This window comes from Cervus canadensis, chromosome 5, assembly GCF_019320065.1.
Source record: "Cervus canadensis isolate Bull #8, Minnesota chromosome 5, ASM1932006v1, whole genome shotgun sequence".
NCBI classification, from domain to species: Eukaryota; Metazoa; Chordata; class Mammalia; order Artiodactyla; family Cervidae; genus Cervus; species Cervus canadensis.
In genome coordinates, this window is record NC_057390.1 from 6688924 (window position 1) to 6833102 (window position 144179).

The following is a 144179-nucleotide window of genomic DNA, read 5'->3' on the forward strand; positions in this document are numbered from 1 at the left end:
GATGCAATCTCAAAAACAACAGAATGATCTCTGTTTGTTTCCAAGGCAAACCATTCAATATCATGGTAATCCAAGTCTATGCCCTGACCAGTAACACTGAAGAAGCTGAAGTTGAACAGTTCTATGAAGACACACAAGACCTTCTAGAACTAACACCCAAAAAAGACGTCCTTTTTTATTATAGGGGACTGGCGTGCAAAAGCAGGAAGTCAAGAAACACCTGGAGTAACAGGCAAATTTGGCCTTGGAGTATGGAATGAAGCAGGGCAAAGGCTAATAGAGTTCTGCGAAGAGAATGCACCGGTCATAGCAAACACCCTCTTCCAACAACACAAGAAAATACTCTACACATGGACATCATCACATGGTCAACACTGAAATCAGATCGATTATATTTTTGCAGCCAAAGATGGAGAAGGTCTATACAGTCAGCAAAAACAAGACCAGGAGCTGACTGTGGCTCAGATCATGAACTCCTTATTGCCAAATTCAGACTTAAATTGAAGACCGTGGAGAAAACCACTACATCATTCATGTATGACCTAAATCAAATCCCTTATGACTATACAGTGGAAGTGAAAAATAGATTTAAGGGACTACATCTGACAGACAGAGTGCTTGATGAACTATGGACAGAGGTTTGTGACATTGTACAGGAGATAGGAATCATGACCATCCCCAAGAAAAAGAAATGCAAAAAGGCAAAATGGCTGTCTGAGGAGGCCTTACGAATAGCTGAGGAAAGAAGAGAAGGTAAAGGCAAAGGAGAAAAGGAAAGATATTCCCATCTGAATGCAGAGTTCCAAAGAATAGCAAGGAGAGATAAGAAAGCCTTCCTCAGTGATCAATGCAAAGAAATAGAGGAATAGAGGAAAACAATAGGATGGGAGAGACTAGAGATCTCAAGAAAATTAGAGATACCAGGGAACATTTAATGCAAAGATGGGCACAATAAATGATAGAAATGGTATGGACCTAACAGAAGCAGAAGATATTAAGAAGAGGTGGCAAGAATACACAGAACTATATAAAAAAGATCTTCATGACCCAGATAATCATGATGGTGTGATCACTCACCTAGAGCCAGATCCTGGAGTGTGAAGTCGAGTGGGCCTTAGGAAGCATCACTACGAACAAAGCTAGTGGAGGTGATGGAATTCCAGTTGAGCTATTTCAAATCCTGTGAAAGTGCTGCACTCAATATGCCAGCAAATTTGGAAGACTCAGCAGTGGCCAAAGGACTGGAAAAAGTCAGTTTTCCTTCCAATCCCAAAGAAAGGCAATGCCAAAGAATGTTCAAACTACCACACAATTGCACTCATCTCACGTGCTAGTAAAGTAAAGCTCAAAATTCTCCAAGCCAGGCTTCAATAATATGTGAACCGTGAACTTCCAGATGTTCAGGATGGATTTAGAAAAGGCAGAGGAACCAGAGATCATATTGCCAATATCCATTGGATCATCACAAAAAGCAAGAGAGTTCCAGAAAAACATCTATTTCTGCTTTATTGATTATGCCAAAGCCTTTGACTATGTGGATCACAACAAATTGTGGAAAATTCTGAAGGAGATGGGAATATCAGACCAACTGACCTGTCTCTTAAGAAACCTGTATGCAGGTCAGGAAGCAACAGTTAGAACTGGACATGAAACAACAGACTGGTTCCAAATAGATAAAGGAGTACATCAAGGCTATATATTATCACCCTGCTTATTTAACTTCTATGCAGAGTACATCATGAGAAACGCTGGGCTGGAGGAAGCACAAGCAGGAATCAAGATTGCTGGGAGAAATATCAGTAACCTCAGATATGCAGATGACACCACCCTTATGGCAGAAAGTGAAGAAGAACTAAAGAGTGTCTTGATGAAAGTGAAAGAGGAGAGTGAAAAAGTTGGCTTAAAACTCAACATTCAGAAAACTAAGATCATCACATCTGGTCCCATCACTTCATGGCAAATAGATGGGCAAACAGTGACAGACTTTAATTTTGGGGGCTCCAAAATCACTGCAGATGGTGACTGATCCATGATTCATGTCAATGTATGGCATAAGCACTACTATATTGTAAAGTAATTAGCCTCCAACTAATAAAAATAAATGAAAAAAAAAATGAATACAACTACCAAAAAAAAAAAAAAAAAGAAAAGACACTTGCTCCTTGAAAGAAAAGTTAGGACCAACCTAGACAGCATATTAAAAAGCAGAGACATTAATTTGCTGACAAAAGTCCATCTAGTCAAAGCTTTGGTTTTTCCAGTAGTCATGTATGGATGTGAGAGTTAGACCATAAAGAAAACTGAGCACTGAAGAATTGATGCTTTTGAACTGTGGTGTTGGGGAGACTCTTGAGAGTCCCTTGGACAGCAAGGAGATCCAACCAGTTCATCCTAAAGCAAGTCAGTCCTGAATATTTCATCAGAAGGACTGATGCTGAAGCTGAAACTCCAATAATTTGGCCACCTGATGTGAAGGACTGACTCATTTGAAAAGAGTCTGATGCTGGGAAAGATTGAAGGTGGGACAAGAAGGGGATGACAGAGGATGAGATGGTTGGATGGCATCACTGACTCAATGGACATGAGTTTGAGTAAACTCCAGGAGTTGGTGATGGACAGGGAGGCCTGCATGCTGCAGTCCATGGGGTTGCAAAGAGTTGGACACGACTGAGCGACTGAATTGAACTGAATTATATCTCAAAGCTTTCTTTTAAAGAAAAAATATTTTTATTGGAATATAGCTGATTTAGAATGCTGTGATAGTTTCAGGTAAACAGCAAAGTGACTCAGCCATACATACACATGTATCCATTCTTACCCAGGGCTTCCCTGGTTGGCTCAGTGGTCAAGAATCTGCCTGCCAATGCAGGAGACGTGGGTTTGATCCCTGGTTCAGGAAGATTCCTTGGAGAAGGAAATAGCCACTCATCCAAGTATACTTGCCTGGAGAGTCCTGTTGACAGAGGAGCCTAGCAAACTGCAATCCATGGAGTCACAAAAGAGCTGGACGCGACTTAGGGACTAGACAAGTTCTTCCCCAAATTCCGGTCCCATCCAAGTTGCCATGTAACCCTGAGCAGAGTTCTATGCGCTATACAGTAGGTCCTTGTTGGTTACCCATTTTAAATATAGCAATGCATACAGGCAACTATAATTTCCTTCTCTAAATCCATGAGTCTCTTTCTGTTTTGTAAGTTCATTTGTATCATTTCTTTTTAGATTCTACATCGCAGGGATGTCATACCATATTTCCCCTTCTCTGACTTACTTCACCCAGTATGACAATCTGTAGGTCCATCCATTTGACTTTCTTAAGAATACATGAGAGTACCTATTTCTAAAAGCAGAGGTTTGAAACAGTCACATAGAAAGATGCTGAATTAGTCGAAACTGGCTGAGGCTGGGAAAATTGGAACCACACCCAGTGGGCTATCTGGCACTCTGTCAAGAACTGAAGATAACACCTTTGAACCTGCAACACACCAGAGCATTTATCCGTCTCATTCCACAATGGCTTCAGCCATTTCCCTGCAGATGATCAAGAGATAATAGAATAAAGATGAGGACTGAGTTAGACTAATTGTACCCAGAGACAGGAAATAACAGCTCCTGCCCATTCTTGGGTCAGGGGTTTGGGAAGCACCTCAGCTGCCAGTGAGTAACCCAGTTTCCTGCCCAGGAAGAAAGCCAGAGATCCTGTTGCTGCTGGTTAGAAGCCAGGGGATAACTAGATGTATGTGGTAACCCCGACGTTGCAGTGGCCTCAAGTGCTCATGGAACTGGGCTCACTGGTCAGGGTGGCCCAGAGGCTCCTTCCTCTCTTGGTGATCTCAGTGGCAGTAATATGTCTGCCCATTATTAACTATTTATTATTGACTATTCATTATAAAGCAGAGACATCACTTTGCTGACAAAGGTCCATACAGTTAAAGCTATGGTTTTTCCAGTAGACATGTACAGTGTGAGAATTGGACCATAAAGAAGATTGAGCACTGAAGAATTGATGCTTTTGAATTGTGGTGCTGGAGAAGACTCTTGAGAGTCCCTTGGACTGCAAGGAGATCAAACCACTCAATTCAAAAGGAAATCAACCCTGAATATTCACTGGAAGGACCGAAGCTGAAGCTCTAATAGTTTGGCCACCTGATGGGAGTCATTGGTAAAGACCCTAATGTTGGGAAAGATTGAGGGCAGGAGGAGAAGGGGGTGGCAGAGGATGAGATGGTTAGATGGCATTGCTGACTCAGTGAACATGAATTTGAGCAACTTCTGGGAGATGGTGAAGGGCAAAGGAGCCTGGTGTGCTGCAGTTCATGGGGTCGCAAAGAGTTGGACACAACTTAGCACCTGAACAACAACAAAGTTGACTATTCATTATTAATGGCCCATTTTCCTGTGACACTGGGGTGTCTTCCAAACAGAGAAAATGCAGTACCATCTTTCCAGAAGCTGAGATCAGGGTCACAGGGTGCTCCAATTCCGTGTTTCTCAGACTCAGCTTCAGAGTGACTGATGGGCAGATCGCTAGGGTCCCACCTCCGGAGTCTGTGAATCAGTAGATTTGGGCCAGACACCCCACTGCCTTGCCAGCCACTCACACACTTTCTTCTTTCCCTTCTCCTTCCTTTTCTTCTTTAAATTTTCTTCCATTTTTCTTTGGCTTTATGATGGCCTATGTGTCTCTTTCCCCATCCTGTACATTGCCTTCACGACATTTTAAATCTAACCCTTCTATTTAAATGTGTAAATTGAATCCTTTCATTTGAATGTCTTCATGACATTTTAAATCTAATCTTCTCATTTAAACATTCTGGAAAATGTTCTTTTATGTGGTACACTTTGCCCACAAAAGAGGAAGATATTAATCGTGTCTTCTCAAAAATGGTCTTGTTTGTCCCGAAGCTAAGGATGCGTCATGCAGCTCACACGTTTTGGATCAAAGAATGTTCTTTCTCCAGATATCATTTATTTACTTGATATAAAAACTTTGGAACCAGAGTAAAGTCAAAGCCATTTCTTGGAAATGACGCCCTGAGTATTCTGCTTACTCAGCTAAAGTTAGGTGATAACAGAGGTGTTGGTTTCCTGCTTTTTCCTGTTGGAACTGCTCTGACAAAAACAGGCTCCGGGGACTGAGTCCTAGCTTTCCTTGTAAAGTTGTACAGTTCTTTTCCTTTTTAAAATTTTTTATTTATCGATTTAAAAAATTGGACTGTAATTGCTTTACGGTGTTGTATTCAGTTCCGCTGTGCTACAACATGAATCAGCTGTAGGTATACACGCATCCCTCCCACCCCTCTAGGTCGGCCCAGAGCACTGAGCTGAGCTCCCATGCCATAGCACAGCTCCCCACTAGCTAGTGTATGCACGTGAGTGTGCGTGTCAGTGTTACTCTTCCAGTTCAGCCCACCCTATTTGCAACAGCAGCATCATGGAAGCAACATAAACGTCCAGCAACAGATGAATGAATAGAGATGTGGGAGGTATATTTGTTTCGTTGCTGCTGTTGTTCAGTTTCTCGTTCATGTCTGACTCTCGGCGACCCCATGGACTGCAGCCGGCCAGGCTCCTCTGTCCTCCACTGCCTCCCAGAGTTTGCTCAAATTCATGTTCAGGTACGCATATGCATATATAATGGAACGTTATTCAGCCATAGTAAGAAACAAAATCGAGTCATTTGTAGTGGTGTGGGTGAACCTAGAATTTATAATACAGAGTGTAGTAAGTTAGAAAGTAAAAACAAATATGGTATGTTAACGCGTATGTATGGAATCTAGTTAATGGTACTGATGAGCCTGTGTGCAGGGCAGGAATAAAGATGCAGACGCAGAGAATGAACCTGCGCAATGCCTTCTCTCTTTCTCTCTCTTTAATTCCTTCAAGGAGTGTGCCATCCACGGGGCTGTCTTTGCAGTGACGCTTAGTGCTGGGGGATGTGGGGAATAGCTGCCTGGTCAGTGCAAGTGAGAGCTAAGAGTCCAGGCTGTCAGGTCGTCCGGGTACCTCAGAGATGGTGAGAGCTTGTCAGTGTTTTCTGAAAACTCGCCGCGTGCTGAAAGTGGGGCTTTGCCTGTGAAGACTGACTTCCTCCCAGGAACTGAGGTTGAGGTTGGGGTTTGGACCTGGGCCAGTTTTGTGACGGCACAGGTGTGCTGGCAGAGCAGCAGGAGGCTGGTGGGGGCCCGCTCCCGGGACTGTGGGCTTCTGCAGGCCTGGCATGTGACAGCCTGGATGACAATCGCCAGCTGGCTTCTGGGGACAGCTCACCCTGCTCTAGACTCCACGAAGTTTGGCTGACACATCAGGAGAGTGAGGTTCACAGGCTGAGTTGTTTCCACACTCTCGAAAACACTTTCTTTGAGTGGGTGTTCGGAAAGAAAATGCACATAGATGTAAGCTCGCTACCCATCAGGTGCTGTTGACTTGTACTGACTATACCTAGCAGAGAATCTTTATTTTAATGTTTTGGGGAGCCACCTTCCCCTCAGAGGGACGCTGTGTTCCCCAAAGTGCTGGGGAGCACCTGGACAGGGTGACATCATCCCCTTATGTGTCATCCTACTAGTTCCTTTTTTTTCTTTATAAAATAGCTGGAAGGTCTGAGTGGTCAAGAGTAAGCCCTGACAGAATCTTGACATCTGTAGACATTGGCTTACCCATCCCAGCCTGCGCTGGTCTAGTGTTTGAGGTAAGTATGAGAACAGCTTAGTAGATCTCAGCACTGCTGAAGATTCCTGTAAGGCTTTCCTCAAGCACCAAAAACTATGCATGTTAGTCGCTCAGTCATATCCGACTCTGTGACCCCATGGGCTGTAACTTGCCTAGGCTCCTCTGTCCATGGGATTTCCCAGCCAAGAATAGGGGAGTGGGTAGTCATTCCCTTCTCCAGGGGATCTTCCTAACCCTAACTATAGGTACCAGTTATCTAAAGACAGCTACAATGTAGGCTGATGATTTGTAAAAATGAGACTATGAACCTATATTTTAGCTAAATATTAGTATATTAAATTAATGTAATTAATCTTAATTACATACAATTTTATATATATGGTGGTGGTGATGGTTTAGTCACTATGTCGTGTCCAACTCTTGCGACCCCATGGACTGTAGCCTGCCAGGCTCCTCTGTCCATGGGATTCTCCAGGCAAGAATACTGGAGTGGGTTGCCACTTCCTTCTGATATGTGTATGTATATTATCTTCCCTTGTAGCTCAGTCGGTAAAGAGTCTGCCTGCAATGCAGGAGACCCAGGTTCAATCCCTGGATCAGGAAGATCCCTTGGAGAAGGAAATGGCAACCCACTCCAGTATTCTTGCCTGGAGAATCCCATGGACAGAGGAGCCTAGCAGGCTACAGTCCATGGGGTCACAAAGAGTTGGACATGACTGAATTTCTGTGGCCTTGCTCAAAGTCTCCTTGAGACTCTAAATCTGTTTCCTTGTTGGCAAAACTAAGATTTAGCTGTTGTAACATGAGGCTCAAATGAGAAAGGCCATGTAAAAATTTGAGCTGAAAAGGCCATTTAAGTGAAGCCCAATTGAATTAAATACAGCCCTTTGATGTTACAGAAAAATGAACTTACCACTGACAACTCAATGAGTCTTAACAAAATCAAGTTTTGGAAATATGCTATAATTTATTTATCCTGTATACTGCAGGTGGACACAGGTAGTTTCTAGTTTTTGGCTGTTACATATAGAACTGCTATGAATATTTTGTCTTTTGATGGACTTTGCTGTTGGTTGTAAGCCCGGGAACGAAATTCCTGGGTTGGAGGATATGTACATGTTTCTGGGTGGTTTTTGCTGTTGTTCATTTGCTAAGTTGTGTCCACCTCTTTGTGACCCCAAGGACTGCAGCAAGCCAGGCCTCCCTGTCCTTCACTATCTCCTGGTGTTTGCCCAGGTTCATGTCCATTGAATCAGTGATGCTAGATAATAATAAATATTGCCCCACAGCTTCTTAAATCTGTTTAACTCATATGTACTCCCTGCAGGAATGTTGGAGAACCCCATTTATTGAGATTTTTACAGTAATTTTCTCTGTTTTCCTCCATTCTGGTACTTTCTTTCTTTTTCATCATTTCGGTAGGTGTGTCCTGGTATCTCATTTTGACTTAAACTGAGTTTCCCTGATGGCTAATAAAGTTGAGCATTAAAAAAAAAATCTATTTGAATATTCTCTTTTGGTAAATATCTCTTCAGGCTTTTGTTCATGTTTCTATTTTTAAAAAATTATTTATTTTTGTCTGTGCCCATATTTGGTGCTGTGTGGGCTTTTCTCTAGTTGCGTCAAGCCGGGGTCCCACTCTCTGGTTGCTGCATGCGGGCGTCTCATTGCGGTGGTGTCTCTTGTCGCGGAGCACGGACTCTAGGGCGTGTGGGCGCGTCTCTTGTCGCAGAGCACGGACTCTAGGGCGTGTGGGCTTCAGCGGTTGTGGTGCAGAGGCTTCTCAGCACCTGGGATCTTCCCAGACCAGGGGTGGAACCTGTGTCTACTGAATTGACAAGTGGATTCTTTACCACTGAGCCACCAAGGAAGCCCTCATATTTCTATTGAGTCATTTGTATTTTTCTTATTGACCGGCAGGTGTTTTTAAATATGTTTTAGATAAGAATACTTTGTCAGATATGTCAACTGCAAATTTCTTCTTCAACTCTGTGGATTGAATTTTTACTCTCCTGATGGTGTTTTTGGATGAACAGTCTTGATTTATCAATATTGCTTCACTTTTGGTTGGAATTATTTTCTGCTTTGTCTACTCCCAAGCCATGAGGACTTCCTTCTATGTTTTCTTTCAAATCCTTTGTTGTTTTATCGTTCACACTTAGATCAGCAGTTCACCTACTATTGATATTTGCATAGGATGTCTGGTGGTGGTTCGAGGTCTGATTTTAATTTTTCCATTTGATTGTTGAAGTGATTCTTTTGTAGAAAAGAACACTGCTTTTCCCCCCTTGACTATTGTTCCTCTTGCCTCCTCAGTAAGTTTTTACTTTTTTTGGCTGCACTGGGTCTTCACTTCAGTGTGTAGGCTTTCTCTGGGTATGGTGCTCAGGGAGGTTCCTCTAGTTGCAGTGCAAGGATTTCTCTAATTGTGGCACATGCATTTAGCTGCCCCTTGGCACATGAGAGCTTCCTGGACCATGGATGGAACCCATGTCCCCTGAATTGACAGGCAGATTCTTAACCACTGGATAACCAGGGAAATCCCAGTAAGTTTTTACTTTGCCAGATAAAGTACAGAAGAGGCTCAGATGATGTTATTATGTGTCAAGCATGTCCCGTTATTCTTTAGGCACATGAGATATTTAAACTCAATCCCATCAGATTGGCAGTTTTGAAGGCTAGCTGGACCCTAGGTGTGCCCCTGTGTCATCACTGAGGCTTTTCTTGGCTTTTTGTAGACATCCTTGTTAATCTCTTGTTTCTCTTGTTCTGAAAAATTGTGAGAGATCCAGGCATGCCCCCCAGAGACTCACAACCCTGCTCTCCAGTGTCCAATCCCCAGCGATGAAAAATCTGATCTTGAGGGGAAGAAAAGTTTATGGGCATGAGACAGGCCCCGTCTGCCGGGGATGTTTTGACTTGTGATTGCTTCAAGACTTCAGGAGATCTCTTTCTGCATTTGAAAATCTTTTCAGCCTTCTTCACCAGCTACCCACCCTACCCAGGCCTCAGCAAATGTCTTATTTTGCAACCTGTCATATGTATGGGCTTCCCTGGTGGCTCAGCTGGTAAAGAATCCGCCTGCAATGTGGGAGACCTGGGTTCGATCCCTGAGTTGGGAAGATCCCTTGGAGAAGGGAATGGTTACCCACTCCAGTATTCTGGCCTGGAGAATTCCATGGTCTGTATGTACAGTTATGGGGTCGCAAAGAGTTGGACACGACTGAGGGGACTTTCACTTTCACGCATTTGAGAGCCCTTGAGTTCCTAAGCTGTCAGAGTTGTCTCACGTGACTATGAAAAACTTTGCTGGTTTCTTTCTTTTCAGCCACATCCTACATTTGAGCCAAGCTCTGTTCTCTGTTCTCGGCTTCTTAGGATTGTTAAAGATCAGAGAAAAAAATAGCTGATGATTATAAGTTCGTGATGTAATTGTTCTCTCTTCTCTAAAAAATGTCTTCCTGCTCCTTATTGGTTTCACAGGTCTCTGATGTTTTTTAAAAGTAAGCTTTTATTTATTCCTATTTATCCAGCAGTCACGGCGAGACCTAGCTTGTGTTTTGTCTTGTACATCTTCCCCAGAAGAAGCAGTTCTTGCTAGTCTTAACTTGATCTCCATTTCCCAGCTGGTTATATAAACCCATGTTTCTCAGGGTTCCTCAAACCAGTTTTTTGTTTTTTTTGTTTTTGGTCTTCCTTATTCATTTCCTCATTCATGAGATAAATAACACTGTGGCCCATGCCAAAAATAACACTGGAAATTCTACTTTGGACACAACATATGAACTCAGAGAACAGAGTGCAGGGAAGCATGTTTGTAATGCTAGTTCCTCTAGAAGCAGAGCTCTTGTTCATCAGATGTGGGGCTTATCTGTGTATCAGGGTGGATGAGAGGGGAGAAGACCAAACTGAAGTCCAAGTAAAGGATGGAAGGGTCGGGTGCTGAGAGTGGAGGGTCCAAGGCAAGATGGTTTTCACCTCCCCAGTTCCAAGACTATGATTTTTTGCAGGCAAACAGTATCTTGTCAAAAGGGTAAACTTTTGCTAAGACATGCTTAGAAAAGGAAACCGAGTTCAGAAAAGAAGAAAACTAGATCCTTAAACCAAAGCTCCAAATAGATGTTGCCTAGAAGGACAGCATTTTAGATGGAGAGAGGTTTTGAAATAAGAGACTGGGTATTAATTGGTTTCCACCTATTTTTACTAAGTGGTTGATGAGAAAGTAATATTTGGTGTGATGGACTTCTTTGTAATTATAATTCGAGGTAGAAACTTTGTCTGGATTTAGGGTCCTGTGATTCAAACTGCCCAGCATGGGCGGTGGTTAAAGGTGGCATAGGAGCCTAGCTCAGTGCTCTGCGGTGACTTAGATGGTTGGATGAAGGGTAGGGGTGGAGGGAAGTCCAAGAGGGAGGGGATATATGTATAAATACAGCTGATTTACTTCGTTGTACAGCAGAAACTAACATAGCATTGTAAAGCAACTATATCCCATTATAAAAAAAGGTGCTGAGGGAGGGGAAGCGGTGCGAGGACCAAGTGAAAATGAAAAAGAGCCATCATTTCAAGACAGAAAAGAAAATACCACCAATCTAACTTCCTTTGTTGAGGAAGCACAAAACTCTGTAAAGGTCTTGTGCAACAAAATGAAAACTGAACAAAATTAACGAACCAGACACCTAATACATGGTCTTGTACGAGATTCATGTGTGTTCTGTGTAAAGCAATTGATATACTCCAAGTTTGCCACTCAGTTACTTCGAAAAAGCTATTAACTGATTGCTACCAAAATTTTAGAAAATTCTGATGACCAACAAGGACCTAGTGCATAGCACAGAAAACTACTTGTATTTTGTGATGACCTATACTGGAAAAGAATCTGAAAAAGAATACGTTAGGGAGCGACAGAGGATGAGAAGCTTCCCTGGTGGCTCAGATGGTAAAGAATCTGCCTGCAATGCGGAAGACGTGAGTTCGATCCCTGGGTTGGGAAGATCCCCTGGAGAAGCGAATGGCTACCCACTCCAGTATTCTTGCCTGGAGAATCCCATGGACAGAGGAGCCTGGCGGGCGACAGTCCATGGGGTCGCAAAGAGTCAAACACAGTTGAGTACCTGAGAACAGCACATAGGTAGGTTAGGTTAGGATGGTTAGGTAGCATCACCGACTCAATGGACATGAATCTGAACAAACCCCAGGACATAATGAAAAGACAGGGGAGCCTGATGGGCTGCGGTCCAAGGGGTCACAAAGAGTCAGACACAACTTAGTGGCTGAACAACAACAAAACTATATATGTATATATTACTAATTGAACGCTTTGCTGTATACCTGAAACCAATACAACACTGTACATCAACCTTCCTTTAATGCAAAAAATAGGACAATTTTTCAAAAAGTGAAAAAGAGAAAGTTCTGTGTTGCCAGATATTGAATTCAGGAAATGACAGTGTGCATTACTATTTCAGTATGTGTGATCAGACACTCTCAATCATGTCTGATTCTTTTCAACCCCTGGACTGTAGCCCACCAAGTTCCTCTGTCCATGGGATTTTCCAGACCAGAATACTGGAGTGAGTTGCTACTTCCATGTCAGAGCTGAGAATATATGACTTGGCCCATGAATATGGGTTGTTGTGTCTGTGTGTGAGGGGATGCTACATTTATGCTTAGAATGATAAAGATGACACTTTTGTACTTGATTGATTTCCTAAAAAATTAATCTACAAGCCCAGCAGTGGAGCTATGTAGAAGTCTATTTCCTAGGATAAATATTTTATCTTGTGAAGTGACAACAGACAGTTCTCTGATTCACACACAGTAGCATACACACTGACACATATACTTTCATCAAGAGGCTCTTTAGTTCTTCTTCGGTTTCTGCCATGAGATGGTGTCATCTGCATATCTGAGGTTATTGATATTTCTCCCGGCAATCTTGATTCCAGCTTGTGCTTCATCCAGTCCAGCATTTCTCATGATGTACTCTGCATATAAGTTAAATAAGCAGGGTGACAATATACAGCCTTAGTTCAGAAAACTAAGATCATGGCATCTGGTCCCATCACTTCATGGAAAATAGATGGGGAAACAATGGAAACAGTGAGAGACTTTATTTTGGGGGGCTCCAAAATCACTGCAGATGGTGACTGCAGCCATGAAATTGAAAGATTCTTGTTCCTTGGAAGAAAAGTTATGACCAACCTAGACAGCATATTAAAAAGCAGAGACATTACTTTGCCAACAAAAGTCCTTCTAGTCAAAGCTGTGGTTTTTCCAGGAGTCATGTATGAATGTGAGAGTTGGACCATAAAGAAAGCTGAGCGCCGAAAAATTGATGCTTTTGAACTGTGGTGTTGAAAAAGACTCTTGAGAGTCCCTTGGACAGCAAGGAGATCCAACCGGTCCATCCTAAAGGAAATCAGTCCTGAATATTCATTGGAAGGACTGATGCTGAAGCTGAAACTCCAATACTTTGGCCACCTGATGTGAAGAACCGACTCATTTGAAAAGACCCTGATGCTGGGAAAGACTGAGGGCAGGAGGAGAAGGGGACGACAGAGGATGAGATGGCTGGATGGCATCAATGGACATGAGTTTGAGTAAACTCCAGGAGTTGGTGATGGACAGGGAGGCCTGGTGTGCTGCAGTCCATGGGGTCACAGAGAGTCAGACACGACTGAGCAACTGAACTGAACACATACACAAATAGGTTAGTGGAATAGAATAGAATGTTAAAAATAAAGGTCCATATGCATGAACAATGGGGGGATGAATTACAAAAGGGTGTGGAAAAATCTTAGAGGTGATGTATATATTCATTTTCTTGATTGTGGTGATGGTCTTACAGGCTTATATATATATATGTCAAAACTTAAAGAATTTTCCACTTCGAATTTTCTCAAGAATTTAATCTTTGAACTTTACACTCTCCCTCCACTGCAGTACCCCTTCGTATTGCTGCCTCATGAACCAAGTACTTTTTCTGATAGTCACCTATGTATGATTCTTGCACAGTGGTAGTGATGATGTCATTTTTTATAGTGATCATGGGGGAAAAACACCCAACCTGACTTCTGTTATATAAAGAGGTTACAGTGATGATAATGGAAGAGGAAATTTCCTTGTGGTCCAATGGTTAAGAATCCACCTTGCAATGGTTGGGATGGGGTTTGAGCCCTGGTCAGGAAAATAAGATCCTTCATGCCTTGGAGCAACTGAACCCAGGAGCCACAGCTGGAGAGTCCTTGGGCCAAAACAAAGATCCTACATGACATAACTAAGCCCCGACACAGCCAAATAAATAAATATAAAAAAAAAAGATTAAAGGAAAGGAAGCCAACTTCTCCATTAGGGAGAAAAATTCCACTTTTTTATAAATTCTGTTTTATCTGATGATGTTTCACTACAACATAGTTTTCTTTTTCTTTGAAAGCAAGAAAATCCTATGGACAGAGGAGCCTGGAAGGCTACTGTCCATGGGGCTGCCCAGAGTCAGACATGACTTAGCAACTGAGCACAAGAGCAAGAAGACAAGAGAGGGACACTGATTAGTTTTCATTTTTAAATTACAAACTACTTGAAGTTTATAACGGAATAATGATAATCGTATAAAGGACTTAAGCTAAAAAACCTGCACTCTTCAACAGGTCAGTTGTGCTCACAGCTACTTGTCCAGAGCTAGTTAGTTGGCCCCGCCATACCACAAGGGAGGTCGTAAAACTGGGGAGCGTGTACGTATTTAATGAGCATGAATTGTCTCTGCCTTGTCATCCCAGTGTAGGCCTCCTTTTGGGCCCTTTATTCTGTTCCTGGTTTGTGTACCCTCATACCAATTCTTTAATTACAGGGGCTTTAGAATAAGTTTAGGTGTCTGCTTTATTCAAGTGCCCTGATCTGACTTTCTTTTTCAATATTCTTTAAAAGTTATTTTGGGGCTTCCCTGGTGGCTCAGATGGGAAAGAATCTCCCTGCAATGCAGGAGACCCAGGTTCGATCTCTGGGTCAAGAAGATCCCCTGAAGAAGGGGATGGCTACACATTCTAGTATTTTTGCCTGGAGAATTCCATGGACAAAGAAGCCTGGCAGCTCTTGTTTACTAATTTTAACCTTTTTTCAAATATATAATCTTAAAGTTAAAAATTGATGCTTTATACTGTTAGTTTTGATATGTAGTTTTTTAAAAGTGTGATTTAATTTTAAGTATATTATAATTTCTGCTATTACTGTAAGTTAGTTAGAAGTGTGTGTTTACATTTCCAACTATGTGTGTCTTTGTTATTCTAACTTAATTGCATTGTAGTAAGAAAATAGGGTCTGTGTCTGGTACCAATAATTTGAAATTTGTTCAAAACTTACAGCATCATTTCAGAGTCAATTCTATTAAATAGTACATGTGTCTTCTTTTAGTCTGCCTACTTTTTATATTCTTTTGCCCCTTACTATGTTTTGATTCTCTTTCAATTTTTAAACACACACACATATACACACATACATATATATGAAAGTGAAAGTGTTAGTTGCTTAGTCATGTCTGACTCTTTGTGACCCCATGGACTGTAGCCCACCAGGCTCCTCTGTTCATGGGATTCTCCAGGCAAGAATACTGGAATGGGTTGCCATTTCCTCCTCCAGAGGATCTTTTCAACCCAGGAGTTGAACCTGCATCTCCTGCATTACAGGCAGATTCCTTACCATCTGAACCACCAGGGAAGGCCACATATAAATATATTTGTTTTCTATTCCATGTCTGATCATTCAATAGTTGAAGGTTTTTTTTTTTTTTTTCTTTTGTCCATCTGGTTCTTCTTTTTCTTCTTTTTTTTCTGTCAGTGCTTAATAGCTTATGCACTTGTATGTTTAGATTTTTGGTTGAAGTCATGTTTGTTTGACATCTATCAGTGAAAGTTTTTTGAGGCTTGTTTCTAGCCTTCCTCCAGGGGTTATTTCATTTCCTCAGCCAAGAGACTTAGGACTACTAAAATTGCCTTGTGCCTTTTCAGAGCATATAAAAGTGTGTAAAATCAGGCTCTAACCCACTACAAAGTTGTGTCAGAGGGCATGTATTTTCATGGGAGATGCCAATTCTTTCTTTGTCAGCCATCCCCTAGAGGCAAGACTGAGACAACCAGTTTTCTCTGCTCTTTGCCTCTAGGGTTATCTTTCATGAGTCCATACTTTTAGAAAGTTTTAATCCTTTGTGAGTTCTACCTTTTTGTGTGAGATGCTATGCTTTTCATCTTACTCTTCGTCCCGTGTGGTTGAAATCTTTGTCCTCAGTCTTTTGGCAGAAAGGGTCCTAAGTCAATTTGGTGGGAATCTCTGGTCATTGGCTTTTCATATAAGCCATTCAACACATCAACATTTGGATGTGTGCTAAGTCACTTCAGTTGTGTTTGACTTTATATGTGTGTATAATTTATATATGATTATATATAGATATATATGTCAACCTTCTGTCATATAAAATGTTAATGATGACTGAACAGACAGTCTCTTTTCTCCCCACCTCTCTAGAAGAAAGACTTTTAAGGTAAAATCAAGCCAATATTTGGGCTTCCCAGGTGGCACTAGTGGTAAAGAACCCACTTGTCAATGCAGGAGACATAATGAGGCGCAGGTTCGATCCCTGGGTTGGGAAGATCCCCTGGAGAAAGAAATGGCAACCCACTCCAGTGTTCTTGCCTGGAGAATCCCATGGACAGAGGAGCCTGGTGGGCCACAGAAGAGGTCATGGGGTCACTAAAGAGCCGGATGTGACTGAAGAAACTTAGCAGCAAGTCAATATTCACTGGTCATTTAAAGAATAAAATCTGAAGAAACAATGACAGTAAAAGAATTATGATGCCTGTATGGATGGGCTGAGGGAGTGTTTATAATTGTGCCTCGTGGTGAGAGTTAGGGGGACATGTGGGTGTGGAGTGAGCCTGTGGGGTCCCAGAAGCCTGTGGGGTTGGGGAGCCAAGCTGACTTTGTGCTGATTGCCCCCCACCCCACTCACATTGGACTTACCCCTCCCACATCCTCAGGACAGCCCTCTGGCCCACATCCTACTGTCTTTGACTGTAGGGTTCCTGAAAGTGCAGTTTTCAGATCTGTATTCTCAGGCCAGTTCAGTACATGACACACGTTTGCGATAGGGAAGTGTTGAACAACCACAGGGGAAGTGCCCGGTGGGTGGGTGAACTCGTCCGAGCTAGGACAGAGCTCAGCTGGTCATATAGTCACACTGATCCTCCCAGAGGGAGAGGCAAAGAGGAGGATGAAGAGCCTGACTTGGCTTGGCACCTGTGATTCCTGGGAGTCTTGATAGCTAGAAGCTAGGAAGAGAATGAGGATTCAGAATCCAGAAGGGCTCAGAGAGACAGAAGGAAAACCAGAGTAGAAGGAGGTGGTTCACTGAGTCAGATGCTCCCAAAGGAAAATTTTGCTTTCATTTTATTTCTGTGGCATATTGTTTTGTAAAATAAAAGAACAAACAAAATTACAGCTAACTAAATAATTGCATATACCAGGTACTATTCTACGTGCTTTACATGTATTATCTCACATTTTTGGGATATTTTATTTTTAACACCAAAAACACTTTGTGTTGGGGTATAGCCGATTAACAATGTTGTGGTAGTTTCAGGTGAATAGCAAAGGGACTCAGCCATACATATACGTTCATGAAATTAAAAGATGCTTGCTCCTTGGAAGAAAAGCTATGACCAACCTAGACAGGGTATTAAAAAGCAGAGACATCACTTTGCCAACAAAAGTCCATCTACTCAAGGCTATGGTTTTTCCAGTAGTCGTGTATGGATATGAGAGTTGGACCATAAGGAAGGCTGATAATAAGGAAAGATTGATCCTTTTGAACTGTGGTGTTGGAGAAGACTCTTGAGATTTCCTTGGACAGCAAGGAGATCAAACCAGTCCATCCTAAAGGAGATCAGTCCTGAGTATTCATTGGAAGGACTGATGCTGAAACTGAAACTAAAATACTATGGCAACCTGATGTGAAGAACTGACTCATTGGGAAAGACCGTGATGCTGGGAAAGATTGAAAGCAGAAGGAGAAGGGGACGACAGAGGATGAGATGGTTGGATGGCATCACCGACTTGATGGACGTGAGTTTGAGCAGGCTCTGGGGATTGGTGACGGACAGGGAAGCCTGGTGTGCTGCAGTCCATGGGGTTGCAAAGAGTCGAACATGACTGAGCACTGAACTGAACTGATCCTCCCCTAAACCCCCCTCCCATCCAGACAGGTGCATAATACTGAGCAGAGTTCCATGTCCATGTTACATAGTAGGTCCTTGTTGGCTACCCATCCTAAATAGAGCAGTGTGTACATGACTTCGCTTTAAATGCTCTATAGTCCAATGAAGAACATACAAATACTGTTGCTGTTTTATAGATAAGACAAGGAACAGAGAGGTTAGAAAACTTGCTCAGGGCCACACAGCTGGTCAAAGGTAGGGCTGAGCCTCAGCAGTGAGCTCACATCCTAAGCGTAGAATGAGAAGAAAATGAATCATAGTCTCTGAATTTCACAGAACCTCTTATGGGTCGTTTCACCCCGTACTTGCCTTAAAACAGGGCAGTAGTTGTGGGGAGAGGAGGCCTGGGGGCAGCACATGGCCATTGGGGTCAGACTCAGATCCTAGATTCTTCTCTCCAGGTAACAGCCTTTCCTTTCCTCTCTTGGTGACAGAAAGGGGAGAATATAGTGAGGATGGCTGTGCAGAACCATCCCTTAGACAACAAGTGCTCAGACTTCCTAGAGAAGCTGATGCAAGGGAGTCCGAAAGAAAAACTGGAAAGGAAGCATCGCTTTCGGGAACATGATTATTAATAGTAAGGATTCCTTAACAGTGAGGGGGATAGTTAGGAGATTGAACTGACTTTGTTTTTCCCAAAAACCAAATTTGAATTTGCTGCATACTGGAAACTATTTACATAGCATTTATATTGTTTACAGCTGTTCTCATGTCATTTACATTGTTTAAGGTTTTTTTTTTTTAGTTGTCTTTTTTTAAATTGGAGGATAATTGCTTTACAATGTTGTGTTAATTCCCACTGTACAATAGCATTTATGAATTGATGTAGTGGAACAATATATAACCTTGTTCTGTATTTTCTAAGTCTCCTGTAAATGTTATCATACTTTCATAACTTAAAAAAGAAAAAAGAAAAAAAGATAATTATGAGCTGACTTCTAAGGAAAACTGCTTCTAGAAGAACAGGGTTTGGCACTGAGTTAAAAGCTGAGCAGACTCACAAGCTTTTTGTTCGCTTACAGCGATGTTTAGACCTTTTTCCTTTTATGATTTCTATAATTGAAACCATATGTGCAGTAAGCGGGAAAATTAATGTTTCCTGCTCATGAAATCTTTTCCTAGGAGGATATAGGTCTAATAAGCTTGGAAAGGGCTTCCCTAGTGGCTCAGCGGTAAAGGATCTGCCCTCAGTGCAGGAGGCCTGGGTTCCAGCCCTGAGTTGGGAAGATACCTTGGGGTAAGAAATAGCAGCCCACTCCAGGACTCTTGCCTGGTAAATTCCATGGACAGAGGAGCCTGGCAGGCTATAGTCCATGGGTTGCCAAGAATCAGACACGACTGAACAGGCACAGGCAAGCAAGCTTGGAAAATGATGCTTTCTGGCCTCACACACGCATGCACACCTCCTCATGCATTTGATGATGATGGCTGTTAATGTTTCAAGCAGTCAACATGTTCTGTTGATTTCCGTGCATTGTATGCAGTGGTGCTTGTGGACATTTTGAGTGGCAGCTACAGAAGGGTTAGGAATGCGTAAGTGTTCCATTTGCAGTCACTGGGTCTGTAACGTCATAGTCCATAGATTTTTAAAGTTTCTACAAGGAAATATTCAGACTTCTAGTAAAATATCTATAGCACACAGGAAAAACAAATATGAAATCAACCCTGTGTTTCCTTTCCAAATAACCACTGTGAGTGCCATGGAGATGCTACCTGGACTTTTATTTTTTAATTTTCTCTCTTTTTATTGAAGTATAGTTAATTTACAATGTTATGTTTGTTTCAAATGTATAGCAAAGTGATTCAATTAATACGTGTATGTGTGTGTGTATACATATATACATGTGTGTATATATATTCTTTTTCAGATTCTTTTCCCTTAGAGATTATTACAAGATGTCAAGTTCCATGTGCTTATACAGTAGGTCCTTTTTTAATCTATTTTTCAAATGATTTTTTTTTTACTAAATTATAATTGATTTACAATGTTGTGTTAATTTCAAGTGTACAGCAAAATGATGCATATATACATATATATTCCTTTTCAGAGCCTTTTTCTCTTACAGGTTATCACAAAATATTGAGTAGAACTCCCTTTGCTATATAGTAGGTCCTTCTGATGACCTATTTTATATATGAGTGTGTGTATGTTAATCCCAAATTCCTAATTTATCCCTCCCCCCTTACCCCCTCATCCAGACTTTTAAAACACAACGTGTGGATAAAATCTTCTTTCTTCTTAAATGTAAAGTGAAAACCATAGAGACCATCAAGATTGTGGAAAAGGGGTAAAGTATTGAATAAGAGGTGACATGTAGTTGTGGCACTAAAAATGATAGTTATTAAAGTCAGCTAATAACAAAAAAACCCACTTGTGATATAATATTAAAAGAGATGACAAAGATATATGCGCCTAGGAAAAAAAAAGGAGTAGATGGAAATATTCCGAAATGCTAACTAACAGTGATGAGAGTTTGGTAGCAAGATCAGGAAGAATGTTCAAGTCTTCTCTTTTTTCCTTCCTATCTTCTGTATCATGGTTATATTTTTTTGTAACAAAGTGTTTTAAAAATCTGTACTAATTGAAATGACTGAACCTTCCTACAAACTTATGACACTAGTTAACTTGTGTCAAAGAACAACCGAAGCCAGTGTTTTCTCGTAAAATTTAATGGTACTATTAGTTGGGCACATTTGCTAGGCTGTGACTCATATTTAGAACTTGACACATGGTAAATATTTCATCTTACCTTATTAAAAGCAGCGACTTCCTCATTCTGGAAGAACTGAAAACTGCGCCCCAAAAAGCACAGAAATTACATCGAGGCACTGGGAGAGAGAAACCAGGCAAGGTTTTAAGATCTCCAGATCTGAATTCTAGTTTGAGATTTGTCTCTACTGGCCTTGGTTTCCTATTTCAACATGTGAATGATAAGAAAATACCCGGCTCAGCACATCGATTTGCCACGAGAGCAAAACAAAACCACAGAGAACAACACACAAGCTGAATGTAAAATCAGACGGCCAAGTAGAGGTGGCAGAGTGGCTCCTGTGAGATGCTCCTGACCACGCAGCTGGCCTCTGCTTGAGCACTTCTGGGATGGGGCAGCACACCCTCTGTGGATTGACTCATTTCATTGCGGAGAGTTCTATTATTACAAAGTAGATGGTCCGTTGCATCGGGTCTTAGATGGGCCTCCAGAAAGTTCTGTTCTGTTGTCTTAGTTCCATCTCTGGGTTAGGGTCTGGGGTACAAAGAGTGACCACCCTCCCTTGTATTAGAAGTTAAGCTTTCACCAAGGCAGCTGAGCTTGTTTCTCCCATCACACGAAGGGTTCAAAGAGGTTCGGAGGGTTCAGTCAACCAAGGGTTAACTGAACTTAAAAAAAATAAGGTCCACTGAACTAAGGGTTCAGTCAACCAAGACCCCGACATTTGTCTGGTTTTGTCTGCCACCCTTGCTTTTGCTTTTTGTGTGTCTTGTACTTACAAAATTAGGTTTGGGAAGTAAGAACAGGACATTAGATTTGTCTCTATTACATTTTATATTGTTAGATTTGGACTCTGGTTCCATCTTCATGGGGTCTTTGGGGTCTTGATTCACTCACTGCATGAATTCAGATTTTAAGTCTGCATCTCCCATCACGTGGTGAGAGTGCGTTTATGTTGTGAGAAGTTGCTCTGCAACTCCCAGTTCCCTTCCCAACCTCTGGCTCGGGTCTGTGGCTCCCTCTCTCTCTAATTTTGCTTTAATATCTATTTATTTGGCTGCATTGGGTCTTAGTTGTGGCATGTGAGATCTTCGTTGTAGAGCACAGACTCTCTGGTTGTGGTACATGGGCTCAGCAGTTGTGGCACGTGGGCTCTAAAGCTCATGGGCTTCCGTAGTTACAACTTGCGGGTTTAGTTGCTGGCAGTCTGTGGGTTCCTAGTTCCCTGACCAGGAATCAAACCCATGTCCCCTGCATTGCAACCACTGAACCACCGGGGAGGTCCCTGTAGCCCTCTCTTGTCTGCATTAATGACCCCCAGGAACGTTTTCAGCATCTACTTCCACACTCTCTGATTCTTTTGGCCAATGCTCACTTGGTAAATTTTTTTTTTTCTGTTTCAATTTCAGATTTCAGCTTTGCTTTTTAATCTTGAATTTGCTTTTTCTGTGTGTGTGTGGAGGAAATGTATTCCTTCCAACCACCCCTGCCTCCTCTATTCTTGACTTATTGCAGCTGGAGAGTGACCACACCCAGCCTGGCAGCCGCTTTCATGGGAAGAACCAAATGCAGTGCCCAAGGTTTTCCATTGGTGACCCCTCTTCAAATTAACCCATGTGTCATGGAGTGTGGGTGTTGAGGAAAGAATTCAACTCTGCTAACTGCATTCCTCATCTTGCTCAAAAGAAAAAGGTTTGAAGTATTTTCATGAAGTTCTGCTACATTAAATTTGCAGTATTCTGCCTAATGGAACTTCCCTGGTAGCTCAGACATAAAGAATCTGTTTGCAATGCAGGAGACCCAGGTTGGATCCCTGGTTGGGGAAGATCCCCTGGACCAGGAAATGGCTACCCACTCCAGTATCCTTGCCTGGAGAAACGCATGGACAGAGGGGCCTGGCGGACTGCAGTTCATGGGATCTCAAAGAGGTGGACAAGATTGAGCAACTAACACACACATTCACACTTTGCCTAATCGCCTCATCATAGCCCCAACAAACATCAAACAGGAGGTGAGCTTCTTCAGACTTGGCTCATTTTTCATCTTAGTGATCATGGCTCCATTAAGTGCTGAAGACTATTGCTGTAATAATCCATCTGGCATTTTTCCTGTTCACTAATCTTTGCTTGCACAACCCCTGAGACCCAGTGATGGCTGTTGGAGCTGTCTTGAGGTAGGAAGTATTAAGGGGTGGCCTTTTCCTAAGAGGCTTGGTAGGAAGCTGGAAGACAGAGTGTGACTTAGCGGTCTGGGACAGTCATGGAGACAATCTGACTTTTTGTGTGTCATTGCCTGGAATGGGAGTGAAGTCAGCCTGCAGGGTTCTGACCAGATCCTCCCAGGGCCTGACCACAAAGGTCATGGGCAGCCTTTGGCCATGGCATGTCAATGCTCTAGATGAAAGGGACAAAAGTTTAAACTAACAAAATGTGGCCCTGGAAGGCACTTCAGAGAACGTTTGGACCAGTGCTGCTCCAACTTTACCATGCACCCAAGTCACGTGGGAATCTTATTAAAATGCTAATTCTGAGTCAGTTGTTCTGGGGCAAATGCGAATCTGCATTTCTAGCATATTTCCTGATGATGCCCCTGCTGGCGGGTGGCCACACTTTGTGTAGCATGGATTTAGATTACGCTGTATTTTTTTCCAGAGGTAGAAACTGAAGTCCAAGGAAGTGAAATTGACTCCTCAAAGGCACCTTCATGAAATTAAAAGTGTCACTCACTCAGTTGTGTCTGACTCTTTATGACCCCATGGACTGTAGCCCGCCAGACTCCTCTGTCTGTGGAATTCGCAAGAATCCTGGAGTAGGTTGCCATCTTCTTCTCCAGGGGATCTTCCCTATCCAGGGACTGAACCTAGGTCTCCTGCACTGTGGGGAGATTCTTTACTATCTGAGCCATCTTAAGCCCCCCATGAAGTTAAAGCAGGCCCTTTTACCTGGGTCTGCTGGGGCCCAGGGAGGTGTCTGTTTAATTACCAAATTAACTACAAAATTGCTGAACCTAGTAAAACAGGGTTCCCACCCTTTCTTAAGGACCTGTAGTACGTGGCAGGAGAGATGAGGTCAGATTCCAGGTATGGACATGCTTGCACAGGCACACACACGTGTGCATGCATGCACACGCACATTCCCATGCTTTTTTGCATTCTCCATTCTCATCAGTTTTGATGTGTAGGGAACATGTGGATGACACATGGATTAAGGAAACACGTGAAGCACATGGATTATAGCCACACTCAAGGTATTCTTAAATGCAGATTCATTCTGAATGTGTCAGCTTTTCCATAAAACTATTATGGGGAAAGATATGAGTTATTTCTGACCTATTAAGTATAAATATGGATGTTCCAGAGTTCTGCAAAGGCCATGTTGCTGATATAATTGTGTCCTGGTGACGGCTTCTGAGAGTTTTCATGGTAAAAGCTCCAGGTTTTGCTCAGTGAGTTCTGAGCTCCAGCGTTTATAAAGGACCCTGGAGTCTGGGGATTTTCCATAAACTTCTGGTATTGGATTGCTATTGCCTGGTATGACTATTTTTTCCTCCTGAACTCTGTCGGGGGGCGGGGGACTAGGCAACTTACCAAACCCAGTCGGGAGTGTGTATGTGTATGTGTGTACGTGTGTGTGTGTCTCCTTGCTGAGAAGTGGGCCGGAGGAAGGGAGATGTTGTCTGGTTGGAAAAGAGGATCAGAAACATCCTGGAAACAAAAATCTTTCCTCTCCACTAAGTGCTGAATAAAGAAAAACTGATTAGGGAAAAACTGGGAAAACAAACTCCTATTTTGGGAGGCAGATATCAATACCTACAGTGGGTTAAGCCTATTAGTGTCTCGTCCATGGCCTCCCCATCAGCTGGGTAGTAAGTTTCTTGGGGACAAGAGCTGGGTCTTCCTGATTTTGTTGTTGTTGTTCTACCAAAGAGCATAGGGAGGGTCTTGCCCCTAGTGGGAGCCAGAAACATCTCTTCAGTGAAATGTCATTCACCTCCAGCGTTTATAGGACCTGGCCAGCAACCTAGAAGGTACTAGAGTATTTCTGAAGATCTAATGGCTCACATCAGTGGGGCTACCTCTGGAGCTGGGGGTGGATTAGGTCCCCGAAACCTCAGCTACTCCACATTGGAGGAAGGGTGGGGACTTCTCCCTGCCCCTCATCACCCTAGACCTTTGAGTGTTATTGCTGTTCAGTCGTTCAGTTGTGTCCGACTCTTTGCCACCCCATAGACTGCAGCACGCCAGGCTTGCCTTTCCTCCACTGTCTCTCAGAATTTGCTCAGATTCATGTCCATTGAGTCAAAGATGCCATCCAACCATCTCATCCTCTGTTGTCCCCCTTCCCCTCCTGCCCTCAATCTTTCCCAGCATCAGGGTCTTTTCCAATGAGTCAGCTCTTCTCATCAGGGCATCTTAGCTCTTTCAGTGAGGTTATGTCTTTAGCAGTCTGTTGATACACCAGATGTCCAGGGCCTGGACACACCCATTAAGATAGGTTAAAAATGTCAGTGAAACTTCTACAGGAGTGGTCCCCAACCTTTTGGGCATCAGGGTAGGGACTGGTTTTGCGGAAGACAATTTTTCCACCAACTGTGGGCTGTAGGGGATGGTTTCAGGATGATTCAAGCGTATTACATTTCTTGTGCATTCTATATCTATTATTCTTACATCAGCTCCGCCTCAGATCATCAGGCATTAGATTCCAGAGGTTAGGGACCCCTGGACTATAAGAATGTTGCCTTAACCTCAAGACTATTCTGTTTATTTCCTAATGTTGAAAGCCCAGTCCACTGCAGTTCAGGTGGACCATTTGGTCTCTCAATTAAAGCTCATTAGACTACCAATTAATCACAGCTACTTGTAATTACCTAGCCTGGGAAAGCATTCTGGGAAGCCCTTCTGGAACAGCTACCGAGAAGGGTGAGGAAATTGCACCCTCCCTGAGTACATACTCCCTGTTCCCAAATAAACAGCACAGGTGCCTGGAAAGAAAGAGCGAGGTCAGATTGGACTCCACCCAGGTTCCACCCTACCTGGCTGAGGGATCTCAGGGAAGGCATTTGCCTTTTCTGTGCCTCAGTTGCCTGATCTGTAAAATGGGCTGAAAGAATTGACAGTTCCTAGAAATGAGCCTGATGCATAGTAAGTGCCCACTCTTGCTGTCTCTGTTCTTTTTAGGGAGTGAAAACATGGATTCAGAGCATGGGGCATCACCCCAAGATGTGGAAGGGGGTACTGCTGCATGAACCTTGGTGAAGACTGGAAATGTGGGGAGAGGGGGTCAAGGAGGAGGGGAGTGTTGTGTCGGTCAGGGCATCACGTTCAAGAGGAGAAGGGGAGTCGGGTCAGGAGGGTGGCTGCACAACCCGGGCTGTTTGAATGTTGCCTTTTTTTAAGAGTTTTGTTTATAATGTGGACCATTTTTACAGTCTTTATTGAATTTGTTACAATATTGCTTCTGTTGTTTACTTGTTGGTTTTTTGGCCTCAAGGCATGTAGGGTCTTATTTCCCTGACCAGGGATCAAACCCACACTCCTGCTTTGGGAGGCAAAGTCTTTAACCCCTGGACCACCAGGGAGGTCCCTGAACATTGTCTTCTGGAGTCAGTGGTGGCCCATTCAAGTGGGCACAGAGAATTCTTTTGAAGAGCAGTGGGGGCAAGGTGGAGAGGTGTGTAGAGCCTGCTGGGGGTGGGCCTTGGGTACCAGGATATAAGCTCTGGCCAGTTTGGTCCTTGTGTTTCAGACTCTGAGTAGGGCTCTGATAGGTGGGACCTGGATTGTGTTGAGAACATGAAACTGGGTGTGGGGTGCAGGGGGGGCCCCTGAGAGACAGTTAGAGGAGGGGTTCGGCAGCCCCCTCTCTCATGCATGGGATCAGGCTGCTGCGAGTGGGAGCCAGAGGCTCGGGTTGGGACCCCATCTCCCCGAATCCCCCTGAGGCCAGGGATGACCAGTGGGTCTCCTCACCTCCTGGATGCTGCAAGAGATCCCTGCAGGGTCCCCAGCGCACATGGCAGGGGCGGTGGGTGCATTAGGAGGAGACACTGCATCTGAAACATACAAACACTTGAAGGAAGGGTCCTTCGGTATCGCTGGGAGCTCACATCTGTGGATGTCATTAGAAGGGTCTGGAGGTGGGAGAAGAGGGAGGAGGTGGGAGACTCCAGGCCAGGCTTTGACTGGTCCAGACTCTGATGACGGGAACTGTGACAGACTGGATGTCGGCGGGCCAGCCCGGCCCGGGTCTATGGCTCCGTCATTAGAAGAGAGACACAGCCTGTGAACTGTTGCAGTGAGTGTGCAGTGGAGAGTGTGGTATTTCGAAAGGGCTTGGCACGTTTTCTGAGTGTTTCTGGCTGCCTGCCCAGCTCCGAGTCTCCTGCTCACAGCTCCCTACATGTGTCACAGCTGAGGATTAAAGCCCTAACAGGCGTCACTGGAGCCCACTTTCTCCTTTCGCCCGGCCTCTGCACAGCTGGGGCTGTGGGGCCTTGCCCTCCTGTGGGCTGAGCAGCCCTGGAGCTCTTGAGAAAAAGAAAACCACCATCAGCAACGCCATTCAGGGCTGATTTTCAAGATGCACTTTTGTTTTTAATAACCACCGTCAGTTCAGCGGGCTTCACACGTGGGAAAAGAAACGCCGCGGGCTGAACCTGAGTTACCGCCTCTGGTGGGGCCAGCCATTCCCGCAGCCTCCAGTAACGAGGAAAGGAGTGGGTAAGATGATGGATTTGCACCTTAGCTTTTGTTTCTGCATTTCCCCCCCCTCCTTTTTCCTTTGTTTACTTATGCGCTGAAGTATTTAGGAAGGAGGAATGCAGTCTGATAAAACTGACAATGTTGTGCTGTTTTTTAAAACAAGATTTGAAGGATTTCTTAGTGTTGTGAGGCTCTGTACGCACATTTAAAACCCTGCGTGTGCCTGTGAGCCCTACTAACTGTTATAGTCGCTCAGATGTGTTTAACTCTTTGCAACCCCGCAGGTTGTAGCCCGCCAGGCTCCTCTGTCCATGGGATTTCCCAGGCAAGAATACTGGAGTGGGTTCCTATTTCCTTCTCCAGGGGATCTTCCTGACCTGGGGATCAAGCTTGCATCTCCTGCATTAGCAGGCGGGTTCTTTACCCCTAAGCCACCTGGGAGGCCCCATCTATGATTACATATGTTTTACTCTATGAAGATTAACTAAGAAATATGTGGGAGATATATGGCTATATACTTCCTCTTAGCCGTCAAAGGCTTCTCTGGTGGCTCAGAGGGTAAAGAGGCTGCTGGTAATGCAGCAGACCTGGGTTTGATCCCTGGGTCGGGAAGATCTCCTGGAGAAGGAAACGGCAACCCACTCCAGTTTTTTGCCCGGGGAATTCCATGGACAGAGGAGCCTGGCGGGCTACAGCCCGTGGGGTTGCAAAGAGTTGGACATAACTAAGCAACTAACACACACAGCCATATACATCATGAGGTTTAAGTGAAGGATATTGTAATGTTCTTTTTTTTAAAAAGTCTTTTTAAAATTTGTTACAATATTGTTTCTGTTTAATACTTTGGTTTTTCACTTGGAAAGCATGCAGGATCCTAGCTCCCTGACCAGGGATCAAACACACACCTCCTGTATGGGAAGGTGAAATCTTAACCACTCAACCACAAGAGAAGTTCCTGTAAAGTCCTTTTAAAAATGCTGTAGCTGATGGCAGAATTAAGACTTACTTTATGACTTTCCTTTATGCTTCTACGGTTCTAGAGTGGCATCATCTCAGCCTGTGTTTGGCTGAAGGCATTGCATTATTATAAACTGACATCACTGATTGCATTTAAGATTATAATATATTGTTTTATCAAGACTTGTGCATGCTTCCTTCCATAAAGACTTACAGTGGAATCTTGAAAACTTGAGCGTGGTTTTTTGTTGTTGTTGCTGTTTATTGGTTTTTATTTTTATTGGGCTCTGGAAACTGGGCCCAGGGAATCACTCAGAGACCAGGACTGGCTATCCCCCCCTGATCAGAGGCCTGTGTAGGTCAGTGAGTCCTAGGGCATCACTGTATTGGCATGCTTTTTCAGAGGCATTGCAAATATTGCACTTGAAGTTGTAAGCAGACTGTAGGCTCTCAGGGGATGGTCCGTATTGTCTTGTTGAGTCAGTGAGTGGAAGTCGCTCAGTCACGTCCGACTGTTTGCGACCCCATGGACTATGGATCCATGGAATTCTCTAGGCCAGAATACTGGAGTGGGTAACCTTTCCCTTCTCCAGATCTTCCCAACCCAGGGATTGAACCCAGATCTCATGCATTACAGGTGGGTTCTTTACCAGACGAGCCACAAGGGAAGCCCGAGAATACTGGAGTGGGTAGCCTATCCCTTCTCCAGGGAATCTTCCCAACTCAGGAGTTGAACTGGGGTCTTTTGCATTGCAGGCAAATTCTTTACCAACTGAGCGATCAGGGAAGCCTTACTAGACACCCTTGATCTCCATATACCCTATAATAGTGTTGTTGTGTGAAAGAATAAGGAAATGGGTCAGTCAGAATTCGAGATGTTTAAGGAAAGAAGAAAACAAAATGAGGTCAACTATTCAATTCAATTTAAATCTCCCTCTTGCTCTCACCAAATGTGACTTTGCATGTGACTGTGAGCAGATGAAGGGCTAGATGGTGGAAAGGACACTTTACGAGGTTCAGTGAGTGACTGGACGGCCTGGTGAATCATTGTGTCCACCTCCAGGAGCCTGGGGGCCACCGTGTGTGTGCTGGGGGCGGGGGAAGTCTGTGTTCCACTGGAGGTGGGCGGATTGCTGGGGAAAGTGGAATGTGCTGTCTGGAAGGACTGGGGACATTTCTCGACATTTCTGAATTTGATCTTCCTGATCGCAGTGATGAATTTTCTTTATCTGAAAATGTATTTATTTTAGAGTTTCTTCAATATTTGTTCCAATTTACTTTATATTATTATACTTTTAATACTTTCCACGCTTTTAAAACTGAAAAGTTAACTTAGATATTAGTACATTTTATTTTTATTTAAAACTTTTTTTTTAGTGTATAGCTGATTGACAATGTTGTGTTAATTTCAGCTGTACAGTAAAGTGAATCAATTATATATAGAGCCACTCTTTTTCAGATTTTTTTCCCCTGTATAGGTCATTACAGAGTATTGAGTAGAGTTCTCTGCGCTATACAGCTGGCCCTTGGTGGTTATTTTTTATATAGTAGTATGTATATGTTAATCCCAGATTCCCAATTCATCCTTTGCCTCTTCTTCCTTTGGTAACCATGTTTGTTTTCTGTGTAAGTGACTCTGTTTTGTTCCATAAATAAGTTCACTAGTATAATTTTTATATTCCATATCAGTAATATCAAACGGTATTTGTCTTTCTCTGACTTCACTTAGTATGATCTCTAGATCCATCCACATTGCTACAAATGGCATTATTTCATTCTTTTCATGGCTAAGTAGAATTCTATTCTGTGTGTGTGTGTACCCATATATATGCCACATCTTCTTTATCTGTTCATCTGTTGACAAGCTGTGAGGAATTTTAAAAGAAGCCTATGGACTGTCTCTACTCAACAGTTTTTATTTTTTATTATTCTTTATTATTCAGCTTTTACTCTTTAACACACAAACTTTGGGGGCACTGTTAAGTTGCTGAGGAATGAAACTCTCAGGCAAGGTCACGGAGTGGCTAAGATCCACTGCTTAAGTATTGTCTTTAAAAACGTATACAGGCTACAGACACTCATGATCAAAAGTACAATTGAAAAAGAATATGTAGAGATAAATTAAAAAGGGAAAACATAAAAACCTAACATTGTGAGATGAATACTATCAGTGTTTGGCTGGGTGTGGTTTTCTCAAAACACACTTACATTTTGGAAAAAGTATGCTTGGATGTACATGCTGTTTTATCACCCGCTTTTGCCTTTCAGGGGAGAAGGCAATGGCACCCCACTCCAGTACTCTTGCCTGGAAAATCCCATGGACGGAGGAGCCTGGTAGGCTGCAGTCCATGGGGTCGTGAAAAGTCAGACATGACTGAGCGACTTCACATTCACTTTTCACTTTTATGCATTGGAAAAGGAAATGGCAACCCACTCCAGTGTTCTTGCCTGGAGAATCCCTGGATGGGGTCGCACAGAGTCGGACACGACTGAAGTGACTTAGCAGTTTGCCTTTCAGGAGTATGTTGTGAGGGTCTTGTCCTGCTAATGAACTTCTTCCTACAAAAGCTTTTTAGTCACATGACACAGATGACTTATTAAATCATGTCGGTATATTTGATTTTTTTCTTTTCTGTTATTAACATCCCCCCAAACTAACATGCTTGTAGGGGATCCTATGCATCTCTTCCTTATTCTTTCCTTGGAATAATTCCTGGAGGTCAAAGGGCATCAGCATATTTGAAGTTTTTGATTCTGTTACTCAATTAATCTAGGAAAGTGCTAGTCGTGTACACTCTCTCCAGCACTGTATGAACACCTGTTTCTCACACTTTCACCAGCACTGGGTTTTTTACTTTTTTTTTTTTAAGTATTCTAATCTGATAACTGGAAAGGAGTCTTCTCTTGTCTTAATTGCTTTAAGGACACTTCTTGTGAAACCTCTGGCTTCCTATTCTGCCCCTTTGGGTTCAGCTTCTTGTCTTTTTTCGGTTAGTCATCATCAAACCAATCCTTCCTCACAGTAACTTTTGCCAACCTAATTTCTGTGGTCTTTGACCTCATTTGATGTCTCTCAGCAAGCCTGCTGAGTGTGTGGGGGAGTTGAATGCTTTTGCCGACTTTTTACCATGTCAACAACCCAGAGCAAAGTCAATCTTCAGATTTTATCTCTTTTTTATCTATTAAATTTAGAGATAAGGACTGGCTGTCCACCCCACCACATGATTGAACTGGGGACATAAAGGGAAGGGCTAGAGGAATGTTCTTTAAATAGAAAAAAAGTAAAAATACTGAATGGTACTATTACTGTTGTTATTAATATGAAGTTTATATATAGCCTCACCTTATAAAGCGTCTAGTTTTCAGAGAGCTGCCTGTTGAAATTTTGACGATGTCGTCGAAATAATTCTAAACTTGAAAATATGTATGTATTTCAACATATTTCTTTGTTCTTAGATTCAGTAGCACAGGGACATGGTTTAAAGATGGATTTATTTTATTGCTTGCTTATCTGTGTGCGGAGTCACATGCCAGTCTTCTCACATCGCATGGTTGCATCCACTTGCTGCTCTGATCCCCAGTCAGAACTTCTCAAAGGCAGAGGCTGGTTTCACGTGTTCCTCTCTTTCCAGGACCTGGTTTGGGGTCTGACTCCCTTGGGGTGGGGGGCATAAACGTTTCTTGAATGAGTCAGCGGAAGTGAGCTAGAACATTTTAACCCAACTCCCCAGGGAAATCAATATTCACCCCCCACCCCCGAAGAGGAATGATGGAAGATTCAAAAATGGAGCTTTTTCCTGGGGCACATTGACTGTTTTCTTTGTTTAGTTTAGTGTGGGTTGGTTTCCATTTCTACTGAGGACAACTTTAAAGCTCCGAATGGGTATGAAGCAGATGAATACCCACGAGGGGTAGAACCAGGAAAAGGGAGCTGGCACCTGTAGTGAGTGCAAGTCCCCTGGACTTGCCACAAGTGTGCAAGGCTTTGCAGGGGGTACCAGGTTTCACTCTGACCTCAGTGGTCGGCTGTTAAAATCAGGGTCAAGTACACGTCCAGCAATGGTTTGACACTCATAGTGGATAAGTAATAATGACGCCAAATAACCAGTAGAGCACTTCCTTGATGTGGGACCCCCAGTTCTGAGTGCCCTGTGTATGAGGGAGTCATTATTAGCATCTTACTTTGCAGATTCCGAAATGGAAGCACAGAGATGTGATTTGCCTGAAGTCACATCAGCAGTTAATGCACATCTGGGGTTCATGACACAGCCTCGCTCTAGAGTTCACAGGCTGCTGGACTTGAGGGATGATGAATAAAAACACCCAGTTCATGTGCTTTTGAACAAATAGCACACAATTCAAAAGGCTTTAAAAAGGTTATTCAACCAAGTCTTTCCCTCTTTCTCATCAATAGGTGACTGTTACTAGTGTCTTCCACCTCTTTCTCACTGTATCTGACAGAGTTCTCTCTTTGGAGAACCAATGGGGGATTGACATGTATGTAGACGTATTGATATATAGGTATTGATATAGCTGTTTCAGTCTCCTGTTGGTTATATATGTGTCTGTCTATATCTGTCTATCTAGGAAGAGTCTTATTTTTTTAACTTTTTATTTTATATTAGAATATAGGTGATTCATGGGCTTCCCCGGTGGTTCAGTGGTAAGGAATCCTCCTGCCAGTGCAGGAGATGTGGGTTCCTTCTCTGGTTTGGGAAGATCCCCTGGAGAAGGAAATGGCAACCCACTCCAATATCTTTGCCTAGGAAAACCTATGGAGCTTGGTGGGGTACAGTCCATGGAGTTGCAAAAGAGTTGGACACAACGAAACAACGAATATCCAGCTAACTATTTTGTGATAGTTTCAAGTGAACAGCCAAGAGACTCAGCCATACATATATATGTATCCATTCTCCCCCAAACTTTCCTCCCATCCAGGCTGCCATGTAACACTAAGCAAAGTTCCCTGTGCTATACAGTAGGTCCTTGTTGGTTATCCATTTTAAATACAGCAGTGTGTACACATCCATCTCAAGCTCCCTAACTATCCCTTTCCCCCAGCCAGGAAGAGTCTTATAATAAGGTATGGATTGGCTCATGCCATTATGGAGGCTTGAGGAGTCCCAGGAGCTACCATCTATGAGCTGTAGACCCAGGAGGGCAGATGGTATAGCTAGAAGGCCAGAGAGCAATGGTGTATACTCCTGTCCAGTCTGAAGGCTTAAGAATCAGAATTGCCAAGTGCAGGAGAAGATGGACATCCTTGATCAAGTTTCCAGGCAGAGTTAATTCAATTAATTAAATTCCCCTGCCTCTTTGCTCTATTTAGGTCCCCAAGGGATTGGAGGAAGCCCACCCACACTGGAAAGGGGGCTGTTTGCTTTACTCAGGTCACCAATTCAGGTGCTAATCTCTTTCAGAAACACTCTCACAGATATACCAGCTATCTGGGCATCCCATGGCCCGTTTCAGTTGACACAGAAAACTAACCATCACACACTAAGGACATACACTCTGTACGGGGGTGCATGCTAAGTTGCTTCAGTCATGTCTGACTCTTTTCGATCCTATGAGCCCACCAGGCTCATTTGTCTATGAGATTCTCCAGTAAAGAATACCGGAGTGGGTTGCCATGCCCTCCTCCAGGGGATCATCCTGACCCAGGTCTCCATCATTGGCAGGCGGATTCTTTACCACTGAGCCATCAGGAAAACCCACGCTCTTCTGTACTTGGTTCTAAATTTGCATCAAAAAAAGCTTCCTTTTAATCTTTTGCTGACTCAAGTTGTTTGCAGTCTTTTGCTATTACAACCAATGTTGCAATGAGCAACAAAATAGCTGTGCCTGGGTCCTTTTGCAGAAGTGCTAGCAAGGGTATTTGTTGGCTGAATTCCTAGAAGTGACAGTGACGGGTCAAAGGCTGTGTACCTTTGTGATTTGATGTATATTTCAAGATTTCCCACCTGTTACAACAGGTTGTAACAATTAACACCCCTGCCAGGAATGTTTGAGAGAGTATTTCCCCATGTGCCTACCAAAATAGGTATACTAGCAAACTGGTGGGTGTTTTTGTTGTTCTTTGTTTTTTTTTAGCTTTGGTGATCTTAGGGGGGAAGCAGTTAACTCAGTGTTTTTAAATTTTTCATATCTTATATAACTGAGGGTTTTTAGACTTTATTTTTTTTTAAGATTTTTTTTTTTTTTTTGATGTGGACCATTTTTTAAGTCTTTATTGAATTTGTTACACTGTTGCTTCTGTTTTACCTTTTGAGTTTTTGGCCACAAGGCTTATGGGATCTTAATTCCCTGGCCAGGGATCAAACCCATACACCCTGCATTGGAAGGTGAAGTCTTAACCGCTAGACTGCCAGGGAAGTCCCTAAACTTTACTTTTTGAGAGCACTTTTAAATTCACAGAAAAATTGAGGGGAAGGTAAAGAGATTTCCCATATAAACCCTCCCCAACATGTGTATAACCATCTCCATTGTCCATATGCCCCCTTCCCAGAGTGGTGCATTCCTTATAACTGGTGAACCTACCCTAACACATCATTATCATCCAAAGGCCATAATCTGCCTTAAGATTCACTCTTGGTGTTGTATATTCTATGTGTTTAGACAAATATAGAATGACATGTACCCATCATTATAGCATCACACAGGGCATTTCACTGTGCTTTACCTGTTCATCTCTCCTTCCAACCCCTGGCAGCCACTTAAGTTTTTACTGCCTCCATAGTTTTGGGCTTCCATGGTGGCTCAGAAGGTTAAGAACCTGCCTGCAATGCAGGAGACCCGGGTTTGATTCCTGGGTCGGAAAGATCTCCTGGAGAAGGCCATGGCAACCCACTCCAGTTTTCTTGTCTGGTGAATTTCATGGAGAGAGGAGACTGTTGAGTCAAAGCCCATGGGGTCGCAAAGAGTCAGACACAACTGAGTGACCCACACTGCTTCTATACTTTTGCCTCTCCAGAAGGGAAAGGTTATGCAGCCTTTTCAGACTGACTTCTTTCACTTAGGATTTTGCATTGAAGATTTCTTCATGTCTCTTCATAGCTTGAGAGCTCATTTCTCTTCAGCACTGGATAACATTCCATCGTCTAAATGGGCCACACGTAGTTTATCCACTCACCCCCTGAAGGGTATCTTGGCTGCTAGCCAGTTTTGGCAGTTATTAATAAAGCATTGAACACCCACCTGCAGGTGTTTGTGTGGTTGTGAGTTTTCAGCTCCTTTGGGTAAACATCAAGGAGAGAGACTGTAGGATCCTGCAGTAAGAGTTTGTTTAGTTTTTAAGAAACTGTCAGACTGTCTTTCGAAGTGGTGGCACCTTTTGGCTTCTCCCCAGCTGTGATTGAGAATTTCTGCTGCTTCACATCCCTGACGGGACCTGCTGCCAGTGTTGTGGATGTTGGTGGCTCTGTTGTTTAGCTGATAGGTCACGTCTGACCCTTTTGTGACCCCATGGACTGTAGCCCACCAGGCTCCTCTGTCCATGGGATTTCCCAGGCAAGAATGCTGGAGCAGGTTGCCACTGGTCATTCTAGTGTGTGTGTAGTGGCATTGAGATTGCTTTAAAACCAGCTGTGATCACAGCAGTTGTTTTTTATGCCTTGGAGGTGTCCAGCCATGGGACACTGCAGCAGGGCAGAGCAATCTGGTTGCAGCCCTCGAGGATCACACCGAGGGGCCGGGCAGTAGCCTGAGTCTAGGGTGTGATAAACATCGTGAAGGACACAGACGGCTGCTGAGACGGTGGTGAAGGGCCGGGTGTGGGTCACCTGCTGATGGGGAGTCCTTGTGAGCAGGGGTGAGGTCTGAGGCAGAGGGGCAGTGGGATTTGAGCCTCTTGGAGGGGAGAAGAAGCTCAGTCTGTGGGGGCTGAGTGGGTGGGAGGGAGCTTAGAGACAGAGGCAGGGGCCAGATCACGGTGGTGCAGCCAGTGCTGGGGCCATGGTGAGGAGTCTGGATTTTATTCTAAACTTGCCAGTCACAGGCTGGGGAGATGGTGCCCGTGTGTGCCCAGCCTTACCTCCCAGACCACAGGTGGCCACGTGTGTGACATTAGGGAGGCCCAGTCCCCCTGTGCAAGCTCTGGGGGACGTTGTTGTATTTACGAGAGAGTGGCAGGCTGGCACCCAGGACACGGCACTCTCTCACCCAGCCCTGAATTCCTGGGTGTGTGACAAGCACAGGTGCTCTGCCTGAACCTGGTGGCACAGACATTCCACAGAAGCACCCTCTACCCTCCCAGGAACAAAACTCGTGCACCAAGGGACTTGCGTGACATCTCAGCTTTTACTAAATTAACCAAGGGTTTTAAGAAAGGGTTCTTGAGTGTTCAGTCCAGGCTGAGCCTTGTGCTCAGTGCTTTTAGGGATGAGAGGAAGAGGAAGGGAAAACCCAGAGAGGAAGATGGTGAGCAGTGGCTTCCAGTGCAGTTTCAAGACAGAATCGAGTGTCAACGTCAGGAGGAAGGCAGGAGGGGGAGGTGAAGAGGCCCAGCCGCTTCTGGCTCCAGATGAGATCGGAGGCCTTGCAGAGCATGTGGGAGCTGCTTGAGGGGCTCGGCTTCTCCTCCGTCCTGCTGTGGAGGAGCAGGTAAAGTGTTCCTTCTGTCTTTACAGGTGAAGAAAGGCCTCTTTCCTTAAGGCCACGGGGTAGGCCAAGGATGGAGCTTGGACTGGCCCCTAACTCTGAGCTCCCTGGGTGCCCAAACAGATCAAAATCCCTCAGCCTCATCACTGGAGGAGGGCTCTCTCTCTGTAGCTCGCATCGTCTTTCAGTTTCTGGCCTCTTTGGTTCCATTGTTATGGGGCTGCTCCATTTCTGAACCTGGAGTGTTGGCAGGACCCTGCAGAAGGGCTGGACCACACCCTCAAATGCCTGATGGTAGGGCTCGAAGCTCAGAGATGCTTCCATCTTGTGAAGAAACACAAGGAACTGAGGCCAGGTGTTTTTGGGTGGGCTCTCGGGGTCCTCCCTAGGGCACACTGGTCCTTTGTGGCCAGGGCAGAGTGGGAATTAGTGTATGTACATGATGTGTCTGGAATGAAGGCTTTAGGAACTGCTGATCAAGAAGATGTGTTCAGGGATGCAGGTTTCCATGGAGATAGGACTACCTGGGCAGGGAATCAGACAGCTGGGAGATCAGTTAACATCTCAGAGAGCTTTGCCTCCTGGTCCAGAGAGGGGAGGACAGGGTTTATTCCTGAGGAGAAGGGACTTTGCAGGTGAATTCCAGGTGCTCGACCCAGACAGAGTGGCCCAAATGAACACAACACGGGGCAGAGGTTGGGATTGTCTAGTAATAAGGTGTTAAATAGTCATTCAATAGAATCTGACTCTTTACAACCCATGGACTGTAGCCTGTCAGGCTCCTCTGTCCATAGAATTCTTCAGGCAAGAATACTGGAGTGGGCTGCCATTTCCTTCTCCAGGAGATCTTTCTGATCCAGGGATAGAACTCAAGTCTCCCACATTGCAGGCAGATTCTTTACCATCTGAGCCACCAGGTAAAAGATGGTGGCAGTCAAAGCAATGTGTACAAAGGACAAGTCCAGAAACATTTATAAAGCTGGAACTGCATCTGTACTAATTGTAATTGAAATCACTATTTTAGGATTCATAGACTTTTAGGCTTTTTCTGATATCTGTGTTCAATCTGTCTATGACAATGATATGACCAGCTTTAAAGACTAAAATTTCAGTGAGAATATTAGCAAGTTTGATGTCTGAAGGCTTCAGACATTTTCCAGAATCAAAGAACAAATGAATGGTGATACTGCTGTAGAACTAGGTGATGATGTGATTATGTCTTTTGTGGAAGTTTGCCTTTTTTGTTATCATTTGAGGGAAAATGATTGGAAATGGACAGACACACTTGTACATTATCCTCTTTTTTTTTTTTAAAGATGCTGAGTCTCCTGACAATGGTTGAGGTTGGCAGCGTTGCTTTTCTGACTGTATCCACTCTGTTAGTTATGCCAACAACATATTCCAGTGTGGTCACAGAGCCAACACATTCCACAGCCATGAATCTGACCCCAGAGGTTGTTGTGGTTTCCCTCGTTTCATTCCTGGATTTAGTGAGAGGGCAGACTTGACCGGAAATCTGGGACAACTTTTCTCAGGCCTTTTATTACCTGGCTTTCACTCGCTGGCCCTTTGATCTCTTTGCTGATTTTTCATCATCCTGTCCTGGAGGGGCCAACAGAGCCTCCAGCTCCTGAATGAACCAGGATCAGCCATCATCCTGCTCCTCCTGGCAACATCTGTTGTGTTACAGACATCTCCTGTGCTCTGTACACATGCTTTACTATTTTCAATGTGTCCAAAGGGAGATGGGGCTCCGAGCTGGCAGGGACAGGCAGCTGCCACCTCCCAACGATGGTGGATGAAAGGCAGAGTCATCACTTGGGCTCCCAGGTGAGCCTCATGCTTCACTGTGCTGACGTGATAATGAGACTCCAAGAGGCAAAATGCTAGTCAGCAAATGGCTCTTTTTGCGAAGTATTTGAACTCCTATTTGTAGAAGTGCTGAAGCTTTCAGAATTTGTTCACATGAGAAATATAATTAAGGCTCCTGTCTACCATTTCTGGTGAGAATTTATCATCTATGTTGGCACATGTTATCTGTAAACTAGTTTTTTAAAAAGGCATTATGTGCAGGGTTATTTTCTAGCCTCTGAAATGACCTGTTGATAATTTTTAAGCTGAAATCAATACAACACATGCAATAAAGTAAAAATTCAACTATAGTAGGAACTCAATAGATATTTCTCTGGAAGGTTTAAACATCCCCTGCCTGAAATAGGTGAGAGAAACCTGGTTTCACAGATTGTACCCTCTCTCTGTTAATGAATAATCTGTACACCAGTAAGATAATAGAGGACAAATGTTAATGAGTATGTGGAGAAAAGGGAACATCGGAACACTGTTGGTTGGAAGGTAAATGGGTGCAGCCACTTTGGAAAACAGTATGGAGGTTCCTCCAAAAGTTAAAAAGTTAAAAGTTAAAAATGGAATATGATCCAGCAATTCCACTTCTGGGTACATATCCAAAGGAATTGAAATTGGTGTCTCAAAGAGATACCTATATTTCCATGTTCATTGCCGCATTATTCATAATAGCCACGATATGGAAACTAAGTGTTGTCAGTAGATGAATGGATAAAGAAGGTGTGATATATACTGGACATACAATATTATTCAGCCGTGAGAAAGGAAATCCTGTCTTTTGTAAGAACATAGCTTGAGGACATTAAGCTAAATGAGATAAGCCAGACAGAAAGACAAATACTGTGTGGTATCACTTACATGTGGAATCCAAAAACGCTGAACTCAGAGAAACTCTGGGGCTGGGCAGTAAGGGAGTTGTGGAGGTGTTGGTCAAAAGGTACAGACGTCCAGTTATAGGATGAGTAAGTCTGGGGAATGTCCCTGGTGGCCCAGTGGTGAAGATTTTGCCTTCCAATGCAGGAGCTGTGGGTTTGACTCCAGTTGGGAAGCTAAGATCCCACATGACTTGGGGCCAAAATACCAAAACATGAAACAGAAGTAACATTGTAACAAATTCAGTAAAGACTCTTAAAAAGTGCTCTCCATCAAAAAAAAAAAAATCTTTAAAAAAGAAACACATTTGGGGATCCTATATGCAGCATTGGAAAAGACCCTGATGCTGGGAAAGATGGCAGGCAGGAGGAGGAGATGAGCAAACTCTGGAAAACAGTGAAGGACATGGAAACATGGCATGCTGCAGTCCGTGGGGTCCCAGAGAGTTAGAAATGACTTGGCCCCTGACCAACAGCAAATGGACAGCACGGTGATTGTAGCTAATGTATTGTATACTTAAAAATTGCCAAGAGAGGAAACTCTGAAGGTTCCCACTGCAAAAAAAGAAGTGGTAATTATGTGATGAGGTGGAGGTATTAGCTGACAGTATGGTGGTCATATATGTCAGTATTAAAATGTATCAACACATTGTACAGTCTTAAACTTATACAATGTTATATGTAAATTGTATTTTGATTAAGCTGGAAAACAAGCAACATAATAAACTGTAAAATTATGTACAAAAAATTACAGCATTTCTTTCCTGGAGAGAAAATATATGATTCTTGTCAGAGGTGATGGAATGGGTATCTATTTGACTTGTTGATTTAAAAAAATTATGTGATACTTGCCATGACAACCTCTTTTGAAAACATTTCCCTCAAGGTTTAAGCACTTCTCTAGATGAACACAGTGGGTTACTGAGCTGACTCATAGGGAGGAGAGGTTACATTTTTGCTATTGTAATTATGTGGGAAATCGCACCCCACACCACTCACCAGGCTTACATATTTCTCATCAACCTCAAATTCTGAGATTTACTTAACTGCGAGATCAGAGTTCTAAGATTTTTTCCCCCCAGTTATACTACTGAAGAAATTTAGGTAATGGGGACATGGTGGATAGAAACCAGGTTCATAGGAAAGTGAAAAATGCTGGGGTGGGGTGGAGGAGGGGTGATGGAGACAGACACTTCCTTTAGTCTGGAACTGATGTCTGGATCATAAACTGTTGTTCTAGGGAAGTTTCTGGGTGTGAATAAGCCCCCGGAGCGGGACTCTCTTCCTCTGCGTGGCCCCTGTCTGCCCAGTCAGTGTAGAAAATGGTGTGACTGCATTAGGGGACCCACTCAGCTACATATAGACAGAACAAACATCACCCTCTATGATATAGGTCAGTGTTTGTCCCTCGTGATTGCCTTTTGGAATCTCCTGGGAGGCTTAAGAACTATCGGTGCCTAAGCCCCACTCCAAGAGGTTCTGATGGAATAACACTGAGACACAGCCTGGGAAGAGTGATTTAAAAAAAATCAAAAAAACTCTCTGGGGGTAGCTGTTCTAATGCAGGCTGAGAACCACTGACCCGGGAAATAGACAGCTGTAATTTCTGTAAATTGCCCGAGTCAACAAGAAGCTGGCTAGCACAAGAGTTGTCCTGAGTGATTGCTAAATCTCTCTGCTGGGGGAATTTAGTTCCATTTCCCAGAAAGCTTATCCCTGGGCATGATCACGGGCTCTCTGTCCTGTCCATGTGGTTTGAATTTTCTAAGGGACTGTAGGTATCAGCAGTGTGAATGGATTGCTTTCATTCATCAGTCAAAATGTAAACGTCTGCTCTGCTCCAGCGATGGCCAGGCAGGGGACGCGCTTACCTTTAAGCATGATGGGCAGCAGGGAGAGAAGAGCTCAGCCACACAGAATCTGGAGAGCTGGTGCTCCACGGGAGGCCGAGGTGAAGCCAAGGGCTCAGAGGAGGTGGAGATGGTCACCCTGGCTTCCCCTGGTTGGAGGGGTGGGAACTACCCTAGAATGCCCTCTGAAAGGGGCATACCGTATAGGTGATGGGCCTGGGAGGAGGAGGAAGGGGAGGAGAAAAAGGAGGAGGAGGAGGAGGGAGTCTTGAGCTGGAGGAGGAAGAAGGATGACATTCTGGGTAGAAGAAATGAGGGAGAAATGGGAAAACTGGCAAGGAGACTGGTATGCGATTTGACCTCAGCCTGGAAGCGTCCAGTCAACAGGGGACTTTGTCAGAAAGACGGAGTCGAGGGAGGCATGGCAGGTCTGGAACAAGAGCAAGGGTTCTGGGCTTTATCCAGAGGAGTGGGGTGCCCTGCGGGGGTGGGGTTTGACTGCCAAGACCGAAGCAACAGGCAAGTCGGGGCTTGCCTAGCATTATTTATCCAGCTAATCTGGATGTTCTAGAAGAGAAGTCTGTCTCGGTATAAACATCTCATTTGACAAAGTGAGGACAAAGCCTGTTTAGGTCCCGCACGTCTGTTCTGCAGCCACAAGTGGGTGGGTTTTGCATCAGGGTGGGTCAGACTTCTTGTGACTACCTTGTCCATCTCTCCTTCTCTCTCCTTTTTTCTTCCCCCATCCTCCTCCTGAGGGAGAAATTGAAGAGCTTCCCACACATGCAATCTTGTCTCAAAGAGTAACAGTGAAACTCTGAAAATAAAAAGATTCTCTGGTCATTAAGAGGTTTGATGGTTTGCACAGTATTTATTTCATTTTTGGTCATGTTGACTCTTACGTAAATATGGTAACTGCTTGTTTAAAATTTCTTTTCATAACACAATAATCACATTGAAAGGTCAGTCAGGTTTTCACACAAATGGTCAACATGCTTCTGCCAGTGATGGTTCTGGATTAAATTTATTGCCTCTAAAAGTTCATCAATGTATTTTGAGAAGTTTTTTCATAAGAAAGTGTTGCTAGTGATTCTGTCTAAAAGGGGAGGAAAGAGAGGGAGTGATTTCCCTATAAGTTAGATAACTTTGCCTAAGTCTGATTTTAAATTATCTCATAGGTAGAACAGATTGATCGTTACCAGAGGCAGGGGGTGGGGAGGAGAAAAATGGGTGAAGGGGTCAAAAAGTACAGAGTTCCAGTTATAAAATAAACAAGTTCTGAGATGTCACATACAGCATAATGACCATAGTTAAGAATATTGCATATTTGAAAATTGCTAAGAGATTAGATCTTATCACAGGAAAAGAAATTTGTAGCTGTGGGTAGCAATGGTTATTCACTAGACTTGTGATCATTTTGTAATATATACAAATATTCAGTCATTTTGTTGTAGACCTGAAACTAACATAGGATGTCAATCATATTTCAATTTAAGAATATTTATTTGCATTATATTCGAGACATTGGAGAATTCCTCCCTCCCCCCCCCCAACCCCCACACACAATCATCCTGAAAACTCTTGGGTCCACTTTTTCTCTTAGCAGAAGAAAGGGGTAAAATCACATTAGCCGACTTTCTATGCTTGTTCCTACTGTTTTCTCTATTACAAGGCTGACATTTTTCTAGATAAATTTGCATATCTATAGTTGATCAGTTTTGCTTCTTACTGTTCTCATGTATAATCCGTATATATATATGTATATAGTATAATTCATAATCCCATGGCAATAGGTGTTTGACCTAGTTTGAAAGAATCTGATCACAAAGGAGGGAGGAAAAAAATTACTTTTTAAAGGTAAGGCTTATTTGCATATGAATCATAGCTATGTAACAAAGTCAGGAGGTAAAATATTGAAAGGTCTTAGTTTTAAATATTTGGGCAATGTTTTCCATATCTCCCTGTTTTCTCATCAAACCACATGTCCAGTTGGGGACTGGAAAGGCATCTTTACTCTATGCTTGAAATCATAACACCTGTCCCACTTGTCTTTTGGGACCAAAAATAACTGCACAAAGCACCTACTGTGTGCCAGCCACAGCAGTAAGCACTTTACTTCATGTCCACCATCCTGGCCAGATGGGCGCTGTTATCCCCCCGTGACTGATGGGAAACAGGCTGACGTAGCCCTGCTGGAGAGAGGAGAGCCGGAGGCACCTTGAGCCTCCCCTGTGTATGACTTCACACTGCTCATGGCATCCCCACCACGCACATTTGTGGCTTCGTTCTCCTGTTGACATGGCAACAGGATGCTTGCACATGTTGCTGTTGGTTACCTCCGACATCTCAGATCTTTAAACAGTTGTCCCTGTCTTACTTCAGTCACTTCCGCACTTACAGAGCCGTCTTCCAGTCTCCATCCTGATATTCTTCTCATGTATTCCCTGCTTCTTTATTTCTCTAGGTGAATCTTGCTGTGTTCCACAAAGGACTTGAAGCAGCTTGTTGCTTGTTGAAATGTTTGTCCAAGTCTGTATGGCCCCTTGGGGATGTGTGATGTGGGTTTCTCAGAAACACCGCTGTGTGCTGGGGCAGGTGGGCACAGCTGAGCAGAAAACACCCTGAGCACTTGAGTTTCCAGAGTTACTCTCATTTATTAAGACCTTGAAAAGGCACTAAAACTGCTACCTCCTGGGAGTTTTTCATCACAGTCATGGTAAAGGATGTGTTTGGGAAGTATTAATATCATGAAAAGAAATACAGACACAATTCTTTCAAAATTGCTCCCAGGAAGTATACAGCTCAGTACCAAGGAAATGTTTATAAGAAGGTAATGGTAAAAGCTGTAATTTGGTGCTGCAGTTAGATTAGAACGTTCTTTCGGTAATTCAAGCATACCTCGCTAAAACATAAGCTCTTTATGACACTTCAAAGATATGCCTTTAACCACAGAGGCCTCTCAATGACTTCATGTTGTCATGCCAAGCTGGGATATTCACTATGGAAACCAAGTTGCACTTTCTTTTTTTGTGTGGTACTTCTTTTTTTTTTTTAAATGGGGTATAATTGCTTTACAATGTTGTGTTGGTTTTTGCCGCACAACGAAGTGAATCAGTTATATACGTGTGTGCCTTCCCTCTTGGACCTCCCTCCCAGTCCTCTAGGTCATCACAGAGCACCAAGCTAAGCTCCCTGTGCAATATAGCTGCTTCCTACTGGCTATCTATTTTATACATGGTAGTGTGCACATGTCAAGGCTCCTCTCCCAGTTCATCCCCCAGCTGTGTCCATGTGTCTGTTCTCTACATCTCCATTTCTATTTCCATCCTGCAGATGGGTTCATCTGTATCGTTTCTCTAGATTCCATGTATATGCATTGATATATGTCATCAAGGTTTCTTCCCAGAAGCTAGTCTGATGTAGAGAAATTTAAAACAATAACCTCGCAATAGCAAAAAAAAATATTTTCTAATTTTCAACAGATTAAAGAATAGGCAACATAAGAGAAAAACAAATATTGCACTTCCTCTGATCTGCTGAATATTGGAAAATAAATTTTGTGTAGTCGGCAGATTAATGTTCTACATCACTGCATCAGACTAACTTCTGGAAAGGAGACCCAATGACACAGTTGCACGATGTGATTGTGACTTTACCGAAGTGCCAGGTGTTGAGAGACATGGGCGCACCTTGTACCAGGTGGCCCTCTCGGCCTTGGCATGGACAGAATCTGGAACATCTTAGCAGAAATTACATAACGAGAGCAGACGCAGAAACTTGGCTGTAAACCACTCTCATGGTCGTGAACCATTCATAAGCCCCCTGTGGGGGCTCCTGTGGGAACTCGGGACCCGAAGCGCAGTCCTGAGGTGGCTCCATTGGGACGCCCCTGCCCCAGATCTCCGGGGTTTCGTTTCATTCACCTTCTCCTGCTTGGTTGGCCTCGTCCGCCTGCATCTCTGTCCGCAGGATTTAACGTGAAGACATTTTAGCATGGAGACTTGGACCTGTGTGTTGTGTGAGTGTGGATGTTGTGTGTGTGTGTGGGGAGGGGTTGTGTTTGCTGTATGTTTTGTGTGTGTTGTATGAGTGTGTGACTGTTGTGTGTGTATTGTATGTTGTGACTATTTTGTATATGTTGTGTGTGTGTTTTATGCATATGTGGTATGTTGCGTGGCTGTTTTCTGTGTGTTCTGTCTGAGGGTGTATTGTTCGTGTGTTGTGTTGTATATTTTGTGTGTGTTGTCATTGTGGATATTGTGAGTATGTAGGTATTTGTTGCATGATGTTTGGTGTGTGTGTGTGTGTGTTGTGTATATTGTGTGAGTATGTATTTGTTGCATGGTGTTTGGTGTATGTTATGAGTGTGTGTGTGTGTATTCTGTGTGTAATTGCATGTTGTGTGACTGTGTGCCGTGTGACTGCTCTGTATGTTGTGCACGTGTGTATATTTTCTGTGGCTCGTGGGGCCTTTGCGAGTGTTTTCCATGTTGTGCGTGTGAGCGTGCTGTGTGCACGCCCTGAGCCCGGCGCCCCTTCCCTGAGCGCTAGGCACACAGCTGAGAGGTGGGGAAAAGCCCAGCTCCCACCCTGCGAGGCCGGGGGCCCAGCTCCCCGCCGAGCCATCAGCCGCTGAGGACGTGACCTGCGCTGTGCTGCCCTTTCTGTCCTCGGCGCTCTTCCCAGGGAGGCGGCGCTGCGGTGAGCCCGTGCAGGGGCGCAGGGGGGTGAGCGCTGCGGAGCTGGACACGGCTTCGCTCTCAGGCCCAGACTCCTCGAGGCAGACCCTCGTTCCAGCTTCACACCTCCGTCTGTGTGAGCCCCTTCCTTGGCACGCTGACAGTTTACCGTCTGTCCACACCCTGCAGGATGTGGGCTCCACGGTGGGGGTTTTCTGATTTGTTCTCGGATCCACCCTAGATCCCTAGCACACTGCCCGGCAGGTGGCAGGAGCCCCAGGAACATTTACTGAATGAGTACGGGTCAGGATCGATAAGTTCCAGCATGTGAGTCCAGGTCAAGGTTTTCAGTCCGGTGCGGGAGGCGTTGCCATGGCTGCCACCGAGCCTATTTGTATTCTCAGTAACTCCTGGGAAATGGCCTTTCGGAGCACCCCCTACAGGCTCCCTCTGGTCCTCTCAGGCGGGTGCACATCTGCAGGGGTTGTGAAGGGGGACCCCGGCTCACACACCCTGCAGGGATGTCCCATTCTTCTGGGTTCGGTGGCAGCCTGTCCTGGGGTCCTTGTGGTCTCCGGTGCCTGGGTGTCTGCCGTGGTGTGACAGGTCTCATCAGGTGTGGGGCAAGAAGCCGCTTGGTGCCAACAGCGGTGGGCCTTCCTGTTGCCCCCCAGAGGTGAGGCCCCTGGGCCCCAGCCTCCTGGTCCTAGAAATGCTTGGTGGCTTCTTCCACTCTGCTGGTGGGGGCTCCCTGGCTCTGTGACTGCCCCCCCCCCACCCAAGTGCCCAGCTGGAAGCCAGGTCTCACTCTGAGCCCACCTCTCTGGGGGAACATCCATCTCCCAGACCGCCAGCCCAGTGACCACAGGTTTGCAGCCCCACTTCCAAACTTAACCGTCAGAGCTGGGCTCTCGCTTCCTCCTCTTCCTCTTTCTGCAGGATCTTCCCACAACCACTGGCTGTGTCCTCCCCACCCTCGTCCAGCCCTGCTCACTCTCTGGTGTGTGGGTCCCACTCTTCTTCCCTGATTCTTGAGAAGTAAAGACCAGTTTGAAGAGTTGCAAATAATTCCTTTTTGCCTCTTGACAAAGTCTGGAGTCTTTCCCACCACATTTGAAGATACATCTTGCAATAGATGATGTCATAGTTACTTGTCAGCATTTTTTTTTTCCCCTTTCCTATTGCACATATCACAATTAGGGACATTTTAGCCTAGGCTATAGCCTGGCCATGGCCTTAAACTCTACTGCGGAGTTCAAAGACAAGCAATACCTTCTTTGTTCCAGCCTTTGTCTTCCTTTCCTTAAGGTAATGGGTGCCTCTCATTCAAAGGTAGGAAGCTGCCAGGCCACCAGAAACAATGAAAGAGTGACCTAGAAAGAATATAGTTGTTTAATACAACCCTACCTCAGGTATAGCCCCACTTTTGAGGCAGGGGAAGGTTAGCTGAGGATGCAGAGGAACACGGCAGAGTGGCCATCCTCATAGCTTTGGAGGATGATGACTGGGAGCATCCCCTGGAGGCTCTTTCTTAGCTACTCCCCAACTATCTCGAAGGATCAATGCATGTTTTTTTAGCAGGTGCTGTCTTCTGTCTGCCAAACAACTTGGTAGGAAAACCATACTAGAGCATTTTCTCTTACAACTTCCTGTATCATATCTTCATAAAGGATAATTTTTTTTTAATGTGGACCATTTTTAAAATCTTTTAAAAATTATTTTTATCTTTTTTTAAACACTAAGAGCATTTTATATTAGGATATAGCCGATTAACAATGCTCTGATAGTTCCAGGTGAGCGGTGAAGGGACTCAGCCATACATATACATGTATCCGTTCTCCCCCAAACTCTCCTCCCATCCAGGCTGGAGCATAACATTGAGCAAAGTTCCATGCGCTATACAATAGGTTTTTGTTGGTTATCCATTTTAAATATAGCAGTGTGTACATGACCTTCCCAAAGTCCTTAACTATCCCTTCTCCCTGGCAACCATGAGTTCATTTTCTATCGGTGAGTCTCTTTATTTTGTAAGTAAGTTCATTTATATCATTTCTTTTGAGATTCCACATATAAGGGATGTCATATATTTCTCCTTCTCTGGCTTACTTCACTCAGTATGACTCTCTCTAGCTCCATCCATGTGGCTGCAAATGGCCTTACTTCATTGCTTTAAATGGCTGAGTAATATTCCATTGTATACATGTACCATGATGTGGACCATTTTTAAAAAGTGCCTCTGTTTTATGTTTTGGCTTTTTGGCCTCGGGGCATGTGGGATCTTAGCGTCCCAACCAGGGATCTTTGCCTGCATTGGAAGGCAAAGTCTCAACGCTTCGACCACCAGGGAGGTCCCTACTGAAGAGTAATTCTTAGGTGGGGTTTTGTCTGGCACAGTGTCTCCATCCTCCTTGGTCACAGGGCTTGGTAACCTTATTTTTGTTTCTTGGAGCGAGGACTTCCCCAGGAAGTATAGGGAAGGATTTCTGATGTGTGTTGAGAGCAGTCACCAAGATGGGCTCAGAATTAAGTCACATTTCGCAGCCAGAGTGTACACTGGTATACCGGTGAGGGGCGGGAGTCAGGAAGATGTTTACAAAGGAGAACTAAATATGAAGTGCTTCCAGCCCCACTGTGGAACTTATTGCTCAGCCAAGTCAGCCAGTGTGGTTCTGTCAAGCCCTTCTTGTGGTCTTGACTGTAAAATATCAAGGCAGAGTTCACACGCATAAAAACAAGTTCTAAAAAGAATGCTCACTTTCTCTGTGCTTTAAAAGGAAAGCTGAGCAAAGTTGAGAGGGTCTCCTGGGGGCCCGGCCATGAAAGAAAAAAAGAAAAAAACCTGTGATGCTTGAGATGCTCTAAGACTTGGCATTTGAAGTAGTTCTGCTGGAAGATTTATTACTGGATAAGTCACAAATTTTGAATGAGAAGTGGAATCAAGTCAAGGGTTGAACAAGCAGACAAGGACAAGCCAAAGAAAACAGTGCTTTCTTCTCCAACTAGTAGGTTTGTTCTAAGGGACGAGTTAAGAGCTTTATGGCCATTTTTAAAATTGAAGTGTAGTTAATTTACCACATGTGAGTTTCTGCTGGACAGTACAGTGATTGAGTAGTACATGTTGTTGTTCAGTCGCTAAGTCCTGCCTGACTCTTTGCAACCCCATGGACTGCAGCACACCAGGCTTCCCTGGCCCTCAGCATCTCCAGGTGTCTGCCCAAGTTCATGTCCGCTGAATAGGTGATGCCACGTTAGAAGAAAAAGGAAAAATATCCTGCAGGATGCAATGAAGTTCCGCTGCGCTGCGACGAAGACCCAACACGGCCACATAAACAACAACAAAAACAACCCCCCGCAAAAGCCCTTATAAAAAAGCATCCAGATTCCCAGGCAGTCCCTGTAGAGTCTGCTCAGGAGACAGGACTATGGGAGGTCCAGGAGACTCTGGCGCACAGCCAGGCAGGGGGCCCTCTGGGTCTACGCTGGGTTTGAAGGCGCTGCCTTCAGTAAATAGCGTCAACAGTGTCAGTTCTCTTCTCAGCCCACTTGTGAGCCCAGGAGGCAAAGCCAGGGTTGGGAGAGCTGGTCTGAGCTCCTGCACACACCCTTCCTCTGGGCCTTTGCCTGCAGCAGCCCTGGCAATGGCTGACTGCTGATTCAAACATCAAGTTTCTGTCCTCTTCTCACTTCCCCACTGGGTCAAGGCTGAGAAACACTGTGCTCCATCCTGTGAGTCCATTGGCCGAGTCAGGTCTCCATCTGCCTTCAGAAGGATCGAGTGTAGGAAAGTGTTAGTCGCTTAGTCATGTCTGACTCTTTGCAACCCCGTGGCCTGTAGTGTCCATGGAATCCTCTAGGCAATAATACTGAAGTGCCATTTCCTTCCCTAGGGGGTCTTCCCAACCCAGGGATGGAACCCAGTTCTCTCACATTGCAGGCAGATCCTTTACCCTCTGAGACACCAGGGAAGCCCTCCCAGTATAGGAAAGTTGTTCTCAAACTCAAGGCCTGCGTGTTCATGAGCAGTGCATGGTGAGATGAAACCAAGACAGCTGACGATTCCTCTCAAGGGCTGTGACAGAGAGTTGGGTAAGAAGTAAAAGTGTTATCCAACAAGGACCCACTGCACAGCACAGGAACCTGCTGAGTGTCATGTGGCAGCCTGGCTGGGAGGGGAGTTTGGGGGAGAACGGATGCACGTGTATGTGTGGCTGAGTCCCTTTGCTGTCCACCTGAAACCATCACAACATTGTTAATCGCCTATACTCAATACGAAATAAAAAGTTACATAAAAAGATGTTAGTCGCTCAGTCATGACTTCATGACTCCATGGACTGTAGCCAGCCAGGCTCCTCTGTCCATGGGATTCTCCAGGCAAGAATACTGGAGCGGGCTGCCATTCCCTTCTCCAGGGGATCTTCCCGACCCCAGATCAAACCCGAGTCTCCCGCATGGCAGGCATATTCTTTGACATCTGAGCCACCAGGAAAGCCCCTGAAAGAAGATAAAGTATTATTCAATGGAAAGGGGGAAACAAACAAACCCTGAAATCAAGTAAAAGAACTTTCAGTGTACAGAATTCAGTGATATTCATTTTTCATGATGTACATCTACCACATATCAGACTTTCTTCTAGATAATGATAATGTGATGGTGAATAAGACAAACCACATTCTTATCCTCCTGGGGCACACATGCTAGTAGAAACAGATGGTGAATAGACAAGATCGTGAAGGACTATGTGTGGTAAGTGAGGTGCTGACACACGCTCTGGAGCGCCAGGAGAGACTTCAGTAGAGTGGGAACGTGTGTGCGTGTGCACCTGACGTCTCATAGCTTAAGATGCTTATCTGGCAATGAGGAGGGAATTTCTTTGGCAGAAGCAATTGGGAGTTTAGTTGTGTAGGAAGGACGGGAAAGAGAGATTGCAGTTGTTCAGACAGGAAATGATTCAAATTTGGCTAAAGCTTTTTAACAATGAAAAATGAAGAGAAACAGAACCACTTCAGCGTGGCAGTACTTGTATTTCAGAGTTTGCGTAAGGAAGGTTGAGAAACTTCTGATTGCCAACCACCCTTTTGTTTCCTTGAAGCCCTTCACGGTCTTGAGTACTGTTTAGATTTTGGTTCCTGAGAGGCCTTTGTAGTGTTGACTATATTTAGTATCCTATCACCTGAGACCAAGCGATTTGTGCCTTTCATCCCTGATTACTTTAGACTGGAGTATCTGTGCAGATAATCCCTGCTTTTTTAGCTGTGGTTTTGGTTGGTGTTTTGGAACGAGAAGCTTATTGGCTGTTGTATGCACTAGTGTAGCTACCCTTTTAGTCAGAAATACTGATCCACTCATTGCCAGAAATATCCCTATTTCAAAATGAGATCACATTAGGAGTTTATGGCTCATAGAGCTTCAGTAATATTTGCTTCTCTGTGTAGTATTATTCGGAGAAGGCAATGGCAAGCCACTCCAGTTCTATTCAGTTAAAAATATTCTCAGGTACATCCATTATCTGTAAGTTTCTCAGTTACCCTGTGAAGTTTCTCTGTTAACAGGGCAGGAATGTTATACCCTTCCATAGATTAACAGAGCCTGAGTGGGTTGTTGTTTCATCACTAAGACATGTCTGACTCTTTCTGACCCCATGTAGTCCTCCAGGCTCCTCTGTCCATGGGATTCTCCAGGCAAGAATACTGGAATAAGTAGTCATTCCCTTCCCAGGGGATCTTCCCAATGCAGGGATTGAATTCGGGTCTCTGGCATTGCAGGCAGATTCTTTACCAGCTGAGCCACCAAGGAAGCATCTTTATTCCTGCCCCACAAATAGGCTCGTCTGTACCATTTTTCTAGATTCTCCATACACGTGTTAATCTGCGATGTTTGTTTTTCTCTTTCTGACTGCCTTCCTTCCCTCTGTATGACAGACTCTGAAGGGATGTTCTGTGAAAGCATCTAACTCATTTTCAGACACGTGTATGTCCGGATGTTTGTGTGTCCTTCCTGTATCGTCAGTTACTAGGTTTGGGTTAGATGAACAGTTAGGGACCCAGTGGGGAGGTAAGCTGTAAATGACACTCACGGTCTTTCACGTCCTTTGAGAAACTCAGGCTGGGACTTGTGTGACCGAGAGAGCAGTTAAGATCCCACCGGTGAGCTAGGCCATGGTTTCTTATGAGGGAGGCTCGGAGGGGCTGCTGTTTAGTGTAGTTCCGTCGCAAAGTCTGGGTAACAGGTGAAGCAGCCGTTGTTGGGGTGGTGCTCACTTCTCACCCCTTGATCTTCCCTTGATCCTTGCTTCTGGGAAGATGCTTCCTTGAACTTCATGGTGGTCTCCGTAGAGCTGCCCAAGATTTTTTAAAATTAATTTCTGGCTGTGCTGGGTCTTCACGGCTGCACAGGCTCTTCTGTAGCTGCGGTGTGCAGGCTTCCCATTGTGGTGGCTTCTGTGTCGAGGCTCCTGGGTTCTAGAACACAAGCTTAGGAGTTGTGGCACATGGGCTTAGTTGCTGCACAGTATGTGGGATCTTCCCGGACTAGGGATCAAACCCATGTCTTCTGCATTGGCAGGTGGGTTCTTTACCACTGAGCCACCAGAGAAGCCCTGCCCTTCTGTTTTTGCAGAACAGAAGTTCTCAAACTTGTGATTTAAAGACCTCCTTTCACTCTTAAAAATTATTGCAAACTTTAAACAGATCTGTTTACATGGATTAACTATTGATATTGATCTAGAAATGAAACTAAATATTAAAATGAATTTTTATTAATCATTGAAAATAGTAACTTCATTACCTGTTACCATAAGTCACATCTCCTTTATAAAAATTATTAGATTTTTAAAACAAAGTTTAAAAATAGAATTTTTTTCTGGCAATGTTTTACGCTGTTTCCATTGCTCTGGAAATCTCACTAATATTTGGCTCAGCAGAAGACAAATTCTTGTATCTTGACCTAGTCTTTGAGATATTATAGGTCATGTAGTTTCCTGTGATATTCAACCCTGAGTATTCATTGGAAGGACTATTCTGAAGCTGAAGCTCCAATACTTTGGCCACTGCATGTGATGAGCTGACTCACTGGAAAAAAAAAAAAACCCTGATGCTGGGAAAGATTGAGGGCAGGAAGAGAAGGGGAGGGGGTGCGGCAGAGGATGAGAAGGTTAGATAGCATCACCGACTCAATGGACATGAATTTGAGCAAACTCCAGGAGACAGTGAAGCACAGGGAAGGCTATAGTACTGCAGTCCATATGGTCTTAAAGAGTTGGACACGACTGGGTGACTGAACAACAATAATAAAAGCTTCTTGTGGGAAGACATGCGTAGAAAAAGAACAGGCTATCTTTGAATTAGTATCAAAGTAGTTTTGACTTTCTAGACCTCCTGGGTGGGTCTCAGGGACCTTTGAGAATCACTGTGCTTCACTGTAGCCCACCAGGCTCATCTGTCCATGGGGATTCTGCAGGCAAAAATACTGGAGTAGGTGTGGGTTCTCATTTCCTCCTCCAGGGGATCTTCCCAACCCAGGGATCGAACCCAGGTCTCTCGGATTATTTACCATCTGAGCCACCAGGGAAGCCCCTTGAGAACCACTAATGTAGAATATCTTTTACTCTTTAACAATCTTTTGTCAACATTTGTACAATTTCCTCTAAACATCTTCCTCTTGATGTTTGTGTTCAAGCGATTGTGATGGCTAATAAGTCTTTCTTCATTATTCTTGGGCTCGGCAAGACTGGAGACAGTGGGTTCATAGGCCTCCCCCGCCCTCTCCCCCTTCACTTTCCTGCCTACCTTCACAACCTATGGAGGTTTTCTTTTGCCTTAAGACTGGTCTCTCTGTCTCTAGAACCTGGCAATCGCCAGGCAGTTTTTCACTTGACATCATTCACAGTCTACTTGTTTCCTTAAAAGTCTTGATCCTGGCTAATATTTATTATTTCTGGTTTATGTTTTATAAATATTCTCAAAGCATTTCCATCCAAAATTGAGAGAAAGTGTTCTGAGATGGGTAAGGAATTTGAGGTATGTTCATGGCTGACTGTCATATCTGTGAATGTCCAGAGACTGTAGCAGAATTCTGCTGCCAGCCAAGAATGAGTCAATGGGCCTGGATTGCAGGCAGATTCTTTACCATCTCAGCCACCAGGGAAGCCCTTCCTTAGCTGATACATTGACTAATTCTGACATCCAGGGTAGTGATATGGTTGATATGAGTGTTTTGAGACAGAGAGCAGAGAGATTCCCCATCCTCCCCCCAAAATACATGGTTCTAACCCTTGAAGGTATTATATTTACCAGAAATATAATATTTCTGGTAATAAAATATAAAAATATTTTTATTTTATAAAAATAAATATGAGAAATAAAAAGTATAGATATGAAATAGTTATGGACAAAGCATTATATTTACAAATGTAAAGTAATTATGTTGTCATTCAGTTGTTCAGTCATGTCCGACTCTTTGTGACCCCATGGACTGCAGCTTGCCAGGCTCCTCTCTCCTCCACTATCTCCCGGAGTTTGCTAAACTCATGTCAATTACTAACGTTTAAAACAGCTTCATGCTTCTAGAGGCTACATGTATTGGGTAGCACAGATCTAGGGGAATACAAGAAGGCATCTTCAGTGCCCATACAGAAGTCACACTCAGGGAATCTTCTGTGTCTCCTGCCCAATACTGGTCCCAAGTCTGGATCCTGAATCTTTTATGCAGTTATTGAGGAATTAAGATCATAGGCTTCTACTATGGTCACTCTTGGGATGACTCAGGGCCCCGTGGCATTGGCCTTATCTGAGGTCAATACAAGCTATATTCTTGACCACAGGCTGAGCTCATAAGTAGGCCTAATCACCCTAGAGTTGGGATGGCTCAGCATCGTCCATCAAAGTTCTTAATTTAGAGACTTACTAGTAAGAATGCAAGAGGCAAAGAAGGCATCTGTGGTCCTATGGCCTCATCTCCCAACCCTTGGACCCAGCTCCATCCTCCTTGGGGGCAAAGTGAATAGGGATGACTGTTGGACAGTAGTTCACCAGCTGCCAAGTTTTTGCCAAACTGTTTGTTTTGAGAAAAGACAAGAGAAAGGAATAGGTGAGTATTCATATAACCTTTGGAAATTAAGGAAATGATTAAATAACTAGGCATTCTTGAGTCTGCCCAGATTTTCCTTCTGCTTCTGTTGTCAAGTCATGGCCTCGTTTTACTGTTCTAAGTATCTTCGCTGACAGAGGCTTACTTCTCATGGGTTGTACTATTTCTTGGAAAATCATGGAATAACAACACTAGAAACTAAATCACTCTTGCAGTTAGCATTTGCTGAAAAGTACATGATTATAAGCTACTTCTCTTACTCTAAACAGTGTATTTAAAGCTAAACCTATTTGACCACCTCATACCTCTCATTTTCCCTTTATTTGCTGGTGAGATAGATATTAAGGAACTCTGTGACTAGGCAGTGTTCAGAGGTGACGGTGGAGAAAAGAGACCAGTGTCATTTTAATTCTGGGAGATGTCGCAGGCTGGACTGATTCGCCATGGTTCAGGACGGGCCATGGAGAATCATGGCACATTCCTGAGTGTGGCCATTGCTTTGCTTGTCTGTTATTGTGCCACAAACTCAGTGACTTAAAACAACAGTGTATTATCACCACTCATGCTTCTGTGGGTTGAGGGGACTCAGCTGGGAGGTTTTCCTTTGGCACCCCTCCTGGGTATGTAGTCAGATAGCAGCTGACTAGAGTTGACTGGCTTAACACCCAAGATGGCTTTCCCATGGCTGGGGTAGGTCCTGGCTGTCAGCTGGGGCTGTGGACTGGGGTACATCCATGTGGTCTTTACGGGGTTTAGGGTTTCTAATAGTGTGGCAGTCTCCGGAGAGTGGGCACCAAGAGAGTCCTCCAAGAGACTCAGGAAGAAGCTGAAAGGTTTCTAATGATTTTGCCTCAGAAGTCCCAGAAATTCCATTCTACCTCATTTTATTGGTTGGAATTGGTTGAGTAAGTCACTGATTTAAGGGGATGCCAGATTCAAGGGAAGGGAAATCAGACTTTGCCTCTAAATTAAAGGAGGAGTAGAGAATTTTCATCCACCTTTAATATATTTGTTTAGTCGCTCAGTCATGTCCGACTCTTTGGGACCCCATGGACTGTAGCACGCTAGGCTCCTCTGTCCATGGGATTCTCCAGGCAAGAATATTGGAGTAGGTTGCCATGCCCTCCTTCAGGGGATCTTCCCATGCCAAGGATCGAACACACATCTCCTCTGTTGATAGGTGGATTCTTGACCACTGAGCCCCTGGGAAATCCCTTTAATGTACTACAGTGATCATGTTGAAAGGAAGGGAACCACTTAAACAAATTAAATTGGCAGTTATATTCCAAAAGGATCAAAGGGTTGAGAGATTGAAACATCTGGATTTTGGAAGGTGCTTGGGGTGCTCAGGGAAAAGGGAAAGTGACCAATTCCAGAATCTTGTAAAAAACCAATGATGCTGGGGGCCTCCGAGTTACAAGGAAAGAATATTAGATTGAGAACCGTGTTTAAGGAAAGCCGTACTCTTGTTACATATTTTGTGTATGACTGAGCACAAAAGGTTCGCTCGACCCTTTGTGTTAATGACGTGGGGAAGTCGGTAACGGCCGCCTTTTGGATGGTGATAGATGACGTGGTCATATGTGCTTTTGTATTATGTGTTGAAGCAGTCACCAAGTCAAAGACAGCCTGGTATAAAAGAGAAGGCCCACCAGTCCAGTTCTGCTGGGTTACTAACAATTCTTGGAAGTTACTAAGGCAGTCGGCCCTGGAACTTGCTGTATGCTTTCTGTGCTACCATGGCAAAAACCAGATACTAGGAGCCTCTGTGGCCATTTACCTTCATTGAACAAGATGAAAGCTACAGTTAGAACTACAAGTGGCAGCGCTGCCTGCCACGTGTGTCTTGTCTTCTTCACAAAGGAGGTTATGTGCATGTGTGTGCCTGCTCAGTCGTGTCTGACTCTTTGCAACCCCATGGACTGTAGCCCACCAGGCTCCTCTGTCCGTGGGATTTTCCAGGCAAGAATACTGGAGTACATGTCCATTTCCTCCTCCAGGGGATCTTCCAAACCCAGGGATTGAACCTGTATCTCTTGCATCTCCTGCGTTGGCAGTGGATTCTTTTACCACTGTGCCACCTGGGAAGCACACAGAGGAGGTTAAGAAGTAGTTTATTGTCCATGGAACTTTTCTGATATTTTATACTTTCTCCCCAGCTCTCCTCTTCTAGTTCACATATAGCTGATTGGTAAAAGCCTTAAAAACCAGAGGAACTGGAGTAGAAGGATGATTACAGAAATTTCCAGGTCAGGAGGAAGTTTTCCATTCTAACAATCTTTAAGTTAAAAAAGTAAAGGAAGAAATGACCTAAAGAAATGAGTACACGTTCATTCCCTGGGCACTTGGCAGTGAGTCCAGCATGACGAATGTCCGTATGCTGGCTGTTTGTACTGTGCTCGTGGTTGACATCAGAGCCATTGGTCTCCGCTGGCTTCTCGCCCAGGTTCACGAGGGCGCTGAGATGTCCGTAGTCCACCTGAACTTGCGGAACTTGTGCTCATTGCGGAGTGACGGTGCCGAGACGCATCGTTGATATGCAGCTTCTTCCCTGAAGAGTCGGAACTGGAGGAAATGCCATCACTGCTCAGGCCCTCAGGACGCCTCAGAACAGCGGCTGGTAGCTCATCGGCGCCGTGAGGCCGCTGTGTGAGGGGGCATGCCTTCACTGCTGGGGTGGTAGTGGTTGGAAGGACGTTCCTCGTGCTTCCCCGCAGGGTCCCTGCTGATACTGTGGGCCTGAATGCTTGCTCATCCCACTGCCTTCATCAGAAGAGCTGTGTCCTTCTGAAGAAGAAACTTTTACACTTACGTGTAAACTTTACACGTAACTACTTATGGAGAGAAAGGGAGCCTCCAGCCCGTTAAAGCTACGAAGCTGCAGTGACAGGACGTAGAAAGAGACATAGATTTAAAAAGTCATTCTTTGGAGGCCAGTGGATGGAAAATGTGTGAACGGAGCAAAAAAGACTAGACCGTAGAAGGAAGTCCATCTAGGACAGTGGTTTCTAAACCTCTCTCAGGGAACTGCGGTTCTGTGAACACTTACCGGCAGTTCCATAAACAACAACAAAAAGAAAACAGGCGTAGCCAGAGTCACAGAGGCCTCTTGTGCGAATATGTAATTTTTGAAAAACTTTTCCATGACTGAAGTCAGCTTAGCGCGTGAAGCCTCATTTCCATCTGATGCCAGGAAAAAAAAAAACAACCTTGGCGATGCAGAGTTGTTTAGTCTGCGCTGGGTTACGTCTCAGTCTGTGTAACCTAAGAGAATCTGTTCAGAACTCTCCCCTCTTCAAGCAGCTCGTTTTCCTCTGGACGGTAACTGGGATTCTTCGGACGTGATGGAGGTGGAGGTAGGGAAAGCTTTCAGCTTGTCCTGGGGTCCGGATAAGGGTTCTGCCAGAAGGTCATTCTCTGGATTTACATCCCCCAGTGGAGACTGAGCTTGCCCTGATGGTCCCCACCTGTGCCAGCTCATCTCAGCCCCCCTGATGTCCCCTTGGAGGGTCTGGGACTCTGAACACTGGACCTAGCGAGGCAGCCTGGCCCAGGCCCGGCATTTCTGTTGTCCAGCTGCCCCTTGGCCATGCTGGACCCCAGACTTTGCTATGACATGGGTGGTATCCAGGGCTACACCTCGGGGAGCCCAGGGATTCTGGTCTCTTCCAGGGCCCCCTCAAGCCTCCTCTCTCGGGAGGAGGCCAGGGTCTCTCTCTTGTTTGGTGGCAGAGGAGAATGGGTGCTGGGTCACCTCTCAGCGACCATCCAGGTCAGTAAACACCAAGCATCTCCTCTGCTTTCCCTATCGCCTCCTGCTTAACTCTGCTCCTCTGGGTGGGAAAAATACCTTGCGCCCTTTACATGAATGTACATCCTTCTGAACTCGATGGTTTATGATATAATGAGAGGTTCAGAGTTCACCAACACTTTAGCTTTGGGGAGTCAAGAAAACAAGCACATAAACTCTCCCTCTTTAGAGCTGTCAAGTCTGTCCAATGTTCACAATGGACAATCCTTCAAAGTGTCATGCCTCATTGGCCATGAGCAGTGTCTTGTGTTCAGACCACGAGAGCATGCTGTACCAGTTGACAAGGTGCTGTTTCTTTCCTGCATTGTAAGACGTTCCTCCTGAAGAGGGTCACATGATCTGAGGAGCTTGATGGGTAGGAGAGAGGCTGAAAATTCTCTGGGAATACAGTCTCTCTTAGACTTTCCTGTAGCTCAAACAGTAAAGAATCTGCCTGTGATGCAGGAGACCAGGGTTTGATCCCTGGGTTAGGAAGTACCTCTGGAGAAGGGAATGGCAATCCACTCCAGTATTCTTGCCTGGAGAATTGCATCGACAGAGAAGCCTGCTGGGCTACAGCCCATGGGGTCGCAAAGAGTTGGACACGACTGAGCGACTAACACACAGTCTCTCTAAGGGAAGGTGGTCCAGGGGGTAGCAGACAGTCAAGTCTCCCAAGTGAGAGTTTCAGGGATGGGAGGGTAGTGAGGGACACACACTCCAGAAGTGTTCTGTTGTTTCTGTTTCCCACACACTTTTGTCACACTACATGTGTCATTATTTTCATGAAAGGTCTCTGACCTAAAGTATACGCTGCATCTACAGCATTTGTGTGATGCTGAGACCAGAGCGGGCAGTGACTTAGGTGACAGTCTCCACTTTCTGAAGCCTCCAACCCAGGGTGGAGCAGGGCAGGTGGACACACCTGTTACCTAGGAGACAGAGGGAGGAGGAGCCAGGGAAGGCATTCAGCACAGCTGAGTGTGGGAGATGATGAATTCAGGATCCCAACAGAACAGTGGTCACAGGTGAGAAGGGCAGGCCTTCAGGTCTCATCCCGACAATGGGGGGCTTTTTGAGGGTCCCGCATGGGTGTAGGGGCCCAGGAATCTAGCAGAATAGCTGGGGTAGAGGTTTGTGGGAGGCATCAGAACATAAAGAAAAATGAAAATGTAATTATTATTTATACATGATCGCACAAATCAGTTTTACTTTCTACTTGTAAATGACTTTAAAAACTTCCATTGCATAAACAGTAAGACAGTTCTATCGCTTCTGGGCTAGTTCTGCAGTGTTGAGCTGGTTCCCCCCATGTCAGTTTCATTAACTGACACATGCAATGAAGCAGTTTCAAGTGGAAGATGCAGAGAATCGGCAGCAGTGTAGAAGTCTGGACACACACTTGTTTGCAATCCTGCACACACGTTGCAATCGCCTGGGTCTACGGTGACACACGTTGTTGTTCAGTCTCTAGGTAGTTCTGACTCTTTGCAACCCCATGGACTGCAGCATGCCAGACTTTGAGTTTGCTCAAATTCAAGTCCATTGGGTTGGTGATGCCATCCAACCATCTCATCCTCTGTTGTCCCCGTCTCCTCCTGCCTTCAATCTTTCCCAGCATTAGGGTCTTTTCCAAGGAGTTGGCTCTTTTGCATCAGGTGGCCAAAGTGTTGGGAGCTTCAGCATCAGTCAGGAAAGCAGGGTTGATTTCCTTTAGGATTGACTGGTTTTATCTCCTTGTAATCCAAGGGACTGCAGTGGCACTAGTGGTAAAGAAATCGCCTGCCAATGCAGGAGACCTAAGAGACAAGGGTTTGATCGCTGAGTCAGGAAGATTCCTTGGAGGAGGGCATGGCAACCCACTCCAGTATTCTTGCCTGGAAAATTCCATGGACAGAGGAGCCTGGCGGGCTACAGTCCATGGGGTTGTAATGAGTCGAACATGACTGAAGTGACTTAGCACACAAGCACGGGAGCTTTCAAAACTCTGATATTTGGGTCTCAGCCGCAGAGACTCTGATGACACCGATCTGAGCATCAGCGGTCCAGATCCTCTCGGTGATTCTAACATGCAAGTTGGGTTTTGAGAACCATCATCTAAATAGGAATTCACTACGAGATGGGACAAGAGATGAGTTCTCATAATGCTTGATCACCAGCCCTAGACTGAAGCTTGTTCCTCCCAGAAAGAGGAAGCATATGAACTCTGGAACCTGATAAAAGAAAAAGAAAAAAAAAAAGAGAAAATATCATCATTTGTGGTCACAAGGCAGGCATTAGGGCAGAAGAGCTGTGGCTGCTGGATGGTTTATGCTTTCTTCCATCTCAGAATTATCTGGGGCAGCTGAGGTTACCTCAGTTCCTGCGTTTCTGATGTGAATATCAAGAGAGGGGTGAAGGACACCAGCGTCTGCCCAGGCTGGAAGGGATATAGGAAGGGGTGGTGTGTTCTGTTAGGAAGGAAACGATCATCGTTGACTCCGTGTCTCCTGGGAGGTCGGCCTGTGAAGTCCTCAAAACAAGCTGGGGGCCAGTCACTCGCTGGAGGCACAGATTGGAACGGGAACCAAGGGGCGCACGGGGACCTCAGCATCCTCCCTCCGCCCACCCTCCCCATGGAGGTGTAGGTGTGACCCGTTCATTGCATTCCGCTGAGTTCAAAAGGAACTTAAGTGAGTTTTAAGCTCAAAAGCCCACGAGGTCTGGCCAAGAAGTCTGATATCAAGATTGGACCACATGCACTGCTGTTCTCTCTCCCGGGCGCGTAACAGTGGCAATAAAAGCAGCAGGTGATTTGTGGAGCATCGGCTCTGCCCCTGGCCCCAGGTTGACAGCATTAGCGCCTTGAACCCCCGCCAACTGCTCCAAGAGGTAGGTGCTGTTACGATCCCTCTTCGCGGAAGAGGAAACGGAGCTTCAGAGAAGTTCAACAAAGCGCCTGAGGCTGGCTCAAAGTCAGGCTTGGGACTGGAGTGTGAGCGTCCCTGGGGTCGAGAATTCCGTTGGAAGTCGTGCCCAGGGGCCCCGCCGTGGGGGTGGGGGACATCCACGGGGCCGAGGTCACAGTGAGTCGTCCCCTCTCTGTCCCGAGGGGCGCGCCCGCGGCCACCGTCCAGGGTCCTGCGCGGGGATGCCAAGGGGAGGGCGGCGCCGGAAGGGGCCGGCGGTCTCCCGGCTCCCTGGTAGGGCGGAGTGGGAGCCGTCCCCGCCCCGGCGGAGCCCGAGCTGAAGCCGCGCCCGCACTTCCCCGGGCGCGAGGCGGAGCTGGCGGGGAGCGCGGGTCCGGCTCCCGACCGCGGGGATGTGATGCGCCGGCTCCCAGGGCGCCTCCGCCCGCCCGGCCTCCCCGCAAGCGACCGCCGACCGCCGGGCGCCAGGTAGGAGGGCTGGGGGCGAGGTTGGGGGTGGGAGAAGGGGCGACCGTCGCTTTGGCACCTTCGTCCCTTTTCCCTGCACAGCGCGCAGAAAGCAAGCGTCCTTTCTCTTACTCTTGGTTGTCATTTTGTCTTGTAAGGAGGTGATGGCGGTTTAATCTGTGTTTTGTTTTTGGTGGTCTTTTTGGGGGGAGGGTGGTTGTTTTTGTTCCTCTGTGAACCAGGAGTAAAAGCTGTTCAAATCTGTCTTTGGGGAACTTGGCAGTCTTTCTGGAGGTTTATTCTAGGGTGTGTCTGTAAGTTGCTTGCAGGCGTTTTAATCCGGCCAAGTTGAACTGGTTTGGGAGTGGCCCTCCTAGGGATTTGGGCTCGAAAGGGTTGTCTCCTGGACGAGATAGTTATGAATGCCCTAAACACCGTGGGGAAGGGTAACTTGTGGCTCCTGCAGATGAAGGTTGACACTGAGTGGTGTGGCTGCGGACACTAGGTTGACACTCATTCACAACAGGCATGCGCAGCACTTTACAGTTTATAAGCCCCTTTATAGTGACTGCTCTTATCCTCCCAGCAGTCTCCCGAGAGACACGCAATTATCACCCTCCTGTCACAGTGGAGGAAACAGAAGCTTAGATGGGGTGATTAACTTGGTGGAGGGCTGGCACCCAGAAGGAGACAGAGACCTCTGGACTCCACATGCTGTGTGCTAAGGCACTCAGTCGTGTCTGACTCTCCGTGAACCCATGGGCTGTAGCCGGCTGGGCTCCTCTGTCCATGGGATTCTCCAAGCAAGAATACTGGAGTGGGTTGTCATTCGCTTCTCCAGCGGATCTTCCTGACCCAGGGATCAAACCCACGTCTCCTGTGTCACCTGCATCAGCAGGTGGGTTCTTTCTCACCTGTTTTATATCCTATTCAGTACTTCCTTTAGTATTTTGTAGTCATACCCCCTGGTGCTCAGATGGTAAAGAGTCTCCCCATGATGCAGGAGACCTGGGTTCTATCTCTGGGTGGGGAAGATCCCCTGGAGAAGGGAATGACAACCCACTCCAGTATTCTGCCTAGAGAGTTCCATGGACAGGGAGCCTGGCAGGCGACAGTCCGTGGGTTCGCAAAGAGTCAGACATGACTGAATGACTAAGCAACAGTTTACTTAACAAATGTTTATCGAGTGTCTACTGTGTGCCGGGTACTCTTCTATGATAAGTACTGAGGACAGAGTAGTGAACAAGATGGATGCTAATCACTGCCCTTGATTGGACAGGAGTCTGCTTGGTGAAGTAGAGGACATTGGAGGTCTCTTTGCCTAGTGGGATTCTTGGGGATTTGTCCCTGTGGACAAGGTGTGGTTGTCCTGGGCATCACTCGATACACTCTGGCTCAGCCATGCTCCTGGACAGGGACGGATGGAGAGCCTGTTGCTGGGCTGCATCTGTGGCAGGTGTGTCCGTCTGGAAGTAGGCAGAGAGCTTGTGGAGAGCATCTCACTGATCAAAGTGCCAAAGCTGGACAATTGCAGTGAAGGTCCCATAGCACTGGGGTTAGGGAAGCACAGGGGTTATTTTTATGCTGTTAACACGTGACAAACTCAATGTGAGCACACCCCTTTGAAGAACAGGAGTTGTCACGGACTCTGCCTCTGTTGCTCCCCATCTGCTGCTGTCAGCCAGCAGTTGCCTGTGTTTTCCTGTCTTCCAGGATGTCAGGTGGGCTGACAGGATGTTCAGCGTGAGCAGCTTTGCCCCCCTTGAACCCCAGTACGTGCTGGGGCCCCAGGCAGTGCTGTTGCAGCCAGGAGGCTGTGGCACGCGGGAACTTGCAGAGTGATCTCACTGAGTGTGGGAAGGGGCCGGCTTCCCCTGGGTTGTGGGTCACTAGCATACTTTGGAGTTCAGCACCATGAATTAAAAATGGGAAGAAAGCAAAACAACAGTGGAGACAAGGACGTCCCTTGTGGTCCCATGGTTAAGACGTCACCTTCTAAGGCAGGAGGTGTGGGTTCAATCCCTGGTCTGGGGAGCTAACATCCCACATGCCATAGGGCCAAAAAACCAAAACAAAACAGAAGCAATGTTGTAATAAATTCCATAAAGATGGTACACATCAAAAAAATTTATTTTAAAGTGGAGACAAAATGAAATCTAGAAATGTATAAAAGGTAAAGCTTGATGAAACTGTGTACTTTTAAAAATTGAAGTATAGTTGATTCACAGTAATTCAGGTATACAGCAAAGTGATTCAGTTATTCAACTATTCAGTTTCCAGATTCTTTCCCATTATGTTTTTTTAAATTTATTTTTAACTGGAGGATAATTGCTTTATAGTGTTGTGTTTTATAGTGTTGTGTTGTCTTCTGCAATACAACAGCATGAATCAGCCGTAAGTATATATATATATATGTCCTGTCCTTCTTGAATCTTCCCCCCTGCCCTGCACTCATTATGGTTTATCACAGGATACTGAATAAAGTTTGCTGTGGGTATAAGTAGGTCATTGTTGTTTATTTTATAGGTACTAGTGTGTACCTTAGGGGCTTCCCTGGTAGCTCAGATGTGAAGAATGGGCCTGCAATGCAGGAGATCTGGGTTCAGGCCCTGGGTTGGGAAGATCCCCTGGGAGAAGGGAAGGGGAACCCACTCCGGTCTTCTCACCTGGGAAATCCCGTGGACAGAGGAGCCTGGTGGGCTACAGTCTGTGGGGTCACAAGGAGTTGGGCCCGACTGAGTGACTGACACTTTGACTTCTTTCAGTGCGAACCTTATTGGGTGACCCCAGTGGGGCTGCAGGAACAAAGGAAAGCCAGTGCTCCATCCTGCCGGCCTCTCCACGCCGCCCAGGGCACTCTCAGCACTGCTGGAGGGGACTGCAGAGCAAACTAACATGCACCTCGGAGTGTGCCCGGGGCACTCGTGTTCCTAGAGTCCCCAGCGTGGTTCTAATGAGTAGCTGAGGCCGACACCACCAACACGTTTTCCTGCAGGCAGTGGAAAAGAGGACACCTGGCATACCACAGCCTCCCATGTCTCCAAGATGAGAAAGAAGCACTCAGGAGATGCAAAAGCATTCCTGGTGGACAGAAGCAGGCACTCGCTCCTGACAGTTCCCATTTAAGAGGTACAAAGAGCAAGTTTCAGGCCATCTCTCAAATGACCCCCACTACAGTGCAGTTTGGTAGCTGGGTTTCACTGGGACTCAGGGTGCTGTTGATGGAGGAGCAGCTTGGCATTCCAGGCTCTGCACAGCTGGCTTCCCAAACCAGAGAACTCATGAGGTGGAAGTGTCAGTCAATGGTGTCTGGCTCTTGCAACCCCATGGACTGTAGCCCACCAGGCTCCTCTGTCCATGGGATTCTCCAGGCAAGAATACTGGTGTGCGTTCTCATGCCCTAGTCCAAGAGATCTTCCCAACCCAGAGATCGAACCCAGGTTTTGTGCACTGCAGGCAGATTCTTTACCATCTGAGCCCCTAGGGAACTCATGGACCCCTGAAAATACAGCCAATGGCTCCTGACCAAGAGTCAAATTGAGTCAGATGCTATCACTTTAGACCGGTGCTTCTCATCTCACTCAAAACCCAACATCCCCTCCTTTTTTCTTTCTTTTTTCTTTTTTAAATTATGAAAGTATGATAACACAGTGACAGGACAGGAAAATACAGAACAAAATTACATATAGTTGCACTATAAATTACAGTTATTTTTAAGTAGATAATATTTTTAGTTGGAGTTTCAATATCAAATTCTCAAAAATTAATAGAATGAATAGAAAATTAGAAGGAAAAGTAGGCTTGTAAAGCACTAGGAACCAATTTAACATAATTAAGATTTGTACAGTTTTCACACAACAGCAGCATACAAATTCTATTCAAGTTCCCATAGACTATAAATCAGGAGACACTGGAACATGTCCAGGGACATAAAACAAGGTGCGAAAATTTCATGGTCTAAACAAATACTCCCTTTTCATGAAAATATTTTAAACACCCCCCCCCTTTACAATTCTGAGTTGATATAATAAAACTTAGCTACAACGTAATTCCCAAATAATATAGTAGTATATGTAAGAAATAAGTAATTTGGGTTAGAATGATGTATTTTGGTGTGTGGATGCTTGGGTAGGGCCCAGCTGGTCTGATGAAGTCAATGGTGCTTTATGCAGACTGATGGCAGGGTTACAGGACGCCTGCCCTTGTAGCCTGGAGCAGACACAGTGTGGCAGAGATCCATGCACCCCTAGGTGAGGACTGACCCGTGATCAAGGTCTGAGTGGTGATGCAAGGCCTGTCTTCCCTCCGTTTTCACAGTGATTGCATCCCAGGAAAATTCAGTATCTATGAAATTGTGCCAGCAAAATGTATTTTATCCCAGTGGAGGATGGAGTAGGGGTGCCAGGCTCCCAAAGTGGTAAATGATGCTTCTGTCAGCATGAAGGTCTGTGGGAGCCTGGAATTTAAGCAGGATGAGGGCCAGGTCTTCACTGTTGGGTGGGAGGGTGCTATTCCAGACGTGTGGCATCCATGGTCTCTGCCACTAAATGACCACCCAGAGAGTCCCCTTCGCCAGTTTCCAGAATGCTCCCTTGAGGGGCGTGCTGGCCCCACTGAGAACCATGCTTTAGCTGCATCGGGTGGTAGCAAGTAATGCAAGCACTAAAGCAGGTGAGCGCCCTGAAAGGGCAAGGCACGGATGGCAGCGGGAGCTTCCCAGGTGACTCCGTGGTAGAGAACCTGCCTGCCAATGCAGGAGACAAGGGTTCGATCCCTGGGTCGGGGAGATCCCCTGGGGAAGGACTTGGCAACCCACTCCAGTATTCTTGCTTGGAGAATGCCATGGACAGAGGAGCCTGGCTGGCTATTCTACGTGGGGTGGCAGAAGAGTTGGACATAATCTAGTGACTAAACAGCAAGAATAGTAGGTGTGAGCTGGCCATTGGGGTGCACACGCACTGACTGTCAGGAGGTTGTAGAGGAGACGATAGAAATCAGCCTGGTGGGGCCACATGCATTACCAGGAGGTGACTGCTCAGAGGCTCACAGGAACTGCAGGGGAGATGGAATGGAAATGTCTGCATCCTGATGGGGGTGATTTTGGTGTCTGCAGTTGTCCTGGTTTATGGGATTGTGGACTTAAGATTTGTTGTGTGTTTCACTATATGCATGTTTTACTATAGTAAGAAAACAAACCCCAGGAGTGAAAACACTGAAAGATTCTTGCAGAGACTGTTTGGTCCTCTGAGACTCATCTGTGGACCCCACTCTGGGAAGCGGGACTGTTCTCACCTGAGCAGGAGCCAGTGCTCCAGGCATCTTCTCTCTCTCTGGCGACTATGCAAGTCTTGTCTTGGCCGCGATCGGTCTCAGAGCTTTTGGCAAGAGTCTGGGTTGGGGCTGTGCTGGAGGATAAGATGCTGGAAGGGGCGAGGCAGTGTGCTTAACACATTGACCAGAGACACAGCAAAACGCCTTTTGTTACCCAGATGTTATTGACTGGAGACCTTTCAATATTCACTTACATAACAATCTGCTGGCCACAGGCATTAGTTTCTGCAGAAGTCCCCAGTCAATAGATTAAAAAGGCGCCAGGGATGGAGACCAGGCTCACTTCCATCACAGTCTGGTTTCTCTCGTCCAGGAGCCTGAGGAAGCCAGAGTGGAGACCTTGCCAAACGCCAGCCTGGTGGTCAAGGGCGTTCCTGTCTGTAGCCCGCTTGTGACAGGAATCACTTCCCTCCCTGCCTCATTTCACCTCTTCCCTGCAAATCCATGTGACACCACCAATATGGTGCTGTGTAAGAGCTGAAAGCTTAGAATTCCTAGCAACTGGAAACCTCTATGGCTATTTTTACTTTATCTTCATGTCCTGTTTGCGATATCCTTACGATAAAAACCAAAAACTTTCCTTTCCCCGTTTGTTTGGGTAACTGAGTCAGTTCTGTGAGCTACATTTTTGGATCTGCCTGCTGATAGGAAGCTTTCCAGTATCTCAGGGGGTTTTGGACTTTGGGGTTTTGGGGGAGGATGTATATTCCTGCCGCCTCTGGTGGGATGGTTTTGTTTGGTCACAGTCGTGGAAGGCTCTTTCTCACGTGGTCATGTGGTCGAGGTTTAGGATGTGTCGTTCATCTCTGCAGGGCGGGAGCAGCCGTGTCACTCGGGAGCACACTGTGGTCACCCCCAGGCCGACCCGTCCAAGCTCTCCTTCCTGGTGCAGAGCCCGCCTGGGGTCCTCTCTGTCCTTGGAGTTAGTCTCCAGCCTTGTGGGGTGTCAGGGGGACTCAGTAGAGGTGACTGTGGTGCTCACCCAGGGCAGTGCCTCTCAGATCTTACCTCCAAAACCTTCCTCTTGGAACGTCAGGAGTGGATGCTCGGCTGAGCATGCCATGATGTCACCTTAAGGGACGGTTTTTTGTCTCATGTTTTATCTCTTGGAGACTTTTCTTTCTGCTTCATGACATAGTCCTGTATCCTCTAATATAAAAAATTTTGTAATTAATTTTATATTAATATAAATGTTTATATTAATATAAGATATTGATACATATTAATATGTTTTTAGTATATTTAAGTAAATATTTAAATTACATTTATTATTTTACATTAATATAAAATTTTGTATTAATGTAAATATGTATTATATAAATATACAATTTTATATTAATATAAAATAATAAATGTAATTCATTTTATATTAATATAAAAACTCCCCCCAGAAAATCCTCATGGAGAATTATTGCTGCAGGAAGATAGACTCTGAGCTCCCTGGCTGTTGGCAGTTTCTCTTTGGGGTTTTGTCTCTAGTTTAAGAAACAAAGACTTGTGTAAACATAGAATTCTAAAGTATTTTCCACCATCATGTAGTTCTCTGACTTTATAAGTTCTTTTATTGCCTTGTCTTTAAAACTGACATTTTTAGTCCAAATATTGACTGTTTAATAGCTGGCTGAATGCTTGTCAGAGGTGAAGGTCCTCATTATGGGCTTCATTTTAATACCATAATCCATCCCCCATGCATGTTTCCACTAATTTTCCATAGAGCATGTGGGGGTGACATTTCATAAGCTAAAGAATCCGCTTTATAGTCTTTGCTTTCCCTGGGGACTCATTAGTTACAGCGTCATTCTCTGAGTATTTCTCCAGTATGTCAGCCATACATGTAGGCTGTGTCTGTTAATGTTTGGGGTGAGAAGTCATATTAAATGATTCCATCTGTGTCTGTGCAGGGAGACACTCAGTGTGGAGAGTGAGTTGGCTTGAAGTGGAAACATGGGAAGTACCATCAGGATTTCCTTCTTATGGCTCAGCTGGTAAAGAATCCGTCTGCAATGCAGGAGATCTGGGTTCGATTTAGGTTGGGAAGATCCCCTGGAGAAAGGAATGACAACCCACTCCAATATTCTGGCCTGGGGAATTTCATGGACTGTATAGTCCATGGGGTCACAAAGAGTCAGACACGACTGAGCGACTTTCACTTCACTTCCCTTCTGTATTGAGAGGCGGGGCTCTGCTACTTCAGGTCCCTGGAAGAGGGAGGGGCTCCTTAGGGCCACAGTATGTCTCCTTGGGTTTCTGCAGAAACTTCCCTTAAACTCGGATAGGACAGATCCCACCCAGGCCCTATATTTTTTGTTTGTTTGATTTTGGTTGTGTGGCATGTGGGATCTTAGTTCCCCGACCAGGAATTGAAACCATGCCCCACCGCAGTGGGAGCACAGAGTCTTAACCACTGGTGAGGTGTGAGTGCTTGGGCATGTCTGACTCCTTGTGATTCCAAGGACTGTAGCCCACCAGGCTGCTCTGTCCTTGGGATTCTCCGGGCAAGAATACTGGAGTGGGTTGCCATTTCCTTCTCCAGGAGATCTTCCCATCTAGGGATTAAACCTTTATCTCCCACATTTTCTGCATTAGCTGGCGTATTCTTTACCGCTGAGCCACTTGGGAAGCCCCTTAACCACTGGACCACCAGGGAAGTCCCCCAGACCCCGTACTTTGGAGGCTTCTGCCCTGCTTATCAGCTGGCCACAGGCCTCAGCATGGCCAGGAGTCTTGGAGCTTAGAGGATGGTCCAGAACCCAGGAGCCCTGGAACTCCCTGCCCAGGTAGCCTGTCCTCGGAGTCCAGGGTGGATGCAGGCCTCTTTCCTGGTGGTCCTCTGCGTACTCCACTCCTGAGGGCCTGCCTGGTCTGCAGAGCGGCCAGGGCTGTATGCGGGGTCTGGGCGGGCGGGGATGTCTGCCTGTGGGCACGCTAAGGGCCCCCACGGTATGGGATGGGACTGGGGGCGGGCCGGGGAGTCAGGCTTGGAGCTTACTGTGGCTAGAAACCCCCTGAACCCCACGCAGCAAGGCCCCCTGTAGGCCCTGTGTGGAGCGTGCAGCCCAGACACTCGTGTGTCTTCCTGCATTTTCTGTGTGTGCCTGCCGTGTGTGTGTCCATTGTATGCCACCTCAGCCCCTGCAGGCCTGGCTTCTGTCCTGGAAGACAAGCTTCACAATGAGGGGGAATTCCTCAGAAACAAGAAGGAAATTCCTCAAGAATAAGAAGGCCTTATGGTAGTAGATTCTCTGTGGCTACAAGGTGGAAGCAAATGTCCCCTCCTCCTGCGTGGGGACTCTGGGCCTTGAGGACACCCCTCTGGTTCTTATGACAGCACCCCTACTCCCACCATGTCTCTTTTCCTTTGTCTGCACTGGGATTGCAGTTTCTCACGGTGACCGGAAGGCGCCATGGATGAAGTCCGTCCTTCCCGGAAGTGGGGCTTTCCTTGGGGCCAGGACGTTCATGGTAAACTCTGATACTTCGTCTCTGTTCTTAATTTAGCTCACGTTGAAGTTTGTCTTTCTGGATCTAGTAGGAAATTGCTCTATGCCTCAGATTTGCATTTTTACCTTATCTTTAATGAGCCTGCAGCTGTGGTCCGTGGACCACCCAGTGGTGCTGTGACGCGCTGGTTTCCGGATGTTACCCCCAAGAAGCAATGGCGGCTCTGCTTGGGGCGTTCATGATGGCTCGCTGTTTCGGGGAGCGTCGTAGAAAGCGATGCCCTGTTTTCAGTCCCACTGCACCTGTCCTGGAGTGATGGAGGGGGTGACTGGCTGAGGCTTCAGGTCACCCCACCCCTCCGTGACTGCCCTGGGTCAGGCAGTACCCTGGGCACCTCAGCGCACCGCTGCACCTCTGCACATCAGCTGGAAGCTGCTATGGAGACGATGTCAGCAAGTCTGGGAAATTTCATACATAATAAAGGCGGGGGGCGGGACGCGCGTCTTCATTTCCTGGGGGAGTTAATCATCTTATTTTATGTGGAAAATTCACCTGAGAAATAGCATGGTGGAATAAATCAGTGACTGTAGATATTTTCTAAAAGGATAATTTTTCTTTATCGATGTTTTGTTGCTTCACAATGCTTTTAGTTTCTGCGGCACAGCAAAGTGAGTCAGCTGTAGGGAGTCTTTTTCAGATTTCCTTCCCATTTAGGTCACCGCAGAGAATTGAGTCGAGTTCCCTGTCTGTACAGTAGGTGCTCATTAGTCATCTATTTTACACATAGTACCGATAGTATGTCTCTGTCAGTCCCAGTTTCCCAGTTCCTCCCACCTCATTTCCCTTGGTGTCCATACATTTGTTCTCTGTGTCTGCATCTGTATTTCTGGTTTGCAGATAAGTTCATCTGTATCATTTTTCTAGGCTCCACGTATATGTGTCAGTATATTAAAAGAAAAAAAAAAAAAGCAACAAATAACAAAAGGATATATTGAATTTTATTACAAATCGATTTCAAAATCAAAACCATCTTTGAAATCTTTGCTGTTTCCTCTGGATACAGCTGCTGACCCAGAATTCCTTGTGGCGTTGAAATGCTCCGTCTCCAGTCCAGCTCCTGCTCCCCACTCCCTCGGACCTCCTGCCCCCTCCAGCTGTGAGCCTTTGTCCCACGCCTTAAGCACTGGTCCACCTTCTCCCGGGCAAGTCTCAGCCATCTCCAGCCCCAGGGATGGCTCCCCTCTGCCTGTTTTCTGACTCATGGGCAGCGCATGCTTCCCCTGTGTCATTCCAGGTGGGTGTTGCTCCCTTTTTGGTCTAGTGCAAAGATGGTGGGTGGGTTCCTTCTTGCTCCCTCCCTCCTTCTCTTCTTCCTTCCGCCCTGACTTCTACACGTGTTATTGAGCTCTTAGCACATGAAGGATGTGTTAAGGGTGGGTCCTCCTCCCAGGAGTGCAGGAGATGCAGTGGGCCTGCCCTGTACCCTTCTTCCTTGGCCAGGCAGGGAGTTCCAGTGATGGGGGGAGCCACCCAGTGTGGCCAGAGCCCTGCGTCCCTGAGGCAGCCAGTGCAGGGTGTCAAGGAGAGCCTGTGTAACTCGGCACTCTTAACTGTGGAGGAAGGGGGTATGCAGGAGCCCGTGAGAGAGGCTGTTGATCAGAGAATCCACTCAGAGCTGATCAGAAGTCGCAGGAGAAGAAAGGATCGGACTGAATGACAGTCGTGGGAAGCACTGTAGAGGTAGCATGGAGGCAGAAGGACATAGGGCTTACAGATGAGCCAGGAGCGGAGATGGCCCGGTGCTGGTGGAGGAGAAGGGCTGGGCCTCATTCCAGGGAGATGGTCAGAGCAGGGGCAGGTGGGGGCCATGTGCTGTAGAGCTGTCCAGTAAGATGGGGACTGGCGGGGGGGGTCCCTTCATGTGGAGTGACTAAGAGCCTGTGGTGTCCTACGTGACACATTTCACAAGGTCCATGAGACTGGGGAGCAGAGGGCAGGCCATTCAGCGTGGATATGAAAATCCTTTTAAGAAGTTTCTGGGGCAAAGAGGAAGAGGGAAAGTGAAGAAAAAATAAAATATCAGACTCCAGAATACTAAAAGTAAACTGCAGACCAGGGAGTGGATGATGAAATGTCTGCAGGATGTCACAGAAGGGCAGTCCCATCTCAGCTTTCTGAAGTTTTCTCAAATTATGTACCCCTTCATAGATCACAGTCTTGTGATGAAGGGGCTTACATAACTCAATGACACTATAAGCCATGCTGTGCCGGGCCACCCAGACAGAGAGTCCCTCAGACTGTAAGGCGATCAAACTAGTCAGTCCTATAGGAAATCAACTCTGAATATTCATTGGAAGGACTGATGATGCTGAAGCTGAAGTTCCCGTACTTTTGACTACCTGTTGCAGAGAGCCAATTCGCTGGGAAAGCCTGAGGGCAGGAGGAGAAGAGGGCAACAGAGGATGAGATGGTTAGATAGTATCACTGACTCAGTGGACATGGATTTGAACAAACTCCAAGAGATAGTGGAGGACAGAAGAGCCTGGCATGCTGCAGACCATGGGGTCAAAAAGAGTTGGACACGATGGAGCAACTGAACAACACAACCTCAGTAGCAAATTATGTAATTTAGAACGCAGGTGTTAAAGAAGAGCGGAAAGGAAGAGTGACAATTCGTAGAGGAAGCCTGTTTTTAAACAGGGCCCGGAAGTTTCTCTTGGCACCTGGAGAGTTTCTCAGAGCACTATTCTCAAGGTGCCTTAAGGTATGGGCTCCTTGAGGTGGTTTGACTCATTCCTGCGCCCCAATGTACAGCAAAGTGCCAGGTGTGTGTGTTTAGTTAAAACAAACTAGGGGTTGTCAACCTCTCACTCCTCACCCCGACTTGACTTCCTGAATCTGTTTTCTCAAAGGACGTGCTCTTGAAACGTGTGACTCAGCTTTGCAAGCTTGTTTTGTTAGTTTGGACACCTTGAGACCTGTGCAGTGGTGGATGACTTAACTGTCTCCATGCAAGTTCACGGTCATGTGTGCTTTTCCTTGCCCAGGCAGCTGTGGCCACTGAAGATGCCAACTCCCTCCTAAGAAGTGGGCCCGCCTCCTACAGGAAAAGACCTTCTCCACAGTGACCAGGCTGGTTCACCCCAGGGCTTCACCTGCCTTCTCTCATCGACAGCGGAAGCTTCCCACCGTGTTTAAGGTAGTTCTGGACTATCTCCCACCAATAATACCATATTTGTATACCAATATACCAATATTTGTATACCAATATACAAAATATTTCATTTTTGTTGGTGTGTTTTTCTTTGGGACAGCTCGATGGTTTTATCTGACTTCTGAAGGGGTCTGTGACCCTAGTAAGAATCACTGCCCACCCACTTTCCCAGGGTCACCCCGCTTTAGCTCCAGCCGTGATCTTGTGATGATGTTCCCAAGGGCAGGTCTGAGCTGTCTCAACTCCAGGTTGTCCCAGATCCCTTGTGGATTCCACTTAACTTTCACCTAAGTCTCATGGTCTTAGAGTCTGTCATGTGGTTCCAGGAGACCCAGGCTGGTGGTGCAGTGAGTGACAGCCCTGTGGGCATCTCCTCGGCTGGAACCCACCCTCCTCACCCTGCCCTGCCCCTTGCTGGCACCACATGCGTGATTCAGGGCTGGTGGGTCCCAGACCCACTCAATCACCGCTTCTCTGGCTCACCTCCGAGTGAGTCTCAGATATCAGATATGCCCTCCTCTGTCCGTCTGTCTCTGCTGGCTGCTCATGCCTGCATCCCTGCTCAACCTGGAAGGCCCCTCCCTGGCTGCCTGCTCTCCCTGCCTCCTCACCCATCTCCTGCTATTATTCCATATGGGTGCCAAAATTTCCATTAAAAAAAAAAAGAAAGAAAATCTGATCATACACCACTCTGTGGCTTAAAACCTTTCAATGGTTGTTTTGCCACCTACAGATTCCAGTCCCCACTCCTCAGCAAGGATCTGCATGTTCTGGGCACTTTCTGCCTCTCTAAGCTTTGCCGCCTTGCACCTCAACTCTGACTTATGGTCAGGAACGTGATGAATCTCCCCTGTGCTCACCCCCCATGAGGCTCACCACATGCCCCGGGCAGCTGTCCGTATCATGGTGTGACTCTGTGGACATGCCCACTCTCCTTGCTGGCTGGTGAGCTCCTTAAGCCCCTGGGTCAGTATTTCTAGTCTTGTTTCCAGGACCAGGCATAGACATAGTCACACAGTTGTTGTTCGATTATGTCTGACTTTTTGCGGCCCCATGGACTGTAGCACGCCAGGCTCCCCTGTCCTCCACTGTCCTGTGGAGTTTGCACAAACTCATTGTCCATTGAGTCAGTGATGCTATCTAACCCTCTCATCTTCTGCTTCCCCCTTTTCCTCCTGCCCTCAGTCTTCCCCAGCTTCAGGATCTTTTCTAATGAATCGGCTCTTCACATCAGGTGGCCAAAGTATTGGCGCTTCAAATTTAGCATCAGTTTAGTTCAGTTCAGTTGCTCAGTCGTGTCCGATTCTTTGCGACCCCATGAATCGCAGCATGCCAGGCCTCCCTGTCCATCACCAACTCCCGGAGTCCACTCAAACCCATGTCCATTGAGTCGGTGATGCCATCCAATCATCTCATCCTCTGTTGTCCCCTTCTCCTCCTGCCCTCAATCTTTCCCAGCATCTGGGTCTTTTCAAATGAGTCAGCTCTTCGCATCAGGTGGCCAAAGTATTGGAGTTTCAGCTTCAGCGTCAGTCCTTCCAATGAACACCTAGGACTGATCTCCTTTAGGATGGACTGGTTGGATCTCCTTGCAGTCCAAGGGACTCTCAAGAGTCTTTTCCAGGACCACAGTTCAAAAGTATCAATTCTTTGTTGCTCAGACTTCTTTATGGCCCAACTCTCACATCTGTGCATGACTATTGGAAAAATCATAGTTTTGACTATACAAATGTTTGTTGGCAAGTGATATCTCTGCTTTTTAATATGCTGTCTAGATTGGTCATAGCTTTCCTTCCAAGGCATGTGGTAGATCTTCAGTATACAGTCATTGATTCAGCAGTGAATGAGTAAACAAATGAACGGATACCTCAAAATAATTTTACCAGAACTTATATCTGTCATCAGAACATGAGATGACTGATAACAGTTAACTCAGAGTGACCATTTGCGAGACAGTGTTCCAAGCCCTTCACATGTGGTAGCTCATTTAATCCCCACAATAGTCCTTTAAGGACAAATACTGTTAGCATGGTTCCAGTTTTATCCAAAGGGGGAACTGAGACACAGAGGCTGAGCTTCTATCCAGTGTGGGTATGTGGGATGTATCTTGTGATCACATGTGAAAGTGAAGGGGAAGTGTTAGTCACTTCGTCATGTCTGACTCTTTGTGACCCCATGGACTATAGCCCTCCAGGCTCCTCTGTCCATGGGACTCTGCAGGCAAGAATACTGGAATGGGCTGCCATTTCCTTCTCCAGGGGATCTTCCTGCACATGTGGCTGATGCCTAAATTGTGAACGTCTTGAAGAGCAGGTTCTCATTTTATATTTGACTTGATTTATTTTGAATTTTTAAGTTATATTTTATTTATTTCTGGCCACACTGAGAGGCATGTGGGGCCCCTGGTCCCCCGACCAAGGATTGAACCTGTGCTCCTTGTGTTGGAAGCACAGTCTTCACCACTGGACAACCAGGGAAGTCCCTATTTTGAATTTTTAAAATTATTTTGCCTCTGGCATCCCATTCTGCCTGGCATACAACAAAACACGAATGTCACTGAGGGATTTTCTGACTTGGCCAGCCTTTCACGGACTCTCAGGGTGAAAGGTAGTCTGGTTTGGCTTTGCTCTTGGAATTTTTGTGTCACTTTGGGGCATCAAGGGGATTTTGTTAATTTTGGTTGGGAGCATGTTTAGTGTGGCCTTGGATGGTGCATCTTTACCTGCTTCTTCTCCACTGTGCTTGCTTCCTGGGTTGTTTGACTCAACCCCATCCCATGGTCTGAAGCTGATCCCCTGACCCTAGGGTCCTGGGGATGGCAGGGATGCATCAGGGGACAGAAAGTCCCCTGTGGAGGGGAAGGGGGTGTCTCCACCTCCTCCTTTTTCCCAGAACAGTTCCAGGACAGGTGAAGTAAACCCTGGACCCCTGGGGCTGGTCTCCTGTGTTTTATGTATGTGTAGCTGTGCATTCTCAGTTGCTAAGTCTTGTCTGACTCTTCTGCCATCCCAGGCACTGTAGCCCTCCAGGTTCCTCTGTCTGTGGAATTTCCCAGGCAAGAATACAGGAATGAGTTGCCAGTCCCTTCTCCAGGGATCTTGTTGACCCCAGGATAGAACCCATGTCTCTTGCATCTCCTGCACTGGCAGGCAGATTCTTTACCACTGAGCCACCTGGGAAGTGTTTTATGTATCTGAAAGGATACAAAGGGCTCTGAAGTCATCATCACCTGTATAGACGAGGAAACTGAATGAGGAGGAGTTGTGTCCAAGATCACACTGGTCTTGGACTTGTTGTTATTAAACGTTGCTTGCCCACAATTCATTTGGAGATGTATCTTCAGACACACACACTGTGAATTCAGCTTGGCACCTTCCTTGTCTTCTCTGCCTACTCATCGAGCAAGCCAGAGCTTGTAACTAACAGCTGGCAGAATTCAGTTGATTTTTTGATGTCTTTATCTCATTTTTAATAAACAAATGTGGGTTATGGATTGGCCTGGAACAGGTAATTGGGAAATGTATTAACCCTTTATTTTCTTCCTCTGTATTGTAGAGATTTAAAACACACTTCCTCGGGGTGACAGAAAGAGTTAATAAGCCAGACGGCAGGACGTCAAAGCCTCCTATCTCATTTGATAATCTGAGTACTGTTTAAAGGTAAATATGATGACAATATTGTTAATCTCGATTGTTTTGGGAGAAGGCTTATTTATGTGAATAAAATGTCAGAATTACAGGATATTTAAGGAATGTGGCCTTACTGCTCTGAGGTAGGTTTCAAGGCTTGAACCAGGTAAAGAAATCATTTTCCTCATGCTGAGGGTAAGTGGAGGAGAATGGGAATGGAGGTGTTTCTCAGGCTTGGACGCGTGTGTGTGTGTGTGTGTGTGTGTCTGTGTGTGTCTGTGTGTGTCTGTGTGTATGTGTGTGTGCACAGGCTCCTCTGTCCGTGGGATTTTCCAAGGCAAGAATACTGTGTGTGTGTGTGTGTGTGTGTGTGCAGTCACTCAGTCATGTCTGACTCTTAGTGACCCCGAGCACTGTAGCCCGCCAGGCTCCTCTGTCTGTGGGATTTTCCAAGGCAAGAATACTGGAGTGCATTGCCATTTCTTACTCCAAGGGATCTTCCCAACCCAGGGATTAAACCCAAATCCTGTGTTGGCAGGCAGACTCTTCACCACTGTGCCACCTGAGACAAGGCTGGTCTCTCATGCTTAGAATGCCTTTTATTCCCTGCGTTCGCAGGCACACCTCAGAGATGCTGGGGTTGGGTTCTAGATCACCACAGTAAAGCAAGTCACACAAATTTTTTGTTTCATAGCACATGTAAAAGTTTACACTATACTGCAGTCTGTTAAATGAGCAATAAAAAGGCGATGCATGTACCTTGACTAGAAAATACTTTATTGCTCAGAAAGTGCTGACCATCATCGAGCCTTCAGTGAGTTACAGCCTTTTTGCTGGTGGAGGGTCTGATCTGCTCTCAATGTTGATGGCTACTGACTGATCACAGGAGTGGTTGCCGAAGACTGGGATGGCCGTGGCAATTTTTTAAAATAAGACAACAGTGAAGTTTGCCACATTGATTCTTCCTCTCACTTGAACACCTAGAGGCCATTGTAGGGTTATTAGTTGGCCTGATTTCAATATTGTTGTGTCTCCGGGAACAGGGAGGCCCGAGGAGAGCATTGAGGGACTGCCAGTTGATGGAGATGTCAGAACACACAGAATATTTGTCAGTTAAGTTTGCTGTCTTTTACGGACATGGTTCGTGGTAACCCCAAAACCAGTTACAGTAGTAACATCAAAGGTCACTGATGAGCATAAACATAATAGAAATAAAAAGGTTTGAAATGTTGTGAGAATCACCAAAGTGTGACACAGACATGAAAGGAGCAAATGGTGTTGGAAAAGTGGTGCCAAGAGATGGGACCAACGAGGGGTTGCCACAAACCTTGAATTTGTTTTAAAAAAATGAAACACAACATTTGTGAAGTGCAGTAAAGCGAAGTGCAATAAAATAAGGTGTGCCTGTATTTTAAAAGCACATTGTAACATTTTTATACATTTTAATACCACTTTTAAAAATTCATTTTTAATTGGAGGATAATTGCGTTTTAATGTTGTGTTGGATTCTGCCATGCATCAACATGAATCAGTCATAAGTGCACATATGTCCCCTCCCTATGGGGCCTCCTCCCACCTCTCACCCCATCCCAACCCTCTAGGTTGTCTCAGAGCCCCAGTTTGAGTTCCCTGTGTCATACACCAAATTCCCACTAGCTATCTGTTTCACAAACAGTAATGTATATGTTTCCCTGCTACTCTCAATTTGTCTCACCCTCCCTTCCCCCTTAAATAGAATATTTTTCAGCTAATATTCTAATGATTTCATGTTATTAGAATCTGGGTTTGTGATGTCTTAGTTAAAATATTTTGTGTTACTTGTGGTTTGCAAGTAACTTATGGCTACAGAAAAAATGTAGGCAAGTCTCATCTGCTGTAAAACTAAAAGGACAGATTTTTCCCCAAAGCATGAGATTATATGGTCTGCCCTGGACACTGCCCCCAAGGTTGGGTATAGAGGACAGCTATTTCTTTAGTTCATTTTCTCACTCATTCTGTGAGCACTTACCGTGGGCTTCTGAATTCCCGGCTCAGCACAGTGCTGGATGCAGCGATAGGGAAGCTGTGGTTCCTGTCCCCGTGGGGCTTCCTGTCCTGGGGTAACGGCCGTGACATGTGTTATTACATTCATGCTGGTGGCTGTGGGGGCCCAGGGGAGGAAGGAATAGCCAGGCAAGTGTTCTGGGGGCTCCCTGGGGTGGTGGGAGGAGGGTGACCCTGGCTGAGACTGGATGGATTGGGAGGCACCTTGGGAGGTGCAGGGCAGAGCCAAGGGCTCCAGGGCTGGAGCACCGGGCAAGGTGAAGGCTGACAGCAGATGGGCGGGGGGACAGGGAGGCGGAGGCTTGAGTCTGAAGGGAGCAGTCAGAGCCTCCGCACGAAGGAGCTGTGCTCGGGGCTGCGGACTGTTTGGGGCACACTGGGGAGCCGGCACAGGTGTTTTGACTTGATCATTTGGTAATGTCTGGTTCAACCAGTTTGGTAATCCCTGGAGATCGACTGGTTAGTGCTGGCGAGAGCAGCTCTGGGGTGGCAGGCGTCAGGGTCACTGAGCCGGCATCTCTCATTGGGAGGTGTGTGTGTGTGTGTGTGTGCGCGCGCGCGCACGTGTGTGCAAGCTGTGTGTGTGTGTGCGCACGCACGTGCATGCAGAGTGTGTGTGTGTGTGTGTGTGTGTGCACGCATGTGGCAGAGTTGTCCTTATCACTGAGGTGGGGAGCGCGGTTGGTGGGGAGAATAAATCTGGTCTGAGGCCTGTGGAATATGAGGAATTCATAGGTTGTTGGATAAATTTGTACATTAGGGGCCTCCTTAGTGGCTCAGTAAAGAATCTGCCTGCAATGCAGGAGACCCAGGTTCAATCCCTGGGTCAGGAAGATCCCCTGGAGAAGGATATGGCAACCCACTCCAGGATTCTTGCCTGGGAAATCCCATGGACAGAGGAGTCTGGTGAGCTATAGTCCTTGGGGGTCACGAAAAGTCAGATATGACTGAGTGAATTAATACTTTTCTCACTTTCATAAATTCATTGGAAGCATGAGATTGGAGTTTGGTGCACATAATTGCAATCCCACCCCCACCCCTGCCGCCGCCTCAGGAGTATGGAACAGGAATATTCCGAAAGGAAAGGGGCCATACTGAACATTACTTCATGTGGGCTTGAGTAGTTTAGAAAGGTAGGCAAAAGGAGCATTTTTTTTCCTTTTTCAATTCCAATTGATATTATTTTAGTGATGTTTAATGGATAAAGCCCTGGGCATGCCTTCCTCCTGGCATCAGTCAAATGCTTGACCTGATTATGCCCCCTGCCATGTATATGGATAAAATGTTATGAAATTAAAATCACAGGTTACCAGGGGCTTCCCTGGTGGCTCAGTCTGTAAAGAATCTGCCTGCAGTGCAGGAAACCTGGGTTCTGTCCCTGGGTCAGGAAGATCCCTTGGAGGAAGAAATGACAACCCACTCCAGTACTGCTGCCCGACAGATTCCATGGACAGAGGAGCCTAGTGGGCTACAGTCCACAAGGTCACAAGAGTTGCACACGACTTCGTGACTGAACCACCACCAGGACCTCGGTTTAATACATAGCCCCATGGCTGATCAATACCTGTTGTAGCTGCTGCTCTGTTGGTGTGGCTTCTAAACTATGCAGAGGGGCTGTGGAGGTTTTATTTTTTTGTGGTAAGATTAATACATGTTTATTGTAGAAATTTTAAATTGAAAGCTCTAGCAAGCCCCAGAAAAGGAGAAGACAACCAATCATAAGAACCAACCCAATTAAACGAAGCAACAGACAAAGGATTAATCTCAAAAATATACAAGCAACTCCTGCAGCTCAATTCCAGAAAAATAAATGACCCAGTAAAAAAATGGGCCAAAGAACTAAACAGACATTTCTCCAAAGAAGACATACAGATGGCTAACAAACACATGAAAAGATGCTCAACATCACTCATTATCAGAGAAATGCAAATCAAAACCACAATGAGGTACCATTACACGCCAGTCAGAATGGCTGCTATCCAAAAGTCTACAAGCAATAAATGCTGGAGAGGGTGTGGAGAAAAGGGAACCCTCTTACACTGTTGGTGGGAATGCAAACTAGTACAGCCGCTATGGAAAACAGTGTGGAGATTTCTTAAAAAACTGGAAATAGAACTGCCATATGACCCAGCAATCCCACTTCTGGGCATACACACTGAGGAGACCAGAGCTGAAAGAGACACGTGTACCCCAATGTTCATCGCAGCATTGTTTATAATAGCCAGGACATGGAAGCAACCTAAATGCCCATCAGCAGACGAATGAATGGATAAGGAAGCTGTGGTACATATACACCATGGAATATTACTCAGCCATTAAAAAGAATTCATTTGAATCAGTTCTAATGAGATGGATGAAACTGGAGCCCATTATACAGAGTGAAGTAAGCCAGAAAGATAAAGACCAATACAGTATACTAATGCATATATATGGAATTTAAAAAGATGGTAACGATAACCCTACATGCAAAACAGAAAAAGAGACACAGATGTACAGAACAGACTTTTGGACTCTGTGGGAGGTGAGGGTGGGATGTTTCGAGAGAACAGCATCGAAACAAGTATACTATCAGGGTGAAACAGATCACCAGCCCAGGTTGGATGCATGAAACAAGTGCTCAGGGCTGGTGCACTGGGAAGACCCAGAGGAATTGGGTGGAGAGGGAGGTGGGAGGGGGGATCGGGATGGGGAATACTTGTAAATTCATGGCTGATTCATGTCAATGTATGACAAAACCCACTACAATATTGTAAAGTCATTAGCCTCCAACTAATAAAAATAAATGAAAAAACAACAACAACAACAAAAGAACCAACCCGATTGTAATATATTGTTATTATTTCTTTTGGTCTTTCTGGTTCATTTCTATGCAGCTGTGCTATTTCATCCAAAGGGTTTAATGTCATACATTATAAAGGGAAGGTGTGACCTTTAGCAGGATATGGAAGTTTGGGGCTTTGCACATGGGTCCTGACAGTGGCTATGTTCTAGGTGGGGAATAGATCCATATAAGTAGAGGCAAGATGCTTTATGGTCTAGTGAGTAGTCTACTTGGGGTGTAGCATAGGTTGGATTTTGGGGAAATTTAAATGCAAATGAATGACGGCACAGATGATGGAAGTTTTGTTCATCTTAAATGGTGTGAGCTTGTCCCCAATTCTGTTAAAAGTCTTCATCCTCCTTTTGCCCATCTTGCATCACAAAGCATGATCACATAAACGATGTAGGGAGACTAGCCCATCAGTGTGACTTGGGGGTGAGGGTGAAGCCAGGTGGGGAGTCAATGTATGTAGCTTTAGAGATTTGGGGGGAATAGTTACTTTAAAATTTTTGTTTGTTTGTTTTTCCAGGAGAATATGAAAGTATTACTCAGGCTTCTTTGTGTCATCACTTTACTGATTCCTTCTCTGGAGGCCGGTGAGTAAAGCATTTCCTTGTGTTCCTGTCCGCTAAGAAAATCTGTTACGTAGAATACCTGTGGTACCTTCCTTAACAGCATCCTTTTTCTTACCTGTGTCTGTGGATTTCCAGGTCACAGAACTGTATCGCTGGATGCCCTTTCAACATCTTTACTTTTCATTCTCTCATTTGTCCATTGGGAAGCTGAAGCCCAGGGAGGTTAGGAGCCCACGGTCATGAGGCTATTTCAGAGCAAGAGCTGTAATCCATGCCACAAATGTCTAGTCCAGGTCTCTCCCCACTTTGTTGCTGCTTAAAGAGTGTAATCCGGGGGCTCCTGGTTTTCATTTGGGAGAAGTGTAAAATGCAGTCTTTGTGAACCCATAGCTGACAGTTCTTTATTGTCTCCATTTATTCGTCTTCACTCTTCCCCTCTCCCTCTCTTACTGCAAATGCATTTAGCCCTACTATGTGCCAGGCACTGCTACTGGGGCTACAACCATGAGTGATCCAGACAGAAATGTCTGTCTGCATGGGGTTTACATTCCAGTAATGGACAGAGACAATACCTTAGATAAGTAAATATATATTATGTTATATGTTGGTAAGTGTAGAGAGAAAAAAAAGCAGGAAAAGGAAGGTATAAAGTTTTGGGGTTGGGGTGGGCAGAAGGTTACATTTTTTTTTGATAGTGTGGCCAGAAAAGATCTCATCAAGAAGTTGACTTGACCCTGAAGGAGGTGGTGGAGGGAGCTATATAGACCAGGTTGGGGTGGAGAAATATTCTAGGCAGCCTGTGCCAAGGTCCTGAGGCCAGGAGTACTGGCATGCTCCAGGAACTGAAATCTGCTGTGGCTGGAACAGAGTGAAAGGTGAGGGGTCTGATTTGAGTGATGGGGGCTGGGGGAGGGTTGGCCATGTAGAGAATTTAGTGACCTTTCTAAGGATCTTGGCTTGTACTCTGAAATGGGAACACTGTGTAGGTTTCCTGTTTAAACCTAGAGAGGTGATTTTTTTTTTGGTTGCACTCTGTCGCTTGTGGGAACTTAGTTCCCCAACCAAGGATCGAACCTAGGCCCTCCACAGTGAAAGTGTGGAGCCCTAACCACTGGACTGCCAGGAAATTTCTATATTTTACAGGCTCATCCTGGTTCTTATACTGTGAACAGGCCATTGGGAGGCAAAGGAAGAAATAGGCCAGTTAGGAGGTGGTTACAGTGGTTCAGGCAAGCTATGAAGGTAAGCTATTCAAGGGTGACAAGGAGAATTGAGTTGTCAGAGTCTGGATATACTTTGAAGACAGAGCCAAGAGGATTTTCAGACAGAGTGGATGTGGGTGTGAGGGACAGAGGGTTTTAGCCTGAGCACATGCAAAGTGGAGTTGCTGTTGATGAGAGGGGGGAGGGTCACGTGGGCAGACTGGAGTTGATGAGAGGGGGGAGGGTCGCGTGGGCAGACTGGAGTTGATGAGAGGGGGGAGGGTCGCGTGGGCAGACTGGAGTTGATGAGAGGGGGGAGGGTCGCGTGGGCAGACTGGAGTTGATGAGAGGGGGGAGGGTCGCGTGGGCAGACTGGAGGTGATGAGAGGGGGGAGGGTCGCGTGGGCAGACTGGAGTTGATGGAGGGGGAGGGTCGCGTGGCAGACTGGAGTCGAGAGGGCGGTCGCGTGGGCAGACTGGAGTTGATGAGAGGGGCGAGGGTCGCGTGGGCAGACTGGAGTTGATGAGAGGGGGGAGGGTCGCGTGGGCAGACTGGAGTTGATGAGAGGGGGGAGGGTCGCGTGGGCAGACTGGAGTTGATGAGAGGGGGGAGGGTCGCGTGGGCAGACTGGAGTTGATGAGAGGGGCGAGGGTCGCGTGGGCAGACTGGAGTTGATGAGAGGGGGGAGGGTCGCGTGGGCAGACTGGAGTTGATGAGAGGGGGGAGGGTCGCGTGGGCAGACTGGAGTTGATGAGAGGGGGGAGGGTCGCGTGGGCAGACTGGACATGTTAAGGTTGTTGTTCTTGTTCAGTTGCTAAGTTGTGTCCGACTCTTTGTGACCCCATGGACTGCAGCACGCTAGGCTTCCCTGTTCCTTCATCATCTCCCAAAATTTGCTCAAACTTATGTCCATCGAGTCGGTGATGCTATCTAACCATTTCATTCTCTGCCACCCTCTTCTCCCCTTGTCCTCAATCTTTCCCAGCATCAGGGGCTTTTCCCATGAGTCGGCTCTTCACATCATGAGGCTGAAGTATTGATCTTCAGCTTCAGCATCAGTCCTTCCAATGAATATTCAGGGTGGGTTTCCTTTAGGACTGTGTTTTATCTCCTTGCTATCCAAGGGACTCTCAAGAGTCTTCTCCAGCACCACAATAGCTGTCCATTAGATGTCTATATAGTGATTTGATTAAGCAGTCTGGAGCTAGAGATTGGAGGGATAAAGTTGAAGACCTTGGCAAGCAGGTGGTATTAGAACTCTGAGACTCGATGGGGAGTGAGGGTAGTTAGAAAAGAACAGAGCGTCAAGGAGTGAACCCCACAGCTCTCCAAGAATGGGTGGTCAGGCTCCCACTTATCCAAGAGCCAGTGACGGACTGGCCCGAAGTGTAGGAGGAGAACCAAATGTAGGAGGCTTCCTGGAAGCCAAGTGAAGAACCTGTTAAGGATGAGGATAGCACGTGTCCAGTGCGATGGATGGCATCACTGACTCAATGGACATGAATCTGAGCAAACTCTGGGAGGTAGTGAAGGACAGAGAGGCCTGGCGTGCTGCGGTCCATGGGGGTGCAAAGAGTCAGACACGACTGGGTGACTGAGCAACAGCAGCAGTGCAGATGTGTTAAGTAAGTGGATATCTGAAAGCCATTGATTTAGCAGCTTAAAAGCCATAGGTGACCTTGGTCAGAACAGTTTTGGTGGAGCCGTGGGGCAAACCCCAGATAAATAGGAGAGTGTGTTGAACTGAGTTCTTCAGGATTACTCTTTTATCACTGTTAATTGTTGTTGCTACTGCTATTCCTAGGAGTGAAATACTTAGCAGTCCTGGCTCAATGCAGGTATCATGCTGAGCGCCTTAGTCACTTTTGTTTCAATACTGTTTTTAAGCAGCTTTAAAGGAGGTTATAATAGACTCACAATAAACCACACGTTTAAGGTATACAATTTGATGTGTTGGCATACATATCCACCCGTGAAACCATCACAATCCCAGATAATATTGAAATGAGTATAAATTGGTTTAGAGAGATTGGACTACTTAGCAGTATTGAGTCTTCTGATCAAAGAATGAAGTACAGACATCTTCATTGTCTTTGATCTCTTAACATTTATTTAAATAAATTTAATCTTTATAAATTTATTTTGTAATTTTCATTGGATTGGTCTGATGCATCTTTTGTCAGATTTATCCTTAATCACTCATATCTATTGAGGCTGTTATAAAAGGTATTTTCAAAAATTCAGTTTCTAATTGTTTTTGATAATATACACTCATTCCTGTTTGCATATTCATATTATATCCTACAAGTGAGGAACCCCTCTAGATCTTTTGTAGATTTCTTTGCATATTAAAGATTTCATAGTATATTCTACATAGATAATCACGTCATGTGCAAATAGACATTTTATTTTCTCCTTCAATCTTAATGCCATTTCTTTTTCTTGCCCTAATACACTAATTAGGTCTTCCAACACAATGTTGAATAAAAGTGGTTAGAGTGGACATTCTTACCTTCTTGCTCATCTTATATATGATAGCTATAAGTTTTTTATAGCTGTCCTCTATTAGGTTTAGGAAGTTCCCACCTATTTCTAGTTTTGTTGCTTTTTTCTTGGATAAGAACCCAACTTTGCATTCCTAGCATGTTATGTACCTCACAATGTACTGTCGGTTTTTAATATACTGTAGGATTTGATTTGCTAAGATGTCTAAAAAAATTTTGCATCATATTCTATGATGAAGACTAGTTTATGGTTTTCCTGTAATGTCTTTGGTTTGGGAATTAGAATAATACTTATTTCACAGAGTGAATTGGGAAGTGTTTCTGACTCTTCAATTTTCTGAAAGAGTTTGTGTAAAATTGGTGTTTTCGTTCTATGAATATACCAGTGAAACCATCTAAGCTTGAACTTTTGTTGTTCTTGTTGCTGGGTTTTTTCCTTAAAAAAAAAAATTTTTTTTTTATTGAAATATAGTTGATTTACAATAGTCTGAAAGAACTAGCTTTTGATATCTTTGATTTTTCTCGTTTGTTTTTGTTTTCTATTTCATTGATTTTTCTCTTGGAGCCATATCATTTACTGTCTTATGCTTACTTAGGCTTTAATTTTTCCTGATTTATTAAGTGGAAACTGAAGTTATTAATTTGAGATCTGTTTTCTTACAGAGGTATTTAATGCTATTGACTTCCTAGGTATTTTTTCCTTTGCATGACACAAGTGTTGATATGTTGTATTTTATCATTCAGATCAAAATATTTTCTAATTTCCTCTTATTTCTTCCTTGATGCATGGGTTATTTAGATTTTTTTTTTTAAGTTTTTAAACACATCAGTGAATTCCTAGATATTTTTCTGTTATTGAATTCTAATTTAATTCAGCTGTCACCAGAGAACATACTTTGAACCCTTTTAAGTTTGTTAACTGTTGGGTTTGAACAAGAATATGGTTTATCTTGATAAGTTGTCTTGTGTGCAATTAAAAAGAATGTGTATTTGGTTGTTGGGTAAGATTTTCTGTAAATACTAATTATGCCAAATTGGCTGATAGCATGGTTCAAATCTTCTACATCATTGCTGATCTTCTGACTAATTGTTCTACCCGTTCTGTCAGTTACTGTGAGTAGTGCTGAAATCTCTTGATTCTAATTGTAGATTTCTCTATTTCTTTTTGCAGTTCTATCAGTCTTTGCTTTATGTATTTTGAAACACTGTCAGTAGGTGAATAAATGTCTGAGATTACCATATACCTCTTGACAAATGACTCCTTTGTCATAATTAAATGACTTTTTACCCCTGGAAATATGCTTTAGTGTAAAATCTACTCTGACAATAATGTAGTAACCATTCAAATCTTCTTTTAATTAACATAATAGTTCCCCTCTCACTTTTACTTTTAAGGTGTTTTTAACACTTAAAGTGTGTATATGTGTGGGTTTGTGTGTATGTTAGCATACAGTAGAATCCGTTTTTTAAATCAAATCTATCTCTGCCTTTCAATTGGGTTACTTAGACCATGAAAAAAATGTAATATGATTATTAGTATATTTGGATTTTATTTTAGGAGTTTGTGATTTTATTTTCTCCTTGTACTATTAATTCTTTGTTATCTTTTTTCTCTTTTTTTTTTGCTGCCTTTTGATAAATTGAGAATTTTCATGATTTATTTTATCTTCTGTGTGGGCTTATAATAACTTAAAAAAAATAGCTGTCCTAGTGCTTATGGTATCCATCTTTAACATCACTATATACCTTCAAGTGATTGTACCAGTTCACAAGTAGTATAAAAACCTAGAACACATCCACTTCTCCCTTCTCGAACTTTGCCCCACTGTTTCCATGCACGTTCCTCTTTCAGATGTTATACATCTCACAATCATGGTTTTTGCTTTAAACATTTAATTATCTTTCAGTTCAGTTCAGTTGCTCAGTAGTGTCTGACTCTTTGCAACCCCATGGACTGACTGCAGCATCCCAGGCCTCCCTGTCCATCACCAGCTCCTGGAGCTTGCTCAAACTCATGTCCATCGAGTCGGTGATGCCATCCAACCATCTCACCCTCTATCATCCCCTTCTCCTCCTGCCTTCAATCTTTCCCAGCATCAGAGTCTTTTCCAATGAGTCAGTTCCTTGTATCAGGTGGCCAAAGTATTGGAGCTTCAGTTTCAGCATCAGTCCTTCCAATGAATATTCAGGACTGATTTCCTTTTGGATTGACAAGTTTGATCTTGCAGTCCCAGGGACTCTCAAGGGTCTTCTCTAACAGCATAGTTCAAAAGCATCAGTTTTTCAGTGCTCAACTTTCTTTATGGTCCATCTCTCATACCCATACGTGACTACCAGAAAAACCATAGCTTTGACTATATTGACTTTTGTTGGTATAATGTCTCTGCTTTTTAATATGCTGTCTAAGTTTGTCATAGCTTTTCTTCCAAGGAGCAAGCATCTTTTAATCTCATGGCTGCAAAAATAAAGTCAATCACTGTTTCCATTGTTTCCCCGTCTATTTGCCATGAAGTGATCTTTAGTTATCTTTAAAGAGATTTAAATAAAATGAAAAACTCTTTATGATTACCCATGTAGTAAACATTTCTGGGGCTATTTATTGCTTTATGTAGATTCATTTTTGTTTTCATCTGATACTATTTTTCTTTCTTTCTAAAGGACCTCCTTATATTTTTGGTAGTACAAGTGTGCTGGTAATAGTTTATATATATATGAAAATAAATATAAAAAAGTAATATTTTAAAAGTATGAAAAAGTACTTTGCCTCTATTTCTTTATTTTGCCTCTATTTCTGCCTCTATAATTTATTCAAGCAAGATAATCAGTGAATACAAAAATAATTGAGTGAAAACTATTTATAGACTATGCACATAATCTCAAAGTACCACCTTCCAAATTGCTTATTAAATGAAAAGAGACACTATAGTTGGAAGACCTGGAGGATAAAATGTAGCCAGATGATCCAGTTTTGCGTCACTGAAAATGGAGCATGCTGATATTATGTGTTTTCTGTGATGATGGAATAGGGATGAATATTATTAACTAGGTATTATCAATTGTCTGACTTGAGTTTTACGGTGTTGCCTCTATTTCTGAAAGGTACTTTCCCTGGATGTAGAATTCTAGGTAGATGGTTTTTTTTTTTCCCATTTAGTACTTATCTTTATTCTTCTCTCTTCTGGCTTGTATTGTTTCTGGTAAGAAGGCTGCATCATTTTTGTCTTACTTGGTGTGGTTTTCTTCATGTTTCTTTGGCTTGGGGATCATTGTGACTTTGGGGTCTGTGGGTATGTCATTTTCATAAAATCCTGAAATTTTTCAACTTGTATTTCTTCAAAGACTTTTCCTATTCCAGGAAGACAGGCCCTCTCCTGTCCTTCAGGGATTCATATGACATGAATGGAGGAATGCTCAATTCTGTAGTCCTCCAGAACTCACTCATTCTCTGGGTGCAGCTGTAATCTCTTTGGTATCCTGCCCTCTGGTCTCTTGGTTTGCCTGGATTCCCAGCTCCATCTCAAGAAAGAACACTGGGTTTTGCCTGCTCTCCTCCCTGCAGTGCCATGGTTTAGAATCTCCCTCTACACAGTAATTTGGGAAGACTCTAGGGTTCCCCTCCTTTTGTGTCCTGACTTTCTGGTATTTTGGTCCTTTGTTCCCTGACATTCAATGTCTTGAACATGGTTGTTTCATATACTTTGTCCATTTTTTTTAGCTGTTCAGGTGGGAGGGCAAATTACAGTTATTCCATCTTTTTCCTGAAACAGCTATACAGAGGGGATGAGAGAGGTTAAATAACTTGCTCAAGAACACAGGTAGTAAGTGACTAGAAATCTTTCAGACTTCCAAGATAATTCTCTTAACCATCAGGTTCTTAACACTCTCCTGTATAACACAAATTAATAAATCTAGTAGCTGGTGTTTTTATTTAGATATTCCATGAAGAAACGTTGACGAATTTCGTATAGAAATGACTTTCCCTTTCTCCTTTTTTAAGATAAATGTGAGGAACACGAAGAGAAAATTACATTAGTTTCATCCGCACATGAAATTGATGTTCGTTCGTGTCCTCTTATCACAAGTGTGCGCAGAGAGCCTATAACTTGGTATAAAAATGACAGCATGACACCTGTGTCTACAGAAAGAGCATCTAGGATTCATCAGCACGAAGACAAGCTCTGGTTTGTTCCTGCTGAAGTGGGGGATTCGGGAGCTTACTATTGCTCAGTGAGGTAAGCAAGCGATAAACACGTTACAAACGTGTGGTGTCTGTACCTGCAATACTTCAGGACAGAAAAAAATATATATTTTTAATGAACCGATTTTGATTTATTTTAGAAATTCAACTTACTGCCTCAAAATTAAAATAGTTGCAGAGTTTGTGCAGCATGAACCTAACATGTGTTACAATGAAAGAACTGTGTTTACCCAGAGACTACTGACTGCGGGAGATGGACAACTTGTATGTCCTTACTTGGACTTTTTAAAAGATGAAAACAATGAGTTACCCCAAGTACAGTGGTATAAGGTAATTTTGTATTACATATGGCCTTTTACTTCTCTAGCAAATAAAACAGTTTGCTCTCATAGACAATAGGATGAATCCGCAAAGTACTTTTTCATTTGGCTGATTATTTGCTTTTGAGTGGTGAAACTTAATAGAACATTTTTAAAGTTTTGTGATTGTATGCATTTAATTTGCAGCTTAACTAAAAATTTACTTTCTGTCATTTTTGTTTATTAGGGTACAGCTGAGAAAAGTATAGTGGGCATATAAGATGTTTAAAGGATGATTATAAATTTAGGGTTTTTTAAAGTGACTATTTGTTATAAAGTATATTATTTCATGTTTTATTATAAATATTAAGTGGTCCTTAGACAACTGTAGTGGTTTTTGTAACTGAAAAGTGATCAGCTAGCACTGCATGGAATACATCATATTCTGGTATCTTTGATCTACCTGGCTTGTTGGAGCTTACATGGATAATCATTTTTTAGAGGTTTAAAGATACAAAATATCAGTGCAGAATGAAAGTATATCATTACTAAGAAACTGTAGTTAGCATTCTGTCCTCAAACATTTTTTTCCTACAAAATAGATTGGTCTCCAGTTGTCTTCAAAGTGCAAGACTCATAGGCATAAAAATGTAATATCCTGGGAATATAATTATGACTTTGCCAAAAAAAAGGCAAAATTAAAACTTCTGTGCAAGCACCTTTCTATTTACATATACATGAATGTGTGTTCTGGTCGGTTAGTCGTGTCTAACTCTTTGTGACCCCATGGACTGTAGCCCACCAGGCTCCTCTGTCCATAGTGTTTCTCAGGCAAGGATATTGGGGTGGGTTGCCCTTACATGAATATAAATATGAATAATTGGTTCTCAATGCTTCCTTTCCCCCTGTCTAGGATTGCAAACCTCTACTTCTTGACAACGTAAACTTTGCTGGAGTAACGAATAAACTGATCATCACAAGTGTGAACACAGCACACAGTGGGCACTACACGTGTCGTGCATTGTACACACACTTGGGAAAGCAGTATCGTGTCACCCGGGCAATAAAGCTGATTACTCTGGGTGAGTCATGGCCGGAGTCCGGAGTTTAAATCCGGGAAGGTCCAGAGACCGTGAGTAACATCACCTTCACTGTCTACAGAGGGACTAAGTCCAAGGGAAGCTTGATGACTTGCTGGAGGACACCTGGCTTTAGCTTTTGTTGCAATGTGCTCTGTAAGTGTTTTCATTCCGGCTTCAGATGCAGCGCTGATTCAACAGATGGCATGAGCTGAGTTTTCCAGCTAAACTAGAAGTCTTGTTTTTGGGCGTGGCTAGAGATGGTTCTCTAGAGGCTTCAGGGACTCCTCTGGCTGGTATTGGGGAAAGGACAGTTCTGAGACCCCTCCCCTGGGGAGTCTGGGGGTCTAGCAGTTGTTGGAATGATGGACCTTGAAATAAGTTACACTTTTTCAAAAAAAAACCTTCTTATTTTGTGTTGGAGCACAGCTAATTAACAGTGTTGTGACAGTCTCAGGTACACAGCAAATGGGCTAAGCCATACATGTTCATGGACTCATCCTCCCCCAGACCCCCATCCAGGCTGCCGCATAACACTGAGCAGAGTCCCCTGTGCCCTACAGTAGGTCCTGTCAGTTATCCCCTCTAAATATAGCGGTGCGTACATGTCCCTCCCAAACCCCTTAACTATCCCTTCCCTGCACCCTTCTGCCCTGGTAACCATAAGTTGATTCTAAGTCACCACGGGGCATCTTTGATTTCCTCAATCTGCATAAGCCACTCTAAAATCAGTAAATGGCTAGTCATAGTTATAAATCAGTCAATCCACAGTATGGTGAGTACTCTGCTAGGGTCAGTAAGGGAAGACCACAGTGATGACAGCAAATATATATTTTATATATATTGTTGGTTGTCCATTTTAAATACAGCAGTGTGTGCATACTTAGGGATGGACATATCCATCCCTAACTATCCGTCCCCCGCATCCTTCCCCTTGGTGACCATAAGTTCACTTTGTAAGTCTGTGAGTCTCTTTCTGTTTTGTAAATTCCTCTGTATCATTTCTTTTAGCTTGATGGGGGGATGTCATATGATATTTCTCCTTTTCCGTCTGACTGACTTCACTCAGTATGACAATCTCTAGGTACATCCCTGTTGCTGAAAATGGCATTATTTCATTCTTTTTAATGGTGTGTAATATTCCATTGAATACATGTACCACAGCTTCTTTATCCATGGAATACGCTCCACTCTTGCCAAATCTTTGTTAATGCAGTTGCATAACTTCTCTAAGCCCGTTTCCTTCTCTGTAAGCAGATTCAAGCTTCCAAGGTTGCTGTGAACTGTGTTGTTGATCAAGCGTGCTCAACTTGTAGTCATGTGCCAGGTGCCCGGCAGCTGAGAAATGAATAGGTGCATGATAATTTTTCTTGTTAGTTATCCTGAGGCGGCTATTCACCATATTTCATATTAAAAACCATTTTAAAACAAAATAGAACAAATTCACCCTTATAAGTTACCCGGGGATGGGCAGAATGCTCAACCTTTCTCTTAATACTGGGATTTCCTAAGCTTTCAGTAATGTATGAAGAGAGTTATTCCCATGAATTTATGTTTACCACGGGGGAGAGGATGGGAAGAGGGGAGGGCTAGTTAGGAAGTTTGGGAAGGACATGTACACACTGCTATGTTTTAAATGGATAACCAGCAAGAACCTACTGCATAGCACAGGGAACGCTGCTTAATGTCACGTGGCAGCCTGGATGGGAGGGGAGTTTGGGGGAGAGTGGATCCATGTGTATGCACGGCTGCGTCCCTTTGCTGTCTGCCTGAAACCATCACAACATGGTTAATTGGCTTTACTCTAACATGAAGTAAAAAGTTAAATTTATCAAGCTGTTTACAAAAAAAAAAAGAAGAGTAAAGTTACTCTAACCAGGACTTTGAAAAGTTAAAGCAGTTTCTATTAGTAATTATTCTAGGACAACAGGCCTAAATAGGAGCTATCCCAGGTAAACCCAGATGATCCCTTTTCAGATAGCCATGTTTTCTCAATTCTACAATTCTTTATTATTTTTTCCAAAGCTTAATTGTGTTGTCGCAAAATCGATTCCTTGCCTACATCCTACAAGCATCAGTGACTCCTAAATTTCAGGGGTCCTGAGTCACAGCCATCCTTAGCAGCACTCCGCTGGGCGTTGTGTGTCTCCAGTTTGTTTTTCTTGGGGTACTGCAGCCAGACCAGCAGACTAGATTTGAGGGAAAACAGGGTGCTACAGAATTTTAAGAATTCAAATGGGTTTTAACTACTTTCTGACACCTTTTCTGATCCCTTATGTAGAAATAATATAATCAGGGGTGGGGTTGTATTTTGTTCCTCTTCTAAAGGTGGATTTATAAATATTTATTGGGCATTTCCTATCTTCCAGGCACTTTCTAGGTATACATTAGGGAACAAGAGAGACAATATCCTGCACTGATGGAGCTAACAATTTTTTTAAGTGGCAGAATGAACACTAGGCATTCAAATTTGGAGTTTCTCAGATTTGGTCCCAGATCAACTCTTGAAGCCTATTTTCTTGAAAATAAAAGACAGATTATTTTCTGGAGACTCTTAGTATTTTTCTGCCTACTTTAATAAAGTATGCCAAAATGTGTGGCATTCTTTGATAACTGTGGCTTTCACTCTTGGGTTATTGTGAAAATTACTAAATAGACTCAAATCTAGCACTAGGTGACTTTCTGGTTAGTAAAGCTCCATCCAGGGAAGCCACTTTGTTTTTCCTGATGTGCATGACGAGATGCACTTGTCCGAAGACCCAGGGCCTGGTGATATTTGTGGTCTTTTTTTTTTTTTTTTGTAGCACCAAACTCTATGGGTTCAGAAGGGCCGAGGTGTTATGGTTTTACTGTGGCCTCTGAGTCAGCCTCCTGCCTTCACAAAAATCCTGGCCTTCTGTCTCCTGCCATGTATACTCTGGCCCCTAGAGGCAGATGCTGTGTTGTATATATTAGTATTTGGTATATTTTGCCAAGTGTTGTCATCATTGGAGATTCGAATCTACAAGAGACCTTGTGGGTGTTTTTCTTTCAGAGAAATCCAGGAACACAAAACCTGAGATTGTGAGTCCAGCTAATGAGACGATGGAAGTGGTTTTGGGTAAGTGGGCTACAATTAGGATATGCTGAAATCAGTATTTTTTTGAACTAGAGAGTAAGATAAACTGTACCTTTACTGCATACAAGCCAAGCTGGTTCCTGCATGTATCTAAAGTTAGAAAGTGGCACAGGTTGTGTCTTGTTTCTTTGGATTTCTTGCCTCTTATGGCAAACATCTAGCCACGTCTCATTGACTCAGCGTTACTCTTCTATGGACAGTTACTGTTCATGAAGACATCAGCCGAAAAACAAGTTCAGGGACTTCCTGGTGGTGCAGTAATTAAGACTTCCCCTTACGACACAAGGGGTGTGGGTTCGATCCCTAGGCGGGGAGCTAAGATCTCACCTGCCTCATGGCCAAAGAACCAGAACATAATGCAGAAGCAATATTATAACAAATTCAATAAAGACTTTAAAAATGCTCTATATCAAAAGAAAAAAAAAATCTTAAAAAACAGACCAAGTTCAATAGGCATAGGAATAAGAAATGGAATATATTTGGTACAGGATGGATTTCTTTTCCTGAGAGAGTTAAGCTTTTAGGTAGAAGAGTAAGACCCAGAAAATAAATTACTCTAGAGAATTATTTTTCCAAGTTAGTAATAATGTTTTATTTCAAGAATAAAGACGTAATACTATAGGCATTCACATCTAAGCTGTGCAATACAGTAGCAACTAGGCATGTGTGGTTATGCACATAGCCACACTAAATTTAAATTAAGTAAATTTAGTTTAATTAAATATTAGTCCCTCAGTCAAGGGCTGACTGGCTTAGATGTGACTGGTGACTACATATTAGACAGCACAACTATAGAACGTTTTTGCCAACACTGAACGTTGTTGGAAACCACTGGTCCCAACATAAAAACAGACTTTTCTTTTGTATCAGAGAATCAAAATTCAGGCTGGCATATAGAATTCTCTTCTATAATGGTAACTGCATGAAGACAAAGAACAATTGTACAGAGATTAAAAGCTAAAATGTATGACCTCTGAATTCTGTACTTGGCCAAGTTGTTCTTCATGTTGGAAGGTAATATACAGATATTCGTAGATGTAAACAAAGATATGAAGACTTTAAATATTGGCCAGTAGACTTCAGAGCAGTGTTTTCAACCTTTTATTTCCCCCCTTTTTCTTCCCCTGTAGCACCTAACAGGACATTTTTTCCCAATCCTCTTTACTTTCTCAGATATTTAATGCCCAGATATGTACTCTGGCACTTTAGAGGACTGCAGACCATTGCAATAGATAAGTTTTTTGCTCTGCTCGCTAAGAAGCATATTTTTCCCTGTTGAGAAGGCATGCTCTGGGAATGTGTGTTTAAGAGCTCTCTCTAAAGCCTAGATTTGATCTACAGATCTAAAAATAATAACTACATTCAGTTCAGTCTTTCAGTCATGTCCAACTCTTTGCAACCCCATGGACTGCAGCACGCCAGACTTCCCTGATCATCACCGACTCCTGGAGTTTGCTCAAACTCATGTCCATCGAATTGGTGATGCCATCCAACCATCTCATCCTCTGTCGTCCCTTTCTCCTCCCTCCTACATTTGAAATAATTATTTTAATACATCACATTGATCAGAGGCCTGTTCACCATAGCATAAGGTTATGCTATAGTCAAGCTTTTATTTCATAAAATTTCACATTAATTACCAATAAAATGACTTAGAAAATTAGGAACTGAGGGACATTTTCTGCACTTGATGATGATGTCATTTAGTTGCTCAGTCGTGTCCAACTCCTTTGGACCCCATGTCCATGGGATTTCCCAGTCAAGAATACTTGAGTGAGTTGCCATTTCCTTCTCCAGAGGATCTTCCTGACCCAGGGATCAAACCCGTGTCTCCTACTTGGCAGGCAGCTCCTTTACCACTGAGCCACCTAGGAAGCCCTCCGCACTTGATAAAGAACATGAATTCAAACCAGTCATCACCAGCATTTTTAATTGTGAAACACTATAGTGTTAAGCCTTATACAGGTCTCAACCTCACTGAAGTCAAGAGTGAGACTAAGATGCCCATATGAACAGTTAACTGTTACTTGTAACAGTTACTATAACAGTTAACAGTTACTTAACTTGTTACAGAAGTGCCCACTAATGCAAAGATAAAAGATCCAAGGCTTGCTGACTGTAGGGGAGAAAAGAACTTTCTTGTTTTCTGCTTGTATAATTACATATCTATAAATTTCAAGAGAATTACTGGGGAAAGTTAGAATAATTATTGTATTAACTGGCCAGATATAAAATTAATATACTATAGTATTAGACTTGTTTAGCAAAAACCAGCAAGTAAACATAACAGGAAAAGAGATCCTATTGCAACAGAGCTGTCTATAAAGTATCTTAGCAAAGTCTTTAAAAAATATATTGGATTTATAAGGGAGAAAAAAGCCATCCAAACAAAAAAATCCCCCCAATCTGTGACTTATAAACCTCAAAAAATGGAGGATAATATTTCATAATATGTACAATGTTGATGAACAGGCATGTTCACTGGTATATCAATCATAATTAAAAATTAGGAAATTATGTCTTGCAATAGGAAAGGAGCTTGTCATAATGTGTCTGTATGATGGAATACTAAACCGCTATGAAATAGCCTGTTTTGGAAGGCTGATCATGTGAGCTGAAATTCTCAATAATCAGAGTAGATGATAATGCCCCATTTTAAAAGCTGCATAGTGCACAGAAAGGTAAGGAATAAGATACATGAAGTTACTAATCGTGGTCATCTCTCAGTGGTAGATGTAAGGGCAGTTTCTTTTTCCTTTCTTATACTTTAAAATTTTTATTCAACAGTCATTTGTTAATCTAGATAGACCAGACTCCATTAATGTTACGATTTAAAAATACATTGCTTTGCAGGATCCTGGCTTCAACTGATCTGCAATGTTACTGGCCGGATAAGTAACTACGTCTACTGGAAGTGGAACGGGTCAATGATTAGTACACATACTCCTGTGCTAGAGGAAGACTTTATAATGTAAGTATGCCGAGACTCAGTCATGCCCTAGACAGACTGTGGTACTAAATTCCAAGGGTAGCAAGGGTTGGCTTCTCTGGTGGCTTACTTATAAAGAATCCGCCTACAGTGCAGAAGATGCAGGTTCAATCCTTGGCTTGAGAAGATATCCTGGAGGAGGAAGTAGCAACTCACTCCAGTGTTCTTGCCTGGGAAGACGGGGGAGCCTGGGGGGCTACAGTCCATGGGATCGTAAAGAGTTGGCTAAATAACAAAGCAAGAGTTGGTACCAAGGATTAGTGGTCATTGTGCTTAGTTGTTGTGACCCTGTGGACTGCACCCCACCAGGCTCCTCTGTTCTTGGGATTTTCCAGGCAAGAATACTGGAGTGGTTTGCCATTTTCTTCTCCAAGTGGGTCTTTGATTGACCTTTGAGTTTTGCTAAGCTAAGTAGGATTCATAAGATCTTGCACAATACAGGTGGACTGCATGTTATTGTGGTACCAATTCCAGACCACTTGGAAGGCTTTCTCTTAAATTCAGTTAAAAATTGCAACATTCCAATGATGCAATCATCCTGAATTTCCCTTCATGTCATTTCAAAGTAGTTTACAAAAGACTCGTGAAATGCAACCAAGAATTAAAGCACGCCCCTGCTCAAGTCTCTGATGGCTCCCTATTACTTCTCCAGGGAGAAACTCCCAACCCTTAGCATCACCTAGGAACCTTGCTCATCTGTCTCGATCTACTCTTGTTTCATATATTCTCTGTGCCCCATGTAGCCCAGAATGCCTGCATTCCCATTTTTCTTTTTGGAAGTTGGTAATTTTAATTTGATTTCTTTCTGCTAGTAAGTGGTCCCAGAGCTATCAAATATCAGATCAATGTGCTGCTTACAGTCTTATTCTTACACCTGTGCTTTAGGCTGGTGATTCTTACTGCTGCAGTTTATGCGACAAAGAGATAAAACAGGTATATGTATTGTTTCTATAACTGATGCCATCTATACAATTTTACTTACTCTTTTGAACAGAGTGGAGAATCCTTTAAACAGAAGAAGGAGTACAGTCCTCGCACGGCTTAATATTTCGAAAGTGGAAAGCAAATTCTTCCTGCATCCATTTACCTGTTTAGCCAAGAATACAGAAGGACTAAGCACAGCATATATACAATTAATACATCCAGGTAAACAACAGAGTCGTTTATTTGAAATGCAGTTTTGTTTTCCCGTGGTGAGATATCATGACCCTCAGGTTTGCATTGCTGTTTCCTCAGCCTATAATGCTCTTAGGTTCCTTTTAACCTGGGGACTTCCATTCACTTTACTTCTCAGGTGAACTGTATCTTCTGTGAAGTTTTTCTGTCCTACTTTCCTTCTCTTAACACATCTCTCTGTCCCAAAAGATAAGGTGTTAGGGCCTCAGCTATGTATTTCCATATCTATCTTACTTAGTTTTCTTTACTTCATTGTAAGTTCTATGATAATGCAGACAATTGCTAATCATTCTATTTCCAGAGCTAGTTAGCAACTTAAGTCTGATTATCAGTTCAGTTCAGTCTCTCAGTTGTGTCCAACTCTTTTTGACCCCATGGACTGCAGCACAGCAGGCTTCCCTGTCAATCACCAGCTCCTGGAGCTTACTCAAACTCATGTCCATAGAGTCGGTGATGCCATTCAACCATCTCATCCTCTGTCATCCCCTTCTCCTCCTGCCTTCAATCTTTCCCAGCATCAGGGTCTTTTCAAATGAATCAGTTCTTGGCATCAGGTGGCCAAAGTACTGGAGTTTCAGCTTCAGCATCAGTCCTTCCAATGAATATTCAGGACTGATTTCCTTTAGGATTGACTGGTTGGATCTCCTTGCAGTCCAAGGGACTCTCAACAATCTTCTCCAACACCACAGTTCAAAAGCATCTATTCTTTGGCACTCAGCTTTCTTTATAGTCCAACTCTCACATCCATACATGACCACTGGAAAAACCATAGCTTTGACTAGATGGACCTTCATTGGCAAACATCTCTGCTTTTTAATATGCTGTCTAGGTTGGCCATAACTTTTCTTTGAAGGAGCATCTTTTAATTTCATGGCTACAGTCATCATCTGCAGTGATTTTGGAGTCCAAAAAATTAAAGTCTCTCACTGTTTCCATTTTTTCCCCATCTGTTTGCCAGGAAGTAATGGGACAGATGCCATGATCTTAGTTTTTTGAATGTTGAGTTTTAAGCCAACCTTTTCACTCTCCTGTTTCACTTTCATCAAGTGGCTCTTTAGTTCTTCACTTTCTGCCATAAGGGTAGTGTCATCTGCGTATCTGAGGTTATTGATATTTCTCCCAGCAATCTTGATTGCAGCTTGTGCTTTATCCAGCCCGGCATTTCTCATGATGTACTCTGCATAGAAGTTAAATAAGCAGGGTGACAATATACAGCCTTGACGTACTCCTTTCCTGATTTGAAACTAGTCTGTTGTTCTCTATCCTGTTCTAACTGTTGCTTCTTGACCTGTATCGTAATCATCCTAGGCACCTAATGAATATTTTTAGGTAAACAACTCCATGATGGATGCACAGGGGAAGCTGAAATATCTGCTTTCCAGAAAGGATGTCGGAAGTTACTGGTTTTCATACATTGTAAAATCAAACACAATATTGACAGTTTTTGTGTTCCATCTCATGGATTCATTTTTCTGTCTCATTTATTCTACTATTTACTCCTTCTAGTGTATTTTTCTTTGCAGTTATGATATCCTTCTGCTCTGTTGGGTTGTTCTTTGTTAAAACTTCTTGTAACTTCTCACTCTGTGCATCCACCCTTTTCCTGAGTAGAATTTTATGATCTTTATGATCAGTATACTGAACTCTTTCTCGGGTAGACTGCCTATCTCCACTTCAGTTAGTTGTTTTTCTAAGTGAAGGGTTTTATCTTGCCCCCTTGTCTGGAATGTACTCCTTTGCTGTCTCATTTTATGTAGATTTCTATTTGAATTTTTGTGTATATGGAAGGTTAGTTATGTTTCTTGACCTTGGAGAAGTGGCGTCTCTGGGGAACATTCTATTGTCCCATCAGTACACCTCCCTGTCATCACCCAGGGGCCAGGGGCCATGGTCCCAGGGTAGGTCCTGACCTGTTTGTGTACTCGGTTCCACAGGCTGTGAGATGTGTCTGCCCTCTGGTGGGTGAGGCTGGTTTAGAGGCTTGTTCAGCCTCCTAGGGGGTGGAGCTATGTCTTGGCCCTCCTACAGGAAAACGGGGGCAGAACACTCTGACATCCATCACGGCAATATTGGACTTCCTTGGTGGCTCAGTAGTAAAGAATATGCCTGCAGTGCAGGAAAAGTGAATTTGATCCCTGGGTGGGGAAGATCCCCTGGAGAAGGAAATAGCAACCCACTGCACTATTCTTGCCTGGAGAATCCCATAGATAGAGGAACCTGGCAGACTACATATAGTCCATGGGGTCACAGGAGTTGGACATGATTGAGAAATATTATTTCCACCACCACAGCAATATTATTTCTGATCCATTTTCTAGATAATACAAATAAAAACAAAAACAAATGGGACCTAATTAAACGTAAAAGCTTTTGTACAACAAATGAAACTATAAACAAAATGAAAAGACAACTTATAGAATTAGAGAAAATATTTGTAAACAGTGTGACTGAAAAGGGATTAATCTCCAGTTATACAACTCAGTAACAACAAAAACCCAGTCAAAAAATGGGCAGAAGACCTAAATAAGACATTTTTTTTTTTCAAAGAAGACATATAGATGGCCAACAGGCATATGGAAAAATGCTCAACATCAATAATTAATAGAGAAATGCAGATCAGAACTACAATAAAGTATCACTTCCCTCTGGTCAGAATGAAAGTGAAAGTCACACAGTCGTGTCCAACTCTTTGCGACCCCCTGGACTACACATTCCGTGGAATTCTCCAGGCCAGAATACTGGAGTGGGTAGCCATTCCCTTCTCCCGGGGATCTCTACTCCAGGGGATCTTCCAAACCCAGTGATCGTACCCAGGTCTCCTGCATTGTAGGCAGATTCTTTACCAGCTGATCCACAACGGAAGCCCAAGAATACTGGAGTGGGTAGCCTATCCCTTCTCCAGGGGATCTTCCTGACCCAGGAATCGAGCCAGGGTCTCCTGCATTGCAAGTGGATTCTTTACCAGCTGAGCTATCAGGAAAGCCCCTGGTCAGAATGGTCATCATCAAAACATCTACAAATAATAGATGCTAGAGGGGGTGTGGAGAGAGGAACCCTCCTATACTGTTGGTGAGAATGTAAATTGGTACAGTCTCTATAATAGAGAACAATAGAGCAGTTCCTTGAAAAACTAAAAGTAGAGTTACTATATGATCCTACAATCCTGCTCCTGGACCTATATTCAGAGAAAACTATACATGAAATGCAGAGTTCATAGAAGCATAATGGAAGCAACCTAAATGTCCATGGACAGATGAATGGATAAAGAGGATGTGGTATATATTTGTAATGAAATGTTACTCAGCCATAAAAAGAATTCCATTTGCAGCAATATGGACAGATCTAGAGATTATCATACTAAGTGAAGTAAGCCAGATAGAGAAAGGTATATATGATATCGCTTATATATGAAATCTAAAAAAAAAGATACACATGAACTTGTTTACAAAACAGAAGCAGATTTACAGATATAGAAAACCTATAGTTACCAAAGGGAAGTGAAGTGAAAGTCATTCAGTTATATTCGACTCTTTGCGACTGCGTGGACTATACAGTCCATTGACTTCTCCTGGCCAGAATACTGGAGTGGGTAGCCTTTCCCTTCTCCATTGGATCTTCCCAACCCAGGGATCGAACCAGGTCTCCCGCATTGCAGTTAGATTCTTTACCAACTGAGCTATCAGGGAAGCTCTACCAAAGGGGGGGCGGAATTAGGAGGTTAACATGTACACACTAATATATATAAAATAGATAACCAACAAGAACCTGCTGTATATAGTAAATACTATATGCTCAGTGTTTTGTAATAACCTATAAGAGAAAGAAAATCTGAAAGAAGTGTATATGTTGTTTAGTTTCTAAATTGTATCCAGCTCTTTTGTGACCTCTTGGACTGTAGCCAGCGAGGCTCCTCTGGCTGTGGGGTCTTCTGAACTCAGGGATCAAACCTGCATCTCCTACAGTGACAGGCAAATTCTTTACCTCTGAGCCACCAGGGAAGCCTGGAAAAGCGTGTACATACACACATACATATAACTTAATCACTTTGCTGTACACCCAAAACAACATTATAAACCAACTCTACTTCAATAAATAAAAATTTTAAAGTATGTGAAACATTTTAAGATGATTTATAGTTGAATTAAAATATTTATGAATGTGTACATGGAAAAAAAAATCCAAAAGAACCTATGGACAAACTATTAGAATTAGTAAATGAATTTAGCAAGATCAGTAGTGAAAGTCACTCAGTCATGTCTGACTCTTTGTGACCCCATGGACTGCAGCCAGCCAGGCTCCTCTACTACCCCTGGAATTCTCCAGGCAAGAATACTGGAGTGGGTTGCTATATATGTGTATATATAGTATTTCTATGTATATCTTTAAATACCAACAATGAAGAAATAGAACTTAAGTTTAAAAAAATAGCATTTATAATAGGATCAAAACTATACTAAGTACATCAAATAAAGCACATCAAATAAAGTACTAAGTACATCAAACTAAGTACATCAAATACTTAGGAATAAATGCAGCAACAATTGTTGCAAACTAAAAATAATTACTAAGATAAAGACCTAATAGATGGAGGGATAAATAATCATAGATTGAAAGACTCAGTATTATAAATACGCTGCTGCTGCTGCTAAGTCACTTCAGTTGTATCTGATTCTGTGCGACCCCATGGACGGCAGCCCACCAGGCTCCCCATCCCTGGGATTCTCCAGGCAAGATTCTCCCAGGTGGGATTCTCTACCCCACTGGAATGGAGTGCCATTGCCTTCTCCAGGGATAAATACGCTTAGTTCAGTTCAGTTCAGTCACTCAGTCGTGTCCGACTCTTTGCGACCCCATGAATTGCAGCACACCAGGCCTCCCTGTCCATCACCAACTCCCGGAGTTTACCCAAACTCATGCCCATCGAGTCGGTGATGCCATCCAGCCATCTCATCCTCTGTTGCCCCCTTCTCCTGCCCCCAATCCCTCCCAGCATCAGGGTCTTTTCCAATGAGTCAACTCTTCGCATGAGGTGGCCAAAGTACTGGAGTTTCAGCTTCAGCATCAGTCCTTCCAATGAACACCCAGGACTGATCTCCTTTAGGATGGACTGGTTGGATCTCCTTGTAGTCCAAGGGACTCTCAAGAGTCTTCTCCAACACCACAGTTCAAAAACATCAATTTTTTCAGCACTCAGCTTTCTTCACAGCCCAACTCTCACATCCATACATGACCACTGGAAAAACCATAGCCTTGACCAGACGGACCTTTGTTGGCAAAGTAATGTCTCTGCTTTTTAATATGCTATCTAGGTTGGTCATAACTTTCCTTCCAAGGAGTAAGTGTCTTTTAATTTCATGGCTGCAGTCACCATCTGCAGTGATTTTGGAGCCCAAAAAGATAAAGTCTGCCACTGTTTCCACTGTCTCCCCATCTATTTCCCATGAGGTGATGGGACCGGATGCCATGATCTTAGTTTTCTGAATGTTAAGCTTTAAGCCAACTTTTTCACTCTCCTCTTTCACTTTCATCAAGAGGCTTTTTAGTTCCTCTTCACTCTCTGCCATAAGGGTGGTGTCATCTGCATATCTGAGGTTATTGATATTTCTCCTGGGCAGTCTTGATTCCAGCTTGTGCTTCTTCCAGCCCAGCGTTTCTCATGATGTACTCTGCATATAAGTTAAATAAGCAGGGTGACAATATACAGCCTTGATGTACTACTCCTTTTCCTATTTGGAACCAGTCTGTTGTTCCATGTCCAGTTCTAACTGTTGTTTCCTGACCTGCATACAGGTTTCTCAAGAGGCAGGTCAGGTGGTCTGGTATTCCCATCTCTTTCAGAATAAATATGCTAGTTCCCCTCAAATTAATCTGTACATTGAAACCAGTTCCAATCAAAATCTCAGCAGTATTTGTGCAGGTGTGGGTGTGTGTTTGTGTGGGCATGTTGTTGTGGGTGTGTTTATTCTAAAAGTCATATTAGAAATGTCAGGGGCCCAGAATAGTTAAGGTGGTCTTGAATAAAAACAGTCTGGAAGATTTACACTTCAGATAAGATGATCTTGGACAAAGCTACAGCTGGGGACTTCCCTGGTGGTCCAGTGGTTAAGAATCAGCCTTGCAATGCAGGGGACATGGGTTGGATCATGGTTGGGGAACCAAGATCCCACATGCTGTGGAGTAGCCAAACCCGAGCACTGCAACTAGAGAGCCTGTGTGCTGCAACTAAGACCTGACACAGCCCGATAAATAAATAAATACTTTAAAAAGCTACAGTAATTGAGTATAAATGCGAACTATCAGTTGGGCCAATCGGACATTAGTCTACCTTGATTTCCACTTCATACCCAGTTCAACTGCAGGTGGGTCAGTGACCTAAACTGGAAAATCAAAATAACCAAGCTTTAGATTCTCTTTCCTGGTGGTCTCTTTGGCCCCTGATGTTGAGAAGGCTCTTTCTTCTTTCTCCGCCCTCCTCCCCTGTGCCTCTCCACCAGACTCCTCCATGGCCATCAGCTGACTAACTAGCCTGTGGAGCTGGGAGAATGTGGAGTGTGAAACACTGTCAGGCGGTCCTAACCTCTTCTTTCCTTTCCGCTAGTCTGCCGCTTTCTCCACCCGCCTCTTCTTCTGTAGAACGTTTGTAGGCTTCTGAGTGACTTTGATTTTACTCATATTCCTATGAAGTGCTCTAGCTTATGGTCTTTGGTGTTTTTTCTATGTTATTGAATACTACGTAAGTGGAAATTAAATACAGTGCACCTTAGTTTTATACAGTCTCTGTCCTCAATGCCTTTGTAGATTAGTATCCATTAACAGGGGCTTCGCTGGTGGCTCAGTGGTAAAGAATCCGCCTGTAAATGCAACAGGCGCAGATTCGATCCCTGGGTTGGGAAGATCCCCTGGAGAAGGAAATGGTAACCCACTCCAGTGTTCTTACCTGGGAAATCCCATGGACAGAGGAGACTGGCAGGCTATAGTCCATGGGGTTGCAAAGGAGTCAGACATGACTTAGCAACTAAGCAACAACAGTAACCCATTAATAAGATATGGTAATGAATGAGTTAATACTGTCTGGAATTTGGGCTTACAGGCCCATCCCAAATATGGTTTCCTGGGATGGTAATGGTTAATTTGCTGTGCTCAGTTTTAAGTCCTTTGGGTTCTAATGTGTTTCTCCCTCTTCTCTGCTGTAGTCCCTGATTTCCAGAAGCCCACAGTTGGTATATTCGTCATGTTAACATTGGTAATTACATGCTCTCTCTGCATCTACAAAGTCTTCAAGGTTGACATCGTGCTTTGGTACAGAGATTCCTTCTATGATTTCCTCCCCAAAAAAGGTACAATTTTGTATTCTATGCAGTATTTTCCTGAGAGAGTGGGGGTAGTTAAGAGGGTTTTTATTCAAATTTTAAAATGAAATGTGGTCCATACAAAATAATGTAATTATACATAATTATAGTTTCATGACTGAATAGACTGAATAGTATTTAATATTTTCTAAGTTACTGCTCTGGTGTTCATAATGGTGGGATAGCCTGGCATTTAGAGCATATGCTTGTAAATCCAGTTATTCAGAAGCCACGGTTGAAGACTTGCTCTGTGCTAGGTAGCACAGAGATCACCCCATTATCTGCCATAAAATGAAAGAAATGACTCAGTTGCCATGCACCAGGGAAGCATTCTCTATTTTGTTTAAACCTCAGAAAAAACTACTACTCCACTAATATATGGGCTTTGCTGGTGGCTGAGTGGTATAGAATCTGCCTGCCAATGCAGGAGAAACGGGTTTTATACCTGGGTTCGGAAGATCCCCTGGAGAAGAAAATGGCAACCCACTCCTGTGTTCTTGCCTGGAGAATCCCAAGGACAAAGGAGTCTGGTGGGCTACAGTCCATGGGGTCACAAAAAGAGTCAGACACAACTTAGTGACTAAGCAACAACACTAATACATAAAAGGAAGAGCGGATAGAATTCAGGACTGAGACATTTGAATAAGATGAGAACAAGGAAATGAAGATAGTTTCATACTAGGCAGGTAAAGAATCTTTCCTTATGGGGAACCATTGAATAATATAAGAACTTTGTAGTGAAACACAATAAAAAGAAACTTGTCAGAGATGAGCACTTTAAAAAGACATTATACTTTTTGGTATTGTTGCTGCGAACCATGTACACAAAGTTAGCAATTCACTATGAAATGCATGTTTGTGATACTGACTTTACCAAATCTCATTTTTTCTTTTGGTTCTAAATCTATTGCATTTTCCCTTTTAGTTTCAGATGGAAAGACGTATGATGCATACATACTATGTCCAAAGACCCCCGGGGAAGGGCCCACCTGTAACTCAGATATTTTTGTGTTTAAAGTCATGCCTGAGGTCTTGGAAAAGCAGTGTGGCTATAAGCTGTTCATCTGTGGCCGGGATGACTACGTTGGGGAAAGTATGTATGCAGTGGAAAGAAGTAACATCTTGTATAACTAATTGAATTACTAAAGTTGGGTTTCCTGTTTCTGGAAGACTGCAGCCTGGGTGTACATACTTGACAACTTGAAGAGCCTCTTAAGTGGGACTTCCCTGGTGGCTCAGCGGTAAAGAATCTCCTGCCAATGCAGGAGATGCGCGTTCAATCACTGGGTCAGGAAGATCCCCTGGAGGAGAAAATGGCAACCCTTTCTAGTATTCTTACCTGGGGAATCCCATGGACAGAGGAGCCTGGTGGGCTTCAGTCCAAAGGGTCAAAAAGAGTCAGACACGACCGAGAGACCAAACAAGAACACATAGTGGCACATGGTGATTTCATACTAAATGCAAAGTGTTTACTTTTCTCATACTCTATTGGGGCAAAAATTAACTAGATTTTATTTCGTTTTGCAGAACTTAACTAGTTAGGTCTAGTAGTTACTTTACAACTGATGGTAAAATAGAAGTGATATAGATCCAGTGGTTTAACAAGAAAGTTTATAACATTTATTCTTAAAGTACTCCTACACCTACAGGAAATACTCACCTTTTGTGGGTCAGTGTTTGAGCTCTTCGGTAAAATGAGAAACTCCTTCAATTTTAAGGCAAGAAGAAACAGTATTGGGAGATATAGGTGATGGGGTGGGAAGAGCCTCGAGGGGTCTTGGTTCTCAGGGGAAGGATTATAAATTGAAAGTTTACTTACTATGCTGTGTCTCATGTTTTTCAGGCATTGTTGAGGTTGTTAATGAAAATGTAAAGAAAAGCAGAAGACTGATTATCATTTTGGTCCCAGAAACGTCAGGATTCAGCTGGCTGGGAAATTCATCTGAAGAGCAAGTGGCCATGTACAATGCTCTCATTCAGGAAGGAATTAAAGTCGTCCTACTGGAGTTGGAGAAAATCCCAGACTATGAGAAAATGCCAGAATCCATTAAATTCATTAAGCAGAAACAGGGGGTCATACGCTGGTCGGGGGACTTTAGAGAGGGGTCGCAGTCCATGAACTCGAGATTCTGGAAGAAGGTCAGGTACCATATGCCAGTCCAGCGGCAGCGGCCTTTATCCAAGCACCAGCTGCTGTCCCCGGCCACTCTGCTGGACTCTAAGGAGAAACGACCCATGGAGGTCCACGTGCCTCTCGGGTAGTAGAGAAGCTTGGCCAAGAGTTCCTTGATGACTCCTGTCTTCGGACACTGCAGGCTGGGCCTCACTGACTTGCACAGTCATCCTACACACCTGTTTAGTCCCTTATCCCCGAGGTCACCTGGGACCGGATTAAGGGAGCAGGATGTGGCAACAGTTGCTCTGTGGCCAGGGCAACTCCAGGCAGAGGGCTTGGGAAGTCCTTTTAACAAGGCGCTGGATGCCCTGTCTGAATGTTTGAACTGCTGAGAAAAGGCGCTGGGCAGCAAACCAGAGGAATGAACATGCAGGTAATATTCACCATCTATAGACAGATTTAGGATGTCTCCCAGGGTCCGAGGGCAGGGCTGTGACCCACTCTGGGGACAGCAGGCCCTCCAGAAGCTCTCCTGGGCATTGCTACAGGCAGACTGAGACCTGTACTTCCCAGAGGATGTAGAAGCATTCTTGGAGAACTTTCCATCTGCCTTGCATTTCCCATACCTCTCGACAGACAGCTGACAGTCACTTTCCAAAGATGGAATTTCATTTCATGGAACCTTTAAAACTGTCATTTCAATGAGCAAAGGAGTTCCCCCGGCTCTTAAGGGTTTGAAATAACCTTAGCTTTCTGCAGGAGAGAGAGAATTTTGAGAGGAAGAATAGCAGAGAATGGATCCACCTCTTAATGCCTTCCCCCTGCAGTGACCACTTGGTTCCACCTTATTCTTCTGCCTTTTCCTGAACTCATCACTTCTCTGGAAGGTCCACTTCCAAGTCACCTCCTCCTTACACTCTGTCACACACATGACCTACAGAAGAAACATCTTTCTACGATGCCCAGATCTTAAAATGCCCTTACTAGACTGCCTCCATGGGCTCCTCCTGGGTCAGGAGCGAAAGCCCACTTCCTCCCACGAGCATCTCCCCACCACCCTACGCAGCTCGACACCTCTCAGCCCTGCTCTGCACACCCCCAGATTGTTCACCTTCACACCTGTCCCCAGCCTCCCTCCATCTCTGCCTCTCCTTCCTGTCTCCTCTGACCAGAAATCGTCTTCACATTTTCTCTAGCTGATCCAAATTTTACTAATACTCAAGATTTACTCCAAGTCCCTTGCCACAAGAAACTGCCCTCAGGCAGTTGTTCTGTTTCTGTCAGTCTGATTGTACTTAGGCTGTCTCTTTGCGGGAAGTTGCTTCTGTCTCCAGCTCCCAGCCTTGTTCTCTGCAGAAAAGGCAGGGGTGTCTCTTTGTTGGCAATGCCTTAAGAAGAAGTTTGCACACATTACGTAGACTGGCGTAGTGCTTTACTGTTTAAAAATGTCCACAGGTTATCTTATTTTTTGAAAACCTCTGTTAAATTTCCCTTTAACCTCTTCCTTTCAAGTCTTTCCCATTAATTAGATTTTACTGCATAATCTGATGGGAATTTTTGGTCAGTGTGAGTGTTTAAGAAAAGTTTGCAAGTATAGTGAAGTATTCCATCTCCAGTTGTTAAAACTGGTTTAGCGGAATTTTTATTTTCCCCCTTCTGCCTCTATTTGTAGTAAAAGAGGGTATTGAGCCATTTTTTAATGAGTTTTTTTGATAAATTATATTTGTACTGGTTAATGATTTAAAAAAAACTTGTTTGTATAATTCTGCAGCAGATACCAAATATTTTTGTATAGAAAGACACCAGATTCATGTACAGCATGTATCATTGATCAATGGACTGTACTTATTTTCCAATAAAATTGTCAAAACCTGGTATTGATTGTTCTCCTTCAAATCTGTTTCTTTGCCAGCTCTCTCCCGAGTTTACCTGCGTGCTTCCAGGTTGGGTGGAGAGTGAGGACACCTTCTTCCTGGGGAGGTCAGAGGTCATTAGCTGAGGGCTGACTCCCCTTTGTAGCCTCAGCTGCACTCTGTCTGTTTGCTTGCTCCTAAAATAGATTAAATATGAGTCTTATTAACTTATTACCAGTCCAAGAACTCATAAGGGCAACATCTGTAAAGACTTTTACATCTTTTTTTGCTTTCTACAAAAAACTATATTGGAGCATAACCAATTAACAATGTTATAGTTTCAGGTGGACAGCAAAGGGACTCAGCCGCACACACATGTATCCATCTTCCCCCAAACCCCCTCCCACCCAGGCTGCCACATGACATTGAGCAGAGTGCCCCATGTTCCGCAGTAGGTCCTTGCTGGTGACCCATCTTAAACATAGCAGTGTGTACCTGTCCATCCCAAACTCCCTAACTTCCCCCACCATATGTTTGTTCTGTAAGTCTGAGCCTGTTTCTGTTCTGTAATTAACTTCATTTATATCATTTCTTTTTAGGCTCCACATGTAACATATCTGTCTTTCTCTGTCTGACTTACTTCACATGGTATGATAATCTCCAGGTCCATCCACGTTACTACAAATGGCATTATTTCATTCTTTTTAATGGCTGAGTACTAGTCCATTGTATATATGGACCACATTTTTTTTATCCATTCCTCTTAGACTTTTACATCTCACAAAAGTTTTTATTTATTTTTCTCCTTTGACCCAGGAGCCTAACAAAACCAACAGATTGCATATCCAAATGCGAGCTCTAATGTTCGCAAACTCTCAGGATCAGGGTGCCCTTCCTAGCTGGTCAGTGCATCTTTCTTCTTACCTTGTAGCTGCTCTAACAAGCAGATGGTGCTGTGAGTACCTGAGGAGAAGGGCAGAGGTGGCCAGTCACCTTAAAGTCCATAGGGTCAAGCAGATGGCCTGTCCTCAGAGAATGGTAGCTTTGTCTCTAGTAATTCTGTGAATCAACTTGGTTTCTCCAGTCATGTTGAAATCTGCAGATAGAATGGATAGAGAATCATACAATTGGTGATTGAACCTAAGGGAGGAAGCAAAGCGACGTAAAAGTAAGGCCAGAGTAGAGAGAGTCAGGTGAAGCCATGATGTGTGCAGACCAGAAACCTGGTTCACCCCCGACCCAGGTGTTTCTGAGTGGCTCAGGGCCTATGACTGTGTCCCCAGGACCCTCTGCCAGCCCCAAAATTTATAGGATGGTTAGTGCTCTAAAGAAAGAAAGGGATTAGTTTAACACATTCCTTAGGGATTTTTCAACAAAAATTAAAAATACAAGAACTTAGGAAAATTGGGGAGTCAGCTATCCAGAAAATTTGCCTAAACAGACTATCTCAGTGGAAGGATTCAGAGAGATTTCACCATATTTTGGTGATTTTTTTTTTACCAGTTAATATATTTTTAGCAAACAGAATAAAACAATCAGTGCTAAGAGCAATTGTCTTTTTTTTTTTTTTTTGTCATGAGAATTTATATTCTTCTATTCTTCTCTTTACCAGATAAACTTTCCTCAGAATAGCCTTTTTTTTTTTTGTCTCTGGAATTATTTCTCACTAGTGGTGCTACCTAGTTGGAAAGAGACCTGAGTATAAGTTTCTGCACTGTCACAGTTTTGAAACTTGTACACAGCACAGGTTGTTTTGACCTTTCATGCCAAGACAAAAGTGACATGATGTATTTAAAGTGTACAGTGCAGTGCATGCACACTCAGTTGTGTCCAACTCTTTGTGACCCCATGGACTATAGCCCACCAGGTTCATCTGTCCATGGGATTTTCCCACCAAGACCACTGGAGTGGGTTGCCATTTCTTTCTCCAGGGCATCTTCCCAACCCAGGGATTAAGCCCTTGTCTCCTGCCTCAGCAAGCAGATTCTTTACCACTGATCTACCTGGGAAGTCCATATTTAAAGTAATAAAAGGGAAAAACCTACAACCAAGAATACTCAACCCAGTCAAGTTCTCCTGACTTAAAGGAGAAATCAAAAGCTTTACAGAGAAGCAAAAGCTAAAAGGATTCAGCACCACAACAAATGCTAAAGGAATTTCTGTAGGAGGAATAGAAAAGACACAACTAGAAATAAGACAGGAAAGGGGAAGCTCATAGGTCAAGACAAATAAACAGTAAAGGTAGAAAATCATCCACACCACATATGATCTCAAAGCTAGCAATCCTGAGAAGAAGAGATCACAAATGTAGGATAGTGGAAACGCAGACCGGCAACTTAAAAAATCTTATATATATAGATTGCTATATAAAAACCACAAGTTAACCAAAACCCCCAAATCTACATACATAAATGCATAAAAAGGAAGCCAACGTAACATCAAAGAGAGTCATCAAATTACAAGAGAACAGAGGAGGAAGGTGAATTCCACCAAATGTGTGTGTGTGTGCTCAGTTGTATCTGGCTCTTTTGCAATCCCATGCACTGTAGCCCGCCAGGTTCCTCTGTTCATGGAATTCTCCAGGTAAGAATACTGGAGTGGGTTGCCATTTCCTCCTCCAGGGGATCCTCCTGACCCAAGGATCAAACCCATGTCTCGGCTCCTGCATTAGCAGGTGGATTCTTTACCACTAGTGCCACCTGGAAAACCCCCTATCCTTCTGAAACTTTTCCAAAATATTGCAGAGGAAGAACACATTCAAACACATTCTATGAGGTCACCATCACCCTGATACCAAAACAAGACAGAGATACCAAAAGAAAAGAAAATTACAGGCCAATACTACAAAATTACAGGCCAATATCGTTAATGAATGTAGACGGAAACATTGCCAACAAAATACAAGCAAAATGAATCTAACAGTCCATTAAAAGGATCATCCACCATGATTTAGTGGCATTTATCACAGGAATGTGAGGATTTTTTAATATCTGCAAATCAACCAGTGACACACCACATTAACAAACTGCAGAATAAAAAAAATATGATTATCTCATAGATGTAGAAGTTTTTGACAAAACTTAACTTCTATTTTTGATAAAAATTCTCCAGAGAGTGGGCATAGAGGAAACCTTCCTCAACATAATAAAGGTCATATATGACAAACCAACAGCAACCGCATTCTCAATGATGAAAAGCCAAAAGCATTTCTTCCAAGATCAGGAACAAGACAAGGATGCCCATTCTCTCCACTTTCATTCAACAAACTTTTGGAAGCTTTAGCCATGGCAAGCAGAAGAAAATGAAATAAAAGGAATCCAAACTGGAAAAGAAGCAGCAAAAATCTCAGTTTTCATATGATATGATACTATATATAGAAAATCTTAACAATACTACCAGAAAACCACTAGAGCTCATTAATGTTTTTTGGTTACAGAAGGCAAAACAAAACAGAGAAAATGTGTTATATTTCTACACACTAACACTGAAAGATCAGAAACAGAAATTAAGGATAATCCCATTTAGCATCACATCAAAAAGAATAAAATACTTAGGACTAGTATACCTAACAAAGCAAAAAACATGTACTACAAAAACTAAAACATGCAAATAAAAGAAATGGAAGATGCTACAAATAGTTGTGTTTAGTTGCTGAGTCATGTCCGACTCTTTGAGACCCCGTGGACTATAGCTCACAAGGCTCCTCTGTCCATGAGGATTCTCCAGGCAAGAATACTGGAGTGGGTTGCCATGCCCTCCTCATGGAAAGGTAAATCATGTTATTGGATAGGAAGAATAAAAGCTGTCAAAATGACTACATTAGCCAAGGCAGTCAAAGGACTCAATGCAATCTTTATCAAATCACCAAGGCTTTTTTTTTTTCCTTCAGATCAAGGACAAAAAACTTTAAAATTTGTATGGAGACCTAAAAGAACTTAAATAGCTAAAGCAGTCTTGAAGAAAAAACCATGGAGCTGAAGGAATCAAGCTCTCTGATTTCAGACTATACTATAAAGTTAGTCAAAACAGTATGGTACTGGCACAAAACAGAATTAGAGATCAGCAGAGTGGAATAGAAAGTCAGGAAATTAATGAGTGAAACGATGGTTAGTAAATCTACTCAAAGGAGGCAAGAGTGAACAATGGAGAAAATGAAGTCTCTTCAGTAAGTTGTGCTGGGACAACTACATGCAAAAAAAATGAAATGAGAACATTCTTTACCCTAAAAATAAGTAAACACAAAATGGATTGAAAAACTACGTATGCTCAAGTACAATAAAAACTTCTAGAGGAAAATATAGGCAGGATATTCTCTAACATAAACTGTACTAATACCATTATTTTCTTAGTTCAGTCTCTCAGGCAATAGAAAAAAAAGCAAAAATAAACAAGACCTAAGCAAACTTATGAAATTTTGCACAGCAAAGCATTAAAAAAATGAAAAGTTAAAGACTGAGAGAAGATACTAATATTTGAAAATGATGTAACCAAAAAGCAAATAATCTACAAAATATGAAATTCTGCAGCCATGAAATTAAAAGACACTTGCTCCTTGAAAGAAAAGCTATGGCCAACCTAGACAGCACGTTAAAAAACAGAGACATTTCTTTGCTGACAAAGGTCCATCTAGTCAAAGCTGTGGTTTTTCCAGTAGTCATGTATGGATGTGAGAGTTGGACCATAAAGAAAGCTGAGCACCAAAGAACTGATGCTTTTGAACTGTGGGTTGGAGAGACTCTTGAGAGTCCCTTGGACTGCAAGGAGATCCAACCAGTCCATCCTAAAGGAGATCAGTCCTGGGTGTTCATTGGAAGGACTGATGCTGAGGCTGAAACTGCAATACTTGGGCCACCTGATGGGAAGAGCTGACTTACTGGAAAAGACCCTGATGCTGGGAAAGATTGAAGGCAGGAGGAGAAGGGGACAACAGAGGATGAGATGGTTGGATGGCATCACCAACTCGATGGACATGAGTTTGAGCAAGCTCTGGGAGTTGGTGATGGACAGGAAAGCCTGGCGTGCCGCACTCCGTGGAGTTGCAAAGAGTGAGACACGACTGAGTGACTGAACTGAACTGCAAAATATATGAACTTCTCATTCACTTCAATATCAAAAATACTAAATCAAAAAATGGGCAGAAGATCTAAACAGACATTTCTAAAAAGAAGACATAGAGATGGCCAAAGAGCACATGAAAACATGTTTAATGTAGATAATTATTAGAGAAATGGAAATCATAACTACACTGAAGTATCACCTCACACTGATGAAAATTTCTATAATTAAATTATCTACAAATAACAAAGTCTGAAGAGAAAAAAAAAAATCCCTCTAACACTGTCATAGGGAATGTAATTGGAAAATGCTAATATGGACAATACTATGGAGACTCCTTAAAAATTATGTTAAACTTTATTTTTAAAAAAAGAAACATACTCACAGACTCACAAACTAGGAAAAATTAGCTTTGCCACTTGAGAAAGGTGGCAGGATAGTTTTAAAAGTTAAGATTAATATACGTACACTATTATATACACAAAAGATAATTCATAAGCACATGCTGTATAACACTGTACTAAATACTCTTTATTATATGTAAGAAGAACATGAAAAAGAATGATATCTGAATAAGGAAATAATTTTGCTGTACAACTGAAAATAAAATAACAGCATATCAATGCTCCACCAATATACAAAAAAAATTTAAAAAGGGGAAAATATTATGCATATTTTACAAGAATACAGAAGTCTGATAGGGGAAAAATATAATAAATAAAATATTTAAAAATAAATATTATGTAGGAGAAAGTCACATCAAATAAAATATTTAAAAATAAATAAACACGTAGGTGAAAGACCTATGCTGAGATCTATAAAATAAAAATAAACTGAAGATGATTCAAAGAAATGGAAACATACCATACTCTATGATTAGAAGCATTAATATTTTTACTAAGGCCATAGTTCACAAAGCAATCTAAAGATTGAAGGGAATCCCTGTCAAATTACCCATGATATTTTTCACAGAATTAGAACCAGTAATTCTAAATTTATAGGGAACCATAAATAACCCCCAAACTGCCAAAGCAATTCTGAGGACCAGCAACAAAGCAGGAGGCATAACCCTCCCAGACTCCACACAACACTACAGAGCTACAGCATTCAAAACAAGGGGTCCTGACAGAGAAACAGACCTGTGGGGCAATGGTAAAGAATGGAAACCCTAGGCACAAACCCACAGACCTATGGTCAATCTTTGACAGAGGAAGTAAGAATATACAACAGAGAAAGACAGTCTCTACAGCAAGTGGAGGTGGGGAAGTTGAACAGGCACAAATAATCACTGAAATTAGAAACCACCCACACACCTACCTACCCCTCCCAAAAAAAGGAACTCAAAATGGCTAGAGGACTTAAACAGGAAGACACCACACCACAAACTCCTAGAGAAAAACAAAGGGAAATCACACTGTCAGAAATCATCCCATTGTTTTCTGACTTCTAGCTCCCAAGGTAATACAAAAATAAAAAATGAGACTTAGTCAAATTAATGGCTTTTGAACAATAAAAAAAAATAACAGAGAATAGGAGAAAATAGTTGCAAACAATATGATCCACAAGACACCAGTCTCAAAATATACAAAAAGCTCACTCACCTCAATATCAAAACACTAGCAACTATACAAAAAACCAGACTGAAGATCTACACAGACATCTCTCCAGAAAAGACCTTCAGATGGCCAGGAAGCATAGCAAAAAGATGCTCAACATTGCTAATTTTTAACAAAATGCAAATCAAACCAAATTGAGGCATCATAATAACATTCAAAATTTCCATGATTAAAACATCTACAAATAAATGTTTGAGTAGGTGTGAAGAAAAAAAAAAAAACCTCTCCTACACTGTTGCTGGGAAGATAAAAGCGGTACCACCATTATGGAGAAGAGTAAGGAAGTTCTTTAAAAACTAAATGAATTTACTTCAGTCAGTCATTCGGCTCAGTCACTCTGTCATGTCTGACTCTTTGCGACTCCAAAAAGTGCAGCACGCCAGGCTTCCCTGTCTATCACCAACTTCCAGAGTTTGTTCAAACTCATGTCCATCAAGTCAGTGATGCCATCCAACCATCTCATTCTCTGTCATCCCCTCTCCTCCTGTCTTCAATCTTTCCCAGCATCAGTCTTTTCCAATGAGTCAATTCTTTGTATCAGGTGACCATAGTATTGGAGCTTCAGCATCAGTCCTTCCAATGAATACTCAGGATTGATTTTCTTTAGGATTGACTGGTTTGATCTCCTTGTAGTTCAAGGGACTCTCAAGAGTCTTCTCCAACACCACAGTTCAAAAACATTAGTTCTTTGGTGCTCAGCTTTCTTTGTGGTCCAACGTTCACATCCATACCTGACTATTGGGAAAAAATAGCTTTAACTAGATGGACTTTTGTCCATAATGTCTCTGCTTTTTAATATGCTGTCTAGGTTTGGTCATAGCTTTTCTTCCAAGGAGCAAGCATCTTTTAATTTCATGGCTGCATACTACGAAGCATAAAACACTAAAAATAAAGTTGAAGATGACTCATAAAAATGGAAAGATATCCCATACTTTTGGTTTGATACCAGTACTATTTTTAAAATGCCCATATGACCCAAAACAATATACAGATTTAGTGCTATCCCTATCATATTCCTTGTGATATTTCACAGAACTAGAACCAATGATTCTAAATTTTACTTGGAACTATACATGACCCAGAATTGCCAAAACAATCCTGAAGACCAAAGACACAGCAGGAGGCGTACCCCTCCTAGTAGCCACATATAAATAATCACTGAAATTAGAACCCATGTGCACACCATTCAACAAATAGGAACTCAAAAATCTTGAGGAGTTAATAATGGACATCACCCCATAAACTCCCAGGAAAAAAAGCTAGGCAAAACGATCTCTCACAAATGCTACCATTGTATTTTGTCTCCCAAGGCAATGGAAAATGAATGAAAGATAAACAAATGGGACCTAATCAAACTTATGATCGTTAGCACAACAAAGGAAATCCATTTTAAAAATGAAAAAAAAAAAAACAACCCACCCAATGGGAAAAAATTAGTTTCAAACTTTGAGATCAAGACTGACCTCCAAAATACAGAAACAGCTCATTCAGCTCAGTAACAAAAACATTAACAAGCCAATCAAAAAACAGGCAGAAGATCTACATACACATTTCCCCAGAGAAGACATCCAGATGGCCAAAAAGCATAGGAACAGATGCTCAATGTCATTCATTATTAATGAAATGCAAATTAAAACCACAACGAGGTACCACAATGATCAGAATTTCCGTAATTAAAATGTCTACAAATAAGAAAAGTTGCACGGAATGTGGAGAACTGTCGCACTGCTGCTGTTTTGTGCTGCACTGTTGTTGAGAACAGAAAGTGGGGCTGCCACTGTGGAGAACAGTGAGGAGGTCCTTAAAAGTTAAGTGAGCTTACTTGAGCAGAGAAACAGATACACAGACTCACAGAGTGAGTAAAGAGACTCATGGATACCAAAGGCAAAAGAGATGCGTAGGTATGATTTAGGAGTTTTGGTATAACTTAGATACACCACTCTTTACAAAATAAAAAATATATCATCAACAACAACCACAGGGAACTTTACTCTCTATGTCATATTTGAAAAAATAAAAATAATATATGTATGTATAAGTAAATCAGTAGGCTCTACAAGTGAAAGCAGTACAATGTAATTCAATGCTACTTTATTATCAATTTAAATCTTAAATAATTAAGATGGTAAAATGTTATGCATATTGTACCACAATAAAAAAATGTGAATAAAACTGAAATGAAATAAAATGGTAGCAAAGTACTAAATAAAATACTTAAAAACTAACCTGACAAAAGAAGTGAAATACTTATGTCCTGAAAACTATGAAATATTAATAAAGAAATTTGAAAATGTTTCAAATAAATGGAAGAATATCACATAATCTTTTATTGGAGGCATTAAATTATTAAGTGGTCACAGTACCCCAAGAAATCTACATATTTAATTGCAAACTCTATCAAAATACCCACGGACTTTTTTTTTTCAGAGCTAGAACCAGTAATACTGAATTTTATATGGAACCATAAATGACCTAGTATTGTCGAAGAAATCCTGAGCACAGAATAAATCGGGAGGCATAACCCTCTCCAGAATTCAGGCAATACTACAGAGCAACTGTCATCAAAACAACAGTGGTACTGGCAGAAAAACAGACCTCTGGATCAATGGAACAGAAGAGAAAGCCCAACAGCAAACCCACACACCCACAGTCAATTAATCTTGCATAAAGGAAACAAGAATATACAATGGAGAAAAGACAGTCTCCTCAGCAAGTGGTGTTGGGAAAGTTGGACAATTCCATGGAAATCAGTAAAATTAGAACACAGCCTGACATCATACACAACAATGAACTCAAAATGCTCAAGACTTAATATCCACACATCACACTATGTAAGTTTTGGAGGACATCATACACAAAACGTTCCCTGACATTAATTGTACCAGTGTTTCATTAGGCCAGCTTCCCAAGGCAATACAAATAAAAGTAAGAAGAAATAGGGTTTCCCTGGTAGCTCAATAGTAAAGGATTCCCCTTCTAATGCAAGAGATAAGTGTTCAGTCCTTGATCTAGGAAGATCCTAAATGCCGCAGAACAAATAAACCTGTGCACCACAGCTATCGAGCCTGTGCTCTAAAGTCCAGGAACTACAACTTCTGAAGCCTAGAGCACGTGTTCTGCAACAAGAGAAGTCACCACAATGAGAAGCCCTTGCACTGCAACTAGAGAGTAGCCCTCACTCTCCACAACTAGAGATACGCGCGCACAGCACCAAAGACCCAGCACAGTCAGTAAGAAATCATATATTAAAAGAAGCAGCAAACTAATCTAACTCATGAGCTATTGCACAGCAAGGGAGCCATAAACAACAATAAAAAATGACAACCCATGGAATGGAAGAAAATATTTGCAAATGATGGGACAGACTAGGACTAATCTCCAAAATACACAAACAGCTCATTCACCCCAATATTTAAAAAAAAAAAAAAAGAATCTATTGAAAAAATGAGCAGAAGATCTACACTGACATTTCTCCAAAGACATAGTGATGACCCAAAGCACATATAAGTATGCTCAACATCAACAATTATTAGAGAACTGTAAACCACATCTACAATCAATGATCACCACTCCAAGTATCAGAAATTCCATAATTAAAATGACTACAAATAACAAATTCTAGGGAGGTTGTAGATAAAAAGGAGCCCCTTTACTCTTCTGGTCAAAATGTATATTGGTTCAGTCAGTATGGAGAATTGTATGGAGTTTTAAAATTTAAAGACTTAAAGGCTTAAAATTTAAAGATTTAAATTTAAAGATTTGAAGACTGAGAAAACACATTCATCCTTACCAAAGGGGAAAGGTAATGGGGATGGATGAATTAGGAGTTTGGGATTAACTTATACACACTACTATACACATAACAGATAATTAACAAGGACTGACTGACTGACAGTCGTGACTGACATTGTGACCCCACGGATTATACAGTCCACAGAATTCTTCATGCCAGAACACTAGAGTGGGTAGCCGTTCCCTTCTCCAAGGGATCTTCCCAACCCAGGGATCAACCCAGGTCTCCTGCACTGCAAGTGGACTCTTTACCAGCTGAGCCACCAGGGAAGCCCAAGAATACTGGAGTGGGTAGCCTATGCCTTCTCCAGTGGATTTTCTTGACCCAGGAATCGAACTGGGGTCTCCTGTCTTGCAGGCGAATTCTGAGCCACTGGGGTTCCCTCGTGGCTCAGCTGGTAAAGAATCTGCCTGCACTGTGGGAGACCTGGGTTCGATCCCTAGGTTGGGAAGATTCCCTTGGAGGAGGGCAAGGCAACCCACTCCAGTATTATTGCCTGGGGAGTTCCCATGAACAGAGGAGCTTGGCAGGCTACAGTCCATGGGGTTGCAAAGATTCAGAAATGACTGAGTGACTAAGCATAGTACAGACAGACTGCATTGCACAGGGATCTCTAATTAATACTCTATGTAACTAGATGGGGAAAGAATTTAAAAAAATTGATTTCTGTATAAGCACATTACTAGGCTGCACAAATGAAATTAACACAATACTGTAAGTTAACTCTATTCAAATATAAAAGAAAAAGTCTTTAAATGATTTAGATAATAAATGTTATGCATACTGTATCACAATAAAGAAATGTTTACAAATATAAAATAAAATAAAACACATCAAAATAAATAAAATACTTAGGATTAAACCTAAGGAGATGAAAGATTTATATGCTGAGAACCATGAAACACTGAAAATAAAATGAAAGACGACTCAAAGAAATAGGAAGATATCCCATGCTTTTGGATTGATAGCAGTAGTATTTTTAAATGGTCATACTACCCGAAGCAGTCTACAGATTAAATGCAATCTATGTCAAATTCCCTAAGACATTTTTCACAGAAGTAGAACCCAAGATCCTAAAATTTACTCAGAATCATATATGATACAGAATTGCCAAAGCAATCCTGAGGACCAAGAATAAAGCAGGAAGCAGAACCCTCCCAGACTGCACACAACACTACAGTTACAGAATTCAAAACAGGGAGTCCGGGCACAGAAACAGTCCTGTGGGACAATGGAAAAGAGCAGAGAGCCTAGGATCAAACCAACACACTATGGTCCATTTATCTTCCACAATGGAAGCAAGAACATATTGGGTTGGCCACAAATTGCATTCAGATTTTTCTGTAGATGTTATGAAAAAACTTTTAAGGAAACTTTTGGCCAGCCCAATAAAAGGGGAGGGCTTCCAACGTGGCTCAGTGGTAAAGAAACTGCCTGTCAATGGAGAAAAGACCTGGGTTTGATTCCCCAGGTTGGGAAGATTCCCCAGAGAAGGCAATGGCAACTCACTCCAGTATTCCTACCTGGGGAATCCCATGGACAGTGGAGCCTTGTGGGCCACAGTCCATGGGGTCGCAAAGAGTCTGACATAACTGAGTGACTAAATAACAACAACAGTCCAAGGGTAAGAAGACAGTCTCACAGCAAGAGGTACTGGGAAAGTCATAGAGCCACATGCCAATCACTGCAATTAGAACCCACATGCACACCATTAGGCAAAAAGTAACTCAAAATGACTTGAAGATAAAATACCACAGTATGAACTCTTAGAGAAAAATTAGGCAGTGTTCTCTGACAGAAACCATACTGTTTTTTTCCTTGGGTAAGTCCCCCAAGATGATAGAAAATGAGCCATAAATACACACATAGGACCTAATCAAATTTATGACCTTTGGCACAGCCAAGGAAATCATATACGAAATATGACAACCCACTGGATGGGAGGAAGTAGAGGCAAATGTTGTGATCCACAGGACACTGATCTCAGAAATGTACTAACAGCTCACTCACTTCAGTGTCACAGCCCTAGCAACCCAATCAGAAAATGGGCAGAAGATCTGCATTGATATTTCTCCAGAGCAGATCTACAGATGACCAAACAGCACAGGAAGAGATGCTCAACACTGATAATTTTTTAACAAAATGCAAATGAAAACCACAACGAGGTATCTTGATAATGATCAGAATTTCCATAATTAAAATGTCTACTAATCTAACAAAATTCTAGCAAACAGAATCCAACAACATATTAAAAAGATCATACATCATGACCAAGTGGGCTTTATCCCAGGAATGCAAGGATTCTTTAATATCCGCAAATCTATCAATGTAATACACCGCATTAACAAATTGAAAGATAAAAACCATATGATTATCTCAATAGATGCAGAAAAACCTTTGACAAAATTCAACATCCATTTATGATAAAAAAAAAAAAAAACTCTCCAGAAAGCAGGAATAGAAGGAACATACCTCAATATAATAAAAGCTATATATGACAAACCCACAGCAAACATTATCCTCAATGGTGAAAAACTGAAAGCATTTCCCCTAAAGTCAGGAACAAGACAAGGGTGCCCACTCTCACCACTACTATTCAACATAGTTTTGGAACTTTTGACCATAGCAATCAGAGCAGAAAAGGAAATAAAAGGAAGCCAGACAGGAAAAGAAGAAGTAAAACTCTCACTGTTTGCAGATGACATGATTCTCTACATAGAAAACCCTAAAGACTCTACCAGAAAATTGCTAGAGCTAATCAATGAATATAGTAAAGTTGCAGGTTATAAAATTAACACACAGAAATCCCTTGCATTCCTATACACTAACAATGAGAAAACAGAAAGAGAAATTAAGGAAACAATACCATTCACCATTGCAACAAAAAGAATAAAATACTTAGGAGTATATCTATCTAAAGAAACAAAAGAACTATACATAGAAAAAACTATAGAACACTGATGAAAGAAATCAAAGAGGACACAGACAGATGGAGAAACATACCGTGTTCATGGATTGGAAGACTCAATATTGTGAAAATGGCTATACTACCCAAAGCAATCTATAAATTCAATGCAATCCCTATCTAGATACCAACAGTATTCTTCACAGAACTAGAACAAATAATTTCACAATGTGTATGGAAATACAAAAAACCTTGAATAGCCAAAGCAATCTTGAGAAAGAAAAAGGGAATTGGAGGAATCAACCCGTCTGACTTCAGGCTCTACTACAAAGCCACAGTCATCAAGACAGTATGGTACTGGCACAAAGACAGAAATATAGATCAATGGAACAAAAATAGAAAGCCAGAGACAAATCCACGTACCTATGGACACCTTATCTTTGACAAAGGAGGCAAGAATATACAATGGAAAAAAGACAACCTCTTTAACAAGTGGTGCTGGGAAAACTGGTCAACCACTTGTAAAAGAATGAAACTAGAACACTTTCTAACACCATACACAAAAATAAACTCAAAATGGATTAAAGATCTAAATGTAAGACCAGAAACTACAAAACTCCTAGAGGAGAACATAGGCAAAACACTCTCTGACATAAATCACAGCAGGATCCTCTATGACCCACCTCCCAGAATATTGGAAATAAAAGCAAAAATAAACAAACGGGGCCTAATTAAACTTAAAAGCTTTTACACAACAAAGGAAACTATAAGCAAGGTGAAAAGACAGCCTTCACAATGAGAGAAAATAATAGCAAATGAAGAAACAAAAGAATTGATCTCAAAAACATACAAGCAACTCCTGAAGCTCAATTCCAGAAAAATAAATGACCCAGTAAAAAATGGGCCAAAGAACTAAACAGACATTTCTCCAAAGAAGACATACAGATGGCTAACAAACACATGAAAAGATGCTCAACATCACTCATTATCAGAGAAATGCAAATCAAAACCACAATGAGGTACCATTACACGCCAGTCAGAATGGCTGCTATCCAAAAGTCTACAAGCAATAAATGCTGGAGAGGGTGTGGAGAAAAGGGAACCCTCTTACACTGTTGGTGGGAATGCAAACTAGTACAGCCACTATGGAGAACAGTGTGGAGATTCCTTAAAAAACTGGAAATAGAATTGCCATATGACCCAGCAATCCCACTTCTGGGCATACACACTGAGGAAACCAGATCTGAAAGAGACACGTGCACCCCAATGTTCATCGCAGCACTGTTTATAATAGCCAGGACATGGAAGCAACCTAGATGCCCATCAGCAGACGAATGGATAAGGAAGCTGTGGTACATATACACAATGGACTATTACTCAGCCATTAAAAAGAATTCATTTGAATCAGTTCTAATGAGATGGATGAAACTGGAGCCCATTATACAGAGTGAAGTAAGCCAGAAAGATAAAGACCAATGCAGTATACTAACACATATATATGGAATTTAGAAAGATGATAACAATAACCCTATATGCAGGACAGAAAAAGAGACACAGATGTATAGAACAGACTTTGGGACTCTGTGGGAGAAGGTGAGGGTGGGATGATCTGAGAGAATAGCATTGAAACATGTATATTATCAAGTGTGAAACAGATCTCCAGTCTAGGTTGGATGCATGAGACAAGTGCTCGGGGCTGGTGCACTGGGAAGACCCAGAGGAATTGGGTGGAGAGGGAGGTGGGAGGGGGGTTCAGGATGGGGAATACATGTAAATCCATGGCTGATTCATGTCAATGTATGGCAAAAACCACTACAATACTGTAAAGTAATTAACCTCCAACTAATAAAAATAAATGAAAAAAAAAAAAGTCTACTAATAAGAAATGCTGGACAGGGTGGGGGAAAAAGGCACACTCCTATACTCTTGGGTATGAATATAAGTGGCACCGCCACTGTGGAGAATGGTAAGGAGGTTCCTTAAAAAGTAAATGGTCTTATTTACAAAACAAAAAGAGACTTACAGACTCAAAGAAAACAAACCACTGCTTGAGAAGGTAAACTAGTGATGGGCAGGTTAAAATAGGAGTTGAGATTAACATATATACTTTACTTATACCCAATACATATTCAACAAATAACTAATGTGTACAACAGGGAACACAAATATCCTAGACAGACTATGTGGAGAAGAATCTGAAAAATGATAGATATAAGTAAATTTTATGCATGAAAATGGAATCTAATACAGCATTGTAAATCAACACTTTTCCAATATGAAATAAAAGTTTGTAAAAATTAAGATCATAAAGGTAATGTTATGCACATTTATCCACAATATGGAAATTTGAAAAGTACAGTATAGTAAAAACAAAAATATCCCATCAGAATGAGTATAGTACTGAGGAATTAACTGGACTAAAGCTGTCAAAGATTTATACACTGAGAACCATAAAATACTACAAACAAAATGGAAGATGACCAAATAAATGGAAAGATTAATTAACCTTTGACAGAGGAATAAGAATATACAATGGGGAAAAGTCTCCACAGCAACTGGGGATGAGGAAGTTGGACAGTCACAAATATCACTGAAATTAGAATCCACTCACACACCTACCAAAAAGAGGAACTGAAGATGGCTAGTGGGCTTAAATAGGAGACATACACCCAAACTCATAGAGAAAAATGAAGGGAAACATACTCTGTCAGAAGTTCTCCCTCTGTTTTCTTATATCAGGCTCCCAAGGCAATAGAAAGATAAACAAATTGGACCTAATCGAATTAATGGGTTTTTGCACAACAAAAAGGAAATAAGTAAAATAACAGAGAATGGGAGAAAATAATTATAAACAATGTGATCCACAAAACACTGATCTCCAAAATATACAAAAAGCCCCCTCACCTTAATATCAAAACACTAGCAACCCAGTAAAAAAGCAGATGGAAGACCTACATAGACCTTCTCTGGAGAGGACCTTCAGGTGGCCAGGAAGCACCAGAAAAGGTGCTAAACATTGATGATTTTTAAGGAAATGCAAATCAAAATCAAACTGAGATGTCACAACAATCAGAATTTCCCTAATTAAAACATCTACAAATAAGAAATGTTTGAGTGGTTGTTAAGAAAAAGAAACTCTCCTACACTGTTGGTGGGAAGACAAAGTGGAGAAGAGTAAGGAAGCTCTGGAAAAATTAAATGAATTTGCTTACAAAACCAAAAGAGACATAGACTCAGAGACTGAGATAACAAACTCAAGCTTAAGAAAGGAGGCAGGTGGCAGGCAGGCAGGAATTAGGACTTGGGTTTAAAATATACACACTACTATATGCATAATACATGCTCAACAAATACCTAATGTATAGAATAGGGAACTCACTAAATATACTGTATAACCTATCTGGGGAAAGATAGTTATATATATATAACTATCTGGGGAAAGAATCTCATAAAGGACAGATAAAAGAATATGTAAATTACTGTGCTGTTACAATTGAGTCTAAGACAATATTGTTAATCAACTCAACTCTAAAACAAAGCTAAACTTGTAAAAATTAAGATCATACAAGTTATGTTGTGCATATTAGATCACAATAAAGAAATTTGAAAAAGTACAGTACAATAAAAAGCAAAAAAAAAGTTGCATCAAAATGTATACATTAGTGAGGAATAACCTCACTAATAACGTCAAGGCTGTATATTGTCACCCTGCTCATTTAACTTCTATGCAGAGTACATCATGAGAAATCCTGGGCTGGATGAAGCATAAGCTGGAATCAAGATTGCTGAGAGAAATATCAATAACCGCGGAGATGCAGATGACACCACCCTTATGGCAGAAAGCGAAGAAGAACTAAAGAGCCTCTTGATGAAAGTGAAAGAGGAGAGTGAAAAAGTTGGCTTAAAACTCAACTTTCAGAAAACTAAGATCATGGCATCTGGTCCCATCACTTCTTGGCAAATAGATGGGGAAACAATGGAAACAGTGACAGACTTTATATTTTTGGGCTCCAAAATCACTGCAGATGATGACTGCAGCCATGAAATTAAAAGATGCTTGCTCCTTGGAAGAAAAGTTATGATCAATCTAGACAGCATATTAAAAAGCAGAGACATTATTTTACCAACAAAAGTCCATCTAGTCAAGGCTATGGTTTTTCCAGTGGTCATGTATGGATGTGAGAGTTGGACTCTAAAGAAAGCTGAGTGCCGAAAAATTGATGCTTTTGAACTGTGGTGTTGGAGAAGACTCTTGAAAGTCCTTCATTGGAAGGACTGATGCTGAAGCTGAAACTTCAATACTTTGGCCACCTGATGTGAAGAACTGACTCATTTGAAAAGACTCTGGTGCTTGGTAAGATTGAAGGGGGGAGGAGAAGGGAACAACAGAAGATGAGATGATTGGATGGCATCACCGACTCAATGGACATGAGTTTGAGTAAACTCCGGGAGTTGGTGATGGACAGGGAGGCCTGCATGCTGCAGTCCATGGGGTCACAAAGAGTTGGACATGACTGAGTGACTGAACTGAACTGAACCTAAGGAGGTGAAAGTCTTTACGCTGAGAATATAAAAGATTAAAAAAGAAAATTGAGATGATTCAAAGAAATGGAAAGATCTCCCATGCTTTTGGATTGATAGCAGTAATAGTTTAAAGATGGTCATACTACCCATAGCCATCTACAGATTTAACGCAATCCGCATCAAATTACTCATGACTTTTTTCATAGAACTAGAACCAACAGTCCTAAATTAAGATAAAACCCTGCATGACCCAAAATTGCCAAAGCAATCCTGAGGATCAAGAACAAAGCAGGAGGCATAAACCTCCCAGAATGCACACAAGACTACCAAGCAAGTATTCAAAATGAGGGAGCTCTGGAACAAAAACAGACCAAGGGAGGGGACAGTGAAAAAGAACAGAGACCCCAGGCACAAACCCACTCACCTACGGTCAACTCATCTTCCACAGTGGAAGCAAGAATATACTGGATTGGCCACAAATTTCATTCGGATTTTTCTATAAGATATTAAGGAAAAATTTGAAGAAGCCTTTTGACCAACCCAATACAAAGGGAAAATGACAGTTTCCTTGGAGTGCTGTTGGAAAAGTCATACTGCCACAGGCCAATCACTGAGATTAGAACCCACATGCACACCATTCAGCAAAAAGGAACTCAAAATGGCCTGAAGTCTTAAATAAGAAACACCACATCATGGACTCCTAGAGAAAAAAGTAGATGAAACAATCTCTGAAAGAAATCGAACTCTTCTCTTCTTAAGCCAGTCTCCCAAGCCAATAGAAAATGAATTTAAGATATACAAATATCAAGCTTATTATTTGAAAAAAAAATGAAAATAATATATATATGTATAAATAAATCTTTAGGCTTTACAAGTGAAAGAAGCATAGCATTGTAAATCAACACTATTTTATTATTGTACAAATCTTAAATAATTAAGATGGCAAATATTATGTTATCTATACTGAACCACAATAAAGAAATTTTAATAAAATTGAAATAAAATGTTAGCAAAATATTAAATAAAATAGTTAAAATGCACCTGACAAAAGTGTAATACTTATATCCTGAGTACTACAAAATATTAATAAAGAAATTAGAAAAAAATTTCAAACAAATGAAAGAATATCACTTGCTTTTTTTATTGGAACCATTAAATTGTTAAAGTGACCATACTACCCCATGAAAACTACATAGTTAATGCAATCTCTATCAAAATACCCATGAACATGTTTTTACAGAGCTAGAACCAGTAATAATGAAATTTATAAGGAACCATAAATGGCCCAGTATTGCCAAAGAAATCTATAGGACAGAGAATAAATAAGGAGGCATAACCCTCTCCAGACTTCAGGCAATACTTCAGAGCAACAGTCATCAGACAATGTGGTACTGGCACAAAAACAGACCTATGGATCAATGGGACAAAAGAGAGTCCAGTAGCAAACCCACACACCTGTAGTCAACTAATTTTGCACAAAGGAAACATGAAATACAATGGGGGAAAGACAGTCTCCTCTGCAAGTGGTGTTGGGAAAGTTGGACCACCACATGGAAATCAACGAAATTAGAACACACTCTCACACCATACACAACAATGAACTCAAAATACTTAAGGACTTAAATCCAAACATCACACCATATAAGTTTTAGAGGGAATCATAGGCAAATCATTCTGGACCATAAATCATACCAGTGTTCCCTTAGGCCAATTTCCCAAAACAATAGAAAGAAACAGGGTTTCCCTGGTGGTTCAGTGGTTAGAATACACCTACCAATAGAGTAGACACAGGTTCAATCCTTGGTTCAGGAAGATCCCACATGGGGCAGAGCAACAAAGCCCCTGTGCCAAAACTACTAAGCCTGTGCTCCAGAGCCCAGTAACCAAACTCCTGAGGAGCTCGAGCCCTAAAGCCTATGCTCTGCAATGAGAGAAGCCACTGCAATGAGAAGCCCATGCGCTGCAACTAGAGAAAGCCCACTCAGCCAGAAGACCCAATACAGCCATAAGTAAAGAAAGAAAACTATATAAGAAAAAAACAAATGTAACTCATGGGCTTTTGCACAGCAAGGTACCATAAACAACAAGACAACACATGGAATGGAAGAAAATATTTGCAAACAGTGGGACGACTAGGGACTAATCTCCAAAATACACAAACAGCTCATTCAACTCAATATTAAGAAAACAAAGAACCCACTGAAAAAATGGGCAGATCTACATAGACATTTCTCCAAAGACACATAGATGACCCAAAGCACATATAAATATGCTCAACATTGACAATTATTAGAGAAATGCAAATCACATCTACAATCAGTGATCAGCACGCCGAGCATCAGGATTTCCATAATGAAAATGTCTACAAATAACAAATTCTGGGGAGACGGTGGAGAAAAAGGAACCCTTCTGCTCTACTGTTCAGAATGTATATTGGTTCAGCCAGTATGGAGAACAGAATGGAGTTTCCTTACAAATTAAAGATTCAGAGACTGAGAAAACTTATCCTTAACAAGAGGAAAGGATTGGGGAGGGATGAATTAGCAGTTTGGGATTAACATATACACATTACTACATACAAAATAGATAATCAACAGGACTGACTGCATAGCACAGGGACTGCTAATCAATACCCTGTATAACTTACATGGGGAAAGAATCTAAAAAAAAAATAGATTTCTGTGTGAGCACATCACTAGGTTGTACAAATGAAATTAACACAACATTGAACAGCAAAGTGAATCAGGCATATGTATACATATACCCTCTTTTTTAGGAATTTCGGTCCCAGTTAGATCACTTGCTTCTCAGTTTATTACCAAGATCATTGCATGTCAAACACAGCCCTGATTCCTCTCTAAAACCAGCTGCAAAATGGGAGGTGACTTTGTAAGTTAACTGTATTCCAACATGGGGCTTCCCTCATAGCTCAGTTGGTAAAGAAGCCACCTGCAATGCAGGAGACCCTGGTTTGATTCCTGGGTTGGGAAGATCCCCTGGAGAAGGGAAAGGGTTCCCACTCCAGTATTCTGGCCTGGAGAATTCCATGGACTGTATAGAGAATTCCATGGGGTCACAAAGAGTCAGACACAACTGAGCGACTTTCACTTTCACTTCAACATAAAAGAAAAATTTTTTCCATGATTAATATAATAAATGTTATGCATATATCACAATAAAGAAATTTCTTAAAATAGAAAAATAAAATCAGATCAAAATAAACAAAATACTTAGAAATAAACCTGACTAAGGAGATGAAAAGATTTATATGCTGAGAATGATAAAACACTAATAGAAAACTGAAGATGACCCAAAGAAATGGCAAGATACCCCATGCTTTTGGACTGATAGGAGTAATAGTTTTGAAACAGCCATACTACCTAAAGAAATCTACATATTTCATGCAATCCCTATCAAGTTCCCCAGGACATTTTTCACAGAACTAGGACCAGTAATCCTAAAATTTATATGGAACCATACATGACCCAGAATTGCCAAAACAATCCTGAGGACCAAGGAGGCATAACCCTCCCATACTTCACACAGCACTACAGATATACAAACTCAAAATAAGGAGGTCCTGGCCCAAAGCAGACCTATGGGAGAATGGAAAAGAACAGACGCCCCAGGAACAAATCCACACTCCCATGGCCAACTAATCTTCCACATGGAAACAAGAATTTATTGAGTTGTCCACAAATTTCATTTGGAGTTTTCTGTATGATGCTGTGGAATAACTTCAAGTAAGCATTTGGTCAATACAAGGGGAAGAAGACAGTCTTCTCAGCAAGGGCTGTTGGGAATGCGGTACAGCCATAGGACCATCACTGAAATTAGAACCCACATGCACACTATCCACCAAAAAGGAACTCAAAATGGCTTGGAGACTTAAAGAGACATCACACCATGAACTCCTAGAGAAAAAAGTAAGCCAAGCATTTTCTGACAGAAATCATTACTGTTCTTTTTGTAGGTTAGTCTCCCAAGGCAATAGAAAATGAACCCAAAATATAAAAATGGCAGTTAATCAAGCTTATGATCTTTTGCACAGCAAAGGAGATCAAGAAAGAAAATGATAAAAACAACCCATGGGAGAAATAGTTGCAAACTTTGAGATCAAGACTCTGATCTCCAAAATATAGAAACAGCTCATTCAGCTCAATATAAAAACCACTACAAGCCAGTCAGAAAATGGGCAGAAGATCTACACAGACATTTCCTCAAAGAAGGCATACAGATGGCCAAAAAGTATACGACAAGATGCTCAACATTCTTTATTACTAATGAAGTGGAAATCAAAACCACAATGAGGTACCACCATAATAATTAGAATTTCCTTAATTAAAATGTTTACAAATAAGAAATGTTGCACTGAGTGTGGAGAAAAAGGAGCCCTTCTACACTGTTGGTGAAAATGTGAAGTGGCATCACCACTATGGAGAACAGTAAGGAGGCGCCTTAAAAATTAAGTGAACTTACTTCAAAAAAGAAGAGAGAAAGAAAAAATAAAAGAGAGAAACAAGCACACAGACTCACAGAGTACAGAGACTTATGGTTACCAGAAGCAAAACAAATGGATAGGAATGATTTAGAAGTTTCGCTATAACTGGTCCCTTCACTTCATGGCAAATAGATGGGGGTGAAATAGAAACAGTGACAGACATTTTCTTGGGCTCCAAAATCACTGTGGATGGTGATTGCAGCCCTTAAATTAAAAGACACTGGCTTCTTGGAAGAAAAGCTGTGACACATGTAGAGTATGAAAAAGCAGAGACAGCACTTTGCCAACAAAGGTCCATATATTCAAAGTTATGGTTTTCCCAGTGGTCATGTATAGATGTGAGAGTTGGACCATAAAGCCTGAGCGCCAAAGAATTGATCCTTTTCAACTGTGGTGCTGGAGAAGACTCTTGAAAGTCCCTTGGACTGCAAGGAGATCAAAGAAATCAATCCTAAAGGAAGTCAACCCTGAAAATTCATTGGAAGGACTGATGCTGAAGCTGAAGTTCCAATACTTTGGCCACCTGCCACAAAGAGCCGACTCTTTGGAAAAGACCGTGATGCCGGGAAAGACTGAGGACAGGAGGAGAAAAATATGATGGAAGATGAGATGTTTGGATGGCATCACTGACTCAATGGACATGAGTTTTGAGTGAACTCTGGGAGATAGTGAAGGATAAGGAAGCCTGGTGTACTGTAGTCCATGGGGTCACAAAGAGTTGGACACAACTAACATACATACCACTACACAAAATATATAATCAACATGACCACAGGGAACTTTACTGAATACTCTCTATATGGTATTTTAAAAAATAGGAAAAATAATAGATATATGTATAAATAAATCCCTAGGCTCTACAAGTGAAACCAATAGGGCATTGTAAATTAGCACTATTATCAATGCAAACCTTAAAAATAATTAAGATGGGAAATTTTATATTATGCATATTGTACCACAATAAATCTGAGTAAATGGTGGCAAAATATTAAATAAAATACTTAGAAATCAACCTGACAAAAGAAGTGAAATACTTCATATCCTGAGAACTATAAAATACTTACACTATAAAATAAAGGAATTTGAAAAAGGTTTAAATAAATGTAGGAATATTACATGCCCTTTTAGTGGAATCATTAAACTGTTAAAATACCCATATGGCCCCAAGCAATTTAGATTTAATGCAATCTCTATCAAAATATCCGGGGACACTTTATTTTCATAGAACTAGAACCAATAATGCTGAAATTTATATGAAATCATAAATGACCCAGTATAGCAAAGCAATCCTGAGGACAAAGAACAAAGCAGGAGGCATAACCCTCCTGAGACTTTAAACAATACTACAGAGGAACAGTCATCAAGACAATGTGGTGCTGCCACAAAAACAGACCTACGGATCAATGGAAAAGAAGAGAGTTCAGTAGTAAATCACAGACTTACAGTCAGTTAATCTGGCATAAAGGAAACAAGAATATACAATGGGAAAAGACAGTCTCCTCGGGAAGTGGCTTTGGGAAAGCTGGACTGCTCCATGGAAATCAATGAAATTAGAACACACCCTCACACCATACACAACAATGAACTCAAAATGCTTAAGGACTTATTCCAGGCATCACACCATATAAGTTTGAGAAGAAATCATCAACAAAACATTCTCTGATAAAAACTGTACTAGTGTTTCCTTAGGCCAGTCTCCCAAAACAATAACAATAAAATAAAAAAGAAATGAATGCTACCTAATCTAATTCATGAGCTTTTGCGCTGCCGGGTAACCATAAACAAAATGAAAAGACCACCTACAGAATGGGAGAAAATGTCTGCAAACAATGGAGCAGGCTAGGAACTAATCTGCAAAATATACAAACAGCTCATCCTTCTCAATATTAAAAAAAAATTAAAAATAAAGGCAGATCTACATAGACATTTCTCCAAAAACATATATGGCCAAAAGGCACGTACAAATCTGCTCAACACTGATAATTATTAGAGAAATGTTAATGAAATCTACAATCAGTGATCAGCACACAAGTACCAGAATTTCCATAATTAAAATGTCTACAAATGACAAATTCTAAGAAGATCGTGGAGAAAAAGGAATCCTTCTACACAGTGTGTTGGAATGAATATTTGAGCTACTATGGAAACAGTATGGAGGTTCCTTAAAAACTAATTTATTTAGGCTTCCCTGGTGGCTCAGAGATAAAAATCACCTGCCAATGCAGGAGACACGGGTTCAATCCCTGGTCCTGGAAGATACCACATGTCAAGGTACAGCAAAGCCCGTGAGCCACAACTATTGAGCCTGTGCTCTGGTGCCCAGGAACTGCAAGACTGAGCGCGCGTTCTGCAGCTGCTGGAGCCCACATGCCCCACAGCCCGCGCTCAGCCACAAGAGAGATCATAGAGATGAGAAGCCTGCACATGCAGCTAGAGAGCAGTCTCTGCTTGCTGCAACTAGACAAAGGCTCGCGCAGCAACGGAGACCCAGCGTAGCAAAGAATATACACGGTTATATATTTAAAAATTAATACAAAACAGAAGCACACACGGACTCAGAGACTGAGGAAACAAACTTATCCTTACCAAAGGGGAAAGGCGGTGGGGAGGGGTGAATTAGTAGTTTGGCATATGCCAAATTAGGGATTTGCTATAATTAGGGATTAGCATATGCACACTGCAAGTGAAAGTGAAATCGCTCAGTGGTGTCCAACTCTTTGTGACCCCATGGACTGCAGCCTACCAGGTTCCTCCATCCATGGGAGTTTCCAGGCAAGAGTACTGAAGTGGGTCACCATTTCATTCTCCAGGGGATCTTCCCAACCTAGGGATTCGAACCCAGGTTTCCTGCATTGAAGGCAGATGCTTTACCGTCTGAGCCACCAGGGAAGTCCATATGCACACTACTTTATACAAAATAGATGATCACAAGGACCTAATGCATAGCATAGCACAGGGTAATCTGCTGGATAATCTGTTTAACCTATACGGGAAAAGAATGTGAAAAAAATAGATTTATGTATAAGCACACACTAGGCTATACAAATAAACCTAACACAACACTGTAAATTAACTCTACTCCAATATAAAAGAAAAGCTTAGAAAATAAATAAGATGATAAATGTTCTGTTATGCATATTTTACCACATAAGAAATTTGGAAAATATATGAAATAAAATCACACCAAAATGAATAAAATACTTAGGAATAAAGCTGATCAAAGAGGTGAAAGACTTATATGCTAAGAAGCATAAAATGTTAAGATAGGAAACTGCAGATGATTCAAAAAATTTGGAAAGATATCCCATGCTCTTAAATTGGAAACATTAATGTTGTTAAAATGGTCATACTACAAAAGCTGTCTACATATTTAATGCAATCCCTATCAAATACTCATGATTCTTGCACAGAATTCAAACCAGTAATTCTAAAATTTACATGAAACCATACATGACTCAGAATTGCTGAAGCAACAGTGAGGACCAAGGACAAAGCAGGAGGCATAACCCTCCCAGACTTTACACAACACCACAGAGCTATGGTATTCAATACAAGGAGGTCCTGGTACAAAAAGAGACCTGGGGGACATTGCAAAAGACAAGAGACCCCAGGAACAAACCCACAGTCCTACTGTCAATTAATCTTCCACAGTGGGAGCGAGAATATATTGAGTTTGCCACAAATTTCATTTGGATTTTTCTGTACAATGCTATGGAAAAACTTGAAGGAACCTTTTGGCCAACCCAATATAAGGGGACGAAGATAATCTCCTCATCAAGTCGTGCTGGGAAAGTCATAGAGCCACATTTCAATCACTGCAGTTAGAACCCACATGTACAACATTCAACAAAAAAGAACTCAAAATGGCTTGAGGTCTTAAACAAGAGACAACACACCATGGGCTTCTAGAGAAAAAAGGAAATCATTCTCTGACAGAAATCATACTGCTCTTTTCTTAGGTCCGTCTCCCAAGGCAATGGAGAAAGAATCAAAGGTATACAAATGGGACCTAATCACGGTTATGATCTTTTGCACAGCAAAGGAAATCATAATGAAAAGACAATCCACTGAATGGGAGAAAATAGTTGCTAACATTGTGATCCACACAACACTCATCTCAAAAATATACAAGCAGCTCATTTCCTCAGCATCAAAACACTAGCAACCCAGTCAAAAAATGGGCAGAAGAGCTACATAGATCTACAAAGATCTATTTGATCTACAAAGATAGATGGCCAGGAAGCATAGGAATAAATGCTCAACATCAACAATATTTTAATGAAATGCAAATTAAAACCAAAATATGGTATCACCACAACTATCAGAGTTTCCATAATTAAAATGTCTTAATAAGAAATGCTGGACAGGGTGAGGAGAAAAATGAACTCTCCCACACTGTTGGTGGTAACGTAAAGTGGTATAGCATCTATGGAGAGCAGAAAGGAGGTTCTTTAACAATTAAATGATCTCGTTTACAAAACAGAAAAAGACTTACAAATTCAGAGACTGAGAAAACAAAGTTATGCAGGAAGGGAAATGGTGGTGGGCAGGTTAAATTAGGAGTTTGAGATTAGCATATACACATTTACTATATACACAATACATATTCAACAAATACCTAATGTGTACGCTAGGGAACTCAAACAAATATACTGTACAAACTGTATGGGAAAAGAAAATTTTGTGCATTAAAGCTGAATCCAACACAGCACTGTAAATCAACACTTTCTCAATAAGAAATAAAAGTTTGTAAAAATTAAGATCATAAAGGTGATGTTATGTATATTTTACCACTATATAGAAACTTGAAAAAGTACAGTAAAGACAAAAAAGTTGCATCAAAATGAATGCAGTAATGAGGAATTAACCAGAGTAAGGAGGTCAAAGATTTATATGCTGAGAATCATAAAATACTACAAATAAAATTGAAGATGACTCAAATAAATGGAAAGCTATCACATACCTTTGGATTGAGAGCAGTAATATTTTTAAAATGGCCAAAGGACCCAAAGCAATCTACACATTCATGGAGTCCCAAGTGGTGCTAGTGGTAAAGAACTTGCCTGCCAATGCAGGAGACACAAGAGACAGTTTCAACTCCTGGGTTGGGAAGATCCCCTGGAGTAGGAAATGGCAACCCACTCCAGTATGCTTGCCTGGGAAATCACATGGACAGAGGAGCCTGGCAAGCTACAGTCCACAGGGTCTCAAAGAGTTGGATATGACTGAGCATAAAAAAGACAATAAATATCAGATTCCCTATGACATTATTCACAGATTTATAACCACTGATCCTTATATTATGTGGAGGCATACATGACTCAGAATTCCCTAACCAATCCTGAGAACCAAGGACAAAGCAGGAGACATAACCCTCCCAGACTGCACACAAAACTACAGAGAAACAGTGTACCAAACAAGGGGGTGCTGGCCCCAAAACAGACCTCTGGGACAACGAGACAGCACAGGCGCCCTGGGAACAGACCCACACACCTGCAGTCAATTAATCTTCCACAGTGGAAGCTAGCCACAAATTTCACTCTGATTTTTCTATGAGATGTTATGGAAAAACTTCAAGGAACATTTTAGACAACCCAATGAAAGGGGAAGAAGACAATTTCCTCAGCAAGCAGTGTTGGGAAAGTTATAGGGCCACATCCCAATCATTGAAATTAAAACCCACCGGTATACCATTCAACAGAAAGTGACTCAAAATGACTTGAAGCCTTAAATAAGAGACATCACACCATAAACCCCTAGAGAAAAAAGTAGGCAAAGATTAGCAGACAGAAACCGTACAGTTCTTGCCTTAGGTTACTCTCCCAAGGCAATAGAAAAGGATTCAATGATATAAAAATGAGACCTAATCAAACTTATGACCTTTTGCACAGCAAGGAAACCAGTAACAAAATAAAAAGACAAGGCACTGAATGAGACAAAGTAGTTGCAAATGATGTGATCCACAAGACACTGATCTGGAAAAGATAAAAACAGCTTGTTCACGTCAATATCAAAACACGAACAACTCAAAAAAACTAAGAGATTTACAATGGCATTTCTCCAGAGTAGACCTACTGACAGCTAAAAGCAAAGGAATAGATGTTCAACACGAATAATTCTTTAGTGAAATGCACATGAAAACCACAATGAGGTATCACCTCTATGATCAGAATTTCCAGAATTAAAATATGTACAAATGAAAATGCTGGATAGGGTGTGAAAGAAAAAAGGAACTCTCCTATACTGTTGGTGGGAATTTAAACTGGTACAGCTACTATGGAGAACAGCGCATGCAAAGTCGTTTCAGTTGTGTCTGACACTTTGCAACCCTATGGACTGTAGCCCACCAGGCTCTTCTGTCCAAGGGATTCTCCAGCAAGAATACTGGAGTATGTTGCCATTTATGTCTCCAGGGGATCTTCCTGACCCAGGGATCAAATCTGAACCTCCTGTATCTCCTGAATTGCAGGTGGATTCTTTACCATCAAGCCACCTGGGCAGCCCCATGGAGAACAGTAAGGAGGTTCCTTAACAATTAAATGATCTTCTTTATAACACCGAAAGAGACTTACAAACTCAGAGATTGAGGAAAAACTTGTGCTTGGGAAGAGGGACTTGTGGGGGCAGGGATAACTTAGGAGTTTGAGGTTAACATATACACAGTAAGCACAAAATACATATTTGTGTATTAATGTACAAAGAGGGAACTCAACTAAATGTACTGTATAGCATATAGGGGAGAATATCTGAAAAGAAGACAGATATAAATAAATTACTGTGCTGTTACAACTAAATCTAACATAGCATTGTCAATCAACTTGATTCCAATATAAAGTTGAAGTTTCTAAAATTAAGATCATAACATAAAATTATGTTATACATATTAAACCACATTTCAGAAATTTGAAAAGGAACAGTTGAGGTCAGTTCAGTTCAGTCGTTCAGTCGTGTCCGACTCTTTGCGACCCCGTGGAACACAGCATGCTAGGCCTCCCTGTCCATCACCAACTCCCAGAGTTTACTCAGACTCATGTCCTTTGAGTCGGTGATGCCACCCAACCATCTCATCTTCTGTCGTCCCCTTCTCCTCCTGCCTTCAATCTCTCCCAGCATCAGGGTCTTTTCCAATGAGTCAGTTCTTTGCATCAGGTGGCCGAAGTATTGGAGTTTCAGCTTCAGCATCAGTCCTTCCAATGAACACTCAGGACTGATCTCCTTTAGGATAGACTGGTTTGATCTCCTTGCAGTCCAAGGGACTCTCAAGAGTCTTCTCCAATTTTTCACCATTGAGGGTGATGCTTGCCGTGGGTTTGTCATATATAGCTTTTATTATGTTGAGGTATGTTCCTTCTGTTCCTACTTTTTGGAGAGTTTTAATCATAAATGAGTGTTGAATTTTGTCAAAGGCTTTCTCTGCATCTATTGAGATAATCATATGAAAATTGAAAGCATTTCCCCTGAAATCAGGAACAAGACAAGGGTGCCCACTCTCACCACTACTATTCAACATAGTGTTGGAAGTTTTCACCACAGCAATCAGAGCAGAAAAAAGAAGTAAAAGGAATCCAGATAGGAAAAGAAGAAGTGAAACTCTCACTGTTTGCAGATGACATGATCCTCTCCATAGAAAACCCTAAAGACTCTACCAGAAAATTACTAGAGCTAATCAATGAATATAGTAAAGTTGCAGGATATAAAATTAACACACTGAAATCCCTTGCATTCCTATATACTAACAATGAAAAAACAGAAAGAGAAATTAAAGAAACAATACCATTCACCATTGCAACAAAAAGAATAAAATACTTAGGAGTATATCTACCTAAAGAAACAAGAGACCTATACATAGAAAACTATAAAACACTGATGAAAGAAATCAAAGAGGACACAAACAGATGGAGAAACACACCGTGTTCATGGATTGGAAGAATCAATATTGTCAAAATGGCTATTCTACCCCAAAGCAATCTATAGATTCAATGCAATCCCTATCAAGCTACCAACGGTATTTTTCACAGAACTAGAACAAATAATTTCACAATTTGTATGGAAATACAAAAAACCTCGAATAGCCAAAGCAATCTTGAGAAAGAAGAATGGAACTGGAGGAATCAACCTGCCTGACTTCAGACTCTACTACAAAGCCACAGTCATCAAGACAGTATGGCACAAAGACAGAAATATAGATCAATGGAACAGAATAGAAAGCCCAGAGATAAATCCACAAACCTATGACACCTTATCTTTGACAAAGGAGGCAAGGATATACAATGAAAAAAGACAACCTCTTTAACAAGTGGTGCTGGGAAAACTGGTCAACCACTTGTAAAAGAATGAAACTAGAACACTTTCTAACACCATACACAAAAATAAACTCAAAATGGATTAAAGATCTAAATGTAAGACCAGAAACTATAAAACTCCTAGAGGAGAACATAGGCAAAACACTCTCCGACATAAATCACAGCAAGATCCTCTATGACCCACCTCCCAGAATATTGGAAATAAAAGCAAAACTAAACAAATGGGACCTAATGAAACTTAAAAGCTTTTGCACTACAAAGGAAACTATAAGTAGGTGAAAAGACAGCCCTCAGATTGGGAGAAAATAATAGCAAATGAAGAAACAGACAAGGATTAATCTCAAAAATATACAAGCAACTCCTGCAGCTCAATTCCAGAAAAATAAATGACCCAATCAAAAAATGGGCCAAAGAACTAAACAGACATTTCTCCAAAGAAGACAGACAGATGGCTAACAAACACATGAAAAGGTGCTCAACATCACTCATTATTAGAGAAATGCAAATCAAAACCACAATGAGGTACCATTACACGCCAGTCAGGATGGCTGCTATCCAAAAGTCTACAAGCAATAAATGCTGGAGAGGGTGTGGAGAAAAGGGAACCCTCTTACACTGTTGGTGGGAATGCAAACTAGTACAGCCGCTATGGAAAACAGTGTGGAGATTTCTTAAAAAACTGGAAATGGAACTGCCATATGACCCAGCAATCACACTTCTGGGCATACACACTGAGGATACCAGAGCTGAAGAGAACACGTGGCACCCCAATGTTCCTCGCAGGCACTGTTTATAATAGCCAGGACTGGAAGCAACCTAGAATGCCCATCAGCAGACGAATGGATAAGGAAGCTGTGGTACATATACACCATGGAATATTACCAGCCGTTAAAAGATTCATTTGATCAGTTCTAAGAGAATGGATGAAACTGGAGCCCCTTATACAGAGTGAAGTAAGCCAGAAAGATAAAGAACATTACAGCATACTAACACATATATATGGAATTTAGAAAGATGGTAACGATAACCCTATATGCAAAACAGAAAAAGAGACACAGAAATACAGAACAGACTTTTGAACTCTGTGGGAGAAAGTGAGGGTGGGATATTTCAAAAGAACAGCATGTATATTATCTATGGTGAAACAGATCACCAGCCCAGGTGGGATGCATGAGACAAGTACTAGGGCCTGGTGCACTGGGAAGACCCAGAGGAATCGGGTGGAGAGGGAGGTGGGGGGGGATCGGGATGGGGAATACGTGTAAAGCTATGGCTGATTCATATCAATGTATGACAAAACCCACTGAAATGTTGTGAAGTAATTAGCCTTCAACTAATTAAAAAAAAAAAAAAAAAAAAGAGTCTTCTCCAACACCACAGTTCAAAAGCATCAATTCTTCGGCACTGAGCTTTCTTTATAGTCCAAATCTCACATCCATACATGACCACTGGAAAAACCAAAGCCTTGACGAGATGGACTTTTGTTGGCAAACTAATGTCTCTGCTTTTTAATATGCTGTCTAGGTTGGTCATAACTTTCCTTCCAAGGAGTAAGCGTCTTTTAATTTCATGGCTGCAGTCACCATCTGCAGTGATTTTGGAGCCCCAAAAAAATAAAGTTTGCCACTGTTCCCACTGTTTCCCCATCTATTTTCCATGAAGTGATGGGACCAGATGCCATAATCTTAGTTTTCTGAATGTTGAGTGTTTTTTTTTTTCATTTATTTTTATTAGTTGGAGGCTAATTACTTGACAATATTGTAGTGGGTTTTGTCATACATTGACATGAATCAGCCATGGATTTACATTATTCCCCATCCCAATCCCCCCTCCCACCTCCTTCTCCACCCAATTCCTCTGGGTCTTCCCAGTGCACCAGGCCCGAACATTTGTCTCATGCATCCAGCCGGGGCTGGTGATCTGTTTCACCATAGATAATATACATGTTTCGATGCTGTTCTCTCGAAACATCCCACCCTCACCTTCTCCCACAGAGTCCAAAATTCTGTTCTGTACATTTGTGTCTCTTTTTCTGTTTTGCATATAGGGTTATCATTACCATCTTTCTAAATTCCATATATATGCATTAGTATACTGTATTGGTCTTTATCTTTCTGGCTTACTTCACTCTGTATAATGGGCTCCAGTTTC

General features: G+C 42.9%; 1 protein-coding gene, 1 long non-coding RNA gene and 1 other non-coding gene across 9 annotated transcripts; 1 reads left to right on the top strand and 2 right to left on the bottom strand.

Annotated features, from left to right (window-relative positions):
• The first annotated feature begins 26939 nt into the window (after nt 1–26939).
• On the top strand, nt 26940–111353 carry IL1R1 (interleukin 1 receptor type 1). Of its 7 annotated transcripts, XM_043468033.1 has the most exons (14): nt 62285–62414; nt 72229–72459; nt 74213–74364; nt 77935–78038; nt 83402–83468; nt 91152–91386; nt 91493–91682; nt 92565–92733; nt 95765–95830; nt 98702–98819; nt 99832–99983; nt 107207–107350; nt 108288–108455; nt 109206–111353. In XM_043468033.1, the coding sequence occupies exons 5-14, from the start codon at nt 83408–83410 to the stop codon at nt 109622–109624; spliced, it is 1722 nt and encodes a 573-aa protein (XP_043323968.1). In that variant the 5' UTR covers nt 62285–62414; nt 72229–72459; nt 74213–74364; nt 77935–78038; nt 83402–83407; the 3' UTR covers nt 109625–111353. The 7 variants fall into 7 exon arrangements, with proteins under 7 accessions (XP_043323967.1, XP_043323969.1, XP_043323966.1 ...); XM_043468032.1 differs by lacking the exons at nt 62285–62414; nt 72229–72459 and adding an exon at nt 26940–27362; XM_043468034.1 differs by lacking the exons at nt 62285–62414; nt 72229–72459 and adding an exon at nt 58460–58603.
• On the bottom strand, nt 28608–28689 carry LOC122442797. The gene has a single exon (XR_006269782.1). It is a non-coding gene; the product is annotated as a small nucleolar RNA SNORD86 (small nucleolar RNA).
• LOC122441440 lies at nt 31556–41631 on the bottom strand. Its single transcript, XR_006269356.1, has 3 exons — nt 41506–41631; nt 39621–39827; nt 31556–31956 (listed from the first exon to the last, which is right to left on the bottom strand). It is a non-coding gene; the product is annotated as an uncharacterized LOC122441440 (long non-coding RNA).
• Nucleotides 111354–144179: the final 32826 nt, after the last annotated feature.

Excerpts from the sequence above, each read along its gene's own strand:
- IL1R1 (XM_043468032.1), top strand. The coding sequence starts at position 83,408 with ATGAAAGTATTACTCAGGCTTCTTTGTGTCATCACTTTACTGATTCCT. Across the intron at positions 92,734-95,764 it reads AATAAAGCTGATTACTCTGG|AGAAATCCAGGAACACAAAA; the intron begins GTGAGTCATGGC and ends TTTTTCTTTCAG. Across the intron at positions 107,351-108,287 it reads TGATTTCCTCCCCAAAAAAG|TTTCAGATGGAAAGACGTAT; the intron begins GTACAATTTTGT and ends TTTCCCTTTTAG.